The 141,295-nt window shown below is 52.2% G+C and overlaps 1 protein-coding gene across 3 annotated transcripts; it reads left to right on the forward strand.

The window, feature by feature from the left end:
• Nucleotides 1–34,029: 34,029 nt before the first annotated feature.
• Nucleotides 34,030–120,398, forward strand: NKD1 (NKD inhibitor of Wnt signaling pathway 1). 3 transcript variants are annotated; one of them, XR_003429828.1, is made up of 11 exons: nt 34,042–34,282; nt 34,405–34,437; nt 35,119–35,252; nt 90,743–90,809; nt 105,590–105,696; nt 109,497–109,592; nt 115,617–115,764; nt 116,261–116,345; nt 117,676–117,803; nt 118,840–119,870; nt 120,119–120,398. XR_003429828.1 is itself a non-coding variant. In XM_027092136.1 (10 exons), exons 1-10 carry the CDS (start codon nt 34,258–34,260, stop codon nt 119,430–119,432), a joined length of 1,416 nt encoding a protein of 471 aa, XP_026947937.1. In that variant the 5' UTR covers nt 34,030–34,257; the 3' UTR covers nt 119,433–120,398. The 3 variants fall into 3 exon arrangements, 2 of the variants coding, with proteins under 2 accessions (XP_026947937.1, XP_026947938.1); XM_027092136.1 differs by having other exon boundaries at nt 34,030–34,282; nt 118,840–120,398; XM_027092137.1 differs by lacking the exons at nt 34,042–34,282; nt 34,405–34,437; nt 35,119–35,252 and adding an exon at nt 82,994–83,081 and having other exon boundaries at nt 118,840–120,398.
• The last annotated feature ends 20,897 nt before the right edge of the window (nt 120,399–141,295 follow it).

Raw genomic sequence — 141,295 nt, forward strand, 5'->3', positions numbered from 1 at the left:
AGCAACAAGGGTGCTGAGATAATGTAGTTTTCTATACGTCCAGGAAAGAAAAGCAAACCCGATGTTGGGGAGCATTTGTAATATCTCCCACAGTGTTCAATAAACGATATTGTCCTGCCTTTATTTTCTACCCTCAGAGAGTTTAGAACTTGTTCAAGGTGACGAGGCAGAGATAGATGAAAAGATAAACGTATTTTCTTAATTCCTTAGACGCATGCAGGCCTTCGCATTTTGTAGGAGGCTTTTCCAGCTTCATTTCTGTAGTCTTCTGGGGAGGGTTTTTCCTCTGGTGTATAAGGAGAAGGAAGCTGGGAAGTAAAGGGTTGGGGGCCTGCTCAGTGACTGGACAGGCAGGTGTCAGAACCAGCTGGCTTTGCAGAGGAAATCCACTTGCACCAAGCCTCAAGGAGGGCAGAACATGAGGCTAAAAGAAAAGGACATCCCAAGCGCTAGGTATCAAGCCAAATGCTATATGTGCTGTCACTCATGTAGTTATAATTAGCGCTGCAGGTTTACAGATGAGGAAACCGAGGCTCAGAGAGCCAGGCAGCGACGGCACAAGGAGGAGGGAGGGATGACAGAGGCCTGAGACAGTCTCTGGCTTGCGGAGTGGGACAGGGACGCCGGGGTCCTCCCTCGTCCCGTCTACTCACGCTATGGCTGAACAGCAAAACAGAGGAAGTTTTTGGCAAAACACCAAATGTGACAACACCCGAGAGGCTCTTAGCAACAATCCAGAGTGTTCATGGGGATTTCTTACAAATAAAAAATAAGAGTTAACTTCTCTGTAGTGTAGAAGCAACGAGTTGCCCCTTTTGGTTAGAAGGGAGATGGGGAAGGAGGGAGGGATTGTGTAGAGTGAGGGAGGGGGCTATTCTCCACATTGGGGTCTTGGGTGGGCCAAGATCAGAATCAAAGTCTCCCTTCCTTATTTGGGGAAACTGAGCGCCAGAGAGGGGAAGGGTTTGTTCAGGGCCACAGAACCAGGAAGCAGCAGAGGCAGGTGAGAAGGCAGGTCTCCTGATGCTTTTTCCCTCCCACGGCCGGAGCGGCCTCAGGGCCAGAGAGAAAGGGAGGTGTGAGGGCCCCCAGTCCGCAGCAGCTCCCAGCCAGCCCTGTATGCAGGCAGTGCTCGCCCAGACACCCCCTCCAGCCTGGTCTGTCCCTGCAAGCCCACAACATTACAGATAGGAGGGAGCAGGGGAAAAGGCACCTCCACTCACTTCTTTCCCCCAAAGTACCCCGTTTTCTATAAGAGTGATGGGGTTGTCATGGCATTTGTTAGGATTCTGATAAGATGGAAGAAAACTCAAGGCCAAGAGGCATAAAGAGAAGGAGATCAAATGGGGGATCCCCTTGTTTCTGTGTTTACCAACCAATGCACCAGCGAAGCAGGTCCCCCCACTAGCTCTGTTTGGCCCTCGCCAGGCTTATGTTCCCTATTCTGTATGTGACCTGCTCCCAGATCCCAGAACTTGGTTTTGCCGGGAGCTGAGATTTGGAATGTTCACACGTGTATAGGCTGCTTGCAGGCGGAGGTGGGGGGAGCTTCCCACCCTTGGGCGTGCACAAGCTGAGCGGGGCCCAGTGTGGCGCTCTGCAGGGGTGTCCCGCGGTGGATGGCATGCCCATATGCCCCTCCAGATCCTGCTGTGTGCTCGGGCAGCTTCGTCTCTCCATCGGCGCCTCCCTCTGGCTTTTGCTTGGGTTTGGCCAATGGGAGGCGCCATAAGGGGATGAGAAGGCGGCAGGAGAGAGCAGTCATGCTGTTCATTCCCTGCTTTTCTCCCTGCCTGGCCACAGTGCCTACCGGGTGGCTCTCCAGATGCCACCCTCTCTGGGTTCTGGTACCTGCTCCATCATCCCCTTGTTCTTTCAGTCCTACTGGTAGTACCCACTCCCCACGGGTACTCACTGTCTCCGGGACCTTTCTGGTTCCCCTTCCCCTGTAAATAGCCCCGTCCTAAACTCCCCCCACTTTCCCTTTGGAGGATGCCATCTGTTTCCTGCAGGGATCAGACTGATACAAAGAGGAAGGATGGGACGTCGACCCCCTGGACCTAGTCTTTCCCAGAGGCCGAGGTTCACAGGTCCCACGGTCGCCTTGCCTGCCCACATTTCCGCCAACCCGGCCCCTCCTCGTGCCAGGTCTGCGCCGGGCTCCCGCCAGCCTTATTTATTTATTGAACAACATGCAAGCTCAGTTTCCTTTTGTGTTTAATGTGTCAGCGTTTCAGTGGATTCGGACTTCAAGGCTTGGATTTTGTTGACAATAATGAGATCACCCAGACAATTATCGTTTGATTTTTCAGTTTGCCAGAGAGGAGAAGATTAAAGAAAAGTTAAGAAGCTTTGGCTGTTTCCTGTTATCCATTTGCTGGGAGGGATGGGGGTGGGGTTGAAGGGCTGGGAAGAAGAGAAAATCTGCTTAAAAATGACCACATCGGGAGACAGGCAGACTGTCTGCTCGCAGCAGGCTTCGTACGTCTGTGATGGTCTCATGTGAGGTGACCCAGGAGGCACCTGGAAGGCTCCTTCACCGCCTCAGGCCACAGGGTCTGAAAATCCATCGGCTCCAATTGGAGCCATAGGAGACTGGGATTCAACAAACATTTTTTATTGTTATGATTATTATTGATAGAATTATGGTTATTGTTTCAGCTCACCACTCACTGGTTGACATGGGATGGCTTCATGCCTCTGGCCTCAGTTTCCCTTCTGCAGTGACGAATGCTTGAATGAGATGACCCAAACCTACCTCAGCCCTGAATTCACCACCCATTGCCACCTCTTATTTGTGTGGCTGGATTTTTCAGACGGGGAGACCCCGAGGAGAGGGTGTTAGGGTGCTGAAGGAGAGGAGGAGGGTGCTGGAGGGACAAGCAGGTGCTGGAGCCTTCCTTCTTCCCATCATGCTCTCCTAACGGGACCCCAGCCCTGGAGGAGCACCCCCCTCAGCTGGGGACTTTCAGAGCACATGTCCCAAGGAATTCTGGAAGAAACAGTGGTGCTGGGAAGGCAGGGCAAGCTGGAGGGTCTGTTCCCTTCTTCTATCCCTCCACCCGGGGTTCCTAGGAGGACTCCTGCTGTGAACTAACCCCACCGACTGCCAGAACATGGCTTTTATGCTCAGAAAGACCATCTAGGAAACGACTCTACCTCTGGAAACGTTCTCATGGCCCCGTCTACATCACGCCCCTTTCTAGAACACCGCAGAGACCCTCACCCCCAGTGGTTCCACCTTTTCCTTGCTTGTCACCTTCTCTTTTACTCCCGCCGCCTCCCTATCTAGCTCAGATGCCTCTGTGGCTTGGCCTCCCTGCCCCTTCTCGCCCAGCCTCATCGCCCTGCTGCTGCTCCCAGGTTGTCACTCTGCTGGTCTGCCTTTGGTTTTGGCATTTTCAAACAACCTGCTATGTATGGGATGTTAGAAGATGACCACTGGGGGCTTCCCTGGTGGCGCAGTGGTTGAGAGTCTGCCTGCCGATGCAGGGGACGCGGGTTCATGCCCCGGTCCGGGAAGATCCAACATGCCGCGGAGCGGCTGGGCCCATGAGCCGTGGCCACTGAGCCTGCACGTCCTGTGCTCCGCAACGGGAGAGGCCACAACAGTGAGAGGCCCACGTACCGCAAAAAAAAAAAAAAAAAGAGAGAGAGAGAGAGAAAGAGAGAGAAATGATGGGGATGGGGTGGGGTTAAGGGGACTCAGAATCTTTGAGCAAGAAGAATGCTAGACAAATGGGAAAACTGAGGTCCACAGAGAGGACAGAACCCGTGTCTCCTAGTCTGGCTCTGAACTGCAGGCCTTCATCTAGGGTTTGAATTCCCCGCAGCCAAATAAGGCCAGTGAGGGCAGTATACTGAATTCTTCATAAAGCTTTTTATTCTGAGTCTGTCCTTCATATTTTTGATGTTTCAATGTCCGTTCTTTTATGAAATCCTGGCGATAATGAATAATTGCCGATTTCCCTTTTCAATGGACTTGCTTGGCATAAGATTTAAATGAAAAAATTGGCAACATCAAATTGATAAGCCAAGTTTGGGGGAGATCTGACTGTTGCCCAACAGCCAATGTCTGCGAACGTATGCCTCCCAGCACTCTGAGAAAACGCAGACCAGCATTTGCTGAATTCCTCTCCTGACGGGGAGCTCCCTACCTCCCCTGCAATGTGGTTCCAGGGAGCACAGGCTTAGGGAAGCCAAGGCTCACAGCTCTCATTGGCCCAGACCCGGGCCTGCGGGGGCACCCAGAGCCCCACTGCAGGAGGGACTTCACAGTTGAGCCCCAGTCAGTCTGATTCCCAAGGCCTTACATCACGGTGGGTCAGAAAAAGAAGGACCAGACTCTTCCAACTCATTCAGTGATTCTCACTGATGCTTCACTTTCTCTGCTGCTTTGCTATTGTCTGAATTTTACAAGGGGCAGAATAACTTTTACAGCCACCTCCGATCACCTCTAAATTGAAAAAACTTAAGCCCGTAAACCTTTGCTCTCCAATTTTAAAAGTAGTAATTGCCCGTGGCGCTGACCTGGAACGCCCAGGCAAGGATGGTGAGAACGACTCCCCCCGCCCTGCTCCCACAGGAGAAAACGGCCAGGATTTGGGGTCTCTCCTTTCCATCCTTGGGACCACTTAGAAACGGAGGACACAACGGGCTGTTCTGTACATGGTCGTGCAGGGCAGGTAGCAAACACCTTTGCTCTGGGAGGACCCTGGTGCCGAGATTAAGTTTGCTCCCTCTGGGGGCTCCCCTCTCTCTTCTGCTCGCCCACCCTGTCCTCCACCGACCTCCCCAGGCACCGATGCCAGCGCGGCAGGGAGCGCTCCTGCTGAATATTTGTGGAGCTGAATAAAGAAGCAGCAGAGAAGAGCTAGCCCTTGAGGTGTGCCGCCACTCCCGGCCCCCAGGAGGACTCTGAAGGACTTTGACAGACAGGGGTTTGTTTCTTCACGTTGTTTAGCTCAAAACAGAGCTAAGAATCCTAATCGTCTCAAATGACCTGAAATGGTTTCCCAAGCAACCTGGGCAGACCCTGGGGGGTCCAGAGGGCATTCAGGGGCCCTGGGCCTCTGGGGCTGGAGGCCTGCCCGCCCCTGCTCGGCCTGACACAGATTCCAGAAGGGCAGCAGATGCCTGGTGCCGAAGGGCTGGGGGAGTGAGAGTGTGTGCTCCTTGGTGTGGGGAAGGGTGAGGCGGGGAGCAGGGGCTCCAGCCTGGGCCCAGGGCATTGTCTGCAGGGACAGGCAGGAGGAAGTGGCCTGGGGTAGCTGGGAACAGCGATGAGCCAGAAGAATGGGGTCATTCTTCCAGAAAGCTGAGTGCTCAGAGCTGGGGTGACTCCCAGGGGTGGGGGGTCCCAGCCACCATTTGCACCGGGCAGGGCAGGCTGGGGGTCGGCACCAAAGCATGGCTGGGGGTGTCCTGCTGGAGTGGCTGGTTCTGGAGTGGAGGGGGAGCTGGTGCTGGAACCCCATGTTGCTCTGGGACCTGGGAGGCCTTGCAGTGGTCAACAGGGTGGGGAAGCTGAGCCCCAGGGAGGAACGAGGACTCTCCTCATCTCCCTTATGAGTTAGTGGCAGAGCTGGGACGTTAAGCCTGGAGATGCTGGAGATCTGGGTTTGAATCCCAGGTTGGTGGCTTATGAGGTGTGTGTGTGAACCATGGGGCCTCAACTTCTCTTTCTGCAAAATGGAGATAATTACAGTCCCCCAAGGAGCCGATGCAGGACGCAGGGCTAAGGTGTGCAAGAGAACTTCCTTGCATGCTCTTTATAACTGACTCTGAAACCTAGTCTCCACACTCCTACTTGTCCTTAACGGCCCCTCACAAACGCTCTTTCCTCCTCCCGTCTCCTCCGTTCAGCTTTTCTTGGGGACAATGGTTTTTCCCCTGTTCTTAGTGGAGGACTGGCTTTTCTCACCTCCCTACTCACCTCCAGTCTTTGTGGTTGCCCTTTCCAAATCTATGGCTGGGACAGAAGCCTTTCTTCCAGTTCTGGGCAGGGCTGATCAGCTAGGGTGAGAAGCAGAGTGACTTCCCAGGGACCGAGGTGACTTGTCACCTGGGTTAATGGCTGCTGAGAGTGGGGGAGTCTCCGCAAGGGAATCAGCATCTCTGTGCACCAACCATATGCCTGCCACAATAGGGTCATTTAAGCCTCACAAAAGCCCTGTGATGTTCATGGTATGTATCCCCATTTTGCAGATGAGGAAACTGAGGTCTGATTTGCCAGAATCACTTTCCTTTGGATGTTTTGTATCTATGTAGCCTGAGTCCTCCAGGCCTTGTGCTGGCACTCTGTCCTGTTTCTCACCTTGACTCGGCAAGGCCTGAGTGCCCTCTTACTGGCCAGAACTGACACTAGGCCGGTTCAACACCAGTTATTGGTGAGAGACACAGAATTGGCATGATGGATTTAGACTGGTCAAGATTCGTCCTGAAGATGAAGTCCAGACACTCTCTAAAATCCATTACCTTAGACCTCTGCCTTGAGGAAGAGGAGGGAATTCTAGGAACAAGCAGTCAAATGTGTCTCCCTTATATATATATATCTATCTGTCTCAGACACACACACACACACACACACATTTGTTTGTTTGATTCATTTTTAAAGCACCTATTGAAAAATTATTTTAAAAATTCTGATTCTTGTGCCACCCCCGAGATTCTACTTAGTTGGCTGGGTCTCACCTGGGCTTCAGGACGATTAGCAGCTGCCCAGGAGATTCCAACACGCAGCTGGGTTGAGGATAGAACATAAGACATCTGGGCTGGTTCACATCCCCACGACTACGACAGCCAACACTCAGTATGATTTTCACCTTTGCCAATGGGGTGGATGGAAAACAGTATCTCCCTGCTGTTTTAATAGGCATTTCTCTGGTTACTTCTGAGGATGGGCATCCTGGTGTCTCCCCCACCCCATGATTTTCTCCCCACACCCTTGCCCATCTCATCCCTCCCAGAGCCAGAGCCCTTCCATATTCCTGTCTCACTGGGTCTCCTGGGGTCCCTGGGGGACAGGCAGCAAGGGGTGTGGGTCCATTTCCCATTTTAGAGAAGTGGACATAAAAACCCAGGAAGGACCAAAGGTCACACAGGGGATAAGAGGCAGAGGTGGGTTCACACCAGCGTCTTCACACTTAGGTCCACCTCTGTTTTCAGGACGCTGATAGTTTCCAAAAATTTTTACGTAAGGAAGGAATTCTTTTTTGACATCTTACGTGTAACCCTAAGTGAAAACCAGAGAAAAGGGCTGTCACTGGGGAGCATGGTATAAAGTCTTGCCTCTCTGTCACTCTGCTCCTTGAGGGTAGGGGCTGGGTCTTCCATGGCCCCCCTTCTGTTCTCCATGACGCCCAGGACAGGCCATCGGCTGTATGTGACTCGTGGTGCTGCTGCTTCGTTTGGCCCACAGAGTGACTTTTATTTTATTTGCCATGTTTTATTAAGGTATATTGTTTTATAAGGTATAATTTTATTATACAATTTACATAGAGTAAAATTCATATGGTATATAGTTCTGTGAATTTTGACAAACTACCGCCATAAGCAACGCATAGATCATCTCCATCACTCCCCAAAATCCCCCGCATGCCCATTTTAGTCTATTCCTGCCCCCATCCCCAACCCCTGGCAACCACTGATATGTTTTCTGTCCCTATACAGTTTTGTCTTTTCCAAAATGTCACGGAAATGGAATCCTACATTAGGAATCTGTTGAGTCGGAGCTCTTTCACTTGGCAGAACGCGTATGAGATTCAGCAATTTTGTTGCATGTGTAGGTGGATCAGTCCTTTTATTGCTGATTAGTATACCACAGTTTGTTTATCCATTACCCAGTTGAGGGAACATTTGGATTGTTTCCAGTTTGGGTGATTACAAATAAAGCTGTTATAAGCATACACTTACAGAGTTTTGTGTGAACATAAATTTTTATTTCTCCTGGGCAATACCTAGGAGTGGGATGTCTGGGTTGCATAGTAAGAATATGTTTAACTTTATAAAAACTGCCCAATTGTTTCCAGTGTAGTGGCACCACTTTGCATTCCCATCAGCAGTGTTAAGATTCCTAGCTGCTCCACATATTTGTCAGCACTTGGTATTGTCAGTTTTTTATTTAGCCATTCTCGTGGGTGCATCGAGTTATCTTATTGTGGTTTTAATTTGCATTTCCCAAATGACTAATGATGTAGAACATCTTTTCACATGCTTATTTACCATCTGTATATCTTCTTTGGTGAAGTGTTCAGATCTTTTGTTTAATTTGTTTTTAATTAGATTTTGAGAGTAATTTATATATTTTGGTAGATATAAAGTGTTTTTAAAAATCAAAATTTGTTTATAATATTTAAAAAGATTTCAAGAGATTTCATGTCAAAGTTGGATTTCCGGTTTAATAAAAAATTGGAAGATCTGGCAAGGTTGAGCCCTGTATTCCATGAGGCAATAGTGGCCGAGGCTGGGTAGTGCCTGCATCTTTACATGGGCTGCATCCTTCAGTCTCCTGCCTCTTTTACTTGCCAGCCTGGTTCCTCTAGGTATTTGAGTTTGAGACCCTCTGAATAACATGGTCTTTTTTTTTGACCTGTGATGTGTTGGCCACATAGACAGCACCCCCTAGGGCTGAGTTCAGGTTTTGCACTGTTTTTCTTCTCATCTTCCCAATCACCCCTTGCCTGGGACGGAATCCCCAAAACCCACTTATTCAGGTGACTACAAGACCCCTCCTCATGCTCCCTGGTTCCTTGATGTTCCCAACTTGGTCACCATGTTTTGCCATTCAGGTGGTAGTTTTTGTGCATGGCGCCCTCTGGAGTTGTGCAGTGCACGACCCACACTGCCATACATGATAGGCAAGTCCTTTGTGCCCACCTAGCCCAAGACTCAGGTGTTTATTGTTTGCTCTCCAGGTGGGAGGATGCTACGCAGCTGAGACTAGAGCCTGACGTTGTCTCAAGACAGTCCCACTTTCTTGGGTTTTGGTTTTAAACTTACTAGTTCACTGTAACGATTATACTGGACCAGTGGTTCTCAAACTTTAGCATCCATTGGCATCACTTGGAAGCCCTGCTGAAATGCAAATTGCTGATCTCCACTCCCAGAGAGTCTGATTCAGCAGGACTTGGAGGGGCCCAAGAATTTGCATTTCTATCAAATTCGCAGGTGATGTAGATGCTGCTGGCCTAGGACCACACTTAGAGAACAATTGTCCTAGATCATTCCACAGCGAAGGAGTGGGAGGAGAGTGATTCTGAGTGGGGGAGGTTGATCTGGGGAGAAGAGGTGATAAGAGGAAAATTAAATTACCTGAGGGAGGAAAGGGCTGTGTGGAATTCTCAGATCCTTAAAGTAACAGGACAGAACCTGGGGACAGGGGTATGGTAGCCCCTCCAAAGGAAATGGCCACAGCTTGGGCTGCTGGACTGAGAGACGCCAGACCTTGGCCGAGATCCCATGCCCAGGTGTGGCTGGAGGGATCCGAGCTGCAGCCTCTGAGGGGTCTTTGGGGTTGCCCAGCTCTGCCTTGGGATGGGGACAGATCAACAGCGACCAGGGACAAATTTCTAGTCAGGCTGCTGGGAGGGTGCTTGGAATCATGTTTAATTTGATTTTAGAAGAATAAAATAAGAACTTTTTTTTACACATTTAAGATCATGGAGTAAAATTCACATCTGCTCTACACGATTTAGTTGTAAGCGCCTCTGTCTCCACGATTGTAGGGTTTTGCTACTGATAAATAATTCCGTCTTTCCTGAGCATATGCAGAAACTGATGATGGAAAGACATCAGCGGACAATAAAAATTAATTTGTGGATACTCTGCAAAGTGGAATAGTCAATAGTTGGTTGAAATTACTGCTTGTTCTCCTCGTCACTAAAGATTTCTAATGTAATATAACAATGATGATAAAAGCTCTGGCCAGGTGCTGGGGCTCTGCTGCATCAGGTCCTATGTACAGGGATCTCCAATTACATTATTTATTTTGAATCTCCGAAAAGCCCCATGAGGTAGGAATTTATTTCTCCCGCCTTATAAATAGGAGAAACTAAGGTTAATAACGTGTCTAAAAGCACACGGCCAGGGGCAAAGGCAGGATTAAAACCCAGCTCTGTCTTACTCTGTTTACCTGGGGGATTATATGCCTGTAAAGACAGATAATCTCTCAAATCACCTTAAATATAAAATGATGCTCCGCAGGAAGGATACAGGGTGATGTCAAAGGGCAAGGGGCAGGTGAGGCTGCAAGACCTGTACACAGAGAGTAGAGGCTCTTCCCTCGGCTCTCTGGGGCCATCTGGGCTCAGCATCTGTTTCTTTCTGCACATCAGCTTCATCCTTCTTTCCTTTCAGACATTTCATCATCTTACTTGCCTGTGGTCCAGTTTTGGTCACCTCAGCACAGCTTTTCACAACTGGACTCCAATCTCCTCTCCCCAGGAGGAAGGAACTGATTGGCCCAGCATAGGTCAGGTGTCCACTTCTGGCCCAACTGGCTGTTGCGAGGGAGGGAATAGTGGAGGGGAGATAAGCAAGGCTGCGGGTGCCTTGGGGGTAGGGAGGTCCAGTCCTGGGTGGAAGGGCTGTCCTCTGTGCAGGCGGCCCCCATGTTTTATAGGCGAACCAGAGGCTCTGAGAAGTAACCACGCAGCTAATGGTGAACCCAGAACAGAACCACTCAGACAGGCAGACCTGGGTCTAACCCTGTACCCACTGGGTAACCTTGGGCAGGTCCTTGAGCCTCCAAATACTCAGTTTTCTCAGTTGTGAAATGTAGAAACTATAACTCAGCTCATACGATTGTCGTGAAGAGTAGATGATGTCTACTCAGCTCCTTGCACAATAATACACCCCAGGTGTTAACCTCAAGCTTCCCTACATTACAGGAAGACACTTTCATTGTGCTTTTCTTTTCCAAAATAGTTATATTGGCCATAATATCAAAATAAGAGAGGACAAATAAGTGTTAATTCCCTTTGTCTTGTAATTTCTACTTCTCAAGTCTATCATTACCCATTGTGTGACCTCAGGCCAGTTATCTGAATGTCCCAGGGCCTCAGTTTTCCCATCTGTAAAATGGGCACAACCGTTTCCCCACTACACCCTACCATCTCCACAGACAGGGCTTAGATTCTGGTGGGCCCAGGGATACAAAAGCAGGAACTTCAGGGGAAACAGTAGTTTAAAGCAACAGTTTTAAAAAAAAGAAGTCACCTGAAATGCCCCATGGATGGCACTAGGATGAGGGAAAAACCTCTAGAAAGCTGGTTAGCTCACTCCCTCTGCAGAGGCCCAGTATTGCCAGGTATTCTGATCTTTAAAAGAAAGGAAATAGAAGGGAACTACTCTATTTCTTTAAGAAATATTTAACCATCTGCTATATTAAAATTTAAAAAAATATTTGAATTAAATATTTAAATAAAAAGTCACCATGGGGGTCAAATAAGACCTTCCCGGGGGGCTGCCAGTTTGAAAGCCCTCCTCGGAGTCAGGCAGGGAGGTTTGGGGTCTTATTCTGAAGGCCGTCCCCCTCTCAAGCTCTGGTCCAAGCCTCTGGCCAGGCTACAGCAACCCCTCCCCAGACCCCCTCCCCTCCTGGTGCCAGGGATGACTTCAGCTGGAAGACAAAGGGGCCTTCATGTTCAAAGGCCAGCAAGACGGTTCATCCTCCGTCCTCCACAAACAAACAGGGCGGCTTTGATCTGGGCGGGGGTGGAGGCAGCAGCTCCAATTAGGAGATCAGCCCGTGACTGGGCTAAAGAATGTTTGTAATAAAATAAAAGATCTAAGTGGCGGTAATGAAGGGTAATAGAACAATGGTGTCACTCGGGATTCTCCCTGAGCTGTCCCATTTGAAGTGGATTAACCGACTGGTACAGGACAGGACAAGGGGCCAGTGCCCAGAGCCCATCCCGGGACTCTGCCTCACCCCCAGTCGGGGTGGGGTGGACCCTCCTGGGTGCATATGGAAGGGCACCCAGAGGAGTCTATTTTCTGAAGCATGCCCCTCCTCACCTTTGCAGACACTGCCCCTTCCACCCAAGTGACCGCCTTCCTTCTGTCAAAGCGTGGGAGTCCAGACCTTCCCTGGTGACCTTCCTGTAGAGAAGACACCTCTGCTGTCCCAGCCTTGTCCCCCTCACCTGCTGTGGGTTGCTTCGCTCTGTGGGGCCTGACCCATGGAGTTTGGTTCTGCGTTACAGCAGGACTTGGGCTATTTCCTGCTAGAAACATTTGTTCCTTGAGGGCAGGAACCCTCACAGACTGGAGATGGCCGTTCTTCCTCAGCGTTGGCATCCGCCGTACTCATTACGGAGGAAAGTGCACAGGAACGATTTTGAGTTCAGGCTGATGGTTCGGTAGGTAAGCTTACCCAGACGGAGGCACATGGGTGGTATCTCCAGCGTGCCAACTGTTTTACGTTCATCATCAGGGCTGCTGCAGACGGTTGTTCAGACTGTGCACTGCACAATCCTAGGGATGCCATTTACAGTCTAGGGATTGCCTGTTCCCATCATGCCATTTTTCTTCATGATAGTGCTGCAAAGCAGTCATTTTGATTCTCAAATGAGGGAGCTGAGGCTCAGAGGGGTTGAATGGTATCCCCCAAGCAAGCTGACTGAGCTGGGAATGTGGGTCCTCCAGACCCTTGAAGTCCTTATGTTACCACATCAGGATATGACACTGAAGATGACAGCCTGGAATAGGTATTTATTTAGTAGACACTATTCTAGGGCTCTATGCATGTGAACCCACTGAATCCTTACACATCCTGACGATATGGTTACTATGATTATCATCTTCATTTTATATATAAATGAGGAAGCTGAGGCAGGGGACATTTAGCAAACAGAGTTGTGGGTATTGGAACTCAAGCAGCTGGACCCTCAAAGTCTTTGATGTTACCCACTCCACTGTCTTGTCATAATTACTACCTTGCGTCTGGCTACTTGGTCTGATTTTCTGGTCTTGGTTTTTTCCCCCTTTTAAATTGGTGATTCCATTCACCTGAGAAAGCCTTGGGGAGAATATTTCTTCTTTCCTAGACCAGGTTTCTCCCTTCCATGTGGGCAGGGACCCCCGGGCAGGAACTTCCTGGGGTGAGGGGTCTTCCTCCTTCTTGGCACCCAAGCCATGAAGTGTGCCTCTCCCTGCTCTGTCCCTCTCCCCCTCCCTCCCTGAAAGAAGGTCCTACTTCTGGGGAAAATGCCCAAGGACAGTCTGGATTTATCTATAGTATATAAAATAGAAGGCAATCCTTTTCTTGATACGGAATTCCTTTAGCTTTAATTTTCCTTTTTCAGTTTCTAATTATTAACTTCAACTAATTTTTTTTTTTTTTTGTGGTACGTGGGTCTCTCACTGTTGTGGCCTTTCCCGTTGCGGAGCACAGGCTCCGGACGCGCAGGCTTAGCGGCCATGGCTCACGGGCCCAGCCGCTCCGCGGCATGTGGGATCTTCCCGGACCGGGGCATGAACCCGTGTCCCCTGCATCGGCAGGCGGACTCTCAACCACTGCGCCACCAGGGAAGCCCCTAACTTCAACTAATTTGGTATGACTTGATATCCACTCCATTACCGGTGAGTAGATGTAATGGGGATATTAACCTTGTTCCTGTTCCCTCCGTGACACGAAAAGCAGCTCTTTAAGCGTTTAAGGCAGCTGTCTCCCATCCTCCTGGTGGTGGAGGAGGGAGAGGGCTCCAGGGAGGCAGTTCTGGAGTTGTGACTCTGATCTAGCTCTTGAAACAGAGGGGATTTTTGAGCCTGTGTGGCCAAGCCAGTTTCTCTCTGAGCAAGCACAAGCAAATCCAGGAGGTCACTCTGGAGGCAGCTTCCGAAAGACACACATGTGTGTTTTTCTTCACGTGGGTCACAGACTTTTAAAATCCATCAAGCTTTTGACTTAGGTTCACAAAGTCATACCTCTGCCCACTCACACGCCGGCCGCGTTGCTAAGCGTAAATCCAAGCAGACTCAAAGCACAGTGAAGAGGGTCTCTGCCCTTTCCAGGATTCTGGGTGCATAAGGCTCCTTTGCTGGCAAATTCCACCTGGCATTCCCACCCACACTAGGCAGGGCAATCTGCCTTACTCAGTCCCCCCCACCCCGATTCAGATGTTAATCTCATCCAGAAAGTTCCACACAGACACACCCAAGCTAGTGTGTGACCAAACGTCTGCACACCCTGGAGCCCCGTCAAGTTGACACATGCAGTTCACCATCACCACTGCCCACAGAAGCCAACTCTTTAAAAAAGAGGTGGACGTTTGTCCCTGTGCTCGCTGGCTTGGCATTGCTGGCGGAAAGGTTTGTGCACAGGGAGAGACTTGAGCCACTCTGTGTGCCCACTGTGGGGACTTCTGAGGGTCAATCCAATTTCACCATCCACTCATGAGACCTTAGCACCCCCTAAACTGTACCCCCGCCCCCCTGGTTGTTGTGCTTTCCCCATCCCACCCCTCAGGCCTGCAAGTGCTCCCCCTTACCCTCACATCCAATCCCAGAGCCTCGATCCTGGGTGGTCCCAGCCGCCCATACCTCCCGGTTGACACCCCCCTCCCCTCTTGCCTCCCAGAGGCCTCCTTCTCCCTAAACCTCCCTGGGCTGCTTGGGTGGCTTTCAAAACGCCCTTCTTCCATTCGTAGACCAGTGTGGTTATTGGAACTGGCAGGGTCTTTAGGGATGGTGTATCTTCTCCAATCCTCCTCTCCTTCCTTACAGCTGGGAAGCTGAGGCCTGGGGAGGGAAAGGGACTGGCTTAGGGTGGCTGCCCTGACCCCCAGGCCATGGTCTTCCCGTGTGTTCCCAGGAGGCAAATGGGGGAGTAGTGAGGACAGGGCTGTGGGCCTGATGCGGAGAGAGGAGGTAAGTAACGTGATTAGGGGTGGAGGTGGTAGAGTGGGGAGTCTGTGAGTGTGAAGTGGAGGCACGTGACACATACATGTGCCGTGTGCACGAGCCGGTATGTGAGTCCGTGCGACTAATACAAAGTGACAGTGGATTCTGGAGTTGGGGGGGTGGGGGGTGGGGAAAGGAGACGGGCAAGGGCCAAGCAGTGTCAGCCAGTTAATAACTCAAACCGATTCTCTGGGAGGCTCGTGATGGGAGTGACACAGCCCACTTCCACACATGCCTCACTGGGGGCTCCCGGGAGGGCTATTCTGCTCCCAGATCTCCCGGGAGGGCTGGGGCGGGTGTAAAATCTTGCCTGGGGTCCTCCTGCCCGTTGGTGCCTGTCTGGAGGCCAATCCAGGGTCCAGCCCCGTTGAACCATGCTTAGCTGTGCCCCTGCCAGCACTCAGTCCTCTGGGGCGTAATTTCTCTCCTCTGTACGAGAAGGGGAGTGTCAGGCTGGAGGCGGTTTCTGAACACCCGTCTTCTATGCCAGCATCTGCCCCCTGGCCTTGGCAAAACCAGAAAAGGACAGCGCAGTGAGCTGTGTGTAGATCTAAATGCACGGAGTTTGCTGGGCTAGGCTTTCTTCTGAGATGACGTCCTTCTTCTTTTTGATATTCAAATGCCCTTTTAAAAATCAAATGATAGAAGCTGTGAGTGTGTGTGTGTGAGCGCACGCGTGCACATTTGTATGCTTATGGAAAAAGCCAGTGAAAGTGAATAGTGAAAGGCAGTGCGTATCTGAGAATGCCTGGGTCCCTGTCAGGGAGTCTACAGGGTCAGAACCGTTTTCATAAGAATACTGAGATGCTATTTGCCCTTTTAACTGGGTGGACATTTGCACCGGTTGTGCAAGAGCAAGGGTGGGTAAACCTCCTGGCGCTGGAGCATGAATCAGGCTGTGATGCACTCATGGTAAAACAAACAAACAGAAAAAAAACAGAAGAAGAGACAGTCATCATGTAAGAATGTCCTTGAAGCAGGAAACTTGATTGATTTGTTAATTTCTTGACCCTTGAGTACAAGCCATTTTCATGTTCTGTGTGACCAAATGCATAAAGCATTTCTCCTGCTGAAGTACAGTAGTTGTCTTGAAAAGAAGTACTGGGGCAATGGTGTGAATTGTGAGCTGATCTAACTGAACTCCATTTTTACTTGGGAAAAAACGACTAAGAGAGAAATTATGGTTATTCAGACTTGAGTATTGGAGACATTTTCCCAAAAGGAAGGAAGCGTGCCTGTCACTTCAAGGAAAAAAAATGGACAGTATTTGTTGTCAGTGATGTAATTCAAGCTTTCAAGATAATGGATGCCTGGACCAGAGTGGGTATGCAATACATGCTAGCCTTCCCTCTTCCCTGCCCCCAGTTCTCTCCTTCTTTTCCTCTCTTTTTGGTGGGGATTAGCTCCCAGGCCATGGCTGGCAAAGTGTCTGAGGGTTTGGTATGAACTGGAGGAGCTGTCAGTTAGGGCACAGGTACGCGGCTGTAAGAACAGCGCCTCCATATATGGCAACTTAAACTAGGTAGAAGGTTATTTGTCTCAGGTAAAACTCAGGTTAGGAGGTGGTCTGGGAGTGGAGGACAATTGCTCTCCATGAAGTGGGTCAGGGGCCTAAGCAACTTCCATCTTGTTCTCTGCCCATCCCCATGGCTGAAGCTGGATCTCTACCCCATGTCTATGTTCCAACCTGCAAAAAGAGGGAAGGACAAGGTGAAGGGCAAACACACATCCCCTCTGCTCACGTGCTGCTCACACAGGGCCATGCTTAGCTGCAAGGGAGGTGGGAAAATGGTGTCTGGAGCTGTGCGGCCATTCTCTTACTAAAGCAAGTAAGGGAGAGTGGATACTGGAGTAGAGATAACTCTTTCTGCTACAGTGGGAATGGTGTAGGATCAGGAGAGAAGAATGTGGGAAAAGCAAGAATGTGGCACGTATAGGCTCTCAGACACGAAGAGATTCTCAGGTGAAAGCCCAGAGAGGCCTATGTCGACACAGCACACTGGCATTACTGACTCTCCTTACCTTGTCAGGCTGTTCACGTGATCTAGGCCAGGTGCATTCATGTTTGCCCCAAACATCTGAACCTGTTGGATTTAGAAGAGACCTCAGAGATACCCCCCAGTCTATAAAAGGGGAGCTGAGCCCCAGAGGGGGAAGACTCTTGCCCAGTGACTCACAGCAAGTCAAGGGTGTCACTAGAACCCACTGTCCTCCTCCTGGCGCGTGGCTTTCCTGCTGAGCCACTCAGTTCTTTCTGCTCCCTCCTGGACACAGCAGGTGACTCCCTACCTGAGCTGACCACCTGATTCCTTGTTCTGTGTTACCTTGCAAAGCACTGACATGCTTTAAATAGGAAAGGAATGAAGTAAACCTGTAGCACACAATCAAAAAGAACAAGCAGAGAGATGCAGCTGAAGAAAGGTCATCCACGGAAGGGGTTTTCCCATCCTGTTTCTCACATCTCTCAAGATCTGCTTGGCTGCAAGTGCAAAAATTTCACTCATACTTGCTTACATAACGAAGGGGCATTTATTGGCTTGTATACTTTTACCAATTCCATTTTTTTTTTTTTTTTTTTTTGCGGTTCGCGGGCCTCTCACTGCTGTGGCCTCTCCCGTGGCGGAGCACAGGCTCCAGACGTGCAGGCTCAGCGGCCATGACTCACGGGCCCAGCCGCTCCGCGGCATGTGGGATCCTCCCGGACCGGGGCACGAACCCGTGTCCCCTGCATCGGCAGGCGGACTCTCAACCACTGCGCCACCAGGGAAGCCCCCAATTCCATATTTTAATGGAAATTAAACTAGGTCACTTTCAACACCCCACTCTTGGTACCAACTTCTATGTCACTCCAGGTGTCTTGTTGACAAAATGGCGCAATGGGCTCCGTCTAACCTGAGCCTTTTGGGGACTTTTATCGGAATAATCTCGGGGTATTCTCAGAGGATTGAAGATGGGGCTGAACAACTGGATCTGGAAGTTCTATCTCAGAGGATGTCAGCAACAGGAGTGTCTGTCACCTGATGTTTCTTCTGCAGTCACCTCCCACCCCTGAGTTCAAGGGCCAGGTCTGGGGAAAGGAATTCTGATTGTATGCCCACCTCTATCTGGTACCAGAAAAAGATGGGGTGAAGAGGGGGAGCTATGCCTGACAGACAAAAGCAATCACCATCACAACTTCCATCTCCCATAGATGTGCCCTATTATCCATGTTTGTTTAATGGATTGGTTATGGCTTTTTTTTTCTCAAGTTTAACTTATAGGTATGTGTCTAGACCCTACTGATGGCATCTTTCTAATGGAAGGCAGTACATATAGCAGTTAGAAAACCTTGCTCAACACTTATTAATTATATAACCTTGGGCAAGTTACTTAACTTCTCTGAGACTCAATTTCTTCATCTTTAAAATGGGGACAAAGATTCCTTGCAAGGTAGTTGAGAGAGTTAAAAGATAATTCACGAGAAGATCTTGAAGTAGAGTGAGCATTCTGCTTTTCATTGTTTTAATTTCCCTCCCTCTCTTCTCTCTTAGGTCGGGTTCCCAGAAGCAGATTTTTAAAAGAAAGAAATGTGTAGGGGGTTAGGCAGGTGAGGCCAGGAAGGGAAGGTATCAGGGTACAGATACCCAAGCCAGGACATATTATCTAGCAAAGATGTGATATCAAACAAAGTCCTCCAGAGGGTAATTTGGGCCCACTCCCACAGAGGAGATCTGTAGTCATATGAGCTGCGTGAGCTGGGGTAGTGATACTCCCAGACTGACGGACATTGGCCGAGGTCTCTGGTTGCCTCTGGGTCAGAGCTTGCCCACCCTGTGGCTCCAGGACTCTCCTCTTGGAGCTGCCGATTTGCAAAGCCCTTCCAAGTGGGAGGCTCCCCGTGCTCAGCTCAAAAGCTAGCAGTACTCGTTTGAAATCCCAGCCTGAGGAATTAAGGATTTAGACCCAGAGGTCTACTGCACTGTGACATTTCACTAGCAAGCCCTGGGCTGGGCCAGGCTGCATACGTATATTAGCCCAAGCTCAAATGGGTTCCTGCTTGCTCACATGTTGAGGGTTAGGAGGCAGTTGGGGCTCTCACAGTTGGCAAAAGGCTCCCTTGCTCAGGCATTCTCCCAGTACTTCCTCAGCACCCACCTGGCACCAGCCTCTGGCCTCAGTGCCCGGGAAGACCTCAGGCCTCACAAGGTCACAGACGACTTCAGGTCCTGCCCAACATCAGAACAGAAGGGCAGATCAAGCGGGTTGGGATGCTGAGGAAAGAGATGCCACTTCCCACCTGGGGCTTAGGGAAGGCCTCAGGCAAGGGTGGCTTCTGAGATAGGCTTGAAAGTATCTGAACTTACTGAACTGGGAGAAGGCAATCAAAAAGGCCTGATTTAGCCCATGGCCTAGAAGTTATATCTTTCAATATTTATTTGAGAAACATTCATATGGCAGTTACTATATGCTAGAAAAATTCAAGAGCTTTGCAAATGTGAACTCGTATCTTATTCACAGGGAGCGTGGAGGTTCAGGGGATGTCTGTGGGGATTTGGATGCCTAGAATCTGACCTTGTCTTCTTTAGGAGTCCCACCTGTTCTTTCTCTAGTAGCAGCTAGGGTGTGGCTGCACCAGCGGGGTGCTTCCCTCTCCAAAGAAGCAGGAGAGCCAAAGATTCCCCCTCTGCAAGAGTGGCTTAAAGGTCTAGTGCCCAGAGTCCAGGGAACCGGTGGTGCTCCCATTTTAACTATGCCTCTTCTGACCTTGGCCCAAGCTGCCTGATTTTCTTGCTTTCTGTCCATTTTCTCAATCTGATTTTACAGGTACCTCTGAGTCCCTTTACTGTTGGGGTTCATCAGGATTGGATTCTGTTTTAGCACCCAGAGTCTTGACTGGTTCAGAAGAGGAAGCTGGGAGATGAGGCCAGAGAGATAACTGGGAGTCAGACCAAGGAAGGTCTTGAATACCAGGCTAAACATTTGTGACTTTATCCTTCTGGCCAGTGGTTCTTAACCAGGGGTGTATTTCAGAATCACCTGATGTATTAGTTAGCTATTACTGCAATAATGCTGTGTAACAAGTGACCCCTGATGCATACAACAACAAAGATTTATTTTTCTCACTACAGGTCTGCAAATCAGCTGGGGTGACTCTGATGAACTTGACTGGAATTCGCTGAGCTTGAGTCCACACTGGGGGTTGCATTCAGGTCTGTTCCGTATGTCTCTCATTTGGGGGCCCAGGCTGAAAGGGTAGCAGCTATCTGGGGCATACTCTTTCATGGGGAATGGCAAGAGTGCAAGAGGGAGGAGTGGAAATATGCAGTGCCTCTCAAGGCCTTGTCTTGGAACTGGCACAGCGTTGCTTCTGTCCATATTCAATTGGGCAAAATAAAAAATATGGCCAAGTCCACTGGTGTGGGAGCATTCCCTCTGCTCACTGGGACTCGTGGTACAGGTAGTCAAGGAAGAATCATTGGCAAATAATTTAATCTACCACACCAGGGGTGTTTTTTCACCATCTGATACCCTGATTCCAAGCCTTTGAATGAAATATCTGTATTTTGATAAAGATGCCCTGGTAATTCTGACATGCACTCCTTAGGGCTAAGTACTATTGTTATGGCCAGTGAGAAGCCGTTGAAGGCTTCTGAGCAGAAGAATGACACCCTCAGTCCTGGGTCTGGAAAATAGCCTTGGGAAATAGATGGGTGTGGAGGCTGCGAGATCAGTTAGTTAGCAAACAATTCCAACGGGAAAGATGAAAGCTTGATCCTGGTGTTCAGGTACTTATTGCTGTGAAACAAACCACCAGAAAACCCAGTGACTTAAAACAACCATTTTATTATCTCTTGTGATTTTGAGGGCTGAATGGGCTCAGTGGGGTAGCTCTTCTGCTCATGTGATGTCGACTGGGACTGCTGTCATCTGGGGACTCTTTCATGCTAGACGTCCAAGATGGCGCACTCCCATGGCTGGTAGTTGTTGCCGGCTGTCCGCTCGAAGCTGAGCTGGCGCTGCTGACTTGCAGAGATACATGACCCCTCCATACGGCTTGGGCTTCCAGCATTGCAAATGGGTTCTGGGAGGGAATGTTCCAGAAGTGAGCATTCCAAGTGGGAAAAAGAAAAGCTGCCTGTCCTCTTAAAGTCTAGGCCCAGCACTTGCAAGGCTCACTTCTCCCACACTCCATTGGTTCAACAGTCACAGGGCCAGCCCAGACTCAAGGAGGAAAATCAACACCTGTGCTCCGTAGGGAGAGTGACAAATCATGTGTGGCCATCTTTAATCAGTCACACCCGGACAGTGGCAGTGTGGAGGGAGGGGGTGCAGATCTAAGGGAGATTTCAAAAGAAAGGACAGGAGCTAGCACCTCATTGGTCATGGAAGGAAGACTTGGGATGCCCAGAAATCCTGGCAATGAGGATTTATTGGGGTGGCCCCTTTAAACCCTAGGGCCAGCCTAGGGAACAATCCCTCTGTCATGTATTAACTGTGTCCCCTGGGGAGGAAAGGCGATTGGCACTTTTACCCAGGACAACTACAATTATTCCAGCAGCATCAGATAGATTAGCCGGGCTCCTGGTAGAGCAGTAAATGAAGAGGCCACAGGAGAGGTAAGTTTGGATAGCAAAAGCGTAGGAAAGAAAAAGTACTGGATGCTCCTGGGAGAAGAGGGTTGCAGAAACCAGACTAAGATGTAGTGTGAGCAGGTCAGGAAGCGGGACAGAGACTGGCCTCTGATTATTCTGAAAAGTACATTTCTTGCCTATATCATCAGAAACTGAATTATTTGCCCTCAAGGGTGGCACCTGGCTTCCTCCCAGGGGTGTCAGTCGACCCAGGTGATCAGTCTCGATGGCAACGTCCACTTCATCATTTTCCTCCATCTTTGGAGGCCCACGCTCATCTGGAGAGGGAGGGCTCATGGTCCTACTCAACAGGAGAGAATCCAAAAATCCTCTTTCTCAACATGGAGACCAGGCCTTGGAGGGCAGCCCTGGGTCAGGTATGATATATATTTTTCTATCCTTTTTGCACTAAAGTATTTTTTTCCCCTCTAGTTCCCTCACCAAACCAGCTTTCCTTTAGACCTGAGGATTCTGGTCTCCAAGTCACCTGTTTCAAGGTCAAGGACAGCTGCTAACCTGCTCTTCAATTTGCTCGGTCTCTCATTCCTGTGTCTCTACTGTCTTCCCTCTTGCTTTCCCAGGGGTCAGTTTCAAGAGGTCGAGTTCACCCAATTAAAAACATTTCCAAAGATCGAACTTGGCTCTGGACACAGCTGGGCTAGCCCAGGCAGGCAGCCAACTACTTTGGGGAAACGTGAGTGCCTGTGCGTGGTCAATCTTTCTCTTCTTCCTGAAGAAAGAAAGGGATTAGATGTGAGGAAAACTATGGAGGCGGACGTTCCTAGACTGAGTCCCTGGGCCACCACTTACAGATCATGTGACCTTGGGCAAGTTATTTCATAGATTTGAGACTTACCTTCCCCATCCATAAAGTGAGGATAACACCTCTTTGACAGGCCCTGAGTTCATGTATTGGAAGGGTGGAGTTCTGAGGACATTCTGACTTCCTCAGGTAAGATAATGTCCCCTTTTCCCCCTTCCTTTAGGGAACTTGCTCCTTCTCATCCACTATTCTCATGGAGATGGAGCTGCCAATCAACTCCATTTGGCCAAGAAGTTGGCCATTGGACGCAAGTTGGACCCACCAAACTCCTCTAGTGATTGGTCCAGGAATGTGTACATGACCCAAGCTAGACCAATCAGGGTCCTTCCCCAGGATTTTTCTCATCTGAGCGGGGGGAGAATAATTCTTTTTTTACTCTCAACCCAATGTTGTCAGGTTATAAATTGAAGCTGCCCATGATCTGTCCTCCCAGAACCTGGGTTATGTGAGCCCATAATGTTCCTTTTTGCTTGGATTAGTTTTAGTGGGTTTCTGTCCCTGTCACTTACAATCAGAAATTCCTAAAGAAAACATTATTTTTTGGAGTTCTTATAATAACAATGATGAGATCCTGTGTACCGCATGTCTGCTATTTGCCAGGCTCTGTGCATAGCTTAGCTCATGATTCACCTCCATCCATGCTATTGTGTGCTCATCTCCCAAGGTTGGGTTTGTCTCAGCACTGCCTAGAGCACCCAGCATGGTGCCTGAACTGCACTGGGTGTAGGGCAGCCAGATGACAGCCCCCTCAGTGGATCACCTTGAACTTAGCATCTAGTGTATGGTGGGTGGGGTGGTCAGTGTAGACACCCTGTCACCACACGGGTTCCACAGCCTGCATGGAGTTGGTCCTCTGGCCAGGAGCTGGTTTGGGACTCATCTTCAGAGGGTAGCCACTTAAACGTGGAGTGGATCCCCATTCTTGGTCATCCTGCGAGCCCCAGCCTCGGCACTTCCTTTCTGATTAGTATGTTAACAGCTGGCCCCAGAATTCCATCTGGGGGCTGTGAGAGTTGGGGATGAGTAAGTGTGTTATTAAGCCACTTGGGTTGAAGGAACGAACTCCCCAGGGCTCCAGCTGGGGACTAAGACAGGAGAAGGACTGCTGGTTTATAGAGGAAGAGGTGACATCCAGGCTGGGGCTGAAGGATGAGCAGGTGGCCGGAGTGGGGAGAGCAGTGAGTGGGGCAGCAGCGAGAGGACAGAGTCAGGAGGCCACCTGGGTGTCTGAGGAGCTGGCCAGAGGCTGGAGCTCAGGGAGGCCTGGGCAGATGAGAGGGAGAGTGGGCATCCCATCACTTGCTTCTGACATGCCGGCACATATTGCTAACTTTTAAGAACAGAAAAGCTGGCATTTTCTTGGCGTTTAAAATTTTTTGAAAGCTGAATGATTTTCATCTGAAGTTAGAGATATTCAGAATATTACATGTGCATTAAAATGCTGACTTGTATAAAGGGGGCACGGGGTTTGAGAAGGACGACAGCTCTCCTCTGTTCAAATCTCTTTCAAGGTATTTGATTGCTGTTTAGCTCCCATTCTCCTGGATTTTAGTGAGGCCGGAGAGCTTTTTAAAGGTTTACTAGTCCCCTGCATGTTGCCTGAACCATTTGGGCCCCTGAGAGCATCCTCCTACAAAGAGGGAGGTTAAGGGTTTAGGGGAGGAGCAGGGAGCAGAGGGTGAGGGGTTTCTGGGCCCAATTTTCAGCCTTTCCCTCCTCTCTCCTTTTCTTTCTGAGGCCAGTGGCCTGACCGGCCAACCTTGGATAAAGGGTTTTGACCAGCCCTCCTCCCCAGCGTCCTCCCTGGAGAAATCCAAGGCAATGGATGGAGGAGCCTCAGCCCTGGCCCCAGCCCCCCTGCTCAGGGGAAGTGCACCCCAGGTTGGCGGGCAGCTGACACGGCGGGCCCAATCCCACTTCACCCTGTCAGGGAGCTCCGTCACATTACTCCTATGTTGCAAATGTGAAAGGTCAGCTGTGCTGTGCAGCCCAGTGAGTTCTTGGAAAGAGTTGGTCTGATGCCTGATGGGAGCAGGAACCATGGGATGCGTTTATGCAGGAGGGGGGCATGGCCCCTCCGGAGCATGGTCCCGGTGGTGGAAGGTCACAGAGATGATGATGATGACAACAGTTAGGCAACACTAATGATGGCTTACCGAGAGCCCACCCTGAGCCGGGTGCTGTCTGCCATTTTATAGATGGAGGAAGTAAGGGTAAGTAGCAGGTCAAGGTTACCCATCTGGCAGGTGAAGAAGGCAGAGCTACCTGTTTAGCCTAGAATCCCTCTCCAGTTGTTTCAGGGATGTTAGAATTACTTCCTAGCTATAATCTCCATTTACAGATGAGAAAACTGAGGGCAAATATTGGAGCCAGGAAGTGCTAATGTTCTGCTTTGCTTCTTTCAGGTACCCATGGAAGGTGGAAAGTCTGGGCAAAGGAGGAAATTTTTTCTTCTCAAGGAGCAAGATTTGTGCTGGGAAGAGGTTCTCAGGGGAGGCCCCAGCCTCAGCATTCTTGGGCTTTATATATACTTTGATGAACACTTAATTTGTTGTAATTTGTCTGTTCTACTACAGGGTTGGCATGTACAGTTTCACAGGTTACACACTGCACAACACCAAGAGTTATGTGGCATAAACCTGGGTGATCCATCTTGCAGGTCAGTGTATAGTAGTGGCCACAGGCAAGAGCTCAGCTGGCAGGCAGTGGGGAACCTAGTCTCTGTCACTTTGTTGAGAAGTTCTGTTATTCTTCTTGAGCTCATTTCCTCATCTATAAAGCGGGGATGGTAATCATAGGTCCCTCCTCCCCAGGGGGTTGTAAGGATTCTGTGAGGTAACAAAATGCATACAGCCCTTCACACAGAGCCTGGCAATAGTGAGCCCTCAGCACAGCCTAGCTTGCCACACTTCTGCCTGCTTGCCTGGACTTATAGAGTCCTTTCTGATCCGTTCCTGTATCCCCTGCACCCAGCCCAGTCCTGGCACATTGGAGGGACTTGGTACCCATTTGACGAGAGATTGGAGGAATAATGCTGATGGCAGAGAGGGTGTTTGGGGGACACTGGGGCAGGAGGCACTACTCTGCCTTCATCTCCCCTCTTTTCCCCTTTTGGAGAGAGCCTGGGCCTGGTCTGAATTATTGCCTTCCCCCCACCTTGCCTGTCTCCAATGTACATTTTCTCTGGATGAATCTACCTAAGCAGAGGGTGAAACTGGTGCCCAGGGGCTGGATCCTAGGAGGAACACATGTTTCATTTGGCCTACACTATGACTTAAAAAATTTTAAGTTAGCTGCCGATATTGTAAAATTTGGAGATGTCACTTAGAAACCTGGATTTGCAGCTACTCTTGAAACATCAAAACTCCAGCAACTATGGGCCCTTGGGCTGGCGTTGAGCTGCAGCTGGCCCTTCAGACTAGGCAGATGCCACCAGCTCTACCTGTCCAAACCCCTCCTTTGTGTTTCCTGACCTTCCCCTGGTGTACCTGTGGCCGCTAGCTCTGTGGAGCTCCTGGGCAGTCCCGGTGACCTCTCAGGTCTGGGTTTGGCAAATCATGGCCGTGCCAGGGCTTTTGTCCGTGTAACAAGTGTACCTCACCAGACAGACTCAGCAGAGGTTCTCTCCGAATGTGCCAGCCAACGTGCTGATGCTCACGGCCAAGCCTCCACTGTAACCATCCTGCTGACTTACCCTTCCTCTGCTCCCCGCGCCCCCCCCCCCCCCCCCGGCTCTATCCATCCAGCGAGGCTGCTGCATTGTTTTGGGACACAAACATACACACGTTATTAGAACCCCAGATCAAAGGCGGCGTCCCATGGCCTGCCTCTCAATGGTCCCTTTGTGCAGACGGAAGCCTGTGAGAAAGAATCAGAACCCAGGGAGAGAGGGAGGGGCCGAGGAGGGGGGCTCAGTACAAAGATACTTGTCACCCAGAGAAGTCAGCAGACAATGATGTTAAAAGAGGCGCCAGGTGGAGGATGTACCCCAGCTCTCTGTTGGAAGATGCAGATGGAGAATTCTCCGTTCTGTGGAGAAGAAAACAGTCATCCCAGTGGTTTCAGAGAGATGGGATGATGGTGGTGGGGTGTCTGAGCACCTCCGTGGCCCTTTCTGCCTTGGCTGGGGGTTGGTGTGATGGGGGTAAAAGCTGTTGGAGCAATAGAGAGGCAGCGACCTTCTCTTGGGCACCGAGTCAGAAGAAACAAAAGTGATGTGGGAGGGGATTTTGGAGAACTCCGGGAGATGCCGTGGGAGATAGTGTCACCCCTGGTCAGACGGGCCCGTTCGCTCAGCCATTCTTGCCTACGGTGAACATTTCTAAAGGCCCAGCTGTGCGCCAGGCCCACGGTGGTGTGAGGCAGCCGTAGGCATGGCTAAGTTGGGGAGGGCAGGGTGCCCTGCTCTAAGCGCCTCATCAGGGACAGCTGGCATCCACCGGTCCCGAGCTGGACGCCCGGAGCGCTTCACGCACATTGTCTCGTTTATCTCTAGGGCTGCTTTGAACAAAGAACTGCTTTGAGACTTGAGATGCTGAGCCAGGAATCCTGCCTGCTCTGGGGAGCGGGGGTGGGGGTAGGGTGGGGGGGATGGGTTAGGACTTCAGGGGTGGGGTGAGCAGGTGTGAGAAGGATTTACTGAGCAGGGGGTTTTCTAGGAGGGCAGCCCATGTAAACTGGATGGGGGTCAAGAAGTTGCGGAGCCACTGAGATTCCGAGGAGATGGGCAGATACTTGCCAGTCCCTGAATTTGCTCTGTCCTTGGCCCTCTTCTGTTCTCTGTCTGCACTCATTCTCCTCACGGGATCTCATCCAATGGCAGGCTTTAAATTCCCTCTCGAGGTTTAGGACACCCAGGTGCAGCTCTCCGGGCTGCAGCCTCTGAACTCCAGGCGCATAGATCCAACTGCCTACTTGATCTGGCTGCTCGGATACCCAAAAGGCCTCTCAAAATAACGTGTTCCAACAGAGCCCTGAGCTTCCCTGCCCTGCAGACAGCTCCCCGCACAGGCTTCATCATCTCAGTTAATAGCAGCTTCTTTCTCCCAGTGGCTCAGGCCAATGATTTTGGCAACTTCCTTAACTCTGCTCTTTCTCTCCCACTCCATGCCAGTGTATTAGCTACTTGTTGCCACTAACTTCCAAATGCATTCAGCCTCCGACCTCTCACCTCCTCCACTGCCATCACCCTGGTCTAAGCCACCATCACGTCTTGCCAGGGCTGCTGCCATCTCCTCCTGGCTGGTCTCCTTGCCTCTGCCTGGTCTCCTGCCACCAGCCCCACATCCACACTCTGCTCTCAACCCAGCAGCCCCTTCACTCCCGGTCACAATCCTCTAATGGCGCCTATCTCCCTCCAGTAAAGCTGAGGCCCTGGCCAAGGCCCACAGGGTTCTTATGATCTACCTTGTCACTTCCCAACCTCATCTTCCCCTCCCCCTCACTTTCTCTGCTTCAGAGCCACTGGCCTCCTTCTTCCCAAAATATTCCTGGCATGTCCCCAGCTCAGGACCTTTGCACTTGCTGCTCCCCCTGCCTGGACCTGCTTTCCCCTGGCGTCCTTATGGTTCCTTTCCTCATTTTCACATTTTTGCTCAGAGGCTACCCTCTGACCCCTCTACCTAAAATTGCAACCCCTCCCCTGGTGTTTCATCTCCCTCTTTCTTACGTGATTTTTCCCATAGACACACCGTATATTTCACTAACTTATTTTTGTCTGTTTTGTTAACATAACAGCGTAGTGTAAATTAGGCCCTCAACAAATCTTTGTTGAATGACTTAATTAATAAAAGAGAACATCTTTATTTCTCAGGTGCCTCCTCCCTGATGTCTGTCTCTCCTTCTCCTGCCCAGTACTGCTACTTACTCAATGAAGAAGCAAGTTCTATAACCCTAGTAGCTGCTGAGAAGCCTTCACTTTCTAGAGCCTCGAATGCAGTCTACAGACCAGGAGCATCAGTCTAATCTGGGAGGTTGTTAGAAATGCAGATTCTCAGGTCCCGCCCCAGACTGCATTTTAACACGATCCCAGGGGATTCATATGCCTATTAAATTCCAGGGAACCTTCATCTTGGCTCTTTGACCCCAGCCTAAAACAGAGGGACCAAGGGTCTCTCAGAGACCCAAGATCAGAACAGAACATACAAGGCAGAACTAACAAGGCTAGGAGCTGGGAACAGGTAGTATCAGGGACCAAGACGGTCTGTGTGTCTGTCTGTCTGTGCATCTCTCTCCACCTGGTTGACTGTCTCTGCCCGTCTCTGACTGCTTCTACTCCTGCTTCTTTCTGCTTGTTCATCAGCCCACATGGACTCCCCGGCAGCTGCTCCAGCCTCTGGCATTATGGAGCCCTTCAGCTTCAGAGACCACCAGCAAACAGACCCCAGGCCCTGGGCCTTGCTCTTCAAATTCTGCAAAAAGATCCTGATTGGTCAGGCTCATGGGTCAGGCATCCAATCAGCTGTGGCCAGGGAATGAAGAGGTCATGTGGTACCAACATGGCAGCAGGGCCACCATGAAGCTGTGCTCTGTGGAATGGAAGGAGAAGATGGTGGTGGTGGTGGGGACGGAGGAGCAGGAGGGGGAAGGGGAGGCTAAGCTTGAAGGGAAAGCAGGTGAGGCAGGCAAACTGACCATGAGCTTTGTAACAGTGATGCTTTTCCTTCTTGCCTTGCGCTTTGGCCTTAAGAAGCCCCACGTGGAGCCTCATGCATGGGAGGTGTCTGATTGCTCAGAGGCCTGGAGGCAGACATACGCGTTCTGAGACATGTTAAATGCACATCATAAACACGCGGGTGTATTCCTTCAGGGAGCCTCCCCGCACTGGCTTTGTCCCCAGTGAACTTTCCTTCCTGTCACCCTCCTAGGCTAGGTCCCTGGATTTAGTACTTGGAATTTCAGATTAGAAGGAAACTTAGAAGCCACCTAATCCAGCATTTTCCAAAGTATGTTCCATGAACATCTGTTTTCACTTGCACCTCTTATAAAGGATTCCCCGGTCCAGTGCGTTTGAAAAACACTCCTTAGGATGCCTTCCTCTTGGAGAATCACAAAGCTTCGCTACTCACTGAAGGTTCTGACAAGTCCTGCAGAAAAGGAACCTGTCTCCCTTTGCTAGGCCAGGGCTGCCCAAAGTTTCCTATGGAGCCCTTTCTTTCACACAATGAGAGCATCTCACTGGAATTATGGTGTTCGCTGGAACCCATTTCAGCAAATAGTGAATAGTGCTGGACACTTCCTTCTATTTTGTGGATGTGCAGACTGTGCATCTGGGTGGTTAGGCCCAGATGGTAACTGAAAACCAAAGCCTTGAAAAGATGGGAGTTTCTTTCTCCCTTTTGCGAAAGACGTTGGGAAGTAGACAGAGTGGTGCTGTGACTGGAAGGGCTTCTCAGAGGAGCCTGGAGAGCAGCAGAGAGGCAGGGACTGGAGGAGAGCAGGGACAGGATAAGGCCGGGCTGGCTGTCTCCCTCCTCAGAGGTCACCTGGGAAGCCTGCATTCTGAACTTGCTGAGACACCCTTGACGTGGGATGTGTCGGCGGCACAAAAATTCAATTCATTTAGGCTCAAGTAGCTGTCTTTGGGGAGTCTTTCCTCTAACACCTGAACAGAGTGGCTTGAGGACCCTACCCCTTGTCCTGGGGGAAGCCCAGCCTCCCCCCACCTCATCTCCAAGGACTGATGCTGGGGCTGGCGTTCCTCCCGGCTGCCTCTTGCTCCCATCTTTTCCTGCTGATGAACATGTCCACTCGGAAGACTGTGACCTGTTGCCCTACGAAGGATCCATGTTGGGCTGTCTTTCTGGTTCCTTCATTCTGTCCTCTGCCACTCCCCCAAAGATGTGGTTAGGATTTTGCCAAGATTTGGAGGGATGAAGGGCGATTACAGAACAAAGCAGGGCAAGTGACAACTGCCAATCACATTTCACTGTCCTGAAAATGAATTGGCTGCCCCTACCTCACTGGATTGCCCCTTCTTAGGCACTTATATTCGTCACTCTCTACTCATACGCTTTCCCTTGCCACTCTTCCCTTCCTTTTCCCGGTTGCCGTCTTGAAAGTTCCTGTGACTTTTTCATGCAGGATAGTTTAACTCTCCTCTTCTCACCCAAACCAGGTTTGGCACTTAGCAATGCCAAAACTCACCAGGGACCTGTGGAATGAAGCAACGCCCGGGACCTAGGGGGAACCAGCAAAATTTGGGCATTCATTATTTCTTCAGTATACCCCAGATCATACTCTTGGAAGCCCTCCCACCCTCTTACTGATCACAACACGTCACAGGGTAGAGATGGGACTGGGCCGGTTCCTCTCGTTTCATATAGAGCACCTCCTATGGGCAATGCTGGGTACTGCATCTAGAGATGTGAGTCAGACAAGACCCCACCTCAAGGAGCCCAAACTCTAGGAGGGAAATTTAGCTCCCTCCTTAAAAAATAAGGAGTGCCAAGTGGAGAGAGGGGAGGGGACCTTGGCTCTTTCAGAGTGGTCAGAATTCTTCAGATGGGAAGGTCAAGGAGGGCTTCCTCTAGGAAGTGGCATTTGAAGGGGGCCAGAGCAGATGGCTTATCTTGGGGGCAAGCGTGGGACAGCCAACCAGGGTGATTTTTTTTTTTTTTAAACCTCCCAACTCCACGTCTAAAAGATTTCACCTAAACCAGCCTTGCTAAATCTCAAGCCCCATGAAACCCGTTTCTGTTATAATCTCTCTCTTATCTCTTCCTTGCCTTCCTTCCCCATTCTCCTCCCCTACAGGATGGGAAATCTTCAAAGAAAAAGATGTGTCACTGTAAGTATACAGCCCAAGAAGTGGGCCAGATAAATTATTAAAACACATAAAAAGACAGCGAGTGGTGCGGCAGGAAAACGGCAAAGGCCGAATAGCCACCCCAGGTGGACAGTGGGTTGGTGGCCCCTGGGGAGCCCCTCCTCAGAGGCCTGGACAGGCTGAGGTTTTACCACCAGGCCCACCTCTCCTGTGTCTCCCTCCAGGGCCAGGTTGGTGGGGGTGGGCGTGTCACGATTCCAAGAGCAGCGAAGTCCTAGGCGCCTGCTGGGCTGGGAAGGGCCAGGCTGAAGGTGGAGGGGGGCCTTTGCGTCTGGGCTGGACATTTGGGATTTACTTCCCCCAAGACTTAAAATGGTAACTGCAGTTTTAGTTCTTGCTTTTATCTCTTTTTGAACTGTAAAAAGAAATTCCCAAGGGGAAGAGGGGATACTTTTTTCTCATGCAAGAAGAAAGCCATGACCGGTTTAAGGAAGTAACCAACCTTCTGAGCGCCGTGAGAAAGACCGCTCAGAGTTTTGCTTTGATCTAGATGCACCCTGGCGCTGGCGGAGGGCGGGGGTGAGAGAGACAGAGAGCACCCCCAACCGAATTCCATTTCCTTTGGAGGGGTCTGCAGGAAAGCTCCTACTGGAACTCAGACACACAGAGCCCCCCACCTCCCTCCTACTTCTGGTCCCTATCATCCTGCTCTGCTTTTCCATTTTCCTGCAGCTCAGGGGTTCTCACTTTGGCGTTATTGACACCTGGGGCTGGACCACTCTTTGTTTTAGGTGGCTGTCCTGTGCATTGTAGGATGTTTAGCAGCAACCCTAGCCTCTACTTGCTAGATGCCTTCAGACATTGCCAAATGTCCACCAAAGTGCAAAACTGCCCACAGTTGGGAACCACTGCTATAGCTGGTGATGCCTTCTCACTTACCATACTGTTTGCCCATTCAATTATGCTTCTTCTCTGTCTTCCTCCCAGTAGAGTGCAAGATCCATGAGAGTGGGGATTGTTTGTTTTGTTCACTGATATATCTTAAGTGCCTAAAACAGTGCTTGGCACACAGCTGGCACTGAATCAGTATTTGTTTCCAGATGGGTGAGTCTCTCTCTAATGGTGGAATGTTAAGTTTGGACAGTGTTGGGACAGCCTGGTGTAGTAAAAACAACATGGGCAATGGAATCAAGGGGCTTGGGTTCAGTTCCTAATCAGGTCATTGCCTAGCTGTGTGACCTTGGGCACGTGACTTCACCTCTCTGAGCCTAGTAGTTCCCTCCTTTGTAGAATAAGTACGAGCCTGCATCAAACAGTGGTTGTAAGAGTTATACATGACTTAGGACAATGGCTGACACACAGTAGGTACTGAATAGAGAACTGCAATATAAAATGGACAATAATAATGTTTTGGGGGGTCCCAGCACTCCTCAAATGAAACCAGCCTGCTATGAGCGTTAATGTACCTGCTTATAGGATTAGCCTTCATTTCCACACAAATGGGTGTGTAGAAAGCAAGTTTGGAGAAAGGAAGTAAGACACTGTTGGGTGAAGGGATTTATGACTCTGGAGGGCCACGCAGTTCCCAATATCCTTTTGAGACATGTAGATACTCCAGAGTTATGATGTCCAATACAGTAGCCACCAATCACCCACGGCTATTGGTCACTTGAAATGTGGCTCGTCTGTGTTGAGATGTGCTCTAAATGTAAAATGCACACCAGGTTTTAAACAGTGCAAAACAAAGAATGTACAACATCTCATTATAAGTTGAAATTAAAGCGTTTTTGATATATCAAGTTAAAGAAAATATATTAAAATAAGTTTAATGTTTCTTTTTGACTTTAAAAAAAATGTGGCTACTAGGAAATTTGGAAATTACATATGTTGCTCACATTATCTTCCTTTTCGGCAGTGCCCCTCTAAGGAGCTGGCAAGAAGGGCAGAATTGAGCCTCCATTTTACAGACCATAAAACTGAGACTCACACAGAGAATTCAGTCCTAGCACAGAGTTTTCTTTTCCCACGCCTAGACTACCGAGTACCAGGAAGAACTTAACAGGCCCACAGCGTCCCTAGAAGAGCAGGCGTTCTCTCTGAGAACCACAAAGGTGGAGTGGAACCCCTTGATGTCGCCCTCCCCTCCGCAGAGACCTCCCCAGACAAAACAAACAAGCCCTTGGTCTGGCGAACTGCAGCGGGGAGCGGAAACCAAGGAAGATCAAAGACCCAGCGGTTACCCCCTTCCGGGCTGCACAGCTGGCAGCGCGCCCCGACCCCCGGCGGGCACCCACGGGCCCCGGGATGCGGGGACAGCGGTTGGCTGGCAACTCGTGGCTTTCGGACACTTGTAGCCGCCGGGAGTTGGTTGGGTCCACAGCTGGCAGGAGGTGCAGTGGGGGCTTCTCCTGCACAATCAAATCAAAACGTAGAGAGTCGGAGGAGAAGGTGGGCGGGCACGGGGCGGGTAATAAGCGAACACTTTCTGCAAAAGTCCGATCGTGCAACGGAAGGGGCAACGCTGCGGGCGCTCCAAGCAGCGTCTCTTCTCCGACCTCAGTTTCATCACCTGTAAAGTGGAGCCGCTGAGTCCTCCTGTCCGCTGCCAGGAAAAATAGAGCGGAGGGAACGCACAGCCCCGTGAGCCAGAGGAGCGGTTACTGCAGAGCGGGCAGGACCCAAGAGGGTGTCTGTTCCAATACTCCTCCTGGCCAGAGCTCCTCCGCCTCCCATCACCCCCCCACCCCCGGTCCCCAGTCCCGGGTCCCCAGCCCCCGGCCCGGGTCAGAGACCGCAGCCTGGAGGGGGGCGCTGTGTCCAGCCCTGCAGCGCCTCTCCACGCCCCGCCCCCAGCCCGCCGGCCCCGCCCCCAGGCTTCTCCCTCCGCGGCCCGCCTCGCCTTTGATGTGCCGCGCCCGGCCAATGGGCGCGCGGGGAGGCGCAGGCTGCGGCGGCGGGCTAGGGGTTCGGCGCGCCCGGGCGTCAGTCCGGCCGCGGCGACGGCGGCAGGATCGTGTCGCGGCGACCTTTCAGGATCCGCTCGGCTTCGGGGCTGCTCCAGGAGGAGGAGAGCGAGGCGCGGCGCGGCGAGCCGCAGGGCCCGCGGGCCGGGCGCATGGCTTAGGGACGCCCCCTCCCGCAGCGCCCCCAGCATGGGGAAACTTCACTCCAAGCCGGGTCAGTGTCCCCGCCCGCGTGCCGGCCCCCTGGTCCCCGCCGCCCTCGCCCCCGCGATTGCTAACTCTCTGCCTCTCCTTTCTTTCCGGCTCCCGCCGCCGCCGCGCGCGATGTGCCTGCAGCCGCCGTGTGCAAGCGCAGGGAGAGCCCGGAAGGTAGGGGCGCGCGGGGCACGGACCGGGGGGGATAGACTGGGAAGCACCGCGGACGGCGGCGGAATGGCCTAGCCCGCGGATCTTATTACCAGGGCCACCCCCACCCGCTACTCCAGTCACCAGTCCCACAAACCCTCTCCTTGGAGCGGACTTTGTGTCCCCTCCTCTGTCCATCCCACCCCCTCCCCGCTATCCTGTGCTCTCTCTTCTGACTCTCAACTCCTCCTGTTGCGGTACCCCGACCCCGCACTCACTGCACCCCCTTTTCAGGCTCCTAAGCCCCTTCTCCAAGAGCCTGCGCCCTCTCTTTCTGGCCCTCAGCCCCCTCTCCCGAGATCTTGGCTTCTGCGCCCCCTCTCCCGACGCTCAGTTCCCCTCTTCCCCTCACCCCGTGTTCATCCCTCCCCTCCTCAGTCCTGGCCCCTGGCGCTCGCTCTTCTGATCCCCAGACGCGTCTTCCTGGGGTCCTGCTTCCCCCTTGGCTCCGCTCTGGATCCCCGCTCTTGGGGCTTCGCTGAACTCCCTTCTCCTGATTACCTGCGTCCTTCTCTCGGATTGTGCGCGGCTCCCAACACCCTCCGGGTCCCTGCTGCCTCTGCCTCGCCCACTCTTTCTCTCCTCTCTCGGGTAACTTTCAGCCTAGGGGCCAGACTCAGGGGCTTCGTGTCGTCCCCGCCTCAGGTGACAGCTTCGCTGCGAGCGCCGCCTGGGCTCGGAAAGGCATTGAGGAGTGGATCGGGAGGCAGCGCTGCCCGGGTGGCAGCTCCGGATCCCGACAGCTGCGGGCGGCTGGCACCGTTGGCAGAGGAACTCGGGTACGATCCCCACCTACGTCTCTTTCAACCTCAGAGATGCTTCTCCATACCTACCCCCCGAACCCCAACTTTTAGCACCCTCTCGGCGCAGCTTCTAAGTCCAGAAATCCCTTCTCAGCTGCGCCTGACCCACCAATATGACCCTGTACACCCCCTGCCTTGGGGAACCTTATTGGTGACACAGGTGGCAGTCTCCTGTTCAGTTGGGGGCAGAGGGCTGCCGTGTGTGTGTGGGGAATGTCCTAGGTGATGTGGTGGTGCAGGTCCAGTTGATGGGGAAGCTTGTCTGCGCTGGAGGGATCTGGGGGCCTGCTCTGACTTCTACCTTGTTTCTGTGGCCAGCGCTCAAAGGTGGATTTGGAGTTGGGGCTAGGGAAGTGGGAAGGCATCTGGAGGTGTCTGGGTGGAAGGCAGGACTGTGCCGGCCTCTGAATGTGTTCCAAGTGTGTGACATTCATCAGTACTATCTGTCCTGCAGCCCCAGTAGAGCCGGCTGTGATCTGGTGGTGGGCAGAACTTGGGGGGTACTGAGATCTGGGAGACCCCTTGGCTTGGCCCACAAGGAGAGAGAGGGCCTCATTCTGCTGTAGCCTGGGCCTACCCCTGGCCCTCCCCCAGTGGGTCCCTGAGGTTGGAGTTGTTCCTAGGGGAGCAGTAGATGTGACAGGGGAGTGAGTGAGTCCAGCCTCAGCTCCTGGCCTGGCACTGGTGTTCACAGATGTCCTATGGGCTCCAGAACTCTGCACAGGGCTTTCAGATGGTCTGCGTGGAACTCGAGCAAGCCAAGGATCAAAGGATGAATCAACTTTTTGATGTGACATTTAATTTTTTTTTTTTTTTAACTTAGAGGAGAACAGACTGAGTCTCAGGTCTGGTTAGTTCTTTGGTCTTGTCCATGGGCTGGGGAGGGGCCAGTGGACTTTTCAGCTGTGTGTGTGTGTGTGTGTGTGTGTGTGTGTGTGTGTATTTGGTGGTGGGACCTGGACTGGGTGCAGCCAGTTGGAGGAGGTGAGCCTGTGGATAGAGTCGACTCTTGTGCACGTATGAAATAACCCCTGCATCTGGAAGAAGCTCCCATCTCCTCCTCCACTGCCACTGCTGAGCTGGGGGCCTTCTCTTCTCCATTTCTCTTCATCTGTTGGCTGGGTTAGAATTGGAGCTGCTGTCCCCCGGGAAAGGCCAAAACTCGGTGGGCGGGGGCACTGCAGTTGGGGCCCTTTAAAAACAGAACTCCAAACTTCCCTTTCTTCCCCCACCATTTCTAGTTTTTGATCTCCTTATTTATTTAAAGCCCAATGAAAATGATCCGATTTAGCCACATGAACAAATGCATTTGCAGCTGAAGACAGAGGCCAACTGAGTGGATTTCCATTAATCAAGTTTTGGGTTTTTTCAGCCTGTTTATTTTTACAAAGTATTCCTGCAGAATGACATTTATTTGCAGTCCCCCCTGCTTTTTTTTTTCTTTCCTAAACTGCCAGGGAGCTTGCTCCATGCTTTAGGGGAAACTTGAAATACAGCGAGGGCTTACTTCAATTGACTTTTATCTTCAAAGCCATAACAAATGTTACCCGCATGTTTTTGGTAGGTCTCCTTGGCATCCAGTCCTGGAGGATGGGAGGGAGGAGGAAGGAAGGAGAGGAAAACAAAAGTCTGTCGTTTTTAATTAAATAGTAGTGTTCCCAGCAAGAGGAATGCGAGCCAGTAAAAGTTGCCATTGGGGGAAATGAGGGAGGGGAGGGAGGGGGCCCCAGCTTAGGACTATGGCTTTGGTAAAGTCACGGAATTCTGTTGCCTGGTTTCTTCCCCCATCTGAGGACAGCATGGGATGGTGCTTGCCTCCTCCTTCCCCAGCCCCCTCTCTCAGAGAAATGCTGAGGGGTCATTAGTGTTTGTTCAAAGCACTTTTGAAGATGTGAGACACAGAGCCATCAGCATGACATATGTTGGGTGGTGGAGCGCGGGACCTGCCATCCAACATATTAAGGAGAGGGAATCTCTGCTGCCTTGAGAGTTGTGCTTGCTGACTGGGACCTGGATGCCTGGGTTCCCACCACCGCTGGCCTCACTCCTGAGCCTGCAGAGGTGGGGATGGCCCAGGGAGAAGTCAGGGTGAGCCCAGGGTGTGGGGCTGCACCGTGGAGGCCTGTGAGGTGATTTCAAGTGGTACCTGGAGGAATATTTCTTATCTTAAGAGTTACATTTTTTTTTTAACCAGAAAAATATAAATAACTGGGACATAAAACCCTTGAATTCGCAGATATTATTGCTTAGGAGGAAGCTAAGTGGAAAGAGATAGTCTAAAGTCAATTCTGAGAAAAATATTAAGTACAACTGGTCAAAATTGTGAATGAGAACGGAATGCCCCACATTTGGGAAATGTTGAGATACCGAACAGGATAGCAGTAGGCAACCCCCGGTCTGTTTAATTTCTGTGATTTCCAGTGGCACGGAAAGGGTGGCTCCAGGTTCTTCCATTATCTCATCAGGATGTAGGAGGGCGTGGGCTCCAAAGTGTGCTGAGTTCCAAGGACTGGCAGAGGTCCCCTCACCAGCCCCAGACCCGTCCTGGGGTTGGCCTCTGTGTCCACTCGGTCACCCGGCCTTTCACCAAAGTGGCGGGGGGCACATTCATGGCTCATCCAACCAGCATTTTTACTGCAACAATAACTACTATTTATTAAGCGCCTGTGTGTGTCAAGCACTTTGCTTACATTATCTTAATCCTCCTCATAACCCTGTAAAGTTGCCAGCCGGCTGGTGTGGACTCTGGTTTTCTCCCATTCTGGACTACTTTCTAGGACAGTGGAAACCATGTGTGGTAAAGTTCCACACGAGAACATCTGCCTGGAGGGGGTCGCACTTATTCATTCCTGAGAGGTGGCACCCTGGCCGGCTGCCGAGTACTTTGGGATGAGGCAGGTTGTGGGGCAGGCAGAAGGATGAGGGGCCCCTGCTTGCCCTCTTCCTCTCTGAGGGAGCCTGAGTAGCTTAGTAAATGTTTAAATTGGGTCTGAGTTTCATGCAAGATCCTGGGATATGAGAGGGTGACCTCACCGGCAATTTAACCCATGCCTGCCCTCCCAAATACAAAACTAAATGAGGTCAGTCTCGGCCACAATAGCTTGTCACCTTGTATAAGCCATTTTACCTTTGTCTACCTTACTTAGCTCATCTGCAAAATGGGTGTAATAACATGCTCATCCCTGGCAGGGTTCTGGCAGATAACTCTTCACTGAAAGTAGAACGTGGGGAGAAAAGTACTGGCAGGTCCCTGAGGCCCTGGGAGAGGTGGAGATGGGGGCCCATATTATGAAACCAGAGGCTCCCCCTCCCCCATACTCTGTAGCCTCACTTGGAGGGACACAGGCTAGGGCTTCTGCCCTTTCAGTGGGTACACGCTGAACTTCAAGGGAATATGAGCTTGGCAGAGAAAAATAATGAGAAATGTGACCTGTACAAGTACTGCAGAAGATGACTGATACGTGAACAATTTGTATGCCAGACAACAATATGCTAAACAATTAGAAATTAAAATAAGCATAATAATCTCAGAGATAAAGGACAATATTAGAAACACGAAGCAGCAACAGGCAGTTACAAAAGAAAACCAACTGGAAATGTTGGCTCTGGAAAATATAATGGGTGAAGTTAACAAGTTTAGTAGATGGATGGAGTCGCGTAATGGACGCAGAGATGTTGATAGGAGAGCACTCAGAGCAGCAGAATCTGCGCGTCTGTGTACGCTCCTGCAGCGTGTGCACACGTGCGCATATGTGAATGTGTACAACTGGATTTAAGACCCTCCCCTCCCCCACCCCCCAGTTTGGTCCTTTTGTTCTTTTATGGCAGAGCCGCCTGAAGAAACAGGCTGAGAGCTTCGGTGCAGGCAAGTCTGCCTCTGGATCAAAGGTGGCTGCCAGGCGGTTTGGTAATTTGATTAGGGGGCACCTAGTGCATTTTGATGTTTAGGGAAGATTGGGAGGGTGCAGGCCCTGTTGGAGCCCGTGGGGATGTATGGAGCTGGGCGATGAGATTGGAGGCTGGCCCAGCTGCTGCCTGAGTGCCGGATTCCAGGGGAATTACCCTTGAATGATACCAGTTGGCACAATTAAAAGGCCCCATGTCTTCACCATATGGAAAGTGTTAGGCCTCCTTACGTGGTTTCAAAGCTATGTGCCGGGAGGTGGACTTGACATTTGAGGTAAAGCATAAATTAAATATTTGGTGTTTCAGAATTAAAAGATGATTTGCTTTGAGGCCAGTGGAGGCGTTTGGACCTCCACTCACTGGCTTCTTTGAGTTCTCCACGGAGGGTGCCCTCTGCCCCTGGCACCCAGGCCAGCTTCATAGCCCCACCTGGCAGCTTTCTGGACCCCTGGGGAATGGGGAGGAGAGCTGGGGCAAGCTGGAGCTGAACAGAGTGCCAGGTGGGGCTTCTTGTTTCTGGTAGGTCTGGGTCCCTCAGGAAGGTGGGAGGTGGGCAAGGTTGTCATTCTGGGTGCTTTCATGCATCTCTGTGATGGGGTCTCTGGTAGAGGTTCGAGGAGTGCCTTATCCTCCCTTCGAAACTTTTCTTCTTTGAGAAGGACACTGGTTCCCCGAGTCAGGCTGTGTGTGTGTTGTGTCCCTCGAACTCAGGAACAGACCCTCTACATTCATATCTTGTACAAACTGTCACAAACTCAGGGGGAAGCTAACCCAGGAGACAACCTCAGCATGTCCCACAAGCTCCTAGCCTTGGGGAAGGTTCCATCCCCTCACCCAGTGGGAGTGTCAGAAGTGAGGAGAGAAGGTGGGTGATAGACAGAGTGAATTCCTCCTCATAACAGGAAGCTTGGGCCCCTGGGCTCAGGGGCCAGACTGTCCCTTGGAGGGCTTAAAACAGCAAGGCTAAGCTGTCAGCAATGGAAGAATCACTTTCTGAGGAGTCCATCTTCCTTGTGGCAGCCCTGGGGCACATGGTGGGCTCTCATGATATATTTGCTGAATGAATGAATGGAGATAGATTAAGTCACCATCCCTGCCTCTTCCTCCCCCAGGTTCTCTTCCCCAGCCAAGTGGAGCTGGAAGTAGGAATAAAGGGAAGAGTGGAATTAGGCCTTTTCTTTCAGACACTCAGCTATTAATTAATTATGATCAATAATGAATTGTTATTAATTATGGATTCCCTAGCTGTGCTGGGCATTGAGGCTACAGTGGCAAATCACAGAGCTGTGGTGCCTGTCCTCCCGTAGCTTCCAGTCTAATAAAGGAGACAAAGAATAAGCGTGGTCACAGGCACACTGGCAGACAGTAACACTCATGAGAAGCTGAGGCAGTGAGGGAGAAAGTGTGGGAAGAAGGGATGGGTTTGTGCAGTGGGAGCTGGGGGAGACCCCTCACTCGCTAGTGTCCGTGGACAATGCGTGGTGCTTGGGTTGGGCCCTCGAGAAGGGACTGTGGGCTCCAAGCGGCTCTGCAGCCTGCGGGGTCTGGAACTCTCTCTGGTGCTCATTCTTTCTGCAAAGCCCCCCATGTTAGTGGCTCTTGGCACGTGTGAGCTACCTTCCCCTCTGGACAGGTGGGTGGGGCGGAGCCAGGCGGGCAGCCACCAGCGCGCTCGGTAGGGCTGATTCGCATGCAGCATCATGCACAGGGACTTGGGGCATTTCTCCAGCTGTTTGGGTGGAGGGGCAGCCCCTGCTGCCCTGCGGGGGAGGAGGGTCAGAAGCCCAGCCGTGGTGGGATGTGGCAGCCTGAGCGGCGGGATTGGCAGAGGGAGGTACCCCAAGAACCAGGGGGCAAGAGGCAGTGACAAGCCAATCCCAGAGAGAGCCCATCCTGCCCCAGAACTGCTGTGAACCTGTGCCTGAGGGAGGAGGGTCTCCTGCCTCAGTTTACAGATGTGTCTGAGGAAGGGGCATGCAGCCTGACTCTCTGGGCAATGAGGCAGGGGCCCACAAAGAGATCTGCAGGCGCTGGGGAGTCGGGGACCCCTCAGTCCTCCTTGCTCGGGGGGTTCTCGCAGCCTCACTCACTGGCTGTAGGTTCACAACTTTGGAATTTTTAGGTCGCGCGTTGGATTCCAAAGCAGGCCCTTCCGGCTGCCTCCCTGACTTACCGCTCTCTTTTCCACTCACGCATGTTCTTTTTGTGGCTCTTGTCTCTCACAGACATTCTTTCTCTTCCTCTCGCTCTCTCTCCCCCCTCCCTTCCCCACCCCCTCCCAGAGGAAGGAAAAAATTCAGACTCTCACAAACAAAATATCTGCCATTCCATCCGAGGGAGAACTGAGGCAGAAGCCCAGAATATCCTGGAAGAAACGCCAGAGAGAGCTGAAGGCCTCAGTTGTTTAATCTGGAAGGCAGGCTTTGATGTCACCGTGCTCCGTTTATCCTGGGAAGCTGCCTGCTTCTTTACGGCTGGCTTCAGACTCTGTGCATGAAAAATGGCTGAGTCCCTTCAGGAGCTGGAGGGAAAGCCTGATCCCTCCCCAGAGGGCAGGCCTGGTGACGCTGCCGCTCCTGCCAAGCCCAGGTGGGCTGGGGAACCTTTTCCAAACAAGCATTTCCAGAGACATAAGTAATTCTTTGATAACTTCCCGGGAAAGCAGAGGAGGCTCTTTATCCACGTGGGTACCCGTTACGGGGCTTCGCGAGGGAAGCCTCAGGTCCCGCCACTGGAGTCATCCTTAGCCCCAGAAGGGCGGCACACAGGAGCTCTCACCAGACGGCTCTGCCCTCCGGGGCGCGTCCTGGATGTGTGTTTGTTTAGAGGGCTCTGAGGACTTGCTCTGGGCTTCACTTTCCTTACTTGTTGAGCCATGTGGGCTGCGGTTTGTGTGTGGCTGACGCCTTTCAGAGGATCCCAGGGTAGTGGGTGGGCTTCACAGTGGTGTGGCATCAGCTGAAGGACCCCCCCCCTGCCTTCTCTGGGCCTCGGATCTTCTGGCTGAGAAGTAGGATAAAATCATTTATTATAATTTAGAAACTATGTAGTAAATGCATTCTATTCAAGTCATTCATGCATCTGTGCAATAGAAATTGAGTACTTACTTTAGGCCAGGTATACATTTGCTCTGTCAGTAGAGCATGGTCCTGGTTTTCATGGACCTTACACTCTAGTAGGAAAAGATAAGTATTTTTAAAAGCAAATTACACAACCTAAGCTGTGATTTATGCCTCAAAGGAGAAGTGCTGGGTGCTTTGAGAACATTTAATAGGAATCAGACCTAATCTGGGTGGCTGTTCATTCTACAGATATTTGAGCATGGGTAGGATGTTGTAGAAACTATGAGGAAGAGAACATAGTTCCTGCGTCATAGAACTTGGAGTTTAGTGGAACTAAACTTTCATCTTTGCCTCTCATCTATTTTTCTTATCTTATTGCATTGGTTAGAATCGCCTCAACTTACTTAATAACTATTAAGTATGATGTTCATTGTTTATCTAGTTAAGAAAGCTTTCTTCATCTCCTGGATTGCTAGGATTTTTAAAACCAGGAATAATTATTGAATTTTATCAAATGCTGTTGGGGTGTTGATGGAGCTGGTGATTCTTTGCTAATATAATGTAGATTTGTATGCATGATTTACATAACTAGATTTCCTAGTGTTCAGCTTTCTTTGCACTCCTAAGTTAAATCCCTCTTTGCCATGATAGGCTGCTGCTTTAAAATGCTGCTGTATTTGATTTGCTAATATTTTACTTTGCATTGATATTCGTGTTTGATTGGCTCATGGTTTGGGAAGGTAGCTCTCGAATAATGAAGACGATGTTCAGGGAATGTTAGAGGATGCTCTGGGGGCTCTAGAGCAGGAAGTACCAACTGGTCCAGGGTCAGAGGGTAGTCTCAGAGGAGCTGGGATTTAAGGCCAAGATGCATGGGGGGAGGGGTGGTGGTGAGCAGGGCAAGGGGAGAGGACATGTAACAGCCATGAGTGTTTGCCGGACCGACCGGCCACGTGTGAGAAAGCCCTGTAGAGAAGAGGGTGGTTCATTTGAGATGCTGGTTGAAGTTCAGTTGGCTGAAGAGAGGTCACAGCCTGGGCCTGGGGCCCTTCTCAGCCATGTTACGGAGCGTGGTCTTTGTCCAGAGGGGAGACAAGTGTGTGAAGGGCCTGTGTGAGGGGCCAGCAGGAAAGAGGTGAGCTCTGTGATCTGGGGGGAGAAGGAATGTGGGGATGGGCTCTCCCTCGTAAAAATACTTGGGAGGATAAAGAGGAATCAAGTGACTGTATTCTGTGGGCTCAGTGAGAGATTCTGGAAGGTCTGCATTGGTCCAGGCACAGTGCTTGGTTCTCGAGTGTCACCCAGGGGACTCTTGAGGAGGCCGTAAGCAGGTGAAGGACCAGGAGAAGTAGATTAGGACATCAGGCGGTGTAGTGTGGTGCTTAAAGAGCGAGAACTTTGGAACCCGATGTCTTGGGTTCAGATCCTGCTGCACCATTTGCTAACTGTGGGACCTTGGGCATAGTGTCGAACATCTGTCAGCCAGAGGTCTAGTGGGAAACAGATGCACTGCAGAGAGTTTAAATGAAACTAGCTTCCAGAGGTATGGGCAGGGTTCAGGGATACTTTATGGGGCGTTGAGGTACCCAGGGACTGATGGTCCCTGGCAAGAGTGGGAAGCTGTTACCACCCCTAGGGCAGAAAGGGCCAGGGGAGGAAATGTTGGATATTTTAGATTGGATCCCTGTAGGAACCACAGCTGACGATGGGTGGAGACCAGGCAGAAGCTATAAAGATGAAGGATTAACCACAGTCAGAGACATGGTACAGAAGTAGTGAGGGAGTGGAGAAGAAATACCCTAACTCCCATCTCCTCGTATCCTCCCGTTTCCTGCCGGGGCTTCGCATTGGCTGAATTCAGAAGCCAGAGGCCAGAAAACTCCAGTGAATTGGTCCACAGGGTCAGCTTCCTGGAGGCACGGGGCAGTACAGAGAGGGTGGGGAATGGATGGGGGTGGGGATGGCAATAGAATAATCAACTCTGCTTGTGTTTCCTCATCTGTAAAGCAGGGATGATAATAGTACCTGCATCATAGGGCAGTTGTGAGGACTCAAATTGTAAAACAGTTGTAATGTCAGGCGCACCGTAAGTGCTCGATACAAGTTCGCTCTTACAGTTATAAGACCAGGAAGAGACACAGGGTTATGGAGATTCGGGGAGGTGTTTCTGAAGGAGGTGGCATGTCAGTATGGCTCTAAGGACGGTAAGACTGGGACCAGGGGTCAGAATCTAAAGGCCAGAGAAGTCATATTCATGAACGCAGCAGGCTGGGAGGGAGACACCTGGGAGGGTGCCCTGGGGAGCACATGTCCTGAGTCAAGAGAACAGCGTCCCTCAGCCCCAGCCAACTGCTGTCACGTGGGAATGTGGCCCTGGTATTGCCATTCTCTCGTTAAGAGAATCCAGCCACCTGGATTTTTATGTGAAATTTTTCTAATTTAAAAAATTATCATCAACTACATACAGTTTTTCAAAAACACTTTTCTGGGTGGACCCAGACAGCTGGAGTTGGCCTGGCTTGTGACTGTTGATTTAGACCTACAAGATTTTGGTGGGGTATGAATATGTTAGTGATAATAGTCCATACAAGGGAATATTAAAAGTGCCTAATGGTTTACATGCATGCTTTACATGTATTATTCACTCTGTGTACAGATGAGGAGACGAGCTCAGCAAGTCAAGTCCTGAGCCCAGCCAAGGGAGAGCGGAGTCAGGCTGCCTCCAAGGCAGAGGGTACAGACCGAGCTAAGGCTGGGTGCTGGGGAGTCACGGGTAGCATGTTTCAGTTGCCGGGGAACAGGATAGGAGGGCAGGTGGGGTAAGTACAGTATAGATGTGGTTTGGGCCACTTTATACTGAGGCCCAGCGTGTGCATGTAGTAGGTGTCAGGAGTGTGTTTAGAGCTTTCAGAATCAGACTTCCTGGGTCCAAGTTCCAGCCGCACCTCTCCCCAGCCGCGTGGCCTTGGGCCACGTGACGGCTCATTGCTGGTCCTCAACTTTCGCAGCTGGTGGAATGGGCAGTCATGGTGGCTACCTGATGGAGTTGTTCGAGGACTGAAGTGAGTTCACTGGCAAATCAGGGAGGATAAAGCGGACGTCACCCCTCCTCTTGCAGCTTTCTCGTGTGGTTAGCTAACGATCCCCCAGATGTGCGCTAAACGTGATGAAGGGGAAGAGCAGGGCGTGGTGAGAGAGAATGAGGAGGGTTCTACTTTGCACTGGGGAGTCAAGTTGTTGAGACCCAAAGGATAAATAGCCAGGTGATGAAAGGTTTAGTAAAAACATCTCAAAGGGTTTGGGAAGTGCAAAGGCCAGGAGGCACGACTGGCAATAGAGAGTCTTCAACCCACTTCTGGATGTCTGGCTTAGGACAGAATCCAGTCTCTGAGATGTTCAGGCAGACATATGCGGTCCGGCACCGGGGGTGGGTATCTCTTGGTGGTTGCGGGACGCAATGCTCTATGTTGCAACCTGTTTTGTTTCTTCGTCCACCTGCTGCAAATCTTCTTCCACAGTTTTATTTTTATCGATGTCCGATCACTCCAGCTTCTCTCCTTTCTGGCTGGGTGGGAGGTTGGGGAGAACCTCCTGGTCCCATGAAGTAGTGTCAGCCGGGAGCTGATTGGCTGGTCTGCCACGTGCTGCCCAAGCCCCTGGCCTTGAGCTTGAGTACAGAGCTGGGGCCCTGGAGAGGGTAGGGCAGAGCATAAAAGTCCCTGTCAGCAGGATGGGCCTGGCCACCGTCAGGCTACAGGTGAGGCTGGGGAAGACCGGAACCTCCCAAATGGGCTCAGGCCCAGGGTGTATCTCTGACTGCAGAAGTCTGCGCAGGCTGGTGGGCCCCTCTCACGGAGGCTTTGGCGCATGGCGGCTCCACTGTGTAGGTTTGGGGGTGCTACCTTGGGGTACTGAGGCCACTCCGGGCCTGGCTTCCAGAGGTAACCTTGTTACAGGGCAGTTTTTGACCTCGACCTTGTTTTACCCTTCTTTCCCCTAGGGATCTAGATAGACTTCAAAAGCAAAAAGATGATGTCAGAAAACTACTACAAACCAGGAACGAGGCTGCCTTTTCAGTGCATGGTGGGAGCACTTATCTTGCTCCCCTGCCCTGGAAATCCCAAGGAGCCCACTGCCCCGGTCAGTCTTGGGTATGTGCCTCCTTTCTCAGTGTTCTGTGGCAGCAGCCTCAGTGTGACTGTTAAGTGCCTGTGTATGCTGAGCCCTGTGCTGAACCATAGGTGCAGCATTAAGTATCTGCTATATGTCAGGCCCTGGGCCAAGAGCCGTCCCTACCACTCAGTTCTCACAACACCATTATGAGGCAGGTACTATTATTATCCCCATTTTACTGCTGGGGAAACTGAGGCTTTTTAAAAAAATTATTTATTTATTTATTTTTGGCTGGGTTGGGTCTTCGTTGTGGTGCACAGGCTTTCTCTAGTTGTGGCGAGCAGGGGCTACTCTTCATTGAGGTGCATGGGCTTCTCATTGCGGTGGCTCCTCATTGCAGAGCATGGGCTCTAGGCGCGTGGACTTCAGTAGTTGTGGCTCGCGGGTTCAGTAGTTATGGCTTGTGGGCTCTAGAGCGCAGGCTCAGTAGTTGTGGCACATGGGCTTAGTTGCTCTGCAGCATGTGGGATCTTCCCAGACCAGGGATTGAACCCATGTCCCCTGCATTGGCAGACGGATTCTTAACCACTGTGCCACCAGGGAAGTCCCGGAAACTGAGGTTTTAAAGAAATCTACCGTCTTGCCCAAAGTCACTTGACTTGGAAGTGGAATCTTGCTCTAGGAAGATTCAAATTCAGATCAGACTGATTTTAGAGCTATCTTAAATCATTATAAGTGAGTTTTTTTTCCCCTTAAACTGTATGTTATAACCCCATTCATGGCTCATGAAATCCATGTAGTGACCAGCATTAAAAAAAAATGAAATAGACAAAAATAAAAATATAAGAGAATATCCTATATAGTAATAGTAAATATTGCTTTGTGTAACTTTCTGTTTAGTTTATAGGTGTGGATAGCCATGTCTATAGATGATTGATAGATAGATATGGACATGTAGACATGGGTATCCATACCGATAAATAGGTAGATCTATTTATAGATAGATATGTGTATATCTAAACGCACATCTATACCCAAACCCATATATACAGAGGCCCATTATAAAACATAATTCTTATTGTGGGTCACTATCAAAGTGTTAGAAAACACTGGTGTTTGGTCACTGGTCTAGACTCTGAGTCTGAATACCTGGTTTCAGGATCTAGCTCTGCTTCTCACTAGCTGTGTGACCTTGGGTAAATTCCCTAACCTCTCTGTGCCAAAGTTTTCTTTCTTGGCTTCAGAGCCTTTTGGTTTGTTGACTTTTTGGCCAGAACAGATTGTCCCAGGATTGCCATGGTTGCTGTCTTGTTCATCAACTCCATTTGCTTAGGGCATGAAGAGGACTCTTGGGGACCCTGATGTCCTCTCACCTTAGAAACCAGCCTCTGAACATGACAAGCAGCAGTTGCACCCTGGCAACTAAATCTTTCTGGACAGAACATTGTTTTGGGAATCCTGAGCCTGGGGGTGGCTGCAGCGTAGCTATTAGGTATCTATTGTGATCTCTCCTGGCCTTTGCTTCCTCCTCTCAGAATGTAGGAAAGAAAAGGTGGCTGTCTAGGTTATCTTCTGCTGTGTGACAAATTATTCCAAAACTCACTGACTTGATATTTTATGATCTGCTTAAGATTATGCAATTTGAGCAGGGCTTGGCAGGGGCAACTTATCTCCAGCTCCACGTGCATAGTTGGGTTGGCTCAAACAGCGAGGGGCCACCTGCCACAGATCCACTTGGCTTATATGTCTGGGGCCTCAGTTCTCTTCCAGGTGTCCTCACCACTGGTTAGCTCAGGCTTCCTCGTGGTATGGCGATCTCAGGGTAATCAGACTTCTTACACTGTGGCTGGCTTCCCAAGAGTGCAAAAGTGAAAACTGCCAGGTTCTTTAGGTTTAGGCCTGGAATTGGCAGTGCCACATTCTCTTTGTCAAAGCAAGTCACAGGTCCAGCCCAGGTTTAGGGGAAGGGGTTACACAGGGGCATACAGACTGGGAGGTGTGATTGACTGAGGGCCATCAAAGTAGTGTACCAGAGAGGATGTGGTCTCCCAGAGAGAAACGGCTGAGAGACTGAGTAAGGAAAAGGACTGAAAGGTGTCCATTGGATTTAGGGTCCTGGTGGTCACTGTCCGGTTTGACAGGAGCTGTCGTGGTGGAATGGTAGCCGAGGTGAGACTGGCATGGGTCCTGAAGGGACAGGGGAGCACTTACGCGGGAGCAGATGCACATACTTGTAAGAACATCCATGGCTACATTATTTGGAAGAAGGAAAATTTGTAACAACTCAAATATTTATCACCAGTAGACAGGTTAATAAATAGTGGTGTAGCCATTCCATGGATCTCTCTGCAGCTAGTAAAACCAGGTTGAGTGAGGGCCACAGGCTGATAGGCAGGAGGCCCTGAGATGCTGTTGAATGAGCAAAGCAAGAGCAAAACATCACTATAATGTGGCCCCGTTTTCTGCACTATACAAAGGTCTGTTCAGGCCTGTGTCTCTATATATTTGCAGGTGCACATGGAAAGATCTGGAATAATACACTGTCAAAGTCTGTTTCCCTGAGGAGTGAAGTGGTGGGAGGTGGTGAGGAGAGAAGGAATTTCACTTTTCACATTATATATTTCTACATTGTTTGACTTTTTTTTTTCTCAATGAGCATGTATTACTTTTGTATTTTTCAAAGAGCCAATACATTTTATTTTTATTTTTTTAACATCTTTATTGGAGTATAATTGCTTTACATTGTTGTGTTAGTTGCTGCTGTATAACAAAGTGAATCAGCTATCTGTCTCGGGACAAGCTTTTCTGGAAGGGGTGGAGAGAGAAGCCGGCAGCTGGAAGGGGACGTGGGGCTGGGATGGACTCAGGGTACGGCCCAAGGACCACCTACATCTGAAGTTCCGAGCGCTGTTTAAAATGCTGAGACCTCGGGGCCCCTCCCGCCGCAAGCCCTCTGAATCAGAGCCTCTCTGTGTTGGGCGACTGGACCCTATAGGAAAGGTGATGGTGGGAGGGAGCTGGAGGGGTTAGGGCGGAGGGAGGGATGGTGTTCCCCAACTGTAGAAGGGTGGGGATCGAGTGTGCGGCCCAGAGGAGAAGCCGGCACAGTTCCTGACTCATGACACGCTCTCAGTCAGTGATTCTGTCTCCTGTGCAGTTCCCTATGGCCGTGGGTCCTTACCCCCTATAAGTGGGTTTAGAACTTTGCTGACAGTTATTGATAGCTGGCCTCTTTTTCAAGACCGGCCAGGCCCCTCCTTTTATAACTGGAAGGAGGGAGATGTTAAAGGGATATCTAGCCTAGTGATAGAACTTTCTGTGATGATGGAAATGCTCTATGTCTGCACTGTCCAATATGGGAACCGTTAACCACCTGTGGCTACTGAGTGCTTTGAATGTAGCTACCGGGACTGAAGAGTTGAATTTTAAGTATATTGTATTTGAGTTAATTTAAATGTAAATTTAAATAGCCACGTGGGGCTAGTGGCTTCTGCCTGGATAGCACAGCTCTGGACCAGTGGAGGAGATGCAGCACTGCGGTGCATCAGGCTAACCGCCATCCCGAGGCAGGTGGGAGGGGCTATTTGCAGCAGGTGATGGTGGGAGGCGAGCTCTGCCCCCAGGAGGCACTGGTGAAACCCTCCCTGGGGCCTCTCCAGACCCTGCTCCTGGGAGGCACAGCTTCCCTTGAGCTTGGAGGGAGGAGGCCCAGGCTGGCCACTGCTGGGGTCAGTGATGGGAAGGATGGTGGGTCTCCCAGGTAGGTGCATTGGTGCACCTTCTCCTGGTGTCATAAATTGGGGCCTTCTTAGCCTTCTCAACCTTGGAGGGCCTGCTTGGCATCTGCTTCTGGGGTTCATGGGTGAGGACTTGTCCCCTTGGCTCTGGTCTGAGGAGCTGGAAGGCAGAACCCGTTCGTGGGGCTGGAGCTCAGCACTGAGTGGGACCAGCTTTTCCCCGGGAGTCAGAGGCAGCATTCCTCTCGAGCTTTATGGTTGGCAAAGCCTTACTCGCAGTGATCTGTCAGGCATTTACTATTTGCAGAAACCTGGCCAGGGTCAGTATTAATACTATGGGGAAACTGAGACCAGACTGCAGAGTCCATGGGGCAGGCTCTGTGTGTCTCCCTGCTGCGTCCTCAGGGCCTTTTGCACTGCTTGGCACGTGGTGGGTGCTCAAGCAACATTTGCCTGGTGGATGTGGCTCGGGGAGGCCTAGCAGCTTGGCCAGAGGGCACATAGCCTCTGGAGGTCCTGTCCCTCCAAATTCCACCTCCTTTTGGCCTTTGATGAGAGCCTCCACTTGCATCTCCCCTGCCTTTCAGAAAGGGGCCTCACCAGTTTTCTTTTGGTAAATGAAATCATGCACACGGTGAAAAACAAAAGGAAAAAAATTCAATACAGTACTAAAAGGTATGTAATAGAAAGGAAGCCCTCTTCCCACCTCTGCCAATACCATTGGCCTCCCAGCACCCCTCTCCCAAGGCATCTGCTTTTTCTGGTCCCTGGAGGTGCTTCTAGCCGTGCTCTGTGAGTATGGGCCCTTATCCCTGCACAGACAGTAAGCAGTCCTCTTGGCCAACAAGACTGGGAAGCATTGGTATTTGTAGGTTAATTGAAAAATTCATTTAAGGTGGGGATGCATAAAAACGTGATAGAGACTTTATTTTCTTTTAACCTAAGTTGCATGTTATAATCTCGTTCTGCACCTTGCCTTTTTAACTTAACAGTGTATCTTGGAAATCATTCCATATCAGTGCATATAATCTAATTGCCCTTCAATCTTATTGCTCTTCATGGCTCTCAAGGCCTTCCATTGTAGGGATGGACCATACTTCAGTGCGCTGATTCCCTGTTGTTGGGCATCTAGGTTGTTTATGGGCTTGTGCCTATAGTCTAAAGTAGACTATTAGATCAATGTGGTGCATTTCTGTAGCTGTGCTTCTGCACACACCCCTGCTGCCCCAGCACACACACTGCACACCTGATGTGAGCTCCAGGCATGGTTCTACTTCTTTTCTGGCAAAGCCAGAGTTTCTCCCGCAAGCCAGGGTCTTCAAAATCCAGGAGGGCAGCAGCTTCAGGGGGTTCTGTGGTTAAGTAAGTGCGACCTTTCTCTGTGTGGATGAGTCAGAATCCTTTGGTTTTTAAGCCCATCTCAGCTGTTTTGTACAGAAGCACATTATTGGCCTGTGTAACGGGGAAGTTGGGAGGGTGAATTGAATTCAGGGACTTCTGGGTCCCAGCTCCAACTCTGCCCTCAGCTCTGGTTTCTTTTGGGTCGGCTTCATTCTTGGGCAGACTCTCCCCAGGTAGTGGCAGTTCGGCTCCCAGCGGTCTGGGCTTCCATCTCCAACTAGAAGAGAGAGTTTCAGTCAAAGCTCAGTCTGGCTCCCATGGTTTTGACTTGAGTCACATGTCCATCCCAGAACCAAACCCTCTGCCTCTGCCGGTTCTGGGTCATGTGGCTACCCTCAAGTGGGGGCTGGGATCAGCTCCCCCAAACCTCAAGGGCTGGGAGTGAGGGGGTGGTTCCCTAAAGAAAAACCACCTGTGAGGGCAAGGCTGCAGAATGCACGCTGGGTGGACAGAACCAACATCTGTGCGTTGTATGAAACTCACCGACAGCAGCTCCAGGCAGCAGCTGGCAAGCGTGGGTGGGAGCAAGGCGGTCTGACAATTAGCTGACTGTCCGGGGAGAACCGCTCCTTGCCATTGGATCTTGGAAGAGCCTGGGTGATTTGCTGCCTCCTCCGTGCAGCCCACATGGGTCACAGCTTTCCTTTCAAGCTTCTAGCCTCTCCATGATGATCCTAGGTGATTCTTAACCCTTAGGGGGTAGGTAATAAGACGCTTTTGGGAATCTGCTATATTGGATGGTGTCTTTCTCCTCAAATAAGTGCTCTTACACCTTTACCCCCAATTTCAGGGCCCCCAGGTTAAGAACCTCTGCCTCAGTTTGTATGGATATTTTAAAAACCTTATTATTTAACTTTTTTTTTTTCCTATATGGGTCTTATCTACTCCTGGGGGCACAGAGCTTTGGACCTGGTCTTCAGATCTGGGTTTGTACTGAACTGTATTCACTGTGGGCTTTAATTTTTTTTACCTGTAAAATGAAGGAAAAAAGTATCCATCTCTTGGAGTCATTTCAAGGATTAAGTGAAATAACTTATGTTGTGATTTAAGGCTCAGCATGCAGTAAGCACTCAGTAAACATACTCAGTAGTCCGATAAGGCCTCTGGAGCTGCTGATATGTTCTGGAAGATTCCCAGTGAACCCACGCCATCTCTCTGGGGCCCATGACAGTCTCTGGAAGGGGCTTGGTTGCTGTTTGATGGATGAAGAGGTTCAGAGAGAACATCTTTGTTCACTCAAGAGTTCCCTGGAGTGATTGTTTGCCATTTCCAGGTGGGCAGACTAAGGCCAAGGAGGTTTCAGTGACTTATCCAGGCGTCTTGGGGTTCGTTTGGGTTAGTTGTGAGCACTTTTACATCCTGGTCTTAGGACACCCCTCACTTATTTTATAAACAGTGCCTCCTGCATGGCCACGGACCGGCCACAGGTGACAGCTCACCTGTGCATGATGCCTGCCTGCAGGAGTTCCCTGATCTCAGCAGCGTCCTTTCCGGCCCCTGAGCCCCAGCCAGTGGCTCCTCTGCCCTCCTGGCTGGACACCAGGTCTCAGGTGGTGGGTATTGTTCTGTAGAAATGCAAACTGGTGCTTTGAGAGTATTAAGACACAAAGTCCCTGCGGTTAACAGCAAATTAATCACAGCGTTAAGGAGGGAATGTCTGGGTAGACGTGACTTCATGAGCTTGTCATAAAGTCTGTCCCTGCCATGTTTCACTCTCCAAGATTTTTGACTTTCAGAAAAGGAACCACAGATAGAGTTACCAAGTTTTACAGAAATATTTTTACTGGGCAGAAGATTGCTTTCTGGTGAGAGCCAGCTATTTCAGGAGACAAGCAAAGAGCCCTTTATTCTCACGTTCTGTGGGAGGAAAATATTATGCTAGGAAGCCCGCTTCTTGGACGGGCTGTTTGAGAGGCCGGGCTGCATTTCTGGAGTTGGGAGTGGGTGACATGAGATGGTGTGGGTGCCTGGGGGGCTGCTGAGTGTGCCTCCCTGGGGATTTGGGGCTCGTTGTACGGGCATAAGGGAGCCTAAGCTATAGAGCAGGGAAGGGAGGTGATCAGACCTGGGCTTTGACCTGGGAGTGCATGGCAGAGAAAGGAAGAAACAGGGTTGTACACCAGTGTGGGAGCCCCCCAGCTGGAGAGCAAGCCTGGGGTCAGCTGGCTCTGCCATTTACCGCCTGTGTGACTCTGGGTCCTCACCCCTCTGAGCCTCCACTTCCATGTGTAAATTGGGGATAACGAAGTTATCCACCACATGGGCTTGTGTGAGTGTTAAATGAGATCATCTATGTCAAGCACTTTCTCATTTACTCAATCTGTGATATCCAGTGGTGACTGTCAGAGGGAGGGAGATGGACCTTCCTCCTCCACATTCCGGAACCAACTCGTCCTGCAGCTCATCCTTTGCTGGTGCCTTGGAGTGCAGTGGGCATATTTCCCGGTCCCCAATGTGACTTCCGGTTGGATACTGTGGTGGGGGATTGGAGATCTGGGTCCCTCCAGCAAACTGGAGATCTATGAGCCTCGTTCCTTGAGCTCTAGTCTGTACTTCAGCTCGCGGAAGGGACTGTTTTCTCCTGGAAATTAGGGGGAAACAATATGGGCTTGATTGTATTCAAGGAGGATGGGTTTGACCTTTGCGGATTAAGACTTTGTTCCCCCCTCCCCCCGTGATGTGGAAGAAGGATGCCTGCCAAGAGTTTTGTTTGTGTCTGGAGCAGCCATGTGTCTGATAAGGAGACGGCATCCTTGCCCTCTTCTTGCTTCTGAGCATAATCCCTTTTAAGTTGGGCAGTTGGAGAGGGCTGATTTATTTCGTTCTCTTCCTCACCTCCCTGTCGTTATTTAGAATGTGAGGGAGAGTTTATCTTGTTCTCCAGGAGATCTATCGTTTCAGCTTTGGAACGGTACCCAAGTTTATAGAATGGAGTCTGGTGCCCAGAGCCTTCTGGTAAATATTTTGGGAAGTGGGATTCCTCTGGCATTATAGCCCGTGAGTTGGGCAATGGGTGCTTTTCCACGACTGGAAGATTGAACTTGACCTCTTCTCACACAAAGCCCTGCACATGGGCTACTCGGGGCTACTCGCTAAGGCATCTCAGCGCCCAGAATTCCTGCCTCTTAGGGGTTCTCTTGTGCTGTGCCTTCCGCCAGGAATCCATGCCTTGCTTCTTCATTCGTTGCAAATGCACATGCCCCTTCTTTATCCTCAGAACCTGGCTTCCTTCTTCCTTCTCATGTAGCCTCCATCGTTCATCATAACCCCCCCAAAGCCTTCCCTCAAGGCTGCCCTCCTTGTTGCTAAAAGCCTTTCCAATGCTTTGCTGATACCTCCTGTGTTCTGCCCTGGGTTGGCCAAGTCAGATAGGATGACCCTGGACAAGATCCATGTTCTTTCAATCTGTTTCCTGATCAATAAAATGGGATGGTAATATCGATCCCCCCCCTGCCCCAGAAGAGTGGAAGGATGAAAAGATAATGAGTGGGAAGACTCAGGGCCTGGTGTGCAGTAGGGTTTGGTAACTATTTCGCTCCCCGTCTTAAATTATAAGCTGCTCGAGGGCAAATGCCAGTTCTTAGTCATCTTCATATCTCCTTGAGAGCATCTTAGCCTGGTGTCTTGTTCATAGTAGGCCTAAGAACACAGTAAGTAGGACCCACTGGTTAGGAGTGGTGGTGACTCTCCAAAGGGTTCCTTGGTTGAGAAAGTCTCCCAGAGCATCACTTTCAAGGCTTTGGGGAAGATAAACAATATTGCTTTAGCTGAGGGGTTAGGGCATGGGGGTCACTGTCTACTATGTGGCCACTAGCCTCACATGGCTGTTGAGCATTTGAAATAGGGCCGGGCTGGGTTGTAAATACCCAGCAGATTTCAAAGGCTTCCTGTTGAATCAGAGAATGTAAATTTCTCCTTAATCATTTTTACATTGATAACAAAGAATGATGATATTTTGAAATGGCAAGATTTTTGATATTTTGGCTTAAATAACATTATTAAAATTAACTTCACCTGTTTCTTTCTCTCTTTTTTTTAATGGGGCTACTAGGAAATTTAAAATTACACATATGGCTTGCATTCTGTTCCTACTGGGCAGTGCTGGTCTAGATTCTAGTCCATTCGCAATGGTGATGATATTGCCCCCAATATATGTGTGTGTGTGTGTGTGTGTGTGTGTGTGTGTGTGTGTGTGTGTGTACACACACACATACATACACACAAATGGACAAACAGTATGCCTATGGTATACCCAAATTTCATGTTGGGGTGATTAGGAAAAAAAAGTGTAAGTAGGCTCAATATGGGGTAGGGGCAGATAATAATGAATGAGAAGTGCTCCAGAGACAGCCAGACCTGATGCAGTTGCTGGCTTTGCCACTTACTAGCTGTGTGACCTTGAGCAAGTTCCTTAACCTCTCTGTGCCTCTGTTTCCTCATCCGTAAAATGGGAGGAGAAATGATACGTACCCCACAGGGCTGTTGTGTAGATTGAGAATGCCCGTGAAACACTTAGGACCTGACACACACAGAGCAGGCAATCAACAGGGCATTATTACCGTGGTTTATACTGATATGTAGTAAGCGAGCCCTCTGGAGGCAGAACGCAGTAGGACTTCCACTTCCAGAATTTGTAGTGACCATAATGTTTGTTAACCTCGGTTTCTCCATCTGGAAAACGTGTCGCTGCTGGGGGGACTGTAACATCTGTGCAGCACTTCATGCTGAGCGAGGAACATGGCCGCAGAGTATTTGAATGATGTGTTCCCCCTACTCCCAACCGTACCAGCACCGTGCCAGGCACTGAGGGATTTCACACCGAGGGCTGGTCACCGGTGGTCTTATCCGGGCTCCTGGCAGACCCTTCTGGCCGTGCGGGTGTGCAGCTGTCAGGGCTGGGCCACGGCTATGCTGGGCAGCTCCTCCCTGGGGCTGCCTTCAAAGGGAGAGCTGGAAGGAAGGTGGAGGGGGAAGGAGGGGCTGCCCATTGACTGCCTGACACAGACAATTGGATTAAAGGTCCCTTTCAAGGCCTTGGAAATTGTCAGTGACACGGGCCCTGGCTTGGGGACTGCAGATGGCAGCCTTCCAATAACTAAACCAAGTTCCCTCTTCTGAGATCATGATTTGAGAGACACAGTTGCTGAGGCTCTGCCTTCTGTGGGAGGAGGTGATGGAGAGAGGCCGGTCAGCAAGGCAGCTAGGATGAGGATGACCAGCCGGCTGCACGGCTGGGTGGACCCAGGCTGTAGGTACATGGCGGCTTTGGGGGTTGCGCGGGGGCCTTGGGAGTTTCAGGTGGACTGAGACCTTGGTACCACTGCTTGGTACCTCCTCTCAATGTCACTCACACATCCAGACATAAGCTGTCGGAAACTACCCTCTTCGTCTTCCTAGGGAACCTGTGAAGGTTCCTAGGGACCTCCCTGGCCCAGTGACTGGCCTTCTGTTCACCTGTTGTTCAGGTCAGAACCTGGAGGTCATTCCCAACTCTTCCTCCCCTCCCTCAACTGAATAGCCAACAGGTGGACAACTTTTGTCAATTAACCAGTGCTTTCTCTTCCACCCTACATGTTATTTGGGGGCTGGAGGTTGGGTGTTGCAGGGTCATGTGCCCCACCCCTTTCCTTAGTGCTCTAGCAGGGCAGGGGCTCAGGGAGTCTGCAGTGGGACCGTGGAAACAAACAAATCCTCTGTGCACAGCTAGCCCCTCCCTAAAAATGGGTGCTCACCCCCAACCCAAGCTCCTCTTAACCAGCTTTGCGGCAGCATGGTGTTGGGGCCCAAGTGTGCCTCTGAGTCAGGCAGAGCTGGATCCAAAGCCAGTCTCTGCTGAGCCCAGAGGTTGTGGAGGTTAGAAGGGGTGCTGACGTGCCCATGCAGAAGCGGGTAGGAGAGTGGGCTCTGGAATTGCGTGAGTTTGAATCTGGGACCTGTTACCTACTTGTTGTGTGACCTTAGGCAACTTTCCTAATCTTTCCTAATCCTCAGTTTCCCCACCTGTAAAATGGGACTACCAGTTCACCCTCCCTCTTGTGGTGGGTGTATGAATTCAGTAAGGTCGTGAACCCCCGTGGTCTGGCATAGATGGTGCTCAGTAAAGCTGCTCTTGTTACAACTACTAACTATTCCCTTCAAGTTTTCTTATGAGGGACAAGGAGATAGAAGAAGGCAAAGTCTTTCTGCAAGTTTTTTTCCCCTCTGGACAAATGTTTGTTATTTCCCTCCTTTCTGGAAAAGCCCCAGCCCTATCCTTCAGTACCACCCTATCCCTGTCCCGCCGCTGTCCCCCCGCACCCTGTCTGGTCACCAGGTAACTCAGTTTCTCCAGCTGGAGGGTTGCTATGGAGACCTCCTTATGCTGAAATTGCCCTGTGGCAGGGTGGATGTCCCCAGTTTCCCCTCTCAGGCCTAGGGGCTATGGTCAAAGGTTAAGGGGACAAGGGAAGGCTCAGTTTGGAGACTCTGGACATCCTCCCCTTAATCTGCTCTGCGGGGTGAAGGTGGATCATGGGGGGAAGAGCCAGCGAGTACTTTCTTGGGTCAGATCAGAACTCCTTCTGGTCTCTGCCCCGCCGGAGCTCCCCTCGGGGCCTCTCACCTTGGCTCAGGTCCGGGAGAGGGTCCCATCCTGACAGCCCTTTGGAATCTGAGACCCTTTGCAGATGTGCGGCTTCCTGGGGGGATTAACACCTTCTATGAGCACAGCTTCTGGGCCGTCTTGAGTTTTTCTGGCAGCTATTCCTAAGACTGCCTCTTGTGCACCTGGGGAAATGAAACAAATAAGTCACTTCTGGGTTCAACCCCTGGCAATTCTGATTCAGTAGGTGTCTGAGAACCCTTCTGGTAACGGGTCAGGCCCATAGCCACAGGGATTGAGAGAGAGGAGGCAGCAGCCCAAGGTGTGTCAGGGTGCTGTTACCCCAGATGGGGGAGGGGTATCTGGCCATGGGAAGGACAGCTGTCTTCTCTATCTGTCTTCTATATCTATATAGACATCCTCTATATCTGGGGTGTGGCCCAGGAGTCACGTTTTAACACATACGTACGTAAATGTGTATGTATATAGCTATACCTCTCCACATTTTATTTGTGCCTTATCACAACTTTTTGAGGGAAGCATTCTCACTCCCATTTTACAGATGGTAAAACTGAGGCTCTGAGCGACAAGTTGCCTTCTTCCAGGTCACATGGGTGCAGCGTGCTGGGACTGTATTGGATCCAGCCTCAGGACTGCCCACGTTCATTCTGCCTCCCCACTGCCTCTCTTGGGACTCAGTGTTCCTGCCTGTCAAATGGGTATCCTACACTGACCTTGACCGCCTCCTGGGCAGGCAGCGCTTGGAGAGTGGGGCTGGGGATTGGAAGCTGGCGTGTGTGCATCAGCCCTCCCAGCTGAGGGTGAGCCTCTTGAAGTCAGGGCTTGGGGCTGAGGTGTCCAGGGAGGGCCTGTTTGGTTTGGTTGACATTTCTGAGGGATGCTGGGCCTCGCTGGTGCTCTGGCTGAGCAGACACAGCCGTCTCCCTCCAGGGACTAAAATTAGGATTCCTCGGCTCTTGGCTGGGCCTCCTCTTGTTTTTGGAAAGACTCCATTTTGTTCCTTCTGCTGCCGGCGGCCGAAGCCCAGCCGTGGCCAAGTGACTGTCCTGCCCGGTCTCCGCTCACACGCTCTGGCCTGCATTGATCTCGTTGGAGTTCATTAGCAGCTGGCCCCGCAGGCCTGGCCTCCAGTGGGCAGGAGGAGGTGGCAGGGGTGTGCCAGGACCAGGGGGTCCCCTCCCCACACCCCTGCCTCGCAGCCGCCTCAGGCAGAGGCCCTCTGAGGGAGGCTCCGGGGTTTTCTTTGGCACTCAGGGAGCTAATGGCTCCCTCTCCCTTTTCTTTGGAGCCCTGTAAAAATAAAAAGTTAAAAGACCCTCAAGTTTGAACAGGAAAACCAAATACATGAAACCAAGCTGTTTCCACGTGGGGGCCACAGACTGTGAACACCCAAGTTTGAAACTTCCTCTCGTCGGAATTTATGGAAGCCTTGGAAGCCTTGGAAACTTTTCCTTTTCCCTTTAAACATCAGAATTGGCTCAGGGCATTCTTTAAAAGCATAACCCCTGTGCTGCTCACAGCTTGATTTAATGCAGCTTGAATACAATAGTAACTTCTGAACCCGCTCTCTTCAGAGAGCGCTGGAAAGTTGTTTCATGACACCAGTAAGTAGGGTTTTTTTTTTTCTTTTAGCCAAAAAGTATATTCTAAGATTTATTAGATTCTCCACTTCCCTCCCCCTAGTAACCCAGATTTTCACTCGAAGTAAAGGAAACTTGCTTAGAACAAGTTCTTTAACTAGGGGCTACAGAGCCCAGTCCTCCGGGGGAATGTTGGCACTGAAAGATTCACCAGTGCCCAGAGGCTGGTTGTCGTTATAGGTGGGTGTTTCACAAGTATCTGCCTCATAGGCCAGAACCACACAGGGCCTGGGCTCTAGAAACATCGGCAGGAGGGTGATTGTGTTTTGGGGAGAGGGGGCTAAGTCGGGTGAGTGAGGAAATTCTCTCAGTTTTTCTGCAAAGGGAAACTGTTCTTCTGGGGATGGTTTGTCAGTCCGTGTTCCTGGGAGAGGGTGTTTGCAAAGCGGGTGAGGTGGCGACATTAGTCCCCCGGAAATAACTCGATTCCTCGTCCGTCTCCACCTTTGGAGGAGGAGCGGGCTCTTCCAGGCTGTGGGGTCTGAGCTTGGCTTGTCGGGAGCTCGGGGCCTCCAGTGTCGGGAAGTGGGTTATGTCCTTTCTCGCTGTCCTGCTTGACTGAGCAGAGTCTGGGCCGGTGACCCGCACACACGTTTTTTGGCTCTCGCAGCATAAGCAGATTCTTTTTAATTAGTTAGTTGGCAAAATTTAAACACTGGGACATTTCACGTGAGAATCCAGGTATGAGGAGATGGAAGATCTGAAAGCACGAGGCTTACATTTTGGCCTGGCCACCCCTGGTCACAGCCTAATTCAGAGCAGCGTTTCTCGATGGGATCGCGGACATTTGGCAATGTGTGGAGGCGCTCTTGATCGTCACAGCTTGGGTGGGTGTTGCTACTGGCGTCTGGTACGTAGAGGCCAGGGGTCCTGCTAGACCCCCTACAGTGTGCAGGGTGGTCCCACAGCAAAGAACGATCTAGCCTCCGTAGTGCCATCGTGCTGTAGGGGGCATGTGGGCTCCACGGGGCTGCAGAGTCCCACCAAACCCACCTCTGGCTTCTAGACAATTCTGAGTTCCTGAGATTGGTCACTAGCTTCTGGGCTTATTCCTGCCTTTTGTTCAAAGTTGGAACTATGTGATAATTTGCCCTCACTCCCCCCAAGGCCCTGCTCCGGCCCTAGATAAACGGCTGCTTGGTGACTGGCAGATGTGTGTACTGCTAAGCATGCCCCAGAACTGGTGGGAGAAGCAGCTTTCCCTAGCCCCCACGTCAGATCCCATGAAGACAGCTGGCCACTCACCCCTCCTCCCCTCCCCCAGGCTGCAGAGAAGATGCAGACCCCCCACCCCAGTGATAATAATGCCTGGTTTAAATATTGATAACTAGTGACTAATGAGATTGTTGGGAGAGCTGGGTTAGAGAGCTAGATTTGGATGTGAGCCTCCCAGGTAGGCTCAGGAGACACCAGAATTTGGCCCGAGAGACTGTGGGTTGACACGTGACTCCCAGCAGTGACTGTTGAGGCCCCCCCTGGGCACAATGAGGCTGCATGAGGCACGGCCTCAGCATCCCCTTTAGGAGGTACCAAGTGTGGTGGGAGGTGCATACAGTGATTTGTGGGAAAAGGTGTGAAATACAGGAGGGCTTGATGGAAGGAACAGTGGCTTAGGTCAAAGCCCAGCTCTACCTCTCCCAGCTGCTTGACCTTGGACCTGTCATTGCATCTCTTGACCCCATGGTCCTCACTTATTGATGGAGATGGTGGGAATACCCTTCCAGCAGGTCACTGGGTGGGTGGGCTGAATATACTCGGAAAATAGCTATTGTTTTTTTCCAAAATAAGTTTTCATAAGGCATTCTTGATCAAGGTAGTAGGTGTAATTAAGCACCCAGGGGTCTTAAAGTTGACCTCTGTTTGGGGGCTTTCAGGAGGGCTGCATGTAGGAGGAGGTGGCTGATCTGACTTAGCAAGGTGAGTTTTTTCTGTATTGCTTTGGCCTTGAGCTGCTCACCCTGGCGAGGATCTCTTTTCTCAATCCATGGCATTTTCCTTTCTTTCTTCCTCCTGGTTTAGATGGGGTAAGCTTAGTTGTTGTAGCAAAAATGTAAACCTTGATATTACAGTGGCTTAACACATAAGAATTTTATTTAACACTCATGTACCAGTCAAAAACAGGTATCTTACTTAGAAGTTGACTGTCACCCATGTGGTGATTCAGTGGCCCAGGCTCCGTCCATCTTGTGGCTCATTCATCTGCTTCTCTGGCCCTCTGCTTCCAGCTAGTGACAGGGAATGAGAAAGTGGAAAACTGTACGCACTACTTAAGATCCCTGGCTGTGAGATGGTGTGTCATCACGTGGTCCCATGATGCAAGGGGTGCTGGGAAATGTAGTCCTGTCTGGGCAGCCACCTCCCACTGACAACCCCACACTGTGGAAGGGGGAGCATGACTCTTTGGGCACAGGTTTCCATCTCTGCCACCACCCCAGCTTGAGTCCTGTGCCCTTTGCTGGGGCTGTTGGTGCCTGGGCCTCTTTTTCTGCCGATTTCCTCACCTGGCTGTGTCTAGCTCTGTGCTCCAGAATTTTCTGCCTCTTTTCCCATGTGGAGTGGTGTTGGCCCTGGGGGGCTGCTAGCGCTTTGCGGAGAGACTCATACTCAGGTTCCAATTGGATGCCCACTCTGTATGCATTTCTTGCACTGCTGTGGTTGTCTGTCTGATTCTGAGAAATGTATGAGACGAACATACCTTCCCTCATGGTTCAGAAAATGCCCAGGAGGCCTCCTGCAGGCCTGGGTCCTCCTGGGCAACTTGGAGAACCAGCAGCACAGGCTGTGTCTGGTCACTGCTTTCGTGAGCCTCCACCCGTTGGGAACGCAAGAGTTGCCATGTCCCTAGGGAAAAGTCATTTTACATCCACGGGCCTCATCTGTGAAAATAAGTAAATGAGCATTCAAAGAAAGCCCTGGCTGTGTTATCGCATGGGCCGTTCTGAGGATCCAGCAAGCTCGTGGTTGTGCACGTACTCCTGTAGTCTGACCTGCTGCACCCAGGTTTTCTGTCTGTCCCCTGAGCTAAGCCTTCCTTTGTTAAGTATTTCCAGGTGGGCTTTTTGTTTTTATTTTTGGTTTGAGAATGGATCCCATTTCTGGAAGGGACCTTAACGTTATGATGCCATGAAGGGTCCTCCTGATGGCCTGGCCACTCTGGGCTCCCACTGTGTGCTGGGCTCATAGCTCACCCTTGCCGCATATGTCAGGGTGAGCCCAGGCAGAGGAGAGGGCCCGGGGCTTGGGATGGAGCCTTCGCAAAGGCAAAGCCCACATCTTTGGGAGGCCTTCATTGCATCTGGCGTAAGAGCAGGTACACATAGGGAATGCAGTACACGTGCTGTGTAAACGCAAGGGACGGCACCCAAGATGGCAAGGACACTCGAACCCTACAGCTCTGCTTCCCAAGGGTGCCTTAGCCAGAGAAGCTTGGGAAACAGGTGATAGCACCAGGTTAATGAACATTTTGCTCTCTTCCTTTTGGCAGAGATTGCAAATTGGTGGCCCAAATGTAGCCCCCAGGAATGTTGTATTTGACCCACTCAATTAAAAAAGGAAAAAATAGAACCAACATCTAAAAATGGGGGATTTCACTTAGAAGTCCAGATTTCTGACTTCTTGTTATTTTTTTCACTTTTTAAAAATTGAAGTATAGTTGATGGACAGTATTACACAAGTTACAGGTGTACCACATTGTGATGTGGTGAGACTAGCATCAACTTCTTAGCCTGGCAACATTCGGCTGGAGCCGAGAGTGGCCGGGGCTCTGGGGGGCACACGCCACAGCCCAGTGTGCCCACCAATCCTGTTTCTCTCTCTCTTGCCCTTTGTCGCTGCTCTTGCATATGTTTTCCTGTAGAGATATGTTTCTTTTCAATAAATATTTCTATTTCTCTCATAGAAAACACATTTCTATCAGAGATGGGAGGAAAAGATGGTTCTTTGTTTTAAGAAAAATGAGAGAGAACATATTTCACCTTTTCATGGAGATGAAAGTTTCTGCATGTCTCCCAGGCAAATAGTAAACCTGGTGCACTTCTCTTATTTGGATAACTGAATTCCTATAGGATTGTGGCTAAGACATCTGCCCTATGCTGATGCCCTCTGTTTCCTGTAGGACAGTATTTCCCAAATCCAGTATCCCACTAGGGTTTCCGGGGGTAAAAAGATCCTGTGCTAAAATAGGTTTGGGTAACAATCGATACAACAACCAATTAAACAAGTTTCTTTACTGCAGGACTTTTCAGAGCCTTTGTTGTGCTAAGGTGCATTGTGAATCTGGAATATGGGGTTTTAGTATAACTCAGTGTTCCTTCAATTTGGGGACCAGTTTCCCAAGCTCCCCGCTGAGATTTCGAGTCCCCCTTGCTATGTACGTCCCCAGCCACTTGCTCAGAAGCAACTTGGATTGAGCAAAGCTGGCTGAACAGCCAGGGCCCACTCTCTGTGGTGGGTCTGTGGCTCTGTGTACTTTGTGGGCTTCCACAGAGCTGGTGACTTGTTTTTCTGATCCACGATGATGTTGGGTAATTTTGCAACAGCTCTCTGTCTCTGTGAGCCTACAGGGCTGGAGGAGTGCATTCTGGGGAGGGTGGAATCGTGGGGGTAGGGAGATTGCCTGGTTGACCTCCCTGAGCTATGCACGCTGTAAGGTGTATTTCTTACCCAGTAATGCATTTGTCTCTTTGCCCAGCCATAGTAAGGCAGCTCGTGGACCAGATGCCAGCCTTGATCTGCTGAGTTCCCTGGGATGTTTCCGAGAAGGCCAGAGTGCGTTGCCCGCCCAAGGATGTCTCAACTAATTAGTCCATTTGCGCCGATGCGCCTCAGATCATGAATTTGGAGCTGTCTGCTAATTATGCCTCAAATGTGATTTTAGTTAAACGATTAAAGACTCTCCGGGGCGGCCCTCCCTACAGCAGTCCCTCAGGCCTCTGCCTAGAGCTCTTGCCAAGATGAGATTCTTTTCTGTCCCAGGGCTCGAGGGAGGCTAGGTCTTGCAGGTACCCATTTCCAGACTGAGGTCTTTGCAAAGAACGTGGTGGCCTCATACCTTCCAGATGTCCCTGTGTGTATGCAGGGATGGGAACAGCCCTGTTCACGGGTCCTCTCACTCATTCATTCCGGACAGGACCTCAGGGGCCTCTGGTGACGCAGCAGGGATTCTGGGGTCCAAAGCCCGCTGCCTTCACCTTGGTGTTCTTTCCAGACCTGCCTGTGGTTCTGGTGGGAATGCCCATTTGCGTATTCAGTGTATGTGCTGCAGACCCATCCCAGGCCTGCTGCCTCGTGTGGATGAAGGTATAAGATGTGTGACCGCTGCACTTCAGGATGCGGACTGCTGCTGACCTGGGTGTTGGGTTGAGTGGGCCGCGCGTAGGAGGTAGGAGGTTGTGATGGATGAAAGTGGCTGCAACTTCTTTGTCACCCGCCCCCCGCGCCCCGACAGTTTATTCTCCTACCCTGAATCTGCACAGGCCCTGTAACTGCTTCACTCTGTAGAAAGCACTGGAAGGAACGCCTAAGAAGGCCTGGCAGCTTCTGCTATCGTGCTTTAGAGAGCTCTAGGCTGCCCTGTGAGAAGTCCAGCAGCCTGGCTGGAGAAAGCACGTGCAGAGGTCACACAGAGAGAGTGAGGCTCGGAGGCAGAATGGGGCAGGAGAGAAGGCCGGCTCTGCCAGTGTCTCAGCTGAGCCTGGCCCTGCAGCCATGCCTGCCAAGGGGCCAGACACGGACTCACGGACTGAACCCTTTTACGTGCTCCAGCCCAGTGGATCTCCCAGTGACGGCAGCCGCAGCCTCCATCTGCCAGCAGCCACGTGAGAGACGTAGATACGATCAGCAGAGCCGCCTGGCTGAGGGCTGTCAACCTACAGCATCATGAGAGATAAGGAACTGGAAGTTTTAAGCTCCTACGTTTTCGGCAGTTTGTTACACAACAGAGAACCAAAGCAGAGTTGTAGCTTAACATCAGCTTGCATGGGAGAAAGCTGATGTGTCCCCCGGCACGTGCTAGAGCATTGCCTCATGAGTGTGGAAGAGAGCGGGGGCGGGGCAATAAATGGTTCCACCTAGGGGACGCGGTGCACAGGTGTGATGGAGTGACGAGGGTCACGGCTGCAGATGTGGCCTGATCCCTTCATGGGTGTTGTCCAGAGTTCTAGACGCATCTAAAAACAGAAACTCAGTGACAGTCCCTCATTTAGCATCAACCCCTTGATTTAAACGGGTTTCTCATTCACAGGAGCATGACTGTTCACTTTGTTAATCTCAGGAGGTTTTTTCCCTTTGTCAAAGAGAATAGGCAGTAAGAGAGAATATGTATGTGTGCATATATTTATGTATGTATGTATATATATATATATATATATATAGTGAGCTATTGCTGTGTAACAAATCACCCTAAGGCTTAATGACTTAACACAACCATTAGTTATTCCTGACGCATCTGTGGATTGGTTGGAGCAGTTTTATTGATCTGGGCTGGGCTGGGCTGATCTGAATTGGGCTTACTTGTGCTTCTGAGGGCAGTTGGCCGGTTCACTGGCAGCTGCCTGGTCTAGAAAAGAACTGTATGGGACAAGTTGACTCCCCTTCAGGTGCATGTCACCTTCCTCCAGCGGGCAAGCCCAGACATTTCTCATTATAGTGACTGGCATCTAAGAAAGGAAGTGGAAACCCCAAGGGCCTGATCAAGTCTTTGCTTACATCATGTTTGCCACAGTCCGCTTGGCCAGAGCAAGTCACATGGCTAAACGTAGAGTCATTGTGGAGGACACTGCCAGAGGGGGTGCATGCAGGGGGCTGTGAACCAATCGGGCCATTAATGCAATCAGCCTGCCACAGCTGGGCTGAGGGGTCTTTTCCCTGCCTACAGGCCCCGGAGTTGCCACTTTCTAAATGTATGTGTAACTTTCGTCATCATTCAGCCTGTGTCTCAGTTTTTTCATCTATAAAGTGGGCATAATAACAGAAGGGATGTTGCAAGGGTTTAAAAGGAAGGTAAGTAGAAAGCATGTAGCACAATGCCTGGCGCTCAGAGTAAGCACTTAGCGAGTGTCAGCAATTATCATAATTATCGGGCAACTTAGAAGTAACCCTAGGTCACAGGCACATTGTAATTGGTAGCGACTGGGGCTGGTTGGTTTCTCATCTTTGACCTCCATGAATGAACGAGTGGTCTGTTCCACCTAGGGTGGCCCCCGCTGAGCCCACCTGTCCCTGACTGTGGATGGCAGGGGCCTTGTGACACCCTAGCCCCCATCCTGCAGCACCTGTATCCCTGAGGGCTCTGGATTGTCATCTGTAGATGGTAACAAGTCCCAGACACCCAGACTGAGCTCCCAGACGTGGGCCTGGGTGCACACGGGCTGGCTGCACAGAGCCTCCTGATGAATGGACCTGCGGTGGGACCAGATGGTAGCAGTGTCTTTGGCTCCCTTGAAGAATCACGGACAGTGGTAGATTCAGGCTCCTGCTCTGGATAACAGAGAGGGTTCTTTTTTGTTTCTTTTTCCTTAAAACTTGGCCTTTCATGGGATTTTGTTCCAGGGTGGGGATACCTGTCTCTAGATACCGATTTTGACCACATGGTGTCTGCCACTGTAAAGGCACTGAGGGCTCAGGAGGGGTGGCCAAAGCCCCTCGCTGGCGTTTGTACCAAACATGGGGCTGAAGCAGGGCCTGGGGACACTGGCGGTTCCAGTTCGTCCGCTCAGCAGCTGGCGGGGCCTTGGTGGGAGTGCAGGAGAAGGCGCCCTAGCAGCTGGGCTATGTCAGCCTCGTGGAGACGAGGTCCCTGCCGGCCAAAGAATTCTGGGCCTAAGTCTGAGATGAGGCTGCTTTGGAAGCACATCCCAGGCCCTGGAAGAATCTGAGCGCCCTGGGCAGTGGGCCTGACTGGGGACTTAGGGCCGGAATGCCGGGAACTGAAAGCTGGCCTGACTTCTAAGGCCTGAGGAGCTGACTCTGTGGAGGCCTCACTGCCTCCAAGATGCAACCGCTCAGCTCTTACCCAGGCAGGGCCTTCCCCTCCTCCCCACGCTACCCTCCTCAGCTGTCAGGGTCTCCCATCCTTCCTCTCTGTAACCCAGCCCCCTGGGCTGGACACTGTGATCTGTGTTGATTTTCTTCTCTTCTCTCCTTCGAATCTGGTAATAGTAGTAAAAATGACAGCAGCAGGATCTGCGGTGGTAACAGCCACCGTTTACGCAGAGACTTCTCTATGCCCTGACGTGCCAAGTGTTTTTGTTCGTTATTTCACTGAGTGCACTATTTCATGAACATACCCAGTAAAGCTCACCACTCCTTTGTATTACAAGGATGTTTTGGTCCACTTTTTTTTTTTTTTTTTTGTGGTACGCGGGCCTCTCACTGTTGTGGCCTCTCCCGTTGCGGAGCACAGGCTCTGGACACGCAGGCTCCGGACACGCAGGCTCCGGACGCGCAGGCTCAGCGGCCATGGCTCATGGGCCCAGCCGCTCCGCGGCATGTGGGATCTTCCTGGACCGGGGCATGAACCCGTGTCCCCTGCATAGGCAGGCGGACTCTCAACCACTGCGCCACCAGGGAAGCCCTGGTCCACTTTTTTGTGTTTGTGTTTCAACGCAGTGCTTACTGTGTGCCTGGCACAGTTCTAAGTGTGTTTCATGTGATAGATGCTGTTACTGTCCTCATGTCCCAGACAAGAATCTGAGGCCCAGAGTGGTCCATTCACGCGGGGAGCTGTGACTTCAGCTCCAGCAGTCAGGCTCTGAGCCTCGGCCGTGCTGCCTCCAGACCAGGGCTGTGTTCCTCTGAAAGATTTCCATGGTCTGACATTTTTAGGAGATAAGTTCCCATCAAAGTTTAACATTTTCACCATGTTCTGTGAGCCAAGTCCAAATTGCAGTTACTTGAAGATGCCAGCGAGTGAGGTCTGCTTACCTATGGCCTTGGCCCGTGGGTGAGGGAATGGGGGCTTCTTTCCCAGGGTGAAAGCTCGAATCACTGAGCCACAGAGGTATCGCCTTGCTTCAGAGTAGGGGTAGGGTGTATCCCCACGCCCCCTGCCATCCCCAGCCAGGGGTCGGTTAGCTCTACCTGCTCTCTGAGGACAACCAGTGCCACATGTCTGGGATCCAGGATGAGGAAGGTGCTTGGGCCAGAGGGGTAGCAATAGGTCCCATCATCTGTTCAGACTCCTAAGGCCACAGAGCCTTCCTAGGTTCCCATGGGTCATTATCCACAGCCAGCTGTTAGTGGGGAAGGAGGGCATTCTCACCTTCCAGTCCTCCAGCAAATTTAGGAAACATCTTCCTGGCCTTGGGATTAAAGAGGAAAGTCCAAGCCAACAAACTTGATTCCTTCACGAAGTAGGAATCCTCTCCAGTACACTTTGGACAGAAGGCCACCCAGCCTCTGCTTGAATGCCCCCCTGTGATGGGGAGCTCACCACCTCAAGTGGCCTCTTTCTTTGTTGGATGGCTCCAGCTCCTAGAGGGCTAGAATGTTTGAGTCCTTTCTGCCATGAGTTCTGCTCTGCCTTTAAGAGGCACCCAGAATTGACCTTCTCCCTCTACCGAAGGGAGGAAGCCAGACTCTCCCACCCTCTCCTGCAGGTCAGCTTGAGTTTCCACCTCTTCACCATTGTGCTGTCAGCTCTATCACTCTGAAGCTGTGTGCTCTGGAGTAGGTTACTTAGCCTCTCTGAATCTTAGTTTCTTTATCTATAAAATGGGGATTGCGATAGTTCCTACGTCAGTTGCTTGTGAGGATTACTTGAGTTAATATTGTAAAATACTTAAAACAGGGCTTGGTACCTGCTAAGTAAATAAATATCAGCTCTATCTATGCAGTCATCTTTCTGGTTATCATTAGACTAGGGCTTCCTGAACTTGAAGGTGCATATGAATTGCATAAGGATCATGAAAAAAATGCAGATTCTGATTTAGTAGGTGAGGTGGGGCCTGAGACTCTGCATGTCTAACCACTTCCCAAACTATGTGGAGACTGCTGGTCCTCAGGCCACCCTTTGACTAGCAAGGCTAGTGTATGCATTTCTTCACATGTGAAATTTCGTTTTCCAGGCAGGGCCTATCCTATTCTAGTGATAGTAACATCATCACCTCCAACGATCCAGAGGTAATACTTCTATTAATGCAACCTAACATTGTATTATGTAGGGGGGAAAGAGTATTATCTTGAATATCAAGATAGCTTTAGTCCTCTGGCTTCTGAATCTGAACTAGTGATTTATGGAAAAATTGTCCTGCAGTTTGCATGTATCTTGATGAATCTGAAAGAACCTGAGGATCTCTGAGAGACATGACTTGCTTCTGGACATCCTTCTGCTCCTGGGATGTGTCATGTGACTAAGCCCAAAGCTAAATCAGTACAGTGAGTCCCAGAGGGTCCAATAGAGCAGATTTCCTCAGGGCAGGGGTGGCCAACTCAGGCGGGTAGTGAGTGAAGCAGGCCCGGTGTGGGTGATGGGGCAGCACCCTGGTGCTGACGGGATTCCCTAATGTCCCCATGACTTGCGTGCATGGAGGGGTGGCACCTATGCCCATTCATACTTGTACTGCTCAGTTCATTCAACTTACATGTCTAAGCGAAGAGCCAAGTTTTCTTAAAGATTTAAATGCTAATTTCAAGTTGAATTGCCATAAACAAGTGGGGCTGAGAGTAGACAGTAGAATGACAGATCAGATACCCTAATAGTGGATATCATAGTTACCAAATTTTCTCTGCACTTAAAATGAAATCCGTTCCAAAGCTACGGTGGCGCTACAGCTTTAAGCCATTGTTGTTTCTATATCTGACCTTGCTGGACCACGATCTGCTCTGGGCTGACATGGAAGAGCAGTTCAGTATGGTGGTTAGAGCACAGCCTCGTGCACCACGTGGCCTGGGCTGACACTTCTTAGCCACTTGCTCAAGTTTCTTAACCACTTCAGGCCTCAGTTTCCTCACCAGTAGAAAGGGGGAAGTAGCAATGTCTACCTCACGGTTGTTGTGATGTTTAAATGAGTTAGTCAGTGTGAAGCTCTTAGGATGGTGGCTGGCTCACAGTCAGTGCCACACAACATCTAGCCCCTACTGTTCTGCTGTGATCTCACTGTGCCTAAAAGAAATCTAGCGTCTTCTCAGAACCCAGCATCACAGGACCTTGGTTGTTGACTCACTGTTGCCTGGTGAGCCTTGGGCCTGGCTTCTTCTCCCAAGAGGAGTCACAGTCATGCTCTTAGTCTTCAGGCTAAGCTGCCCTTCCTCCCGACCTCTCAAAAAGTATTCATGGGCTTCCCTGGTGGCGCAGTGGTTGAGAGTCCGCCTGCTGATGCAGGGGACGCAGGTTCGTGCCCCGGTCTGAGAAGATCCCACATGCCGCGGGGCGGCTGGGCCCGTGAGCCATGGCCGCTGAGCCTGCACGTCCGGAGCCTGTGTTCCTCAACAGGAGAGGCCACAACAGTGAGAGGTCCACATACTGCAAAAAAAAAAAAAAAAAAAAAAAAGTATTCATTACAGAAAATTTCAATACACAAAGTAGAGAGAATATGGAAATGAGTCTCCTTGAACCAGTCACCCAGGTATACCAAACAGTTAACTTTATTGACTTCCTTTTTAAATATTAAACTTTACCTGTGGCTTAATAGGGCTTTTTAAGAGGTTTTCTTATTTATTTACACCTTAGACAAACTTTAAAATTTTTATTTTATTGTGGTAAAAACGCAACATGAGATCTACCCTCTTCACACATCTTCAAGTGTCCAATCATACATTTCTGTTGACTGTAGGTACAGTGTTGTACAGCACATCTCTAGAGCGTATTCATCTTGCTTTACTGAAACCTTATGGCCGTCGACTAGCAGCTCCCCCTTTCCCCCTGCCCCAGGCCCTGGCAATACCATTCCACTCTTTGATTCTATGAATTTGCCTATTTTAAGTACCTCATATAAGTGGGAGCATGCAGTATTTGTCCCTCTGTGACTGACATTTCACTTAGCATAATGTTCATATGTGCGGCTCATCTGTGTTGTTGCATGTTGCAGAATTTCCTTCTTTTTAAAGGTTGAATAATATTCGGTTGTATGTATATACCACACTTTCTTTATCCAGTCATCTACTGAAGGAAATTTAGGTTGTTTCTGCATCTTGACTACTGTGAATAGTTCTGCGATGAACATGGGTTTGCTAATATATCTCTGAGATCTTGATATATTTAAAGTGCTGAAGGAAAAAAAAACCTGTCAACCAAGAATGCTATATCCAGCCAAACTGTTCATCAGAAATGATGGAGAGATAAAGTCCTTCCCAGACAAACAGTAGCTGAGGGAGGCCAGTAGACTTGCCTTATAAGAAATGCTAAAAGGAGTCCTTCAACACCATAGCATAAGAAAGTATAAAACTCGTTGGGAAAGATAAATACATAGCCAAATACAGAATACTGTAATGACAGTGGGTAAGTCACTTTAAATTCCAGTACAGAAGTTATAAGACAAGATATTAAAAATACCTATCACTAGAAAATATATTCATAGATACACAATATAAATAGATGTAAGTTGTGACAACCACAATGTTAAGTGTGGTGGTGGGGGGGAAGTGTTGAGTTTTTGTATGCTTGAGTTTTCAGCAACTTAAAATAGACTTATAACTGAGATATTCTATGTAAGCCCTCTGGTAACCACAAAGAAAATACCCGGAGGAGCTACACAAAAGAAAAAGGCAAAGGAGTACAAGCATAACAATACAAAAATTCACACAAAAATTCACCAAAGCAGGAAAGAGGACAGCAAGAGGGGTAAAGATGGGCAAAAGAACTGTAAGACTAACAGAAAACAGGGGACAAAATGGCAATAGTGAATCCTTCCCTTTTGATAGTTACTTTAAATGTAAATGGATTAAACTTCTCAGTTGAAAGACACAGAGTAGCTGAATGGATTAAAAAAACAAACAAACAAAAAAACAAAAACTATGTACTGTCTACAAGAAACTCCTGGGGTTTTGTTTGATTTTGCGTTTCTGCAGTCCAGTGTGCCCAGTAGTGCTGTGTGGCAGAAGCCCCTTGTGACCGGGGCTTGCAGGCCCCTCCCCTAGTCAGGGGCGCTATGAAGGCAGGGCTCTGCCTTGCTAGCACCATCCTGTAATTAGTGGAGCTACCTTGAGGGTTCATCTGGGAGGTGGTGGCTACAGTCTGGGCCATTCCTGCTCCCCTGTAAAGGGATTGCGCAGATGGCTCACGTGGGATCCCTCTTTTGACCCTGGCATTATAAGTAACCTCTCCTGCCAGTCTAGCCTTCCTGTTTCTGGAAGAGGCCCAACCTTTTCCAGGACTGTTGGACCCAACCTCATCTCCCCATATCGATCCTTTTGTGCTTGTACAGATAATACAAGAACATATCAGTACCTCATGTAAGACTGGCATACACCCAATGGAAGAAGCAAAATTATCCACGGACATTTATACCTTCCTATACGTCAAAGCCGACCAATGCTAAAGATATTCACAAGCAGTCATCCTTTTTGGTGGGGAGGGGAATCATCCTTCTTTTCTATGACGAGTACCTCTTTATGTATTTTATTGTAACCTTTGGTTTTATTTATTGAACAAACCTTTATATAAAAGCTTCCGATGAGCCAGGCACGGTTTTAAGTTCTTTACAAATATTACTGAATTTAATCACCACAGTGACTGCATGAGGTAGGTGTTATTATTTCCCTGTAATTCAAAGGTGATAACGGAGGCACAGAGAAGGTAACAACTTGCCCAGCATCACACAGCTGGTAGGTGACAGAGCCGAGACCCAAACCTGGGGAAGACTGGGCCAGAATCTGGGCCCCAGCCCACTCGACGATGCTGCTGGTACCTGTGGCACCGTCCGAGCTCATGGCCGTTAGGACTCAACCTATTGTGAGATTAGCCTTGATAAGTATTATTTTTTTGAGGTGCACGTAGGCTGAGCTGCTGGGGTCCTGCCTTGGGTGTTCCATGTGCTTGCTGTTTCTCAGTCTGTGATCTGTCCGTTTCTCACTCCCGGGGCAGGATATGTGGGGCTGGGGGAGCTACGTGCTGGGCTCATCCAGAATCTGATTGAGGGAAGCATTCAGATCCCACAGATCTCCTTCCTTCTCCTCAAGGCACTTTCGCTCCTGAGAGAGGCGGTCCTGAGAGCTGACCAGTGGCTTTGCAAGTGGACAGTAGCCCTTCATGGTGGCCTGAAGAGCAGAGGAAGGACGGAGGTCAGGGCCTGGCTGGATGGGCCCTATCGTGAGCCCATGGAATCATGGACTGTTGGAGCCCCCCGTGTACAAATGGGGAAACTGAGGCAGAATGCGCAGCTCCCAGGCTAGTATCCCCCCACGCCCATAACCACTTGTCTCCCAGTGAGCAGGACTGAGGAGGTAGGGCAAGACTACAGCAGGATTTGAGTTGGTCAGGAATAGGGAGACGTTGAGGGCTGTAGAGTGGGGAGAGGGAGCCTGTGAGGATAAAGCAGTGGTGTGCCACCTGAACGGGCTGTGAGTCAAGGAGCTAGTGTGGCAGTGTCTTCCAGGTAGCTGACCTCAGGCTGGGAGCCTGGCTGGACCAAGAAATCAAGTGAGGAGGCTGCCCCGGGGCAGGTCAGGATTGCTGCGTGGGAAGGGGCTGAGCAACCCAAGGTGACGCTGTCTGCTCATGAGTGGAACAGGGCGGGCTGTGTGTGGGATGCCACGGCCCTGGTCTCTGGTTGGAGAGGCCCTTTGCACCTGCCCAGTTTGCATTCTGGGCAGTGACTTGGCTGCCGCTGCCGAGCACAGAGCTGGCCGGGGCTGCGGGGAGACGCCGGGCCTGTGTTTTGAACAGGAGCCAGGGCTGGATTTCTGGAATAGGCAAGCGGCCTAGGTCCAGTCCACGCTGGCCCCAGATCAGTGAAAGCTGTCGCAGGGCCAGTGAGCTGCCGCCGCCACCGCCTAGGGGCTGCCGAGCTGGGCGGGGCCTTCTGGGACTGCTGTCCCCAGAGTCACTGGCTCTGAGATCATTATTAGCATGTCCTGGCCGGCTGGGGGCAGGCCGTGCCCCTGCCCCACACCCTCCCTACTCCGTCATCCTAGTCCCATTGGGCCCTGCTTGACATCTCACCCAGGATGGTTTTATCAACGCGGAGAAAATACAGGATCTGCAGAGAGGAGAAAAAGGAGGGTTAGCTGTTTACTTTTCTGGCTGTCGTTTTATGTGTTCCAGGCACTGTGCCAGGTCTGTAGGGCCTTCAGTAATGAGGAGGAAATGTACAGTCCCTGTCCTTGATGGGTTTAGCCACGAGGGGAGACTGGCCATCTACAAGTAGTAGTCATACAGACCACTAAGGGCAACGAGGGTGTCACAGGTGGCCGGGGGACACAGAGTGGGGGACCATACTGAGTCTGGAGGCCTCAGGGTGGCTTCTCCAAGAGGGGACATTAAAGATGAGGCAGAAGTAGCTAGAAGGAGAGAGTGGGGGGAGTGTCCTGGGCAGAGGGGAGGGTGGACAGGATGGAAGGCATTGACCGTGGGTCAGGTGGAGGTGGGTAAGGTCAGCTGTAGGTCAGGCTACCACTGGCCTGTTTACCCAAGACAGTTCCAACCACTCCTATTGTCCTGGCCTGGTTCTTAAAATTGCCCCCTTTTCACTCTCAAAAGCATCCTGGTTTGGGCAGTGAAATTATATGGGCATGGCAGGTATAGGTACTAGTATCTTTGCTTTACAGATGAGGAAACTGAGGTTCACGAGACTTGAGTTATTTGTGCAAGGTCCTGGAATGAGGATGGGACAGAGCTGGGATGGGAAGTGAGCCTGCCTGACTTGAAAGCCCAGGCTTTCCCATAATCCCACACGACCTTGCACAGTAAGGTGTAACGTTACAGACATATGCAACTGAAATACTCTCTGATCATGGGCTCTGTGCCCAGCGTTGTGCCAGGGGTGGGTAGGGTGAGAGGAGGCTGAATTGAGCATGACTCATTCATGACAGAAAACAAGCTCAAACTGGCTTAAGCAAAAAGGGGACATTTAGTGGCTCATGTAACTGAAAGACTAGGGGAAGCGCTAGCTTCAGGCATAGTTTGATCCAGGTGCTCAGACAACATTGTCAGGACACGTTTTCTTTTGTTTCACCTCCTGGTTCTCTTTTCCTCTGTGATGGCTTTTTTCTTAGACAGACTCTCCCTGTGAGGAGGTAAAATGTTTTCCTCAGTGTCAGATCCCTACCCTCACATCTCATTAATGTCACCAGAGAGAGAGCAGATGTTCTGGGCAATCACAGAACATCTCTCTGGCCTTCCTGGGTCATGTGCCCAGCCTTGGCCAATCCCTGTGGCCCGGGATGTGCAGAGTTCTCATTGGTCAGGCCTGGGACATGTGTCCATCCTTGCTGGGTTAGGGGGAAAAATCAGCCCTGTCCACACCTCTTGGATGAAAATGGTGGAGGGCTAGGGTTTCCAGATAACATACGGGGTGCCCAGTTCAATTTGAATTTCAGATAAATAACACATTTTTAAAAATATAAATATATCCCAAATACTGCATGGTACATACTTATACAAAACAATTATTGAATCTGAGATTCGAGTTTCACTGAGTGTCGTATGTTTTTATTTGTGAAATCTGGTGGGCCTGTGGAGGCGTGCCCCTCCAAGGAAAATCAGAGTGTTGCCAGAAGAAAGAGGAGTGGACGCTGAAGGGAGTGGGGGGAGGTGGTCCAAGTCACAGGTGCCCAGTGCAGAGGTGTTGAAAGGGACGGAGAGCTTTCCTTCAGCCTTGGACTCCCCATGAAGGCACCATCTGTGAAGGCTGCCCTGAGAGCTGTAGGTAGTCAGCAAGAGAAGTCCTGGGGGGGTGGGGTGCTCAGAGAGGGCTTCCTGTACTTGAATTAGGCCTCAAAGAAGGGGAGGCTTTCTTGGAGTGGGGGTGGGGTGGATGGTGGGTGGGAAAAAATGTCTGTCCTCACCTGCCTGCCGCTCAAGCCTGAACCCTGACATTAGGGCCCCTGGTACTTGACCTTGCTGGCCTGGCCATGAGGTGATGCCTTGTCCGAGACTAATGGGCCCGTCTGCTCTGTGTGAATTCACCAAATGTGTCAGGATTCCTCCAACTACACAGGTAGTTCAGTGGAGAGATGGCTTAGGTCCACAGGTACCATGGAGGCAGAGCCTGAGACGAGGATTGTGTGCCAGTGATTCATGGAGGTCTGTTCTCTGTCTCTCCCAGGACAGGCCAGTATGGGAGGGGAGGAGACAGGACAGAGAAGGGGAAGAAGGCAAGCAAGGTGCAATTGCAGGCAAAGTCTTGGTTTTAGCCTGACCCTGTGGGGAGCTCTGGACTATAAACTGTGGCTCAGAGTCAGTCCCCACTGGAGGTGTGGAAGCTGGGCTTTCATTCTGCTCCAGGCGGTCACTGGCGCAGGGCTACCTGGTGGAGGCGGGCTGTGGGGTTTGGGGTTCTTTGACCCCACAGACAAAGCCCTAGGGCTGTTCTCTGAAGAAACCTCCCAGGTGTGGGCTGATGGCGGGGACTGCACACTGGAGGAGAGGGTTGGGGGGTAAAAGAGACTGAGAGGTGAGCCTACATCAAAGGATCTAGAGGAGTCGGGGAAATCCCGCATGCGGTGGACACCTTGAAGGGTTTCCTAATGCAAATAGTCTGTAAAGGCTTGAGAAGTTCCCCAGCAGATCCCAGGATTTCCCCCAGACTACATGGGCCACGGAACCCGGCTCACGGAAGTGCTCACTCCCCGGCCTCCGGTGGAGTTGAGGGGCTCTGGTCTTTATTTCCGGCCCCTGTGGGGGCTCATCTTTGCTGCTGGTTTTGGATCTGATCATGCGTCTGCCACTGTCCAGCTTTGTGACTCTGGGCAAATCCTGTCACTTTTTGAGGCCTCAGTTTCTCCATCTGTACTCTTGAGAGTCCTTAACCTAAAGTTCGCAGAAAGGTTCAATGTGCAATTTTATCTGTATGGAGTTTCTCTGGGGGGACCTTCTTAGAGGGGTTTGGACTTTTCTGAATGAGGGTTCCAGTCTGGCTCCAACACCTGTGGTCCAGGAGGCTGTGTGTGCGTGTGTTGCAGGCTTCTCTCCCGCTACACACAGGCACACACCAGGTGTCCTGTCCCGAGAGCCTTCCTCCCAGGAGGTCCTGTACCTCCCAACTGCTCACGTTCTCACCTCCTCTCTCAGAGCCTCAGTCTCCTCATCTGTAAAAGGGGGTGATAGCTCCCTTACTGACCTCCCAGGGTTGTTGGGTGAGTCAGATGACCCAAAGGCTGCAGAGGAACAAGGTACAGGTGTGATGGATGAAGTCACTGCCATGGATGCCTTCTTGCCCCCAGACCCAAAAGCATCCTCAGACCTTGGATGCTGGCCACACAGCATCTTCCAGAGCTCCATGGACTTCCCAGAGGACCACTCTGTAGCGACAGTAGTCCTAGACGTGGATTGCTGACCAGACCAGCAGGGGCTGCCTTCCTGATCTCCCAAACCTACATTTTTCCCTCCCTCCCTCCCTCCCTCCCTTCCTTGCCTGAGAATGGAAACGCAGAATTTGGTGTGCAATGGTTGAGTTGGGAGGAGGGAGCTGCCACCCTCCCCCACTCCCGGTGACAGCCCAGTTTGACATGCTCAGCTGGCCTCATGCCATTTCTGGAATCAAGGCCTTGTCTGCATTACATGACCACAAAGAGGGGTCTTGCCAGCCCCTCGGCTTCCTATGCGTGCGCAGCCTAAGGCACTGGGAAGTGGCGGTTTTCTGGCAATGGTATCTTCATGGTCGGTGAGCATGGCGTGGCTGGGGGAGGGAGCAGTGGGGTCTGGGGAGCAGAGAAGCCCAGCGCCTCCACCTTCCCTCCCAGCTAGGACCAGGAAACCACCCAGTTCACTGGAGAGTTGCAAACCTCACCATCTGTTGGGGCCAGGACGCTGCTGGCACACTTCCGTGTGCCAGTCCTTCTAGAACTGGCTCGTGGGCCCATTTTTGCTTGCTTTCATGTGCTTTCTTCCAAATGCCTTGCTATTACTTCTGATCGTAGAAGTCCTCATGCACGTTGGTGGCAAACAACTGACGACCTTGAATCCGGCGCCCAGGAACAAAGCTCTGGGAACGTTCTGGTGCCGGTCTCTCCAGATGGGTCTCTCTGACTACATTGCATGGAAACACATGCAGATAATTTGAGCAGATGCAGTCGGATGCTCTCTACTCTTTGGCAACTGCTTTTCTCTTTCAAGAAAATGCGGGGAATGTCTTTCTGAGTCAGTAAACATAGAGCCGCGTTTAGTCGTCAACATGTATTCGTTGCATGCCTCCCCTGTCAGGCACTGATGTGTGTGTCACATGGCGGTAAGTGCCCCAGAGAAAACCGAGGCAGGGAGGAGGGTGAGGGGGTGGAGGGGGCGCTGCAATTTTAAATAGGGGGGTTTGGGACTTCCCTAGTAGCGCAGCGATTAAGAATCTGCCTGCCAATGCAGGGGACACGGGTTCGAGCCCTGGTCCAGGAAGATCCCTCATGCCGCGGAGCAACTAAGCCCATGTGCCACAGCGACTGAGCCTGTGTGCCACAACTACTGAAGCCCGTGTGCCTAGAGCCAGTGCTCTGCAACAAAGAGAAGCCACGGCAATGAGAAGCCTGCATACTGCAATGAAGAGTAGCCCCTGCTCGCCACAATTAGAGAAAGCCCATGCGCAGCAACAAAGACCCAATGCAGCCAAAAACAAACAAACAAATAAATAAATAAACAAATAGGGGGATTTGGAAGCCCTCACCCAGGTGATGAGGTGACGGTGACAAAAACGTGAAGGAGGGGTGGGAGGAGGGGATATTTGGCAAAAGAATTCCAGGCAGAGGGAACAGCAAGTACAAAGGCCCTGAGGTAGTGCCAAGCATGTTTGAGCAACAGCAAGGGGGCCTGGGTGGCTGGGGAAGAGTGACAGAAGTAACAGATGAGGGTAGGGAGGTGATGCAGCAGATTAGGTGGGGCTTTGCGGGGCGTTAGGAGGACTTGGAAGTGGGGCGGGAGGTGGGTGCAGAGAATAGAAAATGATCGTCATCATCCTGGCGAGGGAGGATGGCCTCTCTGCATGGCCTGGAACACAGGGTGGATGTGGAGGAGGTGAGGACCTGGTGTCAGGGTACCTTTTTTTTTTTTTCTCACGGTACGCGGGCCTCTCCCTGCTGTGGCCTCTCCCGTTGCAGAGCACAGGCTCCGGACGCGCAGGCCCAGCGGCCATGGCTCACGGGCCCAGCCGCTCCACGGCATGTGGGATCTTCCCGGACTGGGGAACGAACCTGTGTCCCCTGCATTGGCAGGCGGACTCTCAACCACTGCGCCACCAGGGAAGCCCCAGGGTACCTTTTAAAGGCAGAGCCAACAGGATGTGTGGTGGATTGAACAGAAGGGTTGGAATAGACGTGGCAGGATGACTCCCGGGTTTCTGGCCTGAGCAACAGGAAGAACGAAGCTGCCCCAGTTGGACACAGGGAAGAAATCGGGAGCAGGGCTGGGACACGTGAGGTCTGAGATGCCGGCCCAGCGGCTTGATGGAGCTGTCAGGTAGGCAGGGGAGCCGCGTCATTCTTCTTCATGGATCAAGTTTAATTTCAAAATTTAATTTCTTTCTAATAGAAAAACGTCGCATGTAGGGAATTCCCTGGCAGTTCAGTGGTTAGGACTCTGCGCTTCCTCCGTAGGGGGCACGGGTTTGATCCCTCGTCAGGGAACTAAGATCCCGCAAGCTGTGTAGCGTGGCCAAAAAAGGGGAAAAAACCCCAAAACAAAAGCAACAGCAAAAAACCATTGCCTGTTCTCAGTTTAAGAAAGAGAAAGAAGAGAGACAATACAAAATCCAAACAGTCTAGAAAGCTGGACAGCTGGAGGGACAGCTCCTCAGCTCCCCAAGAGTAGCCACTACTATTGCGTGTCCTTCTGGAAACATTCCGGAGAATATGCCTCTTTTCTTTATAAAGACAATGGGATCAGACTCTAGGCTCTTCCTCACCTGCCCACCCACCTGACAGCAGTATGGACCCTGGGACCCCTCACTCCCAGTGTCTTTAACTCTTCTGTTCTTTCATGGCGGCCTCTTGTGTGACCCTCAGCGCACTCCTGGGTCACAGGCCCATTTTACAGATGTGGACACTGAGGCACAGATTGGGCAACACATCATCAACTAAGATCCTGAATGAACTGAGTCCTCTGGGAGTCCAGAGGGGTGACCCTTGATTCTGTCCCAGTTCGGTGGAGTGGGGATGTTGGGAAGCAGCAGTCACGCCAGAGCGGGGGCAGGGGTAAGACTTCACCCGGCAGTCAAGGGGAGAGAGGGCTCTCCCTGCAGAGGAAAGAGCATAGGCAAGGTTTGGAGGCCCTGGGGCAGGCGGTCCAGCTGGTGCGAGTGATGGTGAGGGGTCGTCAAAGCTGGGGTATGGGGGTGAGGTGAGGGACCAGGAGAGAGGAAGGCAGGCCTGGTGTCAGCTAGGATCGGAGGGGCAGGAAGATGACTCCTGCGAGAACTTCAGGGCCAGATGGGGTGGGCTCTGTGTGTGTGTGTGTGTGTGTGTGTGTGTGTGTGAGAGAGAGAGAGAGAGAGCGAGAGAGAGAGAGCGAGAGCCTGTGTGTGTGTAGCAGGACGGCCCCAGAGTCTGGCCCACACCCTTGTTCTCTGCTTCGCTCATGAAATTGACGAGGACTAGGGATATTCGAAACAAGAGGATCTTATTCATCTATTTATTTGACTCGGGATATTCGAAACAAGAGGATCTTATTCATCTATTTATTTAAATTAGCAGAAGCAAGAGCCTAAGCGTCTCACTCTCAAGGCTGAGACAATACCACACTTCCCTGGGTACCCTGGCTGCACGGGGCCCCCAGCTGGGCTGGCCTTGGCCCCGGGGAAGGGCACACAACCTTTCCCCACAACGAGTGGCCCGTGGTCTGGGGAGGCCCCGTTTTCTGCTCAACAGACGACAGCGCCGTCTGTCATAAGCAGCCTGGCTCACGGCCACCCTGCTCGGCAGGGCACACGCGCTGGACCCTGGCAGCAGACCTGGGGCCTGTCCCCAGGCCAGAAGCTGCTGGCAGAGGCAGGCCCAGCTGCTCCATCAGAGGCGCACCCCAGCCCCTTTGGCCTCTCCCGTTATCAGCACTCGGCTGCGGGGCACGGCAGGCCGGCAGCGTGGAGGCCAGTGGTGTGATGACCAGCGGCATGGCAGACCGGTCGCGTGGCAGGGTCAGCTGGCGGTGGCACGGCTGGCCAGTGGCCAGGCAGGAGGCAGAGACTCTGAGAGGTGCTGAGTGCAGGCAGCCTGCCGGGGACGCTGCTTGAGGCCTCGTAGGGTGACTGAGGCCCTGCCGGGTCCGGCTTTGATCAGCTGTACGGCGTCCCGAAGACAGCGGGGGTGGAAGGGGATGGGGGGGCAGAGAATGAAACGGGGCCCAGAGAGAGAAGGAACAGCTGTGCTGACGACATGCTGACTGCCTGGTGTGTGCTGCACGCTCCCATCAGTGCTCCCATTTCCCCTCTGCAGCTGCCCCGCCGGGGAGGGGGGGGGCATCGTTTCCATGTTCAGATGGGGAAACCGAGGCACAGACAGGTGAAATCATTTGTACAGAGTCACTCAGTACACAGCAGAGGAGCCAGGGTCAAAATCAGACCGTCCAGTGAGCCACTTAAGCTCTCTAAGCCTCAGTTTCCTGGTGGCTGAAGCCGGGCGACAGCGGCCCCCAGCTCGTGGGGCTGTTTGGAGCATTCAGCAGCGCACGCAACGTGCTGAGCGGAGCGCTGGCGCATGCCGGGCCCTAACCAAAGAAACGCTGGTTATGATTATCACTGAGTCCTTTATACTCGTGACCTCAGTTACTCCCACGCCCCGACAAGCCCGTTGGATCCTGATTTCCAATGTAGAAACTCCTTTGAACACTGACTTGTAGGAAAATTCCACTCACGCAGCCGCAAGCCCCGTTCTCCGCCCAGCCTGGACAATCTGCCTTGCTTGGGTCATCTCCTCCGAAGAGCGCTGAAATCCCGGGGGCTGGAGGCTAGGGCGCCTTCTGGGTCATGCTAAACTTTGCCATCTTCTGCTGGCATCAGCCATTTTCTCCATGTCCAGAAATCACATTCCAAAAGCATGAGCTCTAGAAGGAGGGCCTGTGGTTGGGGGGGAGGGGGGAGGAGCATCTGTTGGGCCGTGAGAACCTTCTTTCATCCAACCTCACCAGCTGCTTGCCTCACCCGCCCGGTGCCTCCCCTCTTCCCACCTGTCAGAAAGAGACTGATGGCTCAGAGTGGAGGTGGGCACAGCTTTGGGCTCCTTAAACCTTGTGGTTCCCGGAGCACGTTCCGCATTCTGCTGGGGGGATGGCCCTTGAGGTCAGTGGTGGACATCTTGTATTTCAATGGTCCTGTATTTGTTTCATATGCATGATTTTTTTTTTTTTTGCGGTACGCGGGCCTCTCACTGCTGTGGTCTCTCCCGTTGCGGAGCACAGGCTCCGGATGCGCAGGCTCAGTGGCCATGGCTCACGGGCCCAGCCGCTCCGCAGCATGTGGGATCCTCCCAGACTGGGGCACAAACCTGTGTCCCCTGCAACGGCAGGCGGACTCTCAGCCACTGCGCCACCAGGGAAGCCCCTGCATGATATTTTTTAAAACCCCAACTCTAACTAGGACATCACACCCACTATTTTATTGATCTTCTTGCTTACGGCAAGACTAGTTTTAAAAAAAAAGAGAGAGAGAGCCAATTTAAAGAAACGTATGAAGTACTCGTGGTAGCCCAAGTGGGACCCAGTTCCGGGGGAAGTTGGGACGATGGCTTATGAATGCTGACAGCTCGCTGGGGTGACAGCCCAGGGAGTGGACTTTGCTGGCTCTTTGCTGCCTGGGGCCGGCCGTGTCTCCAGGACGGGGCAAACCCATCTTTGGGGATTATTTGTACCCTGTAGGGTCTAGGACCTGGGGCTCAGAGGAAGGGGATGTGGTGGCCCCAGAGTCTGGTGCCAAGGGTCAGAAGCCCTCCCCGCCGTCCCACTCCCTGCCCACGGCCCACCTTCCTGAGAAGCAATCCTTCAAGTCCAGGAAGGAAGCTCAGGCTGGAGTCCCTGGGATGTGGGCCCAGGGATTACACCTCGAGCAGATTAAAAGCAGCCAGGGAGAAATCTGAGGAATTTTAATTACTGCCGCACATCCCTGGAGTCCTGCAGACCTGGTCCTTGCGGGCCAAACACGCCGGCCAACTCTGCGGGCCTGCCTTCCCCTCCTCCACCCAGCTCGCTGGACTCCCGCTGTGGGGCTGGGCTTGGGGACACTCGTGGAGGTGCTGCAGCAAAGCAGGCGGTGGCAGCTTCCTCCCTCTGGCTTCCAAGCTTGGCTGGGAATCTTGGGCTCGGGTTTTAGGAGACTGTGGCTTCGTGCTGGGGGTTTTGGGGGTTGGAGCTTCCGGCTGTAAGTGACCTGAATTGGTGTGAACAAGGAGGGCAGTTTAGTGGCTTCTGTAACTGTCCTTCCCCAGGAAAGGCCGGTGAGGGTGGGCCTGACTCAGGATTCATCCAACAGATATTTATTGTCTACTATGCATCAGGCACTGTCCTAGAGAAAAACAGACCCGGATCCCTGCCCTTGGGGAGCCTACGTGTTACAGAAGGCTGGGGCTGAGGCCGTGAGCGCGCGCCCTCTCCCAGCCTTGGCTTCTCTCTGTCCCTGTGGGAGCTCTCTCCTGGGGTGGGCCTTCTCCAACAGCTGGACAGGAGATTAGATGCAGCCTTGGCACCAGAGAAGACATCTTTCCCACCAGCTCCCGTGAGAAAGATCCCGGGGATGACTCCACTTAGCTTAGCGGATGCTGGGGGACAGGTGCCGGGCCTGTAGTGCCCACGGGTGACCTGCGACCACGGGAGGCTGTGGTGTCCTCAGGGGAGTGGCTGAGGGCTCTGCCCCATTTTGCTCATTTGAGAGGAGGTACCATTTCTCTTTGGAAGCTGCCCCTTGAGATCTGGGTTCTGCTGAAATCAGGTCCCGGAAGAGTGAGTCTGTTTCCCTTCCATCCCTGGGGAGGAGGGAATCCCCAGCCCTGGAGCCAGGGCCCCTAGAAGCCCCCCCTAATGCTGCTGCCAGCACCCTCTATCCCTTCCTCCCGCCCTTGCGGGTAGAGCAGACTTGGAAGGCCAGAGAAGGCTCTGAGGGGCAGAAGTATAAAAGGTCCACAAGTTAGAGGCATATGTTGGAGTTGGGGACATTGAAGCCCAGAAAGTGGACGGCCCTGGTTTTCCTCTCACTCTTGATTCCTGACTGTAGCCCAGGAGAAGGAGCCGGCCCCCTGCTGGGGGAGGGGGCTGGAGCCCCAGAAGGTCTGTGCTTGAGGACACCACGAGAATCGTCGTGGCCTGCTGCCCCTTTCTCAAGACAAGGAGCCCGGGGCCTGGGGGCCCTAGCCCAGCCCTGCCACTTTTCTCTCCTAAGTGACCTTGGACCAGCCACTTAATCTCCTGGCTGATCCTCAGTCCCCTTTTTTGTCAAGTGGCTTATTGGGTGCGGTTTTGTTAAAGCAGGTTTTAATGACCCAGGTGACACGTGAATATACTTATCTTAAAAATTAGAACAATTCTGATAAAGTTGAAGTTTGTGACTCCTATTTCCCTCCATCTCGTCTCCTTCCCCTCCTTGGGGGTAGCCATGGATGTTGGGTACCACGGGATATTGGGATGTGGGTGATCTCACGGTACATGTGTGTGTTTGGTGCTTTCTTGGGTATGCACATAGCATCATACCCTGCGTGTCTTCCATGTGGCGTGGGCTCTGTGTGTCAGTGTGTACAGGTCTGCCTGACTCTTTGGAGCCACTATGTGGTTTTCCACTGCGTAGATCTAGCACACTTTCCTTTGATGGGTGTTCAGCGTGTTTCTGACTGTGGGTTGATAGGAACAACGTTGCCCTCAACATCACTGAACTTGAACATGCCTCCCTGGTGCCCACGCGTGAGTGTTGTCCCAGGGTAGACACTGAGGCATTGAATCACTGGGTATTAGGGTTAGGCTCTTCTGAGCACGTGGCAGGAGTAGGGCGCTACAGAAGGAGGAGAGAAGTTCATGCTTGTGTTCCTACCTTTGCATCAGACACTGTCCTAGGTATTTTGTCTGCACTTTCGTACGGAGTTCTCTTTGACATCGAAATCCCCGTTTTACAGAAGAGTAAAATGGGGCCCAGAGGGGTTAAGTAAAGCATCTGCTATCACTCAGCTCCCAAGGGCGGGCAGGCAGGCGCCTGCCTCCCAGGTCCGGCTGGGTTCTGGGAACGGAGCATCCCTGCCCTGACCGGCCAGAGCTTGCTCTCCAAGGGGCCTGCCCACAGCAGCGCCAGTTCCCCAGGAACGCTGCCTCTGTGCAGTGTGCTGGGAAGAGGGAGCTCGCCAGGAATTTCCTGGATCAGGTCCAGGGCAGACTGCTTGGATCTAAGGGTTACAGGGTGGCTGGGTCCTGCCTCCCACCCTTCTCTTCCCCCGGCATGTCCCAGCCCTGTGCATTCTTGGAATCTATAAGTTGTGCCGTGTTCTGTGGGCACCAGGAGTTTCCTTTGAAACCCCGTGGCACTAACATCTGTTAGCTCTTAGAGAACAGAAAGATTGACAAAGAACTGCTGGGGCAGGCAATGGGGAGAGATATTAAGCTCCGGGTTATGAAGTCTCAAAGACAAAGAGGAAAAACCCCAACCGAACTCCAGCCCGCTCCCCAAGGCCCTGTTTTGATGTGGGTTCCCGTCTCCGGAGGCCTTATAAGGCATTGTGCCTGCAGTTCTGGGCTCTGGGCTGGTGCTGGCTGCACTCTTGGCACCCGGAGGAGCTGCCCTCTCTTCCTGGGGCCCAGCATGGGGCAGAGGAGGGCAGTGCTGGGACTTGGGAGGGAGGCAGGTCCAGATCCTGTGGCCTGAGAGGCCACCAAGCCCGGCCACTAGGCAGGAGGCAGCCTGGCACCAGGCTGGGTGGGGCAGAAGGTCTGGGGATCCAGGAAAGTCTTTGATGAGAATTCGGAGCAGAGGCTGAGTCTGACTGTCCTGGAGGCCAGAGCAGAGGGGGCCTGGCACCAGGGGGCCAGAGCGATGGCTGAGTGGACAAAGGGAGATGACTGCCTACCATGCCCCGAGTGTGGGCTTCCTATAGGGCAGTGGAGCCAGGCAGCCTGCCTTCAATCTTGGCTCTGACACTTACTAGCTCTGTGACCTTGGGCAAGTCACTTAACCTGTATGTGCCTCAGTTTCATCATCTGTAAAGTGGGGATAATAGTGGTTCTACCTCAAAGGACTGCCCTGGGGATTAAATGCAAAGTGCTAGAAATGTGCACCAGGCAGGAGAAGAGCGTGTTTCTCGGTTTCTGCAGGGGCACTTTGGGTCTGGTGAGCTTTGCCCAGCAACGTTCTGGTAGCCATTTGACAATAAGAGTCGGAGTAATAAACAGTAAATACTGTCTGTCGAGCCCCCATCGTGGTATCAGCTGTAATGCTAAGTACTTTTCGTGCAATGGCTTGCTCGATCTTCACACCCACCCTGAGACAGTGTGACTGCTCTCATCCCTGTGCACAGCTGGGGAGACTGAGGCATGCTGGAGATAAAGCTCCTTCCCCCAGATGCCGGCTTCTGCGATGCAGAGCTGGAATTTGAACCAAGGTCTGAGCAACGCCAGTTCCACGCCGTGCACCCTCCGTGCTAGGGTTCCCCTGGGGCTCGTGGTTGTCGAGGGGTACAAGTGCCTTCCTGCAGGATGGTCCTGAGGGCCTGGCCCCAAACCCTGCTTGCAGGGCTCCCGGCTGACTCTTGGCCCTGTCCCAAATCTACGGGGGAGGAGCCCTGGGGCTTTTGAGTCCTGCAGGACAGATGGGAGTACTTGGCCCCTGACCCACTGGAGCTGCTGGCTGGACTGTTTTCTTGCACTTCTTTAAGCGTGATTCTTGGTCCCTGGCAAGTGGCAGGACTCCTGGCCACCTCTGTCCCCATGCCCACAGGAGCCCCGATTCCACTGTACAAGCTCAGGCCAGGCACTGGAAGGAGGTGGCTCAAGTCCTGGCTCTGCTGATGACCCAGAGCCAGTCGCCGGGCCTCTTGGAGGCTCCTCCTTGTTTAAAGCCAGGGCTATTGGGAACCCTGTTCTCCAGAGGTTCTGGTGAAGATTCCAGTTGGTCGGTGCCTCATACATCATGAGTGCTTGGTGATGTAAGTGACTGTCATTGGCATCATTTTCCTGTCTCATTCCTTGAGGGTTGGGGCACTTTCTTTGTAGAAAAAAAAAAACAATAGCAATTCTACCTCTCACTTTACAAGTTGCAAATCATTTTTTTGAGCATCTGTTCCTTGAGAGGTGGAAAGAGCAGGGCTGCTATGATGATAAAGGGAGATAATATAAAGTGCTCGGCGCATAGGAAAGGCACAATAAGTGTCAGCTGTCTTCTTATTGTTGTGGTTTATCACCATATGCCCATTTTACAGGTAAGTAGATTGAGGTTCGCAGAAGGCAGTGGCTGGCGCCACATCCAGGGCGAGGGCGGCAGTGGAGCCAGGATGTGATCCTGTGTCTGGCTCAACAGTTTACGTTGCCTCTGGCGCAGTGATTCAAAGCTTGAGGACCACAGACACGGCACTCCTCAGGCCCCGGGCTGTCTGGGTCAGTGGAGGAAATGAATTTTTGCCAGAGTTGGGCACCTGCACTGCACTGTGTGTCAGCGGACCACGGTGCTGAGGGCCCTTCGATCTGTTATACAGAGCAGGGTAAGGTTTACCGGGAAGAGACCGACCCCAGAACTTGCCAGAACTCTGCTTTAATATGCAGAGACATATCTTTAATATGTCAGAGAGCTGGGTCCTCTCAGCTGACAGTTCTTCTCAGAGAGCATTGAAGCCGTCATCAGAGTGATGACTGTGGGTGTGTTATACACACCGCGAGGCATCGTTATAGGGCTTCCAGACGGCTGCTTTGCTGCTGGTGACATTTGGAGTCTTTAAACTCCTCTGAGTGTGCCAGTAAAAAGATGCAGGTGCCCAAAAGTTTCCACCTCACGGGTCCTGTCGGCCTTGCCAGGAGTGGTCAGGGTGGCACAGAGGTCAGCGCCGGCTCCCAGCCTCCACAAGGCCCCAGCACAATCAGGTGTGTCGTTTCCCTTGAAGATGGTCGCCCGCTCCTGTGAGGAAGCGCTGCCTGCCAGCCTTTCCAGGGAAGCGGCATCCGTCTTCCTCTGGCATGAAAGATCGACTCTAATTGGCTGCTGGGGCATCCCAGCCATCTAATGATGCCAGTCGAGTGCGGCCCTTTCCTGTCACCGTCTCCCAGTTCCCCCGTCAACTCCAGCTCTGTTAACACAAACAGCCAGTTTACAAGCCCAGGAAGTGTTCGGTGATTATAATAATTGGCAGAGGAGGAGAGAGAAGACATCCTGACTCGAGGAATAAAGCAGCCTGGTTTTGAAGTCCATGGGACACCAGGAGTCTGAATGACCACATTTGAACAACCTCTAAGGAAGAGTGTGTAATGCCCCAGAACGATTTGAAAGAAGAAAGAGAACAGAGAAAACCATCTCTAATCCATAAAACGTTAGCTGTTCATCTTTAAAAAACATGCATGCAAGAGACTTATCTCCAGCTGTGTCCAATTGATAAGATCAGCTATACAAAGCATTGTTTTTCTTTTGTTAATCAAGGCGAGCTCTGGTTTTTCTTTCAAGCATCTCCAGTGCAGGGTTTTTTTTCTTCTGATTTTTCAAGAAGAGGGTGTTTTTTCTTTTTCTTTATACTTTTTTTCTTTCTTTTTCAAAAGGAGAAGTTGGTGAGAGCTGCTGAGTTTGGGCTTTTTTATTGCTTGCCTTTTTGTGGTTCAAGAAGCACTGCCACAGCATCCTGTGGGCATTAAAAAAGATAAAGCGGTGTGACACCCCACCCCCCCAACCTCATCTCTCCTCCCCCAAAGAGGAGCGTTTCCCAACGTGGGTTCCTCAGAACGCAAATCCCATGTGACGCTTTTGAAAAACAAAACTTCATGGTCTAAATAGGTTTGAGGGATACAGCATAAGCTACTACTTAGATATCCGCAGCATCTGTTACCATAGTAAGTCCTGCAGTAAGGGGTCTCGTTTACCTTTGTTTAAAACAGTCTTTTTTGATCACTTCACTCCTCCTGGCAGAATACCAATAAATACAGAAGACGGTTTGACAAGCGCTAGTCTGTTCTCCTCTGTACCTAGAGTTGTCCTACTGGGGTGGGGTCAGATAGATGGGACCTTTATTGCCATCCCAAAAATTTCCCAGCCTCCCAGCCTGTGGACCAAACAAACTTCCCTTGCCAGCCTGACAACACCTGAGTGGCAGCCTCACCACTGATTGGGAGCAGCTCTGCTACGTGGGATGAGATACCGGACATTTTTAACTCATGCTTGGGGACCGAGGCAAGGCGTGTGCAGGCCAGTAGCTGGAAGGTGTGTGTGTTGGGGGAGATGCAGGAGGCGTGATTGAAGGTCAGTTGAAGGCGGAGCCTATAGCTTTCTAGCTATTGTGCTGAAGAGTTTGGGTTTGTGTTAGGGAGCCCGCTCTATAGCACACCAGGTCCTCGTTATAAACCCACCAAGACAGCCCACCTGGGACCCTCTGGTGGAGGAAGGATCCAAACTGAGGTGTCTTCTTGGGACCCACAGGGGTGACTATGGTCCCGAGTCCATCAAGTTGGCTCAGAGGGATAGAGGAGGGACATTTTCTGATCTCATCTTTGTCTTTTCCAGGGTGGAGGGTGGAGCTCCCTTTCCGGGGGAGAAGTGTGGTCCTGTGTAATGTTTTGTGGTGGGCTATAAGCTGAGAATAACTTAGTTCCTAAAAAGTAGTGCAGTGATTAACTTTTCAAGTGTGATAGGATCTACATAGTTGACCTAAATTCCAATCAGAACAGGGTCCCTGCTTCTTTGCGACCAGCCACACACACGTTCACAATGCCACCTTGACCGTAATGATGCCAGGTTCCTACCTGACCCCAATACTCCTTTAATATCCCTGCTTTTTCTTCCTATAGGAGCTCGTGGGCGAAGTTTTCAGAGAAACGCTCAGCGAGGAGGAAGAGGAAGACTTTCGGTTAGAAGGTATTGGAGTCCATTGCTTTCTTCCCAAAGGCAGTGAGGTGGGGAAGGGCCATTTGGTCTACATCATGCCCCAAGTACCCTCCAGAAAACCGGCAGACCAGGTGGAGGAGGACAGGACTCTGACTCTTGGTGGGGGTGGGCTGGGTGTAGGTGGGGTGAGAAGCAAGACGGAAGTGTAGCATCTCGTAGGTCCACTCCGGGAGTGGATTCAGACCACCCAGGCTCACATCCTGGCCCTGCTCCGTGATAGCCGTGGGGTCTTGAACAGGTTGTTTGACCTCAGCTTCCCCGTTGAGGGTGAGCATAGTGACCACTCATAGGCCCCTCAAGCAGAGTTAGGTATGTAGTGAGCACTGCATGAAGTAGCCCTTGTGTTTCTCTGCTTGTGTCACTCACCTGGAGCACGGGTATGCGCACACACACGAACACCCCCAGCCCCTCCCCGCTCTCCTCTGTAGCTCTCACTCCTTTCTCTCTTCAAGGAGAAGCACTGCATTGTAGAAAGAATTAGGACACTCGAGCAGAGGGCCGGCCAGCCACTGGCATGCTGATTTGACTTTGGGAAGCCATGTACCCTTTCGGAGCCCAAGTTTCCATGTTTGTAGAATGGGAATGAGGGCCTTTTCCTGCCTGATTCCCTGAGCTGGTGAAAGGACCGGATGGGATCGGAAAGCATTTGCTGAAAGGGATAGCGTTTCCCTTTTTCACTCTGAATCAGAGGAGAGCATCACCGAACAGGGGCAGCCTTATGACAGTAAAGCCCTCTCTGCTGGGACCAGGACAGGCAGCTGTTAGGAGAGCTGGGGGCCCAGGGGTCTCTGGGGGGAATCTAGGCCTTGGAGGGCTTGTAGGGCCTTGACAGGAGAGGAGACTGTGCCGGGAGGTTCTGGAGCAGAGCCTGGGCCAGACCTGAGGACTGTGGCCACGTGGGGCCTGAGAGCTGTGATAAATGTAGAATCCCTGGCTCCTCCCAGGCTACTGAATCCAGTCTGCCCTGCAATAGGCTCTCCAGATAACTTGTATGCTCATTGTACTTTGAGAAGCGCTATTTTGAGAGATTCATTCAGTAGCCCAGGAGCTGGAGGCTGGCTGAAGACCCAGATATCTCTCAGACTTTGCTTAAATTCGAGCAGGTCCTGAATAGAAGGGGAACAGACAGCTCTGTCCAGGCTCTGGGGTGTTTCCCTTGAGCATGTTTGCCTGTGGCTCTGGTGGCTACACTCAGGGATTCAGTGGCTTTGATTCTCATTGTGCCCTGGGCTCCCCCGAGCCTCAGCTATTATCCTCAGCTCCATGGAAAGACGCTGGGGCTTGGTACCTAGAGTAGATCTGGGCAGTCAGGTAAAGGTCTGCAGGATGTAGGGTCTGGAGGCTGAGGTGGCCCCAGACCTTGATTACGTGGGCTTCAGCACTCATTCCATTTTCTATTCATTTGCTCATTCACCTGGTAACTTAGCAAGTTCATCCTCTTGTTCATTCATCCTTCCATCTATTCCATCCACCACCTATTCACTTTCTATCCAAGCACCCACCTGTCCACTCATCTATCTATCCATTCATCTACCCATCACTCACTCATCGCCCACCCAATAATCCATGACCTACCCCATCCAGCACTCATCCATCCGTTTGTTGCTCCCCCTATCACCCAGCCATCACTGCCTATTCATTCATCTACATACTCTTTTGTCACCCATCCATCAGCTGGCCAGCCTTTATCTATCATCTAGCCACCCATAATCCATCCTCTGCCCATCTCTTCGTCATCCATCACTCATTCCTTAACCCATTTAACCATCCTCCAGTTGCCATCCACCTATCTCACCATCTGTCTATCTCTTCATCATTTATTGGGTCCCTGGTCACTACCCCAAATGAGGCACCTCTCTGGCCATTGAGGCTCAGTCTGAAAGCATGTAATTGATTTCACATGAGGCATCTTTCCCTGCAGACATGAAACGGCCTGCCCACAGAATCCACCTCTCCCTGCTTTGTTTGATCTCTCCGTGCAGAGCATGAGCCCTGTTGTAATGAAGTAGGAAGAGCACTTGGCCTAGGAGCCCATAGACCTGGCTCCCCTGCCCGCTCCTGCAGTGACTTGCTGTGGCTCTTGGCCAGGCCCCTCCCTCTTGGGGCCCCTTCGCCCTCTGTGACACGATGCGTGGGGATGTGGACTCTGTTGCTGCTCAGAGGACCTTGCAGGAAGGATGAACTGCTGTGGGGTGGTACTTACAAACATTGGTTGATGGATGGGGGATAAATAGGAGGTGCCCGAGGGTCCCAGCTCCTGTCGGGGCAAAGTGCGGAGATTGGTGGCACTTGGTCTATCCCTGCGGCCCACCAGCTGCAGGTCGAGCTTTGAGGGCAGCCTGGGCACCTTGCCAATCACTCATGGTGTCCAGGCACATCAGTGCCACCACTGACGAGGGGAGGGCTTGGGAACCACAAGCCTGACTCAGTTTCCCAACTGAGGGGTTAGATCAGGTTGCTGGTGGTCAAGTTTCCAGCCCTTTTCTTCAAACAAAAGCTTACACAGAAGCACAAAAGGTAAGACAGACCAGGTTGCCGAGAGATGCGGTGTGTTATATTCAGTATGTTATCTTTTATGTAAAAAAGGGTACCAGACAATACTCTGTATTTCCTTGTATATATGAATGTATACCACATATGTATGTATACTGTTGTGTAGCTAGAGGTCTAGACGGACAGAAACAGTAGTTCCTTCTGGACAGGGGAGGAAGAGACTAAAATTGGAGAGCGTGGTCAGAGGATTGTAGTATTAACTGTAATTCACGTTTTAAGTTTTACGAGAAGAATGTGATCATATATTCCTTTGAAATGAAAGACTAATAACAGAATTAAAAAGTGAAAATAGTGTAAATAAAGCAGTAGGGTGGGACTGCTCTGGGCCTGCCTGTGTGGCCCCTGAGACTCCTTGGAGGTGATGCTGGCCCCAGTGACCGTCTGTGGTTCTCCGGCCACCGTTGGCGCCAGGTCCGAGGCGACCCCTCCCGCCCCAGGATGAAGGACATGGCTGTGGACGGCAGGCCACCCCACGGCTAGGCCTGGTGAGAGTAGCTCTGCCGAGTCTGGCCACGGAGAAGCGTCCACCTGGCCTGGAGCTGGGGCTGCGGGCATCCCTCTGTGCCTCGGGCCAAGGGAGAGCAAGCTGAATCCTGAATCTCTTCTTTGTCTTCCTGTCGGCCAAGTTCATTGCCTCTTGGCTGGCTGGAGGGCTGTTAAGGGAAAAAAAGGCCATCTGAGGCGTGAAGATAAAAAGAAGTCTTTTAGCCATCCCAGGAGAGGATGGCTTTAGCTCCTGCCAACGTTGTTATGTAAAGCCGGCCCTAATCCAGCGCCTTAACTGCCTTAACTGGCCAGCTGGGAGCTCACGGGATGGGAGATTAAGGCTGGGCTTGGAGCTAGGGCTGGGGCTGTGAGCTCCTTTTGAACTGTGCAGAGAACAAAGTAAGCATGAAAAGCCCCGCGCTCCAGAGCTGGCCGGGTGTGGAGGGCGGGACCCGCGGCTTGGGAGCTGGGCGGGTGGCGGGGTGGCCAGAGGGACCTTCCTCTGCTGACCCAGCAGGGCGCTGAGTACTGGGGAGGGTCATCCCACACTTCACTCCAGTGCCCACCCGACGTCCCCACCTCCCCAGTTGGGCAGGACGACAGGTGGTGGCAGCCTGTGGCTTGTGGCCCGAGGTGGACATTGGTGTCAGGCCTCCGGGAAGCACTGTGTCTGGGGGTGTCCTCCCGACCCAGCAAAGACTGAAGTACTGTTCCCGTCAGGAGGGAGAGACCTGGTCGCAGGCCCCTTCTCTCCAGCGTCTTAGCTCTCTCCCGCCTCTCACCCGCAGCCTCTGCCCTCTGAGTCTCAGTATCGTGGCTGTTTCTTGTCTGTTGACCTCTTTGCTTGGAGGGGACAGCGGGCAGAGTGCAACCAGCTTGGCATCTTCCATAGAAAGTTGACTCCACAGAACCCAGTCCTGCCTGCATTAAGGACCAAAAGCCCCTGAGTCAGGCGGCCCTTCCCACGGGGGCCAGGCCCTCCCTCCAGGCTCCCAGGGCTGCTGCCAGGCAGGCGTCCATTTGGCCCAAGCCGGGTTTCGCCTGGCAGAGTCCGTGGGGTCTCTGCTTCCCTGGCCGTGGTCCTGCCGAGCAGAGCAGTGGTGTTGGGACTGAGACCCGGACGGCTGAGCAGCCCCACTGTGAGTCCAGGGCCTGTCCCAGTCTGCATGGCTCGAACGTTGTCTTCCTGCAACCCCATCGGAGTGCATGAGAGGCACCCTTCTCCCTTTATTCTGAAGTCAGACCCCAGATCCAGCCTGGCTTTACCACCACTCACTGTGTGACCTTGGGAGAGTCACTTAACTTCTCTGTGCTTCAGTTTCTTGTTGGGGGCAGTCATAGTATTCCTTCCTCAGAGTTCCTGTGCAGATGGCGAGGTTATGTAAGCCCCGAGAACAGCCCTGGTTCAGAGTATGCCCGTGTCTGTGAGCTGTCCTGACTCTTGTCTCGTGGGTTCCTCTTTCTTGAGGGGGAGCCAACTGGTGTTTGTAATTATTTACTAGTCCAGATCAAAGAAGGCCTATTTTCAAAGCTTCTTTAATCCTATTAGACTCTCTGAGCGTCTCCTATCACTCTCAGTGTGCAGCGTAGCCTGGCATGCCATAAGTGCTCAATAAATACAGATCCTCCTTGACTTACGATGGGGTTACGCCCCAATAAACCCATTGTCAGTTGAAAATATCGTTAGTCGAAAGTGCATTGCGTACAGCTCACCTACCGAACGTCATAGCTTAGCCTTGCCCACTTTACATTAGCCTACACTTGGGCAAAATCATCTAACACAAAACCTATTTATAATCAAGTCTTGAATAGCTCCTGTCCTTTATTGAATGCTGTACTGGAAGTGAAAGACGGAATGGCTGTCTGGGTACAGAATGGTTGTACGTGTATGGATTACTGACCCTTGTGATCGTGTGGCTGACTGGGACCTGGGACCCACTGCTGCTGCCCAGCATCACAAGGGGGGTCGTACCGCGTGTATCGCCGGCGCGGGAAAGGATCCAGCTTTAAAATGCGGAGTACAGTTTCTACTGATTGTGTATCATTTTTGCACCATTGTAAAGTTGAAAAATTGTCAGTGGAGGACGTCACGACTGTGCTCACAAGAAGAATGAAGCCAACACCGTGAAGTCACTGGAGGCAGGCCCCCAGGCAGGCCCCATGTGCCCCCCTTCAGTCCATCCAGGCTCCCAGGCATGAGATGTCAACCATTCACAGAGCAGAGGAGCCCTTGGGAGGCCGTTAGTCCCCTTCCTTTGCGGTAAGAAATCTGAGGCCCAGAGAGGGGATGTGACCTGTCCAAGGTCACACAGCAGACTGAGGACAGTCTCTTCCTCACTCAGCACGTATTTACTGAGTACCTGCTGCAGGTGTGGGGCCTTGCTGGGCTCTGGGTTCGAGCCACCCACGAGGTCGGCGGACCTTGCTGTCAGGGTGTCGACATGGAGGAGGCAGGGTAGTGGATAAATAAGCCAGGGAGTGAGCACACAAGGCTCTGGGAGTGGCGCTCTGGGAAGAGGTGACACCCAGGCAAGGGTGGAGTGTGACAGGCCTCTCTGAGGAGGTGACATTTCAGCGGACATGCAGGTACCAGGAACGAGCTGCCACGGGAGGATGTGAAGGGTGAGCCGAACCCCAGATGGGAGGAACGTGGGGTTTAGGGGAGCACAGAGGGGAGGCCCATGTGGCAGCAGGAGACCTGGTGGATGAGCATGGGGCCACGGGCTTGGGTTTCACGCTGCTTTTGGAGAGAAACTGTGGGAAAGTTTGAGGTAGGAGAGTGTCAGATTCTGACTTCCATTTTCACCAGTTAATTGTGGCTCCTGGGAAGGTTGGGTCATTCCGAGGAAGGAAGGAAGCAATGAAAACAGGAGGTGATTGCGATAGTGCCGGGGAGAGGTGATGGCCTTGGCCTAGCCTGGGGCTGAGGGGCTGGAGAGAAGTGGATGGGTGTGGGGGAGAGGGGGGAGGGCTGGGAGACAGGAGGTGGACGGTCGGGGGCGGGGGAAAGAAAGGGATCCCGGGCACACCTTAGAGTTTTGGCTTAAGGAACTAAGGAAATGTTGCTGGTACTTCTGCGGTGGAGGTATTGGCAGGTGACAGTCAAGGCTTTCGTTTCTGGATATGTCAGTTTCAAGATGCCTGTTTGACAGGCAGGTAGGGATGCTGAGTAGACAGTTGGACACCGAGTCTAGAGTTCAGGGATCATTTGGGGAAAAGAGAGAGAGAGACAGAGACAGAGAGAGAGAGGGAGAGAGTGAGGACTTCTCAGGAAGTGGCCACAGATAGCTCCATGGGAGTCCTGGGTGAGGATGGTCAATTGGTGGGGCTGGCCGGTGGTTCCCATAAGTCTGGGAGGAAGGGGAGTTCACTGCAGAGCAGCAGGGACCCCCAGACAGAGGGGGCAGGCAGGCCACACCCCGCTGGCTTCTCTCCCTCAGTTCAGAGCCTGTCCTGCCGGTGAGTGTCAGTCGCCCAGACTCCACTCCAGTGCAGTCCCCCCAGAAGCCCGGGCTTCAGCCGCGACAGCAGTTTCTCTCAAGTCTGTTCTTCATAAAAGCTCAGCTTGAACAGTGGAAATTCTGACTGGTGTCAGATACCGAGGAGGCTTTCATAGTTTCAAGTAGCTCGGGGTTAGATTTTAAAAGTTGAATTTCATCACATGTTTTAACTTGGGCGGGGATGGGGGAGAGTGGAAGGGACATGATATTTTTAGCCCAAAGAAGGCTTTTTTCCCTTTCCCTCTCCCTCTCCCGGCGTTTCCCCCTCCTTCCCCCAACAGATGTTTCGTCTCAATCCTATTCAAACCTCAAAGCAGAGTGGCCATCAACCTTATGCTCTGATGAGAAAAAAAGGCCAGAATGCTATTTGTTGGGAAGGGTTTTTTTTTTTTTTCTCCTTTCTTCTTTCCCCTCAGTCACAACTGGCCCTTAAATAAAATCTACTTACAGAAAAATGTAACCTGGGGAAGCAGGAGTGAGGAGAAAAAAACCCAGGAAGGGGTAGACACCTGCTGGTGGAAACTGCCAGAAACCAGCTTCGAGAGTATTGCACTGGGTCAATTATATGTTGTTGTTGGTTTTGTTTTTCCTGAAAAGCAAGGGCTCCAAGTGATGGGTAGTTAAGTCAGGATTCTTTGGGTTCTTTTGGATATGCAACCCAAACACGCTTAAGATCTGCCTCATGAAATTGAAAAACTCTGGAGTAGATCTTGCCTAAGAAGGGCTGGTTGGACCCAGGAGCTCAAACCATGTCATCAAAACACACACACATACACACACGTAGTTCATCCTCTCTCCCTCCATCATCTCTCCCTCTGCCCTCTGTTAGTCTCTCCCACTAAGGTGGCCAAGATGACTACCCTGATCTGGGTGCTCACATCCTACAAGCTGAGCTATCGCAGGTGAAAGAGAGCTCCCAAGTCCATTATTTCTTGCAGAAGTTTGATTCTTACTTTACTGGACAAAGTAGGTATAGATTTTGTGGGACCCAAGCTTATCCAGTTTGGTGGGGTCTTCTTTAAGAAAAAGAAGACATGCTTCTCTTTCATAACTATGAACCAGTTATATACAAATATATGTATTTATATATTACTGTTTACAATATATTTCCCACTAAACCTAAATAAGTATATCCCCAACTCACCCTCCCCTTAGCGTGATTCCAGAAATGCTCGTGTTCACTCCAATACCATGTGACACAAGGGGACGTGTGGGAAGTCAGAATGGGAAGAAACAGTGTTCTTAACCGATTGAGGATAAAATATCTAATTTTGCAAGTGCCACAAAAACAACCAAACAACCAATGTCAACACATTCCAACTTGGAAGAGGCCCGTGCACGCGAGAGGCCCAGAAGCTCTAGCTTCGGTAGCTCCACGATGAACCGTCCTTTGCCACTGAGCTAAGTCACAGGGCCATCGGGATGAAATAAGCTGGTCGGGTCCGGGCGCTGGGCGCATCCCGGAAGCTCGGAGTGGGATCAGCCCCTGGTAAACCAGATGGATTGAGATGGGGGAGGGGTGGCCCCCTGGAGAAAACCCAGATGCTATTATCAGAAGGGGAGAATGGTTGTGGGACAGGCAGGAACAGGTGTTCACTATTGTTGGGTGACAGAATGGAGAGAACAGTGGCTGGGGAGGCAGGAAACTGGGATTTTAGTTTTCTGTTCCTACACCGTCTGCGTTCACATCCTGATTGTGCTGCTTCCTGTTGTTTCATTTTGATGGTGATGACGATGAGACACTTCTACATAGGGTGACAGGCACCGTAATGTATGTTGGAGCTGCAGCAGGAGTATTCGGTCAAATGAATAATGATAATGAGAGTATAAGCGGGGATCACTGAGCAGGGAAATCTAACCTGGCCCCCTGAGGGCATGAGGGCATTTCTTCTCAGAGGTAGGGACGTTTACAGTGAAGACCTGAAAGGTGGACAGGAGTTGGAGAGACAGAAAGAGTGTGCTCTTGGTGGGGAAAAGCAGCTTGGTGGAGAGATGGGGCTGAGAGACAGTAGCGGGGAAATGGCTCAATCAAGTTTGCTTTTTACACTTCGTTCCCTCTTGTAAAATGCAAACGGTAACACACCCCGCATGGTGCTATGAAGAGGACTTAATGGAATAACGTGTGCACCCACTAACTTTACCAGCTTCCACGTACAGCCCGCTGCCGTGTGCAGGGACAAATAGATTTGCGTATCCCTAGACCCTCGTTCCCCGAGGAGAGCCTCACGCAGATAATGCAAGAAACCATTTGGCCTGGAATGCACATATGATATCTTTCTCTTTTTACTGGCAGTAGATTTACCCTCCTAATTATATTTGGCATAGGCTAATATTAAAATTCATCTGCATTCCCTCTAACAGCTGCTTTCGGAGGGTTGGGGAGTCAGAAACATCCTGGCAAGCCACCCTGAGCCTAAAATATTTGTGGCAGATAATCTGCATGTGGACAATTGAGAAAGGCCTGTGGCTACATTAAGGCCAGGGTCCAAGCTCTGGCTTGTGTTAAATCTTACTTACATTGTATCAACCGAGAAGAACTTGCCAGGTAACCAGGCTAAGAGAGGTGTGCACCTGGCATTTCAGCGTTAGTAATTTCTGGTCTTTGGTGGGGCTGATTTAATCATACATGTTTCAAATTTGTCTCTTCTTCCAAAGTTTAATATCAACCAGGCCTTTCTGGATTGTGTTAAAATAAGCTGGCATTGGCTGATATCATCCAGGGTTTGGATTTTAGCCGACATCTGGGATACAGGAACAGACCTACCCCTTTTAAACCACCCCCTTTCCCATGCCAGTTCACAGTCTCAATCACACCAGATTCATGGTGTTTGTTATGCAGCCTGCCTTCCGTCCACCTGTGGGTGGGGTTTGCTGCAGTGGACCTCGCTGGGATGGAATATCTGCTCTGTGCACGTACGGTACGTGCTAGGCACTGTGGGCAGCCCAGGAGGCAGCAGCTAGCAGAGCCAGCTCTCTCGAGAAACTTGCATTCTGCCTGCGTGGATGTGACCGGCTCCCGTGAAGCCATCAGGAGATCCCAGATAGGACTGCAGACTGAATGGGTTTAGACAGCCCTCTGCTAGCAACAAATGCATCTGTACAAATTGGAAAAAGGGGCCCCTCCTCCAGACATCTTTCTGCCATCTGTCCGAAAACGGTCACAAGCAATACACAAATCTAGGATGTCCGGCATATGAACAGCGCCCCCTAGAGTTGTACCGTGCACAGCCGGCTTCTCAGAGCCGGTCTCCCAATGACCCCAAATGACCCTGCCCCCAAGGCCAGGGGGGGAAGAACCCTGGGGCACTCCTCCTGCTCAGGAGGGTGGGGCCTCAGGAGGCTGGATCTGTTTCATTTCACAGCCCTTCTTCTTCTCATGCTTGGGCGGCGCCAGCTGTCAACAGCTCAGGCTGGGTGGGCTATGCCGTCCTGCTCCCTGGGTCACTGCTAAACAGTCCCGAGAAAGTGACCGTGGCTCTCCCAGCGTGAAGTCCCACATAAGCCTCAGATGCCTCCCATTAGGTCCCTGGGTGGGTGTCAGGGACCCATGATCAGAGTTGCGCCCATTCCGGCATTTCCTACTCTCCGCGGTGCTCAAGCACTCTCCTCTTTCTCTCTCTCTTCCGCCCCACCCCCACCCCCTTTTTTTAAACTGGGGGAGGGGAGAGGGAAGAGACTGTCTTTGATCTCAGCGGAGGAAAAAAGTCTGTTCTGTTCAGGCTTTTGGCTAACACAACAAACAGTGTTTAAAATTTAACTTTGCTTAATTAATTAGTAATTCTGTTTAATGCTGTCTGATCTCCCTCCAAAAGGTATTTTGAAGCTTGAGAAGGGAACATCAAAGGGAGCCGGGTGAAGATGGTCAAGTAATGCATTTAATCTGGCAGTTGCTAGGGGTGGAGAGATGCCAGGTTGGGAGCTAATGTGGGACAGAGCCATCATCTGGTAAACACAGACGGCCGGCTGGCTCCTCGTGGCTGTGGCCGTGGTGAGAGGAGGGATAGGGAACAGCTTCCAAAGAGAAGGAGCTCCACACGCTGCCCCAGACTTGTTTGAGCTGAGACCTGGTTTTCAGAAAGCAGAGTTGACGTTTTCTTTCTTCCATGGCTACTGTGTATGGTTGGGCAGGTTGTGGACTGCACAAGGATTTCCAGTCAAGCAGGTGAGCAGCAGGCGAAGCCTGCACCCTGCCTATCAAGGATGTATCCTCGTAGGTGTGCAGAGCTGCACTTATCCTAAGGCACAGTCCACGTGCTTTACTGTAAAGGGCTGGGAAAGTACATGTTTTAGGCTTTGTGGGCATTAGAGTCTATGTTGCAGCTACTCAACTCTGCTTCACCATAGACAATGGATGTGAGTGTCTCTGTGTCCCAGTAAAACTTTATTTACAAAAACAGGCGGTGGGTTGGCTTGCCTCTCGGGCTGTAGTTTGCCAAACCCCTGCTCTAGGTCACCAAGGGTGCTTCATAGGCAAGTGAAAGGCTTTGGTTCCTCCTCTCTCTGTCCCTTCCCTTCCTTTTTCTCCTACCCCTTGCACGGCTTTCCTTTCTGCTTTCAAATTAGCAGTGTTGTTACTGTTGCAATTGAAGAGTGATCAGAGTTCCCCTGAAACTATGCCCCGCAAAAGGTCACCTCTGGGGGCGGGGGGTGGGAAACCTGCTGGGCTGAACAGGAATAGGAGACAGGGAATGCGCTTGGACTCTGGTGCTAAAACCCATCTTGACAAAAATATCTCCAGTTGATTGGACCCAGGCAGCCTGTGGCGAGCCCCACTCACCCTTCTCCCACCTGCCCATGTGCCCGAGGACGGATGCACGGAGGGAGGACGATTTTTTCTGCACAGGGGTGGCTGGGGCAGGTGGCAGGTTTTCGTTGTTTGGTTTCAGTGGGTTGTGTGGATGGAGAAGCAGGGTCCCTGAGTCCCAGCCCAGGCCTCTGGCATTGGGTCTGCATGGCTTGCTGATTGGTTATCTGCCACCTCTTCTGGCCGCTGGGCAGGGGAGAGTGAAAGAGAGAAAGACTTTCTTTGGTGGGGACAAAGGGGCGCTGACTGTTCCTGGCCCCCAGGCCCCAGGGCAGATGGCTTGCAGTCCTACTACCCGGCTGTACCTGTCCCCATGCTGGGAAGCGGCCCCGGCTGGGTGTCCAGGTGGTTTTCTGAGCTAGGGTGGGATGAGGGATCGGACCCCCCATGGTGAAGAAAGGACAAAGCCCCGGTCTTTGGAGAGGACATACGATGAGGTTAAGGGATGGAGGGGGATGTCCCTCTCCTTCCTGGGAGAGGAGAAAGGAAGGCAGGAGGGGAGGACCTGAGGAAGGACCGGGCTGTTTGGGTGTCAGGGGGAGGGGTGGTCCAGAGAAGGAGAGAGCAGGGACAGAGGTTTCTTTTCTTTGGGTTTTATCAAGTGGAACTTGAAAAGCAACATTGAACCTGAAGGTGGTTTTCTGATAACTTCCCTTTGAACTTGAAGTTTGGTTTCGATAAGCCTGGCCAGCTTGCATCTCCAGCCAGGACCTCGGCAGAGGGAGGCAGCAGCTTTGAAGATGGAGCTGGCCTTTGTTTTCTTTCTTCTTTTTCTTTTTCTTCTTCCCATGATGGTGGCAGCTCTGGCCCAGCAGTGCACTGATAGATTTGAGATGGAGGGATCAGGGCGGCACAGGCCGTATGCTTGGCTGTCCTTGGGTCACTGGCCAGTCTCCCACCTGACTTCCCTGGGGCTTGGCGTCACACCAGAGCGGGACACCTCCTGGCCCTGGAGGTGTTTGCTTTGGAGGAGCAGGGAGGGCTGGACTTGGTTTCATCCACTACCCCAGGAGCGGTCAGCACCAGTGACCTTCCCCTTGCAACCACCCCAGTGATGGGGATGCCAAGCACCCCCACCCGGGAGGAGCCAGATCTTTTAGGTTTATTCTCATTGGCCTCATTCTGTGAAACGACCAGGGAGGAGCCAGGGTCTGTGACTGAGACGGGATCTCTAGCCAGAGCCCCTGACAGCTCTAGGGAGTTGTTGCCTTGCTGCGGGGACGTGCAGAGCCGGGGGCTCCCTGCATCCCACTGGGTGTGAAGAGAAGGACGGGGACACCCGGCGGCGGCTGCCTCAGCCCCCAGGCCCAGCCACGAGGGGAGCTGTGATGGGGCTGGGTCAGTCGCTGGCTGCCATGGCCTTCCTGTCCCCGCCTGTCTGGCCTGTGACTGGAGCATCCTTATCTTTATCTCCTTCCTCCCTGCCCTGCTCCCCACCCAGGCTGGTATGACGCTTTGTGTCTGTGTGTATCCCAAAGCCTCAGTTTTAAAAAAAAACTTAGCTGCCCACTTCATGATTCCTAAAAGATTAAATGTGTCGGGACATCATTCCCCAGACTATGACTACTAATGGCTGGACCCCGTGTGCTGGCCCTGGCTGGGTCTTAGCCCTTTCAGTCGTAGCTCCTTGAATCCACACAGGAATCCTCTGGGGAGGGGACTGTTATCAGCCCCATGCTACAGTTGAGGAAACTGAGATGTGTAGAGAAGTTATGTGACCTGCCCAGGGCCACACACAGTGTCGGGAGGGTCAGAACCCAAGCAGAGACTAACCTCTCCCTGGGCTGGCACAAGTCTCCTGAAGCCAGGAATGGCATGGAGTGGTCGACGCTTGGGTTCAAATCCCAGCCCCGTCAATTAGTAGCAAAGCACTTAACCTCTCTGTGCCTCAGTTTTCCCATCTGGAAAGTGGAGCTGATAGCAGTAACTGCCTCACAGGGTTGCTGTGAGGACCGAGTGAGTTGCTGAACAGTGTAGTCAACACTGTGTGAGGTCACTGCCTCATCTTTATGCACGGAGGCCACCAAGCTGTGCGGGGCCCCACGGGAAGTGCTTTGGATAACTGCCGGGCCCACAGGGCAGAAGTGAAGCAGGAGAGTTGGGGAACTTCCCCAGCAGCCACTCCTGGGTCCTGGTATGCAAGGGTGTATGAGTGCGGTGTAAGGACAGGGGTGGGGGGGGGGAGGCAAAGCCCCCCACCTAGTTTCCTGGCCTGGTGGCTGCATTTCTCCAGGCTCCTGACTTCCCAATAAAGTCCACCCACGGTTGGGGCCACTGCCCAGTCATCTCAGCTCCTTACATGGCCCTCCTGGGCCACCCTGAGTCAGGCATAAGGGGACAGTTCCTCAGGTGGGAGCCAGGCTCCATTTGCTCCCCTGTAAAACAGGACAACAGAATCACTGCCCCAGGGCAGCTGAGGGAATCTGAAGAGAGGAGCTGTGAGGCTGGTTTGGAAAGCACATTTTTGAGCAAACTTGAGTCCCCTTTATCGGGCAGAGACAGAAGGGGCTGAAGGGGTCTTGTGGGACCTTCAAGATCTGAGGGAACCTCGTGGGCTGGGTCGTAGCTCAGAGACGATGGCCGCTCCCCTGCACCGTTCTCCTGGCACCCGTTAGGGGTATCCACGGGAAAATGGTGTCCACAGGCCCCAGGCTTTCATGCCCACCTTCCCACTGCTCCTGGGAGGACGCACAGGGACCATAGAACCCTCTGCTCAATACCTTTGGCAGAGGGAGGACCCTCTAGGTGAGCAGAGGCAGAATGAAAGGCCCGGGGCGAGCCGGCTCCTGAAGATACCATGGTGTGCATGCCTGCGTGTCTGTGTGCGCGTGTGTGCTCGTGTATATGCCCTTCACCTACCCCAGTGAACTCCATTTCTATCACTCCCCATTTCTATCCCTCTTCCTGACCACCCACCAGTGCGCCCCATGCAGGTAGCATGCAGTGTGCCCAGGCAGGTGGCATCTTCAAGGACACCACAATGTCCTCCTGGAAGGCAGAGACTGCAGAAAGTGGCTGTGGTCCAGAGCTCCCCCTGGGGGCTCCCAAAGCACCTGTCTGCCTTCATTCACTTGCCCTTTGGCCCAGCACTGCCCTGGGTGGCCTCAGGATGCTTACCTGGGCTGCAGAGAACAGAGGCCTGAGAGGCCCACTGGGGTGACCTGAGCAGCGGGCAGAGAGGCACCCTGGGAAGAGGGTCTCCCCTGGGGCAGCCCTGGGCATTAACGGGGCCAGAGGACAGAGCAGTTGGACTCCAGCAAACCGGCAGGGCAGAATGGGCCCCACGCCATGGTGAGGACATCCTCGGGACAAAGCCACAGGGAGCTGGTGGCCCCGCAGCCCGGCACCTGGGCTTGGGAGGCTCGGGACCCACCTCCTCACGCTTTCTCCCTCGCCTCTCCCTGCAGTGGCCCTGCCTCCCGAGAAGACGGACGGGCTGGCCAGTGGAGATGAGAAGAGGATGGACAAGACAGGCGAATCCTGCCCGGGCTCCAAGAAGCAGCTGAAATTCGAAGTAAGTTTCCTTTCCTGGTGCTGGGCCCTGGATGGAGGTGTTTTCTCTTCTCGGTGCTGCTTTTCGAGGAGGGAAGCTGAGGCCCATCCAGATTTGAAGCGCCCGCCCCCTCCTGGGTGAATAGCCGCCCTCTGGGAGAGGTTTCTACTGCTACCTCTGGGGCCGCCCCAGCTCAGCTCAGGCCCTGGGGACTCACCTCTGCCCTCCCCTCTCAGCTTGGGGCCCCTCTCAACATGGAGTGGTGGCCAGAGGATGCCCCTGGGCTGTGGCCTGGTGGCCTGGGGGAAGGACAGGAGAATGAACGAGGGAGACGGCACCCTGGTCCTGGTGGTGCTGTTACTGCCTGGGTGACCACCCTCTTCTCTGGGCCTCAGTTTCCTCATTGGTGAAAGAAATCTTTGCTTCTAGCTCCCAAGGCTGTTCTGGGGAGCACGTGGGGACTCTCGGGTGGGGTGTGGACGACCAGGAGACCTGGGGCAGGTCCCTGACTCTGTCTGGGACTCAGGTGGTCAACACCAAAGGGGACATGCGTGCCCAGAGCCCACAGTCTGTCTGTCCTGCCTACCCGAATGGAATATTACGCTCCTTCTGTGTACCAAGCACAGGGCCAGGTCCTGAGAGCAAGACCTAGACCTGCCCTCAGGGAGCTTACCGGCTCCTCCCCGCCCTCCCTTTACCCTCACCTCCTTCCTCCTCTGTTTCCTTCATGAGATCACTAGGGCATAGCTCTGGGGCCAGCAGGTGGGGGACAGTTCCCAGCTCTGCCGCTGCCTCACTTGCGCCCCCCACCCCGTGAAATGGCGATATCTATCTTATTGGGATGTCGGAAGCACGCTGAGTTAAGGCGTCTCAAGTGCTTAAAAGGGTGTTCAATTCAGAATGAGTACTTTCTTTCCTCCTTCCAACCAGTGTTGATTGACAACTGCGGGTACCAGGGAACCCGGCAGTGAACTGGACATGGTTCCTGCCCTCATGGAGCACAGCATGGCAAGGGGGACAGATGAGTGACCCGGGCCCAGTAACTGCACAGTTGGTGACGTGATGGGGATCTGGGAGCATGGAGGGGAACAGGGAGGTCACCTAAGCGAGGCTGGAGGGCTGTGGGGTGATGGGCATTTTGGCAGTCCAGACACTCGGTGCAGTGCCCGGAGGAGGGAGCCGTGGCTGCAGGCAGCGGTCTATCTGAGCCTCTGGGCACAGGAGCCCGGGTTGGGAGCGGTGATGCACGGGGGTAGCCTTTGGGCTGAGGAGGACGCTTCTGGTGGAGGGAACAGCGGGGCAGAGTCCTGGAGGCTTGGCAGTGCCGCTGGGCTGTGCGGGACAGCCAGCTGCGTTGTGCAGGGAGTCGGGGGGATGACGCAAGAGTGTGGGTAAGACAGGTCGCCGAGGGCCCTGGATGCGGGCGCTGAGGGGTCAGGCGGCATCTGGTTGAGGAGCTGTGGGTGCTAAGCTTCTTCCTGAGCTCCCCGACCCCGGGTCCCTGCAGGTCTTCTGGGGGTGCTCGGCAAAGCCAATGTCAAGCCCAGCGGCAGAGGGAAGGCCCAGACCCAGACGTCTTCCCAGGAGGCCCAAGTGGGTCCGCTTCCGGAGTGGGGCCGGCTGTTGCCTGTGACTCATCCATGGTCCCAGAGGAAGACGCACCTGAGAGGGCCGGGGCTGGGGGGACAGGAAGGTGCGCGTGACAGAGGTCACGGGACGTGGGGGTAGTTACTTAACCCGTGTTTCTGAACTTCTAACCCGAGCTGTCTTTGGAGCCAAGTGGAGGGGCTGGGAGAGGGAAGCAGGTAAACACCGTGTGTGTGTGTGTGTGTGTGTGTGTGTGTGTGTGTGTGTGTGTGCGCGCGCGCGCACGCGTAGGTGTGTGTATGTGCGTATGAATGTGTGTGTATGCACGTGTGTATGTATGTATGTGTGAGTATGTGTATGTGCGCGTGGGAGTGTATATGCATACGTATATGTGTCCGTGTGTGTGTGCTCGCAAGCATGCACCCGTGTACAGGCATGTGTGTGGGCCGATTGCTGTGCTGCACGACGCAGTGCCTCAGAGAGCAGAGTGGGCACTTGGCAGGTATCAGACAGGCATGTCACAACTGAGGGAAGGCCGACTTTGAACTCAGCGTGGGCTGCCAAGAACTGCTGGAGGGAGCCGGCTTGAGCTGTGGAAGCCAGGGGCAGGGATGCCGTGCTGGCGCTCACTACCAGCAGCCTTGGGCGGCCGGGCACCTCCGCTCTCTGGGGGCTGAGCGAGTTCTCATGCAGAAGGAGAGGTGGGCCGAGGCAAGACGTGGAACAGGATGGTCTGGGGGTGTCGTTGCTTGTTTTCACAGAACTGTGGCTCTCAAAGGCCGTTTTTGGATTCTCTTTCCCCAAACGGCCATCCTTTCTGGATCTCTTTGTCTGGGGTTCCGCCGGCCCCCGCGTATGTGCCGCCAGTGACGGAGCCCCCGCTTCCCAGCTCCAAGTCCCTGTGGTTGGACACCTCGGGTTGTGGGAGTGATGATGATGACGTCATCACTATATTAATCATTCCAGCAAACACAATAGCAGCTACTACCATTAATTAGGCTTTTCTCTGTGCCAAGAGGCATATGCACTTGTTTCCAGTTCTCCTAAAGCCGACCGAGACAGGACTTGGGAGGTGATCCCAGGGGGTAGCAGGGAAGCAGGGGCGCCCGTGATGGGGGGTTGATGGGCGGGTCACGGGCAGCTCGGCTCTGTCTGCTGGGGCCCCTCGGAGAGCCACTCGGAATGCGCTCAGGCGTGTCCCCCGGCCTGGCCCCTCCCTTGTTCAGGTTGACTCCTTGGGGCTGCCTTCGGACAGGGAAGCCGGGCGCCTGAGGTGGGAGGTCGGGGACTGCCCACCGCAGCTACAGGGGAATGTGGAGGGGGCCGAGGGGACGTGGGACAGAGCAGTTAATGTTCCCAACGACCTTCTGAGGTCGATACCATCATTTTCCATAATTTATGTGAGGGGAAACTGAGGCCCAGAAAAGAGCAGGGCCGTGTCCAAGGTCACGCAGCTGCGGAGGGCCAAGCCCGGGCTGGCACCTGGGGCAGACTCTTTAACTCTTAATGCCCCTCCTATCCTACCTTCCAGGTCAGGTGGCCATCCTGGGAGTCCCATCACGGCTCCCTGAGTCACCCCTGCATCTTCCAGTAGCGTCTAGCCCTGGGTCCAAGTGCATTCTTCTTGAGGCCACAGAGCCTCCTCCCAGAGCCCCCCTTGTGTGTCCTTGGCCTTTGAAGACCCAGAGACTGTCTGCACCCAGCAGGCACCTCTCCCCAGACCCACGCTCCCCTGCCCGGCTTGGCCTCTCTCCCGGGCCCGTCACGTCTTGGTCATCACGCTCTTATTTTTTTTTTAATAAATGTATTTATTTATTTAATAAATTTATTATTTTTAAAAAATTTTTTGGCCGTATTGGGTCTTTGTTGCTGTGCGCGGGCTTTTCTCTGGTTGCGGCGAGCGGGGGCTACTCTTCGTTGTGGTGCGTGGGCTTCTCATTGCGGTGGCTTCTCTTGTTGCGGAGCACGGGCTCTAGGCGCGCGGCCTTCAGTAGTTATGGCGCGCGGCCTTCAGTAGTTATGGCGCGCGGGCTTCAGTAGTTGTGGCACGTGGGCTCAGTAGTTGTGGCTCGCGGACTTCAGTAGTTGTGGCGTGTGGGCTCAGTAGTCATCACGCTCTTCTTCACACAGAGTCTGGGGAGGACAGGGGGAGGTGGCAGCCCCATGACGTGGCCTATGGGTGTTCCAGCCTCCGCGTGCTCAACCACGTTCATCTGTTGTCTGTTTGTGTCCAGGAGCTGCAGTGTGACGTGTCTGTGGAGGAGGACAGCCGGCAGGAGTGGACCTTCACTCTGTATGACTTTGACAACAATGGCAAGGTCACCCGTGAGGTGAGTGCACCCGCCTGGCCTCCCGCCAGGCCACGCCCTCGGGCGCAGGCCCATGATGAGCCCGCCACTGTGTCCCTTCCCCTTCTCCTAAGGGTAGGTGGGGAGGGCAGGTGCGAGGCTGCTGGGAGCTTCACGGAGACCTGTGAATGGGGAGGGGAAGGGCTGCCGGGCTGCTCTTGGCCGAGGCACCATTCCTGCTGCAGAAGGGGCAAGAGGCAGGCGCTGAGCCCAGGCCTTCCTAGAGGAGGACCCTGGGCCCCAACAGAGTCCTGTCCTGCCTCCTTCTCTCTCCGGTCCTGGAGCTCTGAGATCACCCCAGGCCACTTCCCACCTCGGCCAGTCTGCCCAGGAGCTGGGGTGGGCTGGACAGACAGAGGCCAGGCAGTGCCTACCCCCACTGATGCAGGAACGAGCAGCCCCAAGGGCCTGGCCAGCAGCTCAGTTCACAGGCCCGTCCCTCCTCCCCCTCCCCTCTGCCTACATGCCTGTGTCTCTCTCTCCCTCAAATCTCAAATCTCCCCACATCTCTTTCCTCCCTCGGTTCCTCGCACCCTCTCTACATACGTGAGTCTGCGCATGGCGCACCTGCTGTGTGCATCTCCTATGTACCGGGTGCACAGTGGGCAACAGCACAGACGCAGTTTCTAGCCGTGTAGCTCCAACAGTCCGCTGAGGGAAGCAGAGCCCGAACAGTCACAGGGTCATCCTAAGCTGTGACGTGTTCAGTGATGGAAATAAACAGAGTGGTATGAGCGAGATGGGCAGGAGTGTCCAGGGAAGCCTCTTGGAGGAGGTGACGTGGGCGCTGAGCTGGGCAGAGCCCTGGGCCGGGGAGAGTGAGAGCGCTCAGGGCATTTAAGGAACCAGAGGAGACTGGTGCGGTGGCTGCTTATCCAGAGAGACAGGGCTGCAGCCGGGAGCCGGCAGGACAGCTCACGCAGGGCTTCTCAGGCTCCAGCCAGCATCCTGACTTTGATTCCAGGTGTTAAGGGAAGCCAGGGGAGGGCTGGTTTAAGCTGGCGAGTGATCTGATCTGAATTATTGCTGACTGTTGCTGCCTCTCTTATGCCTGGGTCTTGGTATCATCCCTTCTGCCTCCTTATTGCCTCTTCTGTCCTGTTTCTCTCTGACATCCTCTCCCTCCCCAGGAGGCCCTGGTGTTCAGGTGCGCTACCTGTAACAGATCTGCATAGAGAGAGGTCTGAGATGAGCATGGCTGGCTCCACGCCCACCTCTCGCCCAGCACGTGAGGGCCTCAGGGTGTTCCCAGGGAGAATTGAAGCTTTGCTCTCTTATCTCCCTGTCCCAGTTCAGGGCTCAGTATTTTCTTCTCTGTAGATAGTGCAGGAAAAGCTGCCAGAGGGGAGACCTGGGTGAAAAAAGCCCACCTCTTCCTCAGGCTGTGGTTTAGGGGTTGTTAGAACAGGTCGGAAGAAGAAGCTGTGAGTGAATTTTAATCATTCAGGACTCTTCGGGGCATCAGTGACAGAATCCCAGCACAAACTACAGTAAGAAAAAAAAAGAGGACTATATTGGCTCATGTGACTGAAACTTCAGTCCACGGGCACTGACTTCAGGCATGGCTGGATCCAGAGGCTCAAGGTCTTCAGGACTAGCTGTTCTTCAAGGTTCTCGTTCCTCTGTGTTCCTTTATTATCAGGCCTGCTCTCCCCTTGGCAGTAGCGAGATAACAGCTGATAGTTTCAGTCTGTATCCCATGCTCTTTGCAACCCTCCCAAGTTCAGAATGTCAGCTGGAGTTCCAGAACCGAATCTGACTGGCTTTGATTGAGCCACATGTCTGCTCCTGAACCAGTCATTTTTGCCATAAGTTTGTGATGCTTTTAATGGCCAACTCTGGGTCGATGTGCTCATTCTGGAGTCAGGGGAAAGTTATTTGACCCGTGAGTCACATAGACTGAAAATGGGGCGGGGTGGATTTGGCTTACAAAATAAAATCAAGGTGCTGTTATTAGGGGAAGAGAGAATGGATTCTAGGGAGGCAAAGCCCCCAGAGGGACCTGGGTGTTTGGGAAGCAGTGGAGACCCTTCCTGGTTTGGGACCCTGGGGAGATGAGGGGTGGTTTAGGTGAGACCCCCAAGTGCCCTCCAGCTGTGATGCTTTTTGTTGGGGGTTATTGTTTTTCCATAGCGAGGAGCCCCTGTTTCCCACCCCCCTGCCCCCACCTGTTAGGGAATGGAGTCATTGTCTTCACAGGGGAACACATTACAGGCTTGAAGCCTGCGTAACAGAACTGAATTGGGGTGGCAATAGGGGGCAGCCAGGCTGGGCTTCTCAGAGGCGTGGTGGCCTCTCCCCTCTTCTAACACGTGCGGTGGCCCAGACGACTCAGCCTCTGGTAGCCGTCCTCTTCCTTTCTAGCTCAGAAGAGGCCAAGGGAGCCTCAGGAGCTGACTGTAAAAGGGTTTGCCCCCCACCTCGGAGACCTTACAGAAATCTTGCAGGCAGACACTGCATTCTGCTTTCCTTTACCCCTTGCTAACAAGATGAATAGAAAGGAAGTGAGGCTTTCCAAGGAGGGTGCCCCAGCTCGGCCCCTGGGGTGAGCCTTCACTGGTTTCTTTCTCCTGCCCAGCAGCAAGGAGGTTGGCTTCCAGTCCAGGGAAGACCCAGCCTGGTGTTTCTTTGGGTCTATTTTTAGCCCCAAAGTCACTCCTCAAATCTGGCTATAAATACGGTTCCCCTCCACACCCTCTGACCATCAGCATGCATGTTCCTGTGTGCTGGGGCAGACGCGCTCCCGCCTCCCTGCAACCACAGCCTACAGCTTCCCAACTCGGAAGAAAGAACCTGTTCATCCTTCAGGTGTTCACTTGTACAGTATTTACAGGCACCTACTCCTCTCCGTTCCGGACCCTGTGCGGTCAACAGGGCTGATTTTTCCAGCTGGGATAGACAAAGCACACATGTTCCTAGACCCCGAATCAGCTGGAACCCTCGGGGATCACACACCAGGGCCCCAGGCCTGGTATATGATGCTTAGGTGATGACGTTCGTGGACCTCACTTTCCTCACCTGTAAAATAATGACACCTCCTTCACAGGCTTCCTAAGATGATGAGAAAGAGTGGGCAGTCATGGTGGTGCAGAGCAGCTCAAGGGAAAGAGAAGGGGGAAGAGGGGTCCTCCGTGGGCCTTGCCAGAAGAGCTGGGATCCCCAGGGAGCCAGCAAGTGAGTAGCTGGAGCCCAAGTCTCAGCCTGGCAGCCCCACCGTCCCAGGCTAGCCCTCAGGTGTTCTGGCCCAGCACAGGCAACAAAAGCAAAAATAGATGAATTGGACTACATCAAAATTAAAAACTTCTGTGCATCAAAGGACACAATCAGCAGAGTGAAAGGCAACCTATGGAATAGGAGAAAATATCTGCAAATCATGTGTCTGAGAAGGGATTAATGTCTAGAATATATAAAGAGCTCCGACAACTCAACAACAAAACAAACAACTCGATTAAAAAATGGGCAAAGACTAACTAGATATTTCTCCAAAGAAGATACACAGATAGACAATAAGCACATGAAAAGATGCTCAACATCACTAATTATCAGGGAAATGCAGATCAACACCACAATGAGATAGTACCTCACACTGTCAGAATGGCTGTTATCAAAAGGACAAAAAAATAACGAGTGCTGGTGAGGATGTGGAGAAAACAGAACCCTTGCGCACTGTTGATGGGTTTATAAATTTGTTCAACCACTATGGAAAATAGTAGGGAGGTTCCTCAAAAAATTAAATATAGAATTACCATCTGACCCAGAAATTCCACTTCTGGGAGTATACCCCAAGGGCGTGAAAGCAGATTCTTTAAGAGATACTTATACAGCCATGTTCATAGCAGCAGTATTCACAATAGCCAAGAGGTGGAAGCAACCCAAGTGTCCACTGATGGGTGAATGGATAGGCAAAACGTGACCTATCCATACGATGGAATATTATTCAGCCTTAAAAAGGGAGGAAATTCTGACACATGCTACAACATGGACGAACCTTGAGGGCATTACGCTACGTGAAAGAAGCCAGTTACAAAAAGACAAATGCTGTATGATTCCTAGAGGTTATCGATGAGGTTCCTAGAGGTAGTTAAACTCATAGAGACAGAAATAAAATGGGGGCTGCCTGTGGCTGGGGGCAGAGGGGAATGAGTTGAAAAAAATTACCTAGTTGCCAGTATCAAAGATTCTGAAGATTTAACAAGAGATTCTGGGTTTCTGGCTTCTCTGGAATGACCCTCAGCCTGCACTGCCACATTACAAGTCAGTTGAGCTGGGCGGCTGCCACCTCCTGTGGGTGGGAACAGTACCCCAGTTGGCCCCAGCATTCCTGGTCATCCATCCACCTACCCGCATGGCCATGGCAGTGCTTGGTGTCACCTCTGCCCAAGGGCTTATGGGTGAGGGGGCAAAAGGGGGCTGAGTCTGTCTGTGTTCATGAAGAGTCTCTGGGCAGATAATCGACCATCTGTGAGCCTGACCTATAGAGGGGAAATACCTTTTCCAGAGTTTTCCAACATCATTCAAAGCAGGAACCCTCCCCTTAGCAGATGGCCGGAACAAAGGGAGACCTAGTGAGGGGAACCTGCTTCCCCCTCCATCACCCAATCAGGATTGGAGAGCACTGTTCTGGTTAAGGGGGTAACTGAGGCCCAGAGAGAAGATGAGATTTGGTCAAGTTCTCACAGAATAGTTTATCTTTGTGGACGCATCCACTTTTCCATTTTTCATGCAGGAGGTGCTCATCAGACCAGAAGTAGATGCTGTTGACGCCCACGCCCACAGTATCTGAGGCCCTCCTCCAAGTTCACCTGTTAGTGCCCCGCATAAGAGCTTTCTCTGGTGCCTGGGAGACGGCTTACGCTTTTCAGTACAGCCTGGAAGTCTGGGGGATGTAGCGTCCCTGGTGCAGCTCTCCACCCATAGCATCCCTGGGGCAATTCTCTACCCCTGAGGGATGATAGTATTTTTTTTTTAACATCTTTATTGGAGTATAATTGCTTTACAGTGTTGTGTTAGTTTCTGCTGTATAACAAAGTGAATCAGCTATATGCATACATATATCCCCATATCCCCTCCCTCTTGCGTCTCCCTCCCACTCTCCTTATCCCACCTTTCTAGGCGGTCGCAAAGCTCCGAGCTGATCTCCCTGTGCTATGCAGCTGCTTCCCACTAGCTATTTTATATTTGGTAGTGTATATATGTCAATGCTACTCTCTCACTTTGTCCCAGCTTACCCTTCTCCCTCCCCGTGTCCTCAAGTCCATTCTCTACGTCTGTGTCTTTATTCCTGTCCTGCCCCTAGGTTCACCTTTTTTTTTTTTTTTTAGATTCCATATATATGTGTTAGCATATGGTATTTGTTTATCTCTTTCTGACTTACTTCACTCTGTATGACAGACTCTAGGTCCATCCACCTCACTGCAAATAACTCAATTTCGTTTCTCTTTATGGCTGAGTAATATTCCATTGTATATATGTGCCACATCTTCTTTATCCATTCATCTGTCAATGGATACTTAGGTTGCTTCCATGTCCTGACTATTGTAAATAGTGCTGCAATGAACATTGTGGTACATGACTCTTTTTGAATTTTGGTTTTCTCAGGGTATATGCCCAGTAGTGGGATTGCTGGGTCATATGGTAGTTCTATTTTTAGTACTTTAAGGAACCTCCATACTGTTCTCCATAGTGGCTGCATCAATTCACATTCCCACCAGCAGTGCAGGAGGCTTCCCTCTGGGATGGGAGTATTCTGAAGCAGCTTCCACAGTCCCTCCAAGGTCCCCGGTGTCCCTGAACCCCGCTGCCCACGGCCCTTCCTGTGCACTCGGGTCATTCACTCTCCCTCTCCCTCACTCTTGCTTCCCCTTCCTGTGAACCCCTGACATCCTAGTGTTTGCCTGAGGCTGGGCTTTGGGGGAACCAGGGGGAACTTCGGCCTTTCAGATTCCAGAGGCCCTCCGATTCCTTTGTTTTAAATGCACGTGGGTCTCTGCTTCCCTTGCCACCCAGGACATCACCAGCCTGCTGCACACCATCTACGAGGTGGTCGATTCCTCCGTCAACCACTCCCCGACGTCGAGCAAGACGCTGCGGGTGAAGCTCACCGTGGCCCCCGATGGGAGCCAGAGCAAGAAGAGCGTCCTTCTCAGTCACCCCGGTGAGGGCTGGAGGGGCACGCTGGCCACGGGAGTCGGTCCACTCCCAGCTCTCAGGGAGGGTCAGAGCCCCACCTGGGAGGAGTGGGAGGGAGTCCTGGGGCCTTTCCTGCGAGCTGCTCTGTGGACAGGTGGCATTTGAGTGGGTCCTGGAATTCCAGATGGAAGGCCCTGCATAAGCAAAGCGCTGGAGGTGGGCCTGGGCGTGGCAAGCAGCCGCAGTAAAGGCTTCTGTGATGGGGAGTGTAGGTGGGCGGGGCCTCGAAGGCAGCTAAGGAGTCTGGGGAGGAGGTGAGTCCGGGGGAGGCATCAGGCCGGGCAGGAAGCTGCGAGACCCCTCTATTTAGTCCTGGCTGGGAGAACCCTCCCCGCAGAACCATTGCGAAGCTGCTGTGGGCCAGTTTCAAGGGCTGTGTGCTAGGCAGCCTGGGTGGGGCCGGGAGGCCGATGGGTGCAGGAACAGGCTGCTCACCGGGCTGTTTCTCTGGTGGGACTCAGACCTGCAGGGCACCAGGCCCAGAGCAGAGACCAAGCCCGCCGAGGAGCTGCGAAGCTGGGAGAAGAAGCAGCGGGCCCTTCTCAGGTAGGGCGAGCGCGGGCAGAGCCGGCCCAGTGCCTCTGAGCACGGATTGAGCCCCAGCTGTGGACCTGCCTCTAAGGGATTCCTGGCAGGAGGCTGCAGTCTACATTCTCCTCGGGGGCAGGGCGTAGCGGGGTGGGCAGTGATTTCAGAGGTCAGGTTCGCAAATCAAACTCAGTTGTCCAAAGAGCTAAATGGAGGTCCACGTTGCTTCATCCAAAATGCTTTGGGCCAGATTTGTTTTGGAATTTGGCATTTGTTGAGTTTTAGAAAGGTGCTCCCAGTGTATTTCTATGTGGGATCTGCACAGCACCCCAGGGTTTAGCACATAGATATTTCTGCAGGGACACATATAAATATTCATGCTAAGTGAGAGAAAGACTATAGCTACCTTCGCATCTGTTTAGAGCAAGCTTGGCTGCCACATGGGTTATGGAAGATCTTTGTTTTCACGTGCTTTGGATTTCAGAATTGTGGCTAAGGGGTTGTAAAGCTGCAATTATCTTTCACCTGTTGTTATTTAACTGCAAGGAAGGAAGTGAGGAGAGGGAGGGAAGAAAGGAGAGAGACTGGGTAAAGAAAAGTGCTGAGTAAACAGTAATATAAAGTAACAGTAATGTGGGACAGTATCTACTGTGAACATGGAGAGGTAATGACTGGGATTTGAGAAGCAAATAGGGGAAAGAGAGAAGGTGGTCCAGGCAGGGACACAGCATGGCGTGGGGAGAGGGCTAGGAATTGGGGGTGCCCAGGCTGGCTACAGATGTGGGGGGCTGCCCTGGGGGAGCAGGCAAGCTAGTGTGGGCAGATCACAGAGGCCCTTGAAGGGGAGGGGTAGGGAGCCCAGAATCCTGCAGTGGGAGAAAGGTCACCTCTCTCCCCCGCCTGCCCCTCCCTGCACCTCACACCACACCGGGAAGGCCCGTTCTGAGCTTTGGGCAGGTTATGGAGTGCTCCAGCCTCAACTCCAGTGGCCTGGGGGCTTCAGTTCTCCCCACCCCGTGGGGAGCCAGGGAGACGTTAGGAACACATGGTTTGAAGCCTGGCTCTGGAGCATCCTTAAGTTTTGACCAGTTGCCTTCTCCTTTGCTTTGGGCCTGTTCAAAGCATGGTCCCTAACCCGTCCTCCCGGAAGGCCCAGGGAGGCCAGGCAGGGGAGGAAGAGGAGGGACCGAGTGCCGACGTGCTCACTCCCTCCCGCCCCTGCTCCCAAGACCCAGACAGAAATTAACAGAGGGTCCAGAAGGGTTTGTCCTGGTGGCTTCCCAGGAGCTCGTGGGACCACTCCCACCGCGAGGCCAGGGCCCACCCTCTCGCTTGTCTTCCCTGATAGGTTCCAGGGTGACAGCCGTCTGGAGCAGTCCGGCTGCTACCACCATTGCGTGGATGAGAACATTGAGAGGAGAAACCACTACTTAGATCTCGCTGGGATAGAAAACTACACGTCCCAGTTCGGGCCTGGTAAGGGAGCTCCTTCACCGGTGAGGGCGGCCAGGGCAGGGCGTGGCGGGGCGGGCAGGTGGGCTGGTGGGGGAATGTGTGTTCGCTGGCCCCCTTGGGCTGGGGGAAGACCTAGCCTTTACTGGACAGAGTATAGAGTTTTCTTGGAGGAGATGGCATTCAAAACATTTAAAACATTAAAAGAAGCACAAAGTTGAACAAAATCAAGTAGTGTCCGAGGGCTTATAATTCAATGAAAACAATGGTTCGGTGCTGAACCCCGACCCACCCCTCTCTTCCAGTGAGGACCCTGGGCTTCGTTAAGCAAAACAGTGCTCTGTCTTTTTTTTTCTTTTTTTTTTTGCAGTACGCAGGCCTCTCACTGTTGTGGCCTCTCCCGTTGCGGAGCACAGGCTCCGGACGCGCAGGCTCAGTGGCCATGGCTCACGGGCCCAGCCGCTCCGCGGCATGTGGGATCTTCCTGGACTGGGGCACGAACCCGTGTCCCCTGCATCGGCAGGCGGACTCTCAACCACTGCACCACCAGGGAAGCCCAGGGCTCTGTCTTTATCAGCCCTTGACATCTCAGCTCTTGCTAAAATAGATGAAGACACAGTCCACTTAATTTCACTCCCCACAACGCCCTTCTCCCCTTCCCCCCGCCCCCGCCCCGTGTTTAATTCCTCTCTGAGTTACCTCTATAAGTTAAGGAACATGCTTGTAGATTTCCTTTGTGCTCCAGTGACCTTAGACAGTTTTAACAATGTCCCTGTCTCCTCTCTTTCCAAGCTCTCAGAAGGAGAATTAATTATTTTTAAAGACCTAACACAGAAACAGTTTTTCCCACTTAGCAGATGGCAAAGTTCCATTGCAGAAAAGTTTCCTCCAAGGCAGAGGGAGGAGCAGTGGGCTGGGTGTCGGGGCATGGGGTTAGCTCTGATAAGGAGCAGCTGCCTCTGTCAGCCTGGGAGAACTGGGGGCGGAGTGGTTTCCAGGGCACCGTGTGACACCAGCACACAGTAGGTGCTCATTAAACATTTGTTGAATTGGTTCCTAGGCTCCCCGTCAGTGGCTCAGAAGTCAGAACTGCCGCCCCGCACCTCCAACCCCGCTCGATCTCGCTCCCACGAGCCAGAAGCCATCCACGTCCCACACCGAAAGCCCCCAGGCGTGGACCCCGGCTTCTTCCACTTTCTTGACACCCCATTCTCCAAGGTCTCGGAGGTCCAGCAGCGGCTCCGGGGTGGTACCCAGGACGGGAGCAAGCACTTTGTGAGGTCCCCCAAGGCCCAGGGCAAGAGCGTGGGTGTGGGCCACGTGGCCAGAGGGGCAAGAAGCAAACCCGCCATGGGACCTGCTGTCCCTGCGGTGTCCCCATCCGCCCACCTGGCCGCCAGCCCGGCCCTCCTCCCCACTCTGGCGCCCCTCGGGCACAAGAAGCACAAGCACCGTGCCAAGGAGAGCCATCAGGGGTGCCGGGGCCTGCAGGCGCCCCTAGCCGTGGGCGGCACCGTCGTGGGGCGGGGCCACGTCAGGGAGCTGCCCGCGGTGGTGGTGTACGAGAGCCAGGCCGGCCAGGCGGTCCAGAGACACGAGCATCACCACCACCACGAACACCACCACCATTACCACCACTTCTACCAGACCTAGAGCCCCGCCCCCGCCCTTGCCCCACCATATGAAGGACCCCCCTCCCCCTGCCCCCAAGGCATTATTATTCTATTAATTATTGTTATTATGACGATTATTGTTTATTAATAATTATTGTTACTCCACTAATATTCAGCTAGCCTCCATGTAGAAGATATATGGAAACACAGAACTAAACTTTTATTTATATGTCGTGGGGACTGCATAACTTACCCAAGAAATGACTCTGGGTTTGGAAGTGGCCTGTAGTGGCAGAGGCTCCCTGGGGCTCCGGAGCTGCGGTGTCCACGCAGGCCATTCCACACGCTTCCCAGCCCCGGGCAAGCCCTCGGCCAGAGCTCTGCCCCATCCCAGTCTCTTCCAGGAGAACACCCTTCCCTGGCCCGGCTTCCAGAGACCCTTGAAATCTCCGAGAAGATAAACAGCTGCTACCTCTTAGTATGATTCTGATTTTATTTTGCCCTTAACTGATTGTAATGTGCTACAAGGGATTTCAGCGGACTGCGCGACCTTCCCAGCTGTTGTGTTTTTATGTCCCAACCTAGAAAGCTTAGCTGTCCTTTCTGGAATTATCTTTCACACCTTTCCAGTGGGATCACGCCTCTGCCCCAAACCAGTCCCATCTTTTCTGTCGTGCGCGACATGAAAATACATTTCTCTTTTTTCTCTCCTCCTCCTCTCTTGAGAAAGATACACGCCCATATTTAAAGACTGCCCCTGAAACCAGCCTTCTCATTTTGGAAACCTCCGGAGAGGGAACCAACCACACAGACAAGTGTGGTTTTCCCAGATCGGGCAATTATGTGTTGTTGGTTGTGACCGAAGATGTGGAAACCTGGTGTCCTACCATTGGCAAATATATACATACCTACGTGGTTCTCTAACAGAGCTTTCTGTATCTGTAGATAGATACCCTCTGTCCATTTCTATGTATCTTTCTATAAATATACACTCTCAGGTACCTTTTCTGGTGTGCAGAAGTCCGTGCTTTGCTTCTCAAGACACATCCAGAGAGAGCCCAGACGTGACCCTGTGTGCCTCCTGTTGGGGTGCTGTTCATTAGATGCCAGTGGCCACCTGCCTCTCATCAGGGATCTTTTCTCGAGGTTCGGGATCTGGCTGGTTTTGGAGAGGACTGTTGGAGTACAGAAGCGTGGAGGGAAACGGGGATAGTGGCCAGAGCTGGGACCCTGGAGCAATGTCCTCTGTAGAGCAGAATTTTGTTTGATTGAGACCCGGGGAGGCCAGGAAAAGGACACCTGTCAACTAGTCAGGGACCCCGGGAAAAACTGATGACACACACTCTGATTGGGTAATGGGGTGAGCTTAATAAAGGGAATATTTACATAGTGTGGGCAAAGCCTCCTGAAAGATCGTGCGCCGGCACTGTGGTACCACTCCTGCCCCTGGAGTGGAGGGCATGGGAGAGAGTCATCCTCCGCAGACACAGAGGGGTGGGGACACCTGAAGGAGCCGTGACCTTCACTGGAAGGATGCAGCCAGCCTGTGAGGACCCTACAGGGAAATGACTTCCTGACCTCACTCTCCTGCCCGCCTGTATCCTGCGGAGGCACCGTTGGCTGAAGCCACCAGGAGCCAGAGAGTGAGGCAGCTATTGATGGGGGTCACACAGGCGTTCTGCCGGGGAAGAGGAGAGTGGAGAGTGAATCTGGAGGGACACAGGAAGAAAAAGCGGCTCCAGCTGCCTGCCTTTCTGCCACTTGGTCTCCCAGCTGGCACTCCCTTTTCCAGAGCCTCTGGTGTTGGTTTACCGTGGTTGGTAAGGAGTTTGTTTTTGAAGATAGTGTGCTGACTTGTTGTCACTGTATTAATTTTATTAGTTACTGGTGTGCCTGGGACTGGATTAGTACGGTTAATCCTTATGACAACCCTGAGGCAGCCGGTGGAAGCTCAGGGAGCACAACAGGCTCAGGGAGGTTGAGTAACTCTCTTGAGACCACACAGCAGGTGGCAGAAGTGGGATTCTAGTCTTTCCCAGGATCCCTGAACCAGTGGATTTGGGCTTCCCTTGTTTAGGGCTATGGGCTTCTGTCAGTCAGGAACCTACTCAAACTGACAGGAATGTAACCAACCCAGGGAAGGCAGGGAGGAAGCTGGCTTTGAGAGGACAGGCTGTGAATGAAGCTGAGGCTCGCTGGTTCTCATGGCTCCCTTTCTGGATTTCTACTTCTCCCCCGACATGCTTTGCCGTGGTGTGGGGACTGCTGGCCCTTTGGGCCGCACAACCAGATGGAAAAGGATTTCCCACTAGGGCAAGCCCAAGGAAGGATTCTAATTGGCTGGGCTTGGATCTGGTACCCATCCCTGGACCAATCACGGTGGCTCCTCTGGAGTCACACATCCAGCCTGTGGAGAGGGGGAGGGGCCTGTGCCAGAAGAAGGAAGAGGAGGGGTGCTGAGCAGACCAGAGCAGATGGCGCCCCAGGAGAATTGCTGCAACCATGGAGACAAGCCAGGCATCGGGTCCACGCAGGGAGCCTCTCTGTGGCCTGGTGGGCTGAGAGCGTTTCCGAAGCCTCTGAGAGGAGGTCCCTGCCATCTCTCCCAGCCCCACACCTGTCAGGGCTCTGTTATTTCTTGGTACCTGGAATTTACCTAACTTTAAAAAGTAGTAACGTGCACATGTAGAATATTCAGTTAGTACACAGAGGTGCACAGGAAGAAGTACACATCCCTCTGACTTCCCTGACCCCAGCTTCCCGGGGCCCTTTGGATGTGGCGTGGTGGTGTGAGCACAGATGTCGGTGCCCAGCTGCCTGGTGCAAATCCTGACTCCTTCCCTTAGTAGCCTGTGTACTTCTCAAGCCTCAGCTTCCCCTTTATAAGGGGGGTCAGAAGAGACCTACCCCACAGGGTTGTTGTGAGAATTCAGTCAGTTAAAACGGTGCCTGGCCCACAGGAGCACTATGGAAGTGTCACTGCCATTTTTTTATAAAAATAAATACATTTAAATGAGATATCTCCCCATTTAAATTCTGTTGATTTTTTTTTAAAGATTTTATTTTTTTCAGAGCAGGTTTAGATTTACAGCAGAATTGAGAGGAAGGTGCTGAAATTTCCCATATACCCTCTGACCTCTGCATGCATTGCCTACCCCATTGTCAACATCACTCAACAGATAGTACATTTTTTACCAAAGAAGGACCTGTATCAACACATCATAATCACCCAGAGTCCACAGTTTACCTTGGGGCTCACACTTGATGTCATACATTCAATGGGTTTGGACAAATGTATAATGATGTGTATCCACAGCTATAGTATCGCAGAGTATTTTCACTGCCCTAAAAATGCTCCATGTTCTGCTTATTCACCTCTCCCCCACCCCTAGTTTTATTTCAAAAAATATTTCAAAGTTTGAAACAGAAAACCGTGTAACCGTGAAACTCACCACCCAGATTTTACAAATGCTGACATTTTGCAGTATTTATTTCAGATCTATATTTAAGAAAGAAAACACTGCCGTTACTGCTTAATCCTCTTCCCACCACACCCTTTTATTTTTACCCAAGGAGTAGCATAGTATTCATACTTAGGCCCTTTTTCTCTGTGACCTAATGTATTGGAAGAGCTCCCCGCATCCGTCACAGAGCTCTGCCCGCTCCTCTCTAACAACTGCTCAACCCCCTCTTGGTCCAAGGCGCTGTCGCAGGCTTGCCCATCCCCTCCTGCAGGCAGGTGGGTCTCATCCTAGGCCACGGCACATCCTCGTGCCCGGGTTGTCTCAGTGCCCACAGGCCGGAGCACTGACAACAGACCTCCAACGCGGAACAGCTGAGTTCAAGAGCACGTGTGATTTCAATGTTGATCGGTTGTAAATGAGCTCTAAAAGAAGTTGTACCAAGTAATTGGAAGTTTAAGGAAGAAGAGAGAAAAGGAAGAGAAGGAAGGAGAGAGGAGGGAAAGAGGGAAGGAGGGAGGGAGGGAGGGAAGGAAGGGAGGGATAGAGGGAGGGAGGATGGAACGAACGCACGGTCAACCATGCTTCTTGGTGAGGTTTTGAGCACATTTTCCTGCAGGCTGGTGGGCGTGAGTTTTGTCTTGTGTGCAAATCTGACACCCACTGCGCAGGAGCTGCCCCTGCTTCCCCAGGACCTGAGCTCTGAGCACCGGGGCTCCCTCACTTGCGGCTCTGCCAGCCTCACGCACGCTTGCACAAAGCGCTGGCTGGTCGCTAGGATGCCCAGTTCCGCCGATCTGTCACTGGCACCGTGGACGTCTGTTTAAGGCAGCCAGCTGGGCCGAGGCTCTCATCACCTAGGGCGCGCTGGGGATCGGGGAGCCCCGGGGGCCTGTGCGCTTCACACCCAGCCATGCCAATTACACTTTTTGGCAAAGGAAACAGCTGGGAGCAGTTTCTTTCACTCTCCCCTACCCCGCCCCACTTTATTCTCAGGGCTTAGATGTCAAATCATTACTGGGCCAGAAGGAAGGCAGCCTTGCAGGTGACAGGAGGAGGGGAAGCCTGCCTGCCCTAATAACCCGGCTTCTGTGAGACCTGTCAGCGCTCCTGGGAATGAAAGGGGGCCCCGGAGCTGTGCTCGGTGCCGGAGGGCTGTGGCATCCCACCGCTACCGTCCTCACCTCCTCACTGAAGGTAGGGCTTCACCAGCACGTACAGGAGACTGCAGGCCCCAAAGATCCCAAGGCGGCCTCGCCCCTGGTCCAGCCAGCCCCAGAATCTGCCCTCCCAGCCCCTGCCTTTGCTCCCCAAGGCCCGTGGGTGTAACCCCAGCCTCACCCCTGCTCCCTATGTGTGCATGGCTGTGTTTTGCAGAACCAATACAGGCGGTTCAGCCAGATGCCTTATAGCCCCTAAAAGCTGTGTATTGACTCCTAAATGCTGTACAAGGGCACCCTCTCCAGTCATGAAGGCTTCATCACTTCCTACAGTCACGCCTCTTATGTGGGGGCTCTGATCTGGCTCTTGGTCTCGTCACCTTCTCCCAAACCAGCAGACCTTTGAACCTGACCCCTCTTCTCGGGGGCTCACACCCTTGAATAACTTTACTGGTTAATGCATGTCCCTGCCAAGGGCTTTCTGCACCCAGCATCTTCCTTTAGCATGAGAAGGGGGGATGGGAGTGAGGTCCATCTCCTAGCAGCAGAAGGTGACCTCAGAAGGGGAGGAAGTAGCGGAGGCTGGCCTAGACTCCCCGTCTCCCACCGAGCACCCCCCTGTCCCCGCAAGGGGTTTCCTCTCCCCTCCACGTTCTCTCCATAAAGTAGAATTGTGTTGCATCCAGTCCGTGAGCCTGACAGAGACAAGAGGATCTCCACCTCGACAGAGACCCTCCAGACTTGACTTTGCCATAGGACAGCCTGCGGGTGGGAGCTGGGGGTGGGCGGGATGGAATGCGCACAGCCAGTAATTCTCATCCTACGAGTGCTTCAGAGTCACCCGGGGAGATTTTTAAAATACCGGTGCCCGGGTGCCACCTCTGATGGTGCTGATTCCCTGGCCTGGGCACCAAGATGTTCCAAGCTCCCGTGGGGCCAGGCTGAGAACCCAGATGACCTCAAAGGGCTCCTTTGAGGGCAATACCTAACTTCAGGGCCCATAAGAATCTCCCAGGGAGCATGTTAAATGCAGAGACGCAGGCCCACCCCCAGAGACTGAGATTCCATGGGCCTGGGGGTGGGCGCAGGGATCAGGGCTTTGGACACGCTCTCACCCCAGGAGATGATGTTGCAGCTGGGCCCATAGAGCACAGTGTGAGAAACCCAGGGCCTTGTCACAAGCAGGGTGGGACCCCAGTGGCCTGGCCTTAGGGAGTATGTGCACTGAGGTATAAGCGAGACAGAGAGAGCTCCCCAGGCCCCTGTCCCAACCCCCGGAAACCTCCAAAAAGCCTCACGATGTTGGGGCAAGTGGCCATGACCATGCCAGAGGACAGGGTGGAGACTTCAGTAACAGCCCTCCCGGGGTGAGCCCAGTTCTTTTCCTAGCTGCCCTGCCTCCTGGGCCCTCAGTAATCTACCACCCTCCCCTCAAAGCTACAGGCGCCAAAGAGACGGATTTAGCGGGACTCAAGGCCTGTGCTCCAATGGGGGCAGGTCCACGGTGAGCCCTGGTGTGGGGATCACTGCTCTCCTTCGTCCCTCGGCTCTCTAGGGAAATGCCAGTGGGCCCTTCCCAGTCTTCCTGCCTTGCTTTGAGGCCCTTGCTCCCTGGGGAGGTACTTGTGCAGCTGGTCAAAGCCAGCCTTGGGGAAGGGGGGCTCCGTGCAACCACCTACCCGTGCTGCTTTGCTGCGCTACAGACCAGCTCTTGGTTCACAAGCCTACAGGTGCCCTGCTGAGCCCCTACTCAGACCTGCTTTGGCTTGGCGGACGGAATTTGAGGAGGTGACAGGATCCAGTAGCCAGACCGCAGAATGCAGGCTGGGGGCCTCGGCTCAGAAGGGCAGAACCGCCCGTGGTTGAGGGTATGGACACTGGAATCAGGCAGACCTGAAGTGAGTCCTGGTCCTGCTACTTCCTAGCTGTGCCACCTTAGACAAGTGACCTGGCCTCTCTGTGCCTCCATTTCCTTCTCTGTAACATGGGACTGATCAGAGTATCCCGCTCACTGTTAGGCTGTTGTGAGGATCAGATTCAATGATCTCTTGGGCCTGAAGCGTCCAGCTCAGAGCCAGGCAGAGCAGACCTTCAGGACGTGGCTGCTACTGTTATGAGAATCCGGCCCCGCCGGGCTTGTGGGGAAGGAGGTAGAGTCCTGAGTGCTGAAGGGTGCAGAGCCCCTGTGGAGCAGCGGCTGCAGCGTGCCACCTCCCCACCTGCCTTGTTGCTTTTCCCTTCCACATGCGATGAGTTCACTCCATTCCTTCCAGCCCCAACCTACAGTGTGAACTTGGGCAAGCCCCGGCCCACTCTGGGCCTTAAATCCCAAATCTGCATAATGAGATTGCCCTTGGCTCTGACAAGCTGGGCCTTGGGGTGGCAGCTCTGTGCCCTAAAAGGATGGGGCAGCGAGTGGTGGGACTGGCAACCTAAGAGCCGTGCCCAGCAGCTCCTTCCCCCGGGTGGGGGGCAGCCCCAGGAACAGTCCTTGGCTGTCCTGCGTCTGGGCCTCTCCTTTGTCCTCCAGGAATCGACCAGGCCCTGAGCCCTAGGACTGCAGAGAAATCTAAACCTCCATGCCTATCACTCACGGAGCCCTCATGGTACGTTCAGCCTACATTTGCTGACACCCTTAGAAGAGCCTTGTGAGGAAACAGAGGAGGAAGCCGAGTTACGGTCCAGCTAAATGACGTAGCAAGGTTACCGCTAATGTGTTAAACACAGTGTGACACCTGTCCCTGGAGAAAAGCTGTTAGTCCCTCACCCCTCCCTTGCCAGAAACCTGTGGGCACTGACAAAGATTAGCAAAGACCAGTCCTACCCCTCCTCTGCCATCACCCCAGTCAAGTCCAGGGACATGTGAGTGCAAGGTATGTCTGGGAGATGGGGCTGCTGGTCTGGCTCGAGGCCCCAGCGGCAGCCAAACGGTGCCCACGCTCTCAGGACGCCCTGCCGCTCCCCTTCATTCACAGTGTTGATTCCGTTTGCCATTACAGCAGAGCCTCGTCACTCACGGTATTTACTCTCCGTAAAGTTATCGCCAACACTGATTTAGCCAGGTCTTAGGGGAAATATAGGGTTAGGTTCCTGCGAGCCTCTGGTCACAACGTCTCCATCAACTTTATGTTGCGTGTTTGTTTAAAAACACCTTGTTTACTCTACAATGTTGACTGGTTAACATTGGACTCAAGGCCCTCAGCCACAGTAGCCCATGCCCAAATGAAGCTTGTCTTGCACACACATTCATATTTTCTCCGTAAGGCACACCACAGCCTTCCTGCTCGTAGGGACACTAGACAGCCCTTCAGCCGTGGCTAACACAAAGCACAAAAAATGCAAAAAGCACAGCGCTGAATAGGCCACGGAAAGAACACGCTTATAGTGTGAGAGCTGAAACGGAAAGGCAGAGTGTTGCCTCGTTTGATGTCAGCTGAGAACGCACGCGACTAGCGGCTCAAATTTTTCGGTGCTCTGCGCGTGACCACGAATGACCATGAAAGCGCCGTGAGTATTGATTTTGAGGTTACAAGTACATTTTAGTGAGTAGGCGAATTCACAGATAAAGAGTCTGTGAGTCATCAGGATCGACTGTGTAAGCTCGCTTGTGCCTCTGATTATTTGGTTAACATCTGTTTCCACTAAAGTGCTATCTTGTTCACCAAAGATTATTTTGTAATCCCAAAGGCCCAGCAAAGATAGGTGCTTGTTAAATATCTGCTGAGCTCCGGAACGATAGCAAGTTCCTGGCCTGCCCACGCGGCCCCAAGCCAGATCTAGCATATGGCCGGCTCTCGGCACTCAGCACATCTCTGTTGATTGGATTCATGAGGACAACCAGGCAGGGGACACCCTCTCACGGGGTCCTGCTCAGGCTCCTTGACGTGCTGATTCAGCCTCCAGGAAGGGGTAGCAGCCTTTGGACAGACTGAAACCCAAGGATGTGCCAGGGCCGCTCTGGGTGGCACAGAGCTGAGGGGCAGCGTCCCTGGGCTTAGCCAGTGGGCTCCCAGCACAGACCAGGGACACGGGTCTCAGGTGACTTTGAGTGGCTCTGTCCCCAGGCCAGATCCTCTCCTGACGGAGCGTGTACTTGGCCATCTTAACAGAGGTCACACGATTCCATTTCCTCTGGCTCTAGTCTCAAAAAGCAGCATCTGATTGTGATTTGTTCAGAAATTCCTAGCCAGAATGTTCTAGTGTGGTCCATAGGACCTTTTTTCCCTTCCTCCTGCCTCCCTCCCTCCCTCCTTCCTTCTTCTGTTGTGCAGAAGGAATCTGGCATTTGAGTACCCCACTCAGTCTTGCTTTGCGGTTTGGTGACTGCAAGTCAGTCTGGGGTCAGACCACCCCTGTGGTGACAAGAAGCGGCCCAAATCAAGCCTGGTCAGAGCAAAGGGTGACCCAAACTCGGTGCTCACTGCTCAGAGAGGTCCTTCTCAGGTCCAGGCGGCCTTTCCCTGGACCACACCTGTCTCATGTTCATCACCAGATTCCCCTATCCGTTCATACTGTCAGTTACTTACTGATCAACTGCTGCGTGTCAAGACCATGCTCAGCACGAAATAAGACAGGCCTCCTTCCTCCCTCCCTTCAGAGCTTTCAGTCTCCTCAGGAGACAGCTGTCACACCAAAATTATATTGTTATCAACTGTGATAACTTTTGGGGAGACAGGTGAGGGAATAACAGAGGGGACGTGATTGAGATTGGGGCTTGCAGAGGGCCTCTCCGGGAAGCCACATTTAGGTGGAGACCTCAACAATGAGGAGGAATTAGTCTGGTGAAAGCTAGAGGAAACCGCTTGTACAAAGGCCCTGAGGTGCAAGACCGGGTAGGCCATTGGACACATGGATGGAGGCCAGAGAGGCTGAGCACGGACTAGAGAGAAGCCCAGGGTGGGCAGGGTCTGGGGGGCCACGGTGGAGAGTTTGCTCACGACCCTGAAGAAACATCAAGAAGTAGGAGGGTCAAACAATAGGTCGGAAGGTGGGCACAGAATATGACCATCTGGCCGCTTAGTGGAGAAGGAGCTGGAGCCAGTAGCCTGGAGAGGAAGCCCTCATCATAGGACACAGGCCAGCCGGGTTCGTACAAGTTGCTTATGACATTCTCACCCATAAAAGTGCCGGGGATCCACTTTTCTGTCTATACCCGGGTTCAGCAATACCTTCTCTGCTGTTGAACAACGTCATAAGCGTGAGAAGGAACAAAAAGTAAAGTTGGGAAGTACGAGAGGGCAGAGACAGAGAGAGACAGAGGCCTCAGATTGCTGAATTGGCGCCTGTGAAGGCAGAAAAGGAATGGCTGACTTATGTCCCTCTGCCAGGAGAGGGGAAAGAAGGGAGGCATGATATTGACTTAAACATGGGGGATTTAAAAGGCCCCTATGTTCCCACTTTGTGCTTTGCTTCTAACAGACAGCCTGGGACCTTTGAAGTCGGTCTGGCCCAGTGGGGAGCAGGCTTCTGTGGAGACAAGATGCTAACAGGGGCGGGGGAAGGGGGCCAGGGGGCGGCCGAAACTCTATTAGGCATGCTCTAGCAAAAAGAAAGGCAAATCCAATGATAATGTACATCTGTTTCAGGGAATTTATAAGCTTTGAACATTTTTTATGGGCAGATAAGTGGGTCCTTTTCTTACCATAACTTAGAACTTCAAAGCTGAGTGTGTGGATAATGCAAATTGCTGAAATATGAGATTTTCCCTACAAAGAGGTTTCCAAAAAAGACGAGGAAGCAAAAAAAAGAGACCGAGAGAGAGAGAACGAAGGCTAATTGATGCCACAGTCTTTTATGTAGATGGCAAAAACGGGACAGAAATTGATTTTTATGAAAAAAGAAATTGATGGGAAAGATAGGGCGAAGCGGAGGCCACGAGGCAGGTATGGGGGCTGAGACGAGGACCAGCAGGCTGGCCTAGGCTGTGGCTTGGCCCCGGAGACACACGACCCCTCCCTCTAGGAGTCCTCACTCTTAATGGGGAAGACGAGACAAACGGACACAAGGACACTTCAGAGCCATCCTAGGCAGTGTCAGCCCAGGGCCTGATCCATCCCAAGTCCAAGGGGGCTTCAGGGCAGGGTAGCGCCTGGGGGCCTGGGGAAGTCAGGAAAGACTTCCCGGAGGAGGCAGGCATGATGGGGCTGTGGGGGGGTGTGGGGGTGGGATTCTAGATGGCGAAGCAGCTGAATCATGGGACCCCTGGGTTATGCCTCGGCCACCCAGCCCCCATCACACTCAGCCCTCTGTGCCTTTCTTGTCTCCACACCTCTGCCCCCAGCAAGTAGCCTGTGCGCTCCTTGAGGGCAGGGACGTAGTAAATAATATACGCTGGTTGAATGAACGAATCAGTGAATGAACGGCATTCCGAGTCAACCAGCTCCATCTTTTCAGTACTTCATGTCTATGGTGGAAGACTCAGACTGCAAGGGAAGATGGGGGCGTGCTTTGGTCCTTGTGATTGACCCCAATATCCTTTCTGCCCCTAGGTGATTAGTCTAAGCCAGTCTTTTTTTTTTTTTTTTTTTGCGGTACGCGAGCCTCTCACTGTTGTGGCCTCTCCCGTTGCGGAGCACAGGCTCCGGACGCACAGGCTCAGCGGCCATGGCTCACGGGCCCAGCCGCTCCGCGGCATGTGGGATCTTCCCGGACCGGGGCACGAACCCGTGTCCCCTGCATCGGCAGGCGGACTCTCAACCACTGTGCCACCAGGGAAGCCTGCCAGTCGTTTTTTTAAACTACATTTTGGTTCTAATAATTAGAACATAACCAAATGTGAATTTTTGACCTTGTAAAGTTGTTCTTTTGACATTATAGATTTGAGTTCTTTTTCCTCTTTTTTCTGATCTTCTTTTCTTCTCTCTCTACTGCCCCCCTCCCATTCCTCCTCTTCCTCCTTCTCCTTCTTCTTCAACAAATTCACAGATGTAAGAGGCCTTTTCTGTTAATCGCATTGCTGGTCTCGGCCAGTCTTGGTAAAGCCATCATCCCCTTTGCCAGTGATGGGTTCGGGAGAGGTCACGTGACCCTGTTCTGGCCAATGAGACCTGAAGGAAAGTCTCTTGAGGGGCCTGTAAGGCGTCATGATGACAGCCGTCTGGCCACCAGCCTGAGGACCACAGAGCAGGCGCGGGGAGAGCCCGGGCCCGAGAGGATGTCGTTGAGCTCCTACTTGCACAGTAACTGGTGGCTACCCAGCATCTGCACTTCAGTTGTTGGGCTTTTCTCAGGAGAAGATCGTGAGATGTGGATTTGAGAGCAAGTTGTTTATTTTGAGGCGATCCTGGGAAGTGCTGGTAGGGGAGTGAGGAAGGGGACAGGGCAGGAAAGATACCTAGAGCTTGATTCTGCTGGGAACCCATGTGAAACGCCCATCACAGTTACCTACCCTCAGAGCCAGGAAGCTGGGCTATTTATCCACCCATTCCCACCAGGCTTTAGTCGAGGGCTGCTCCCACCACAGGCAGGGGGAGCTCCGGTGGCCAGACGGAGCCTTCCATCACAGGCACCGGCAGCTGGGGAGCGGACGAGCAGACACAGAAACGCTTCACGCGGGGGACTCAGGGCCAGGCACTGGCGTTGTCTGTTCCTTAGGGTTTCTGTTGCTGACAGCATCTTAATCACTGCTAGGTGATCATGGAGGGCCTCCAAGGAAAAGGTGAGGGCTTTGAACATGTTCCTGGGAATCCAAGGGCAGACGTTCAAGGTGTGGGGCCGTGTCATGATGAGGACGTTAAAGACTTGGAGGGGTGGTGTGGAAGGTGCCTGGGGCTTCGCTACGGGAGCTCGGCATCTGCCTTTACCTGACATCCAGCCAGCATCTTAGGGGATGTCAGCACTCACCTAGATCCAATCTCTAAACTTTGTAAACCAACCCCCTCCCGGAAACAACCTCCTTTTTTTTCTTGTCTTAAGCTACCCACTCCTGAGTCCCACTGTGGACCCAGAGGTACCCCACCCTGGAAGCCACAAAAACTGCTACCTCCCTCTGTCCTTACTCCTGTCCTTCTCACACTGGTTCCCTTTCGGTTCCTCCTGACTAGCTCCCTTTCACTCCCTCATCTTCACTTCCTGCTTCCTCTCCCATAGGCTGTGGTCTGGATTTCCACCACTCTCTGTCCAATACCCTCTACTCCATCACCTCTGTCTTTCTGCCCCATCCATATGACAGAAGCCAACTCTGGAAAAAGTAAAGCGCTCAGGATCAAGAGCTCTGGGGTCAGATGGACAATTACAATTCTCCCCACCAAGTTGCCACTGATTGTTTTGTCCTAAATCCAGTGGGAATTATAGTGGCTACCTTTCTTGACTTCTTGGCTGTGTTTCACGATGGTGACCATATCCTTCATTTCAGAATACCCTCCACCCTTGGATTCTGTGCCCAGGATGCTAGTTGCTCCCCTGTATCCATTCTCCCTTTGTTCTTGGTAATAGGATCTCTGGTTTTGAGTTCAAGAATAAAGATGACAGTTTTCAGACTATTTTGTCACTAAACTTTGTGACTAAATTCTAGTCGGTTTTATGTGGCAGTTCCTGGAAATCTGCCTTAAGAGCTGCCTTGTTTATTCCTATCATCCCTTTTATTCTCCATTCCTTCTTCCATTCTGCTGCCTGGAAAGCAGGTGTGATGACTGTAATTCTAGCCACCATTTTGGACCATGAGGACAAGTAGAACACCCCAGAGATGGTGGAGTGGCTGGCAGAAGCCTGTGCCCTTAAGGGTTTAGAGGACCAGGGCTTTTATTCCAGACCTGGAATCTACATTTAGACTATTAAATGAGGAAGAAATCAACTTCTCACTTGTTTAAACCACTCTCCCTTGTAATCAAACTGAATCCTAAGTGAAATTGCTTCCCGGCCATCAAGCCCTTTTGGATTTGCTCCAGCCTCTCTGAGCTGCTTTTAGCAGTCAGCTTTGCCTAATCCTCCTTTAAAAATTGCAGCATTGAAACTGGGTACATGGGACCTCTCTGTACTATCTTTGCAGAATCTGTAAGTATTTCAAATAAAAAGTTTTCAAAATAGTGGCATTGCTTCAATCTCAGTTTTGGCCTCCGTGTCTCCTCCATGGACTCACTTTCGGGGTTCTCATCCACTGCCACGGCCTTGATGGCCATCTCTAGGCTGTTGACAAGGAGTTCCAGCTACATGCCCCTGAAGGAACTCATCATCCTACCTCAAAACCTTACTGTGGAGGTGGTGGACCTCTGGGAGGTGTACGGAGCGCTCCCGGCGTGTCCACCTGCAGGACGAAAGGCTGGAGCATGTGTTCACTGGTTCCAGACTGTGTCTCAGGGTGATGCCTCCTCAATTCCAGGCTGTGTGCTTGCAAGCAGACTCCCGGGGGACTGGAGGGGGCCCCAGGAATTTGCAGGGAGGCAAGCCTGCCGGGGCAACGGGAGTCTGTGCTTGCTGGGCTGTTCCTCAGAGTGGCAGCTGAAGTTGTAGGTGGCCTTGGGTCTGTGGTGCATCTGCCCCACTCCCTCTTCGAGACCTGGCTCCTCTAGCAAGCCCCCCTTGACCCCAAGGCTGAGCCATGTGCCCCTCCTGAGACATCCACGCTCCCCCCACATCACAACTGCTTGTCTGTAAACTAAGGCATACATGAGATGCGGTGATAGGGCTTAAAAGCAGACTGTGGAAACAAAGTTGGAGCAGAGGCAAGGAACCGTAGAGATCCTTTAAATTTATAGAACACTGTAATAGGGCTTTAACAGAATCTAGACGGGCTCGGGGACCCATGGAGTTGGGGTGAGGAAGCAGCCACTTCCTCTAGGCTCTCTGAGGTGCCACGGTATCCAAATCCCACTGGAGGTAAAGCACTGTCCATTTAATCCTCACTTTACAAGGTAGGTTTTCTATCATGTCCATTTTACAGATGGAAAAGGTAAGGCTATGAGGTTATACAATTTCTCTAGGGCATTTGACCCAATCAGGTTGCAAAGCTTGTGTTCTGTGATATTCTCTCTCTCTCTTCCTTGCCCTCCCGCTTCCCTTTTTTTCCCCTGAGCATCTCTTGACCATCCAAGATGCAGGGGCTGTGGTGGGCATCACATCTGCTCCCAACCCATTGGCCACAGGGCCAAGCCAAAGACAATGGGGCAGGAGAGCACCCTCCACGCTAAGGGGGTGATGGGGAGGGAAAGCTGCTGGACAGTCGTGCCAGCTCTCATGCCTGCAAATAGGGTGAGGCCGCTCCTGGGGGGTTAGACAACCAGCGTCTGAGTCCCAGCCTGGCTGCCGACTTGCTCTGCAGTCTTGAGGAAATCATTTCCCCTTTTGTGAGCCTCAGTTTTCCCACTCATGCAATGGGGTTAATAATACCATAAGTGGCTGGCTAGTGTGACCGGGAAGGGGGGCTCCACGGCTGCTGGCAGTGAGGATGAGGACAACACACAGTGGTTCAGAAGGTGGTGACCCCAGTTTCCTCTCCACATCGCCCCCCACCCCGCCACCCCACACACACTGATTTAAATCCGGTTCGATCCGACCTGGGGTCCAGCTTGACCAGGTGCCGGGGGGTGGCAGCCGCCCCAGCCTCACTTCCACCACCATTCTCTGGACCCCACGCCTGTTCGGACAACCTGTAGGAATGCTCTGGAGGCCCGCGGTAGCTTCCTGTCTCACGGTGGAGGGCGGGCCCGGGGGGGTTGAGATGGCCAGGGACAGGCAGGCAGGCTGTCCCACAAACAGTGGGCCTAGCGTCACGTGCCGCCGCCAACGGGTGGCTTCAGATGCGGGGATTATGAGAAGAGAGAATACAATTTCCTGATAAAATAGAAGAGGCGATTAAGTTAATGAAGGATCATTTTGCTGGTTTGAAAACTATAATTAATGGGCATTAATTGTATATTTAGAAGTTTAGTGTGGTGTGGGCTCGGGAGCCGTCGTCAAACACAATGACGCTGTAAGCGCTGCATAATGAAGACAGGGCCCAGATGGTCCTCAAAGCCCCTAACGAGAGCTTGGCGAGGGGCTGCTGTAATGATAAAAGATGCCACTTGCTGCTCTGCTCTTCCTTTAACGACATCCTTTCCGAGATGATGCTTATCATTCGTACTTTCATCTTCAGTTAAATAGCATATGGCCGCGGCTGATTAAAACCCCCTCCTGGTTTTAATCAGCGACTGGGGATCAGGTTTCTAATGGTGGCAGCGGTGGCCTTGCTGGTCCCATGGTAAGCTTTTCAATCGCATCTAAGTCTGGAGAAAGGGCAGTGGGGGTGAGGGGCTTGGAGCTGAACTTGTCCATGGCCCGGTGGGTGGGAGAGCTGCTATGGCCCTTCTGGAGTGACCTGAGCCAGCAGCCGGTTTCAGGGATGCCTCGGAGGTCAGGCTGGGTTGCCTCAAGTTATCTTTGAGGAACCACGTTGGCTCGAGGCCAGGCATGGCCAACCTTGGCTTTGGCCAGGAGGCTGGGCTGTCAAATCCCCTCCTTATAGAAAGTTTAAAAGCTTGAGGGAAACTCTGCAGGGGCCATTCACCCAGGGAGGTCTGAAGAGACCAGAGCCACTGAAGAGGCTTGAACCATAGAATCAGACTGATGGTGTCTGGATCCCGGCTCCACCGCCCAGGGCTGTGAGGCTTCCCCAGTCTGTGACTTCCTTTTCTCATTGTAATTGGATGACTTCTGTTACTCTCTTATTATCCCCATTATACAGATGAGAAAACCGAGGCTCAGTCAAGGGATGAAAGCTGACTAATGTCAGGACGGAAGGTGACGCTGTAACAAAGGGGGCGCAGAAATGGGGTTCTGGGAGACTTCGATGAGGGTCTGCTTGATCTTCCCACCCCCACCCCCCCATCGTGAGCTCCTTAAGGACTGGGACCAAGTCTGTCCCATTCATGGTGGTGGACCCCATGCTGTGCAGGGGGCAGGTTCTAAGTCATTCCTCAATAGGTGTTTGGTGACGAAATGAGTGATTCCAGGGAGGTGGCAGAGTGGACCACAGCTGGGGGTGTCTGAGAGGTTCCCCCGTGTGTCCCAGCCCCCTCGCAGCTACCTGGGGCCACAGGCTGGTCCTTGTTGATGGATTGCCAGTGGAAGTGACCTGGGTGGAAGGATTTAAGAGCTTGTGCCCATCCCCCCCATCCTCCCTGCCCCTAGAGCCTTGTATTGAGATGGCAGAGCTGCAAGAGCAAAGCAGTCTGGTTTGCTAAGATGATGTTGCAGGAAGAAAACCATCCTTGAAAGTCACCTGACTTGCTCTGGACTTTGCAAGAGGAAGAAAGTAATATGCGATGTACAAAGCCACTGAGAGGTCAGGTCAGTGTGTTACTGCCAGGATAACCCAGGCTTATCCTAACTAATGTGAGGTGGAGTTACTGAAAAGGAGTTGGGGACAGAGCGAGGGCTGTGGTCAGGGATCTGGCTGGCATCTGCTCCTAGCTGGTCTGGCTATGGGTCATCTGGTCAACCATGGCCCAGTGCTCACACCCTCTGGGCCGTGCCCTCCTCTCCATATGCTGGGCCTGGCAGGATGCTTCCTGGGGTTTCTTCAGTGGAGGAGGGTCCCCAGGAGGAGGCTGAGGCAAATGGGCTTGGAGGGGTTTGGAGGTGGTGGCCATCCCTTGCCTTGCCACCTTGCTTGGTGCAAGCCTGTAGGAGAGGCATGGAGCCACTGTACTGGTATCTATAACTGCTAAGTGTCCCTGAGACGCTTGGGAACAGGAAAACTCAATAGCTGGGCTCTGGGCTCCCCGCATCTCTTCTCAATAGTAAATAATTTACTCTCTTCACTGAGCACATTTAATTTATTGAAATGTCTAAACCAGTGGTGCTCAAGCTTTGTTCAGCATGAGAACCCCCTGGAAGTCTTTTTAAAACACAGATTGCTGGCCTCAAACCCAGTTTCTGATTTAGTAGGTCTGAGGCGGGGCCTGAGGATTTGCATTTGTTCTTCCTAGGTGATGATGCTGCTGCTGGTCTGGAGACCACACTTTGAGAACCATTGGTCTGGGGCATCTATGGCCCCAGTTCTTGGAAGACCAGTCCCTCTCTCAGGGGCACCTTGCCCTGGCATTTGTGGTTTCCTATGCATCCTGGTCTCCATCATGTCCCCACACTGCCAGCCTTCCCTCCCACTGCTTCCGGGGGCTCTACTCCACCTAGATAACTAGGGAGGCCCATGAAAGGTGAGCTTCCTGTGATAGGTCTTCCTCCTGACCTCTGGGGCTGGCTGGATATAGCTGTTCCCTTGGTCCCATGACACACAGCCTCTCAAATATTTGAAGGCAGCTATATAATCAGGACTCTTTTGGTTACAAGTGACCAAATCCCAGCTTAACCTGGTTTCGCCTAAAAAGGATTTATTGGCCTTTGAAAGATCCAAGAGGTAGATCTAGGGCCTTTGGGCATGGCTGAATCCAGGATCACAGTCAACGCCAGCGCTTAGTCTCCCTCTCTCCTAGCTGCAAGGCGGAGGGTTAAGTGCTGAGTGTGTGTCAAGATGAAGAGATGAGAGTAGGAGTGTCAGATGTTCCTGGCCCTGGCTGCCTCAGTCCCTGAACCTGGAGAATGGGACTGTCATGTTCAAGGAGCGTGAGTTGCAGGAGTCTCTAGGCTTTGATCCATTCCTCTGGGCTATCTCTTGGGTGGGAAGATACCCAGGCAGAGACAACCCCGGAGGTGTGACCCATCCCAGGAACTCTCCATGTGGTATCCTACCTGAGTGAGTCCCAGTTTCCACAGCTGGACTTGTGCCCGCTAACCGAGAGTCTTCCAGTGTTGGCGTGTGATGAGCCTGGAAGGGGCTGAAATTGTGTCTGGAAATGTAGAGAATGGAAGAAACTGGATTCATATCCTTGGGCATAGGGATATGCATCCTCACTATAGGGAGTGAGGTGCTTGAAGACACAGGTTCAGATGATAAGAGATGATCATGAAATGGCCATCTGTTGTCAGAATGAAAGAAAAACGTCAACAACTTAAGCAAAAAGGGAGTTTATTGCCTTCGTATTCAGGTACAGTTTGATCCAGGAACTTAAGATCATCAGGACTCAGTGTCTGTCCACTTCTCCCTCCACTTGGGGGCTCCATTTGCTTAGTCCCTCTTGGGCAAACTTCCTAGCAGCTCCAGGCTTACATCCCTGTCCCACCAAGTCCAGCTGGAAGAGCTGTCTTCTCTCCCAGTAGTCAATCTAATTGGAGCCCCAAGATCGCTTCTGCACAGTTCTGATTGGCTGATACGCCCACCGCAATACCAAGTACCAGGGCCAGGAGAATACAAGGTCTAAGTCCCGCACACAGCCCATGGCCGAGGCTGGAGCCAACACCTCCTGAAACAGTTGAGGGTGGAGGAAGGGTAGTTATCCTAAAGCAAAATTAGGATGCTCTGTCCAGGAGAAGGGGAAATGAATGCTGGGAAATGATCAGCCTGCCCGAGGTCCCCTCCTCCATCCCTGCCTGTAGCCTCTACCCTTCTCCCTGCACTCAGCCCCCAAATCCTAAAGGCCACCCAGCCCCAGACGCCCTGCGAGCCTTCTTCCCCCAAGAGAAAGGAAGCGGGCAGCCACCACATTCTCTCATTAGTCTCTCTGACATCTTTTGTCACCTATCAGGGGAACAAGCAAGTGCTTTGATCACAGCAAAAGGAGAAAGAGTATTTAAAACACCGCCTGTGAAGATTTGCTGAGCGTAAGGTGGGAAAGGCAGTCGGTGACAGTTTTCAAAGCAGAAACGTGATTTCCAGTCTTGCTTGTCTGAGGGTTGTTAAGGAGGATTCGCCTATAGCTTGGGTTATTAAATGGGCCAGGAACCCTGAGGTTGCGGGGATAGGGGGGTCCCCAAGGGACTTGGTGGAAGGGAGTTTCTGGGAGGAAGGCGGCAGCCCAGCCTTGGATTCATCATGAATCACAGACCTGTGAGGCTGACTGGTCAGCTAGAGGGGAGAACTGGGCAGGGAGCCCAGAGAACTGGCCTCGCCACTAGCCTGCGTGGGACTCCAGACACGTCCCGTCCCCAGTCTGAGCCTCCGTGTCCACTCAGTATCAGGGCCCGGACCAGAATTCAGAACGCCCTCCTTCTTTTTCTCGGGACCCGCTGCCGTATGGCATGTGCCAAATATGCCAGTTTCTACCATATCCACCATCACCTGGCCATTATTCACGAAGATTCCCTTTTCCTAACTTAAATGCATTTTATTTAATAAGGAACAGTTATGTCACCAACATAAATGGGAAAAAAATGAGACAGTATCAGGTCCATAATAAAAAAAATAACCATAAAAATAAATACAGTGAAACACAACGTCAGTAAGTTCTAGCCAGACAGTCTTGTCCACCGGAAGCAACAAGAGGAGAGCAGCCACCTCTTTGTTTTTTTTGGGGGGTACGTGGGCCTCTCACTGCTGTGGCCTCTCCTGTTGCGGAGCACAGCCTCCGGACGCGCAGGCTCAGCGGCCGTGGCTCACGGGCCCAGCTGCTCCGCGGCATGTGGGATCTTCCCGGACCGGGGCACGAACCCGTGTCCCCTGCGTCGGCAGGCAGACTCTCAACCACCGTGCCACCAGGGAAGCCCAGCCATCTCTTTGTTAAAAGCAGAGATGGGCAAGAGTTGGGGAAGTGTCAGGGGGCCTTTCTCCTGGCCATAATTAGAGGAAGAGAAAGGGGATTGACGTCTGACTCTGGGGTGCAGGTGGTTTAAAGGATGGGGTCACTGGGCTGGCCGCACCTCCACTCTGGGAGAGACTGGTCTGGATGAGCCAGAGGGCCCTCCCCATGCTCCAGGTGTGCACCTGGCCGTCCAGGTGTGCCCTGCAGAGTGAGTGAGTTCATTGTGTTAGTTCTTGAGCGGGGGACAGCGGGAAGTTTCCTGCAGTCTGTCTCTTCCTTCCCCCCCACCCAGCTCTGCAGCCCTATAGCCCCTCCTGGCCCCAGCGCTCTGCTGCTGCTGTTTCTGAGGTGTCTTCAGGGACCCAGGGACAGAGGTATGGGATTCAGGTTGGCCTTGCCTCCTTCCCCACTTCCTACCTTGCCCATCCCAGCAGTCTTCCCCTTTCTGCTTCTCTGCTTAAGCTTGGGTAGGGTCCTGGCCCAGCCTCCCAGAAGGAGATTTGCAGGGCATAGGGCCTGCCTCCCCGCAAGGGGTGCTGTGGCGTCATTCGATAATTATTTATGGAGTGCTTTCTCTCTGCCGGACGCCAGAACAGGTTGCGTAATTTACCAGGCCGGTGCAAAATGAAAATGTGGGATCTTTTTTCAAAAAGTATTAAGATTTTCAGGTCCGTGTGGCCCTTGTAGGCGTGGGGTCCCATGGGACTGCAGAGGTCACACGCCCATGATGCTGGCTCAGCCAGACACCCTTCTAGGTACCAAGGGCAGGGGCCTGGTGAGCTGGGCCCCAAAGGGACTCATACTCAAGGGGAAGAGGGGCAATGAGCTGACCTCAAGAGGATTTTTCCTGGGGATGTGAGCTGTTAAAGAGATAAATGGGAGGAGGCAAAAGAGTGGCGGGTCCCCAGGGAGGGTGTCCTGAAGAGCCGTGAGAAGAGCACCCCAAGCTGGTGGGCCAGCAGGAGCAAGGGCCCAATACAGGAAAGACGCTGGTGTTTCTGAGGATCAAGGGGGCCCACGCGGTGGAGGGGGAAGGGCAGAAATGGGACGAGGAACCAGATGGGCCAGGTGTGTAAAGGAGGGGAGAAGATGGACCTCGTAACACCTGGTACCTGCGAATGTGATCTTATTTGGAAATGGGGTCTTTGCGGATGTGACCAAATTAAGAGGAGGCCATACTGGCTTGGGAGGAGCCCTAATCCAATGACTGGTGTCCTTATAAGAAGAGGGAAATTTGGACACAGACACATACAGAGGAAGGTCATGTGAAGATGCAGGCGATGACTGGAGTGATGTACCCACAAACCAAGGCATGGCAAGGATTGCCAGAAGCCACCAGAAGCCAGGAGGCGTGAAGCGGGTTCTTCGCCAGAACCTCGGAGGGAGCACGGCCCTGCTGACACCTTGATTTCAGACTTCTGCCCTCCGGAACTGTGAGACAATTAATTTCTGTTGTTTTAAGCACCCAGTTTGTGGTGATCTGTTACAGAATTCCGAGGAAACGAATACAACTTTCCCCCCAAACTACATGCTTGGGAATCAGGGAGGGGTGGCTCCCACAGGATGCTGTTTCCAGAAAGAGCCAAGCAGGCAAAACCCAGAGACGCCCCATGCACGCTGCCCAGCTCCCTCCCTGGCCTCTCTGGCTCCTCCTGGACCTGGGGGGTGCTCTGGAGCACCTTCTCACATCTGCAGACACTTGCAGCCTGACCATCACCCCAGGAAGTAGAA

Source organism: Aethalodelphis obliquidens, unplaced genomic scaffold (genome assembly GCF_003676395.1).
Source record: "Aethalodelphis obliquidens isolate GAN/ISIS:26980383/991018 unplaced genomic scaffold, ASM367639v1 scaffold75, whole genome shotgun sequence".
Classification (NCBI taxonomy): Eukaryota; Metazoa; Chordata; class Mammalia; order Artiodactyla; family Delphinidae; genus Aethalodelphis; species Aethalodelphis obliquidens.

What these genes read in the sequence shown, in the direction of transcription:
- NKD1 (XM_027092136.1), top strand. Translation starts at nt 34,258, where the DNA reads ATGGGGAAACTTCACTCCAAGCCGG. An exon ending in CCGTTGGCAGAGGAACTCGG is followed by an intron (nt 35,253 to 90,742) that starts GTACGATCCCCA and finishes TTCTTCCTATAG; the next exon opens with GAGCTCGTGGGCGAAGTTTT. An exon ending in ATGGCAAGGTCACCCGTGAG is followed by an intron (nt 109,593 to 115,616) that starts GTGAGTGCACCC and finishes CTTGCCACCCAG; the next exon opens with GACATCACCAGCCTGCTGCA.